We start from the raw sequence: 137,696 nt of genomic DNA on the forward strand, positions 1-137,696 counted from the left end.
GCCACCCGGACCCGCCGCGGCACCGGGTCTTTGCAAAGGGCGGGGCGGGGCGAGGCGGGGCGGCCCTGGCGCCCCCTGGTGGCCCCCCCTCCCCACAGGACGCGCGCCCCTCCCCCTCCCAGCCTCAGCGTCTTCGCGGCGCCCCCCAGCCTCGGGCGTCCCGAAGGGGTCCGTCCCCCTCCAGCATCCTCGTGGGGTCCCCTGGTCTCAGCGCCCTCGTGGGGTTCCCTCCCGGGGTCTCCCAGGGCCGGGGCACCGCGTGGGAGAGCCGCAGGCGGGGTCACCCAGACGGCGCCCTCGCAGCCCCCAGACGCGCGCGAGCGCACGGCCCGCCCTCCACGCCGCCCGGCCGCACGCGCGCGCGGGACGCGGGGTCTCGGCCCCGGGTAGCCCTGCAGACGGCGCGGGCACCGTCCTCGTCCCGCTGTTCACGTGGCACCGACGAGCCGGCGAGACCCCGCGGGTGGGCCAACGTCGCACCCCCCCCAGATCCCCGGGGCGCGGAGGCATTTGGGGCACCCACTGGAGTCCCGCAGGCGTCCCGGGTCCCCGCGGCAGACACCGCCTCGCCTTTGGGGCTATTTGAAACTCCGTGAGGGTGTCGCGCGGCACACGGGAGATCCCCCGGCCCCAGGCATCCCACCGCCCTAACGCCCCAGCCCCTCGCGTCCAAGGCCAACGCGAAACTTTGCTCCGGGTTTGGCAGCCGCGCCGCGCCGGGGAGAGGCAGGAGGTTTTGAGAAGAAAGTGTAAAGTGAACCGGCGGCGCTGGAGGCTTTCCCGAAACCCGCTCCCAGTCTCAGACCCCTCCCCCAGGGGCTAGAAACCCCAAAGTCGCGCCTTAAAGTGCCCCCGCCCTCCCCGACAGCCGGGCCGGCCCTGGGCGGCGGGGGCGCTGCGCCCGTGGTCTCCCCGACCTCCCCCCGCCGGCTCACGCAGCAGGCAATCTGGGTCGCTCCGATATTTAGAGTAAAAAATGACAATAACTCCACGTCCCGGGACCGCCGTGCAATCTGTTAGTAATTTAGCGGGACGGGAATTTCCTTTCTCGGGCCTGCCAGTGGAAGCACTTTTCCAAATTTCCACAGCGGGGGAAGCCTGCGCTTTTACATAATGACTTCAGCATGCCGGGCGCCCGCGGCCGCCCTCCTCTCCTGCTCCCTCCGCCCCCTCATTAAAGCAGAGTGGAACTCCCTGAGGACCCGGGCCGGACCCCGGCGTCAGGGACCGTTCCTTCTCCGGGTGCTCCCGGCTCGCACCCCGTGCGCCCCTGCCCTCCGCGTGCGCCCCCGCCGACCCCCGTGCGCCCCTGCCCTCCGCGTGCGCCCCCGGTACGCCCCGTGCTCCCCTGCAGTCTCTGGGGCGCCCCCGCCGGCCCCGTGCGCCCCGCGGGCCGGGCGATCAGCGGCCCGGCGCGGGGAGGGCAGGAGCGCGGCGACTGGTCCTCGGGCCCTGCGCCGGCTCGGGCGGGGGCGTGATGTCACGGCAGGGAGGGGGCGCGGGAGCGGCCCGGCCGGCGGGGAGGCGGGGGAGGTGTTTTCCAGCTTTAAAAAGGCAGGAGGCAGAGCGCGGCCCTGCGTCAGAGCGAGAGTTCGAGGACTCCGAACTCGCCGGCACACTCACCGCGCGGGATCCGGCGGCCGGGCGCGGGCACCGGGGCGCGGGCGCACACCTCCGAGCCCCCGCCACCCCGCCACCCAGCCCGGGTCCCAGGGCGCAGCCGGGCCCGCCACGCGCGCACACGCCCCTCAATGACATCTCTCCGGGGCGGGCGGCGCTGAGCCGGGCCGGCGCGCGTCCGCGGGGAAAGAGCTCTGCCTTCCCGGGAGACCCGGCGGGCGGCGGCGCCGAGCGCCCGCTCCTCCCGCTCCCCCTCTCGCCCTTCCTGCTCCTCCCGCTCCCGCCGCCGCCGCGTGGATGCCAAGTACCAGTTTCCCAGCCCCTTCCAAGTTTCCACTCGGGCCTCCGGCTGCAGCCTGCGGGAGCGGAGAAACTTTGGGGCCCGCGCCGCCCTCCGGCGGCACCATGAAGTCGGCGGAGGAAGGTAAGCCGGCGCGGCCAACCCCCGCCGCGGGCCCCCCGCGCCCCCAGCCTCGCGCCCGCCGCCCGCGCCCCGCGGGGTCCCGGCCCGGGCGCGGCGAGCAGGCGCGGCCGAGGTCCGCCGCCGGGAGGGGCGCGGGCGGCGGGCGCGCGGCGCAGACCGGGAAGCGGTGTCCCCCTGGTGTTTCCCCGGAGCAGCCCTGGCTTCGCGCGCGCCGTCTTGCCAATAGGTGTCTCCTCTCGCCCAGCGCTGAGCGCAGCCTCGCGGCGAGTCCGCGGCAGAAGCTCAGCCCGGCGCGGGCGGGCCGGGCCGGGTTCGGGCCGCCACGACCACAAGAAGCGCGTTGCGTGAAGTGAGGTTTCCCTAGGAACGCAGCCGCGCCCGTTGCTTCCCTAGGGGGCCAAGGCCACCCTGCGGCTTCGGGGACCAGCCGTAGGACGTGAGGCGGGGGTCCGCGCCCCTTCCGAGCACCGCTGGTGGCAGAGCCTCTCCCCTGCCCTGCGCTCGCAGGACTAAAGGGCACCCGATGTGCCGTCCGGACACCCGGACAGAGCCCCTCATTCAAGCCATTGCGCAGCCCACCCACGGGAGCTCTAACCGTGGGAAGTGGTTCTGGACGGTGCGAAAAGGGACCTCCGGGTTTATAGTCAGGGAGCTGCCTAAGCCCGCATCCAGAAGCCACTGGGCGTGGGGGCCTCACCCCGATGCCCCGGCGCAGAATGGAGATAGTCCTGGGTGATCTCCCGAAGGTGTCTGGAAAGGGCCTCCAGAAGGGCCCCGGGCATCCTGCTTAAGGATCAGAATAGCAAGGGCGTCCTGGAAACTGCAAGACACCTTTCCAAATGCCCCTTCAGTGCTGGAGCGTTTTACGTAGACGATGTTCAGAACGCGGCCAACTTGCCCCGTGTAGCGAGGACTGCGTGCAGACGGCAGAAGGGCTTCTGAGAAGCAGCGCCTTCAGGCACCAGCCAGAGAGGCCCCGACCCGGCCAGAAGCGCTCTCCTCCAGGAAGGTCCTGGTCTCCAACCAGGAGGCACCCTAGGTGGTGCCCTCGGTAAAAGAGATCAGTTATTTTCTGTACCCGTGAAGGAAGAGGTGTGTTCCTCACCATTTCATCCCGGGTTAGGAAATATTTAAATGTAAGCATCAGGTAATATTTATGAAACAAGCTCTTGCTATTAGAAAATTTTCTAACAAATGTGCTAAGGTTTTGGTCGTAACTTCTTGGACACCTTTTTCAAAGTCTGCCCGCATGTGTTTTTTTAAAAATGCAGGCCTTTCAGAGTTTCATTTTCTTGACCTGAGCCGCCCGTGGTCCATCCTGCAGCGCTCTTTTCTTTTCTTTTTTTTTCAACAAGAACCCCCGTCTGCGGGGTGCTGGCGATTCTTCCTGTTTCCTGCTTCAGAAAGTGCATTTGAAAAGGGCCTTTGGAGAGGTGGTGGGGCCTCTAAACTCGGTGATCGCAGGGGTGTTCTAGAAGAGCTATAGCATTAGGCAACCAGAAAGTGCGATGGAGTCCTTCCCGGACCCAGGCCGTGGGGATGAGAGGAGGGGGGGGGGGCTCCAGCGGCTGCTGGAGGATGTGAGGGGTCCTCGCCAGGAGGCCGGAGGGAGGCACCAGCGGCCCCCATGAGGAGCAGCTCGATGCCCCAGCACTTCCCTCTGGTCTAATGAGCCTCTGGGCTGAACCTCGTTAAGCCCTGTTGTTTCCGAAGGCCCCGTGCCTGTTTTTCCGCGTGGAGAATGCAGGGAAACGCTGGTAGCCGCCTACCCACCCACCCCGAGGTTGCTCCACACAGAACGCCCCCGGGCTCTCCGGGGCAGAACAAAGCGGCTCTGTTCTCCCCACACTTCACTTCGCCGCCTTGTTTCCTAATCCAGATTAGGAGAGGCCCCGGCCCGGCGCGGCTCCATCACACCCAGGGCCGGAGCTCCGTGCGCCGCGAGCACGCGCAGCCGGAGAGGACGCGCCAAGCTAAACATTTCCATCGGGACAGGAGTGTCTGCTGAATTGGCAGATAGCTCCACACCGTGTACCAGTTGAAAGGCACGGCGGGCGGGCGGAAGGGGGGGCGGTGTTGCTGGTAAGAGGAGCGTTTAGAAAACCGGCCTGTGTATCTGGCTACTTTGGTTGGGGATCCGAAACTAGGTGGGGGGCCGCTCAGCCTTGGGCAGAGTGGGGCTGAGTCCCCGTCCCCGTGGCCAGGTGGGAAGTGGGGGGACACCTGTGCGTGCGGAAGCGTGAACCCCCTTTCTCCCGAACCTGGAACGAAAAGCTGTCGTCCACGCTGATCGTAAGGGCGGTTGCTTCCACGGACGTTCTCGGTGGGTGTTGGAAGGCAGCTTTGGGGAAAACAACTGGAAAGAGAAAATGAAATGTTGCTTCTCAACAGAAACAGACTCCATTTGCCCGAAGGTCAGCAGAAAAAGTGAACGAAATCACAACAACCCTCCAACGTACATCTCAAAGTGAGGACTATTATTAGAAGCAAAATCAGGCCAAAGTGAACCATAGTTTATCACTGGAGAAAAGCAGCCATTGCAAAGGGTCACGGGAGAGAAGCATGAGGGGGGGCACGTGATTTGCAGGTTATTTGCTTCTGGCAAAAGGCCCCCCCAGAGGGCCCGCAGGGCAGAAAGGAGGGCGTGTTGGTTAGCAGCGGGGCCGCAGGGGTGGACATCGTGCCACCCAGCCTTTCCCCGACTTGACGTCCCCTCTACGGGTGATTCTCAGTCTCCTATGAAGTTCCCCTGCCGTACCAGATGCTGGTTGCCCGTGGCACCAAGACACTGGGGACAGTCAGCACACACAGCTGGGAGAAGGCACATCAGGCAAGAACGGTGCCCACACAGGCCTTCAGCTTGTGCCTGCTGCGGCCGGGCTGCTGGGACTGAGCCCTGGGTCTGGATCCCGGTGCTCAGCCTTGGGGAGTTCTGCAGTGGCTGGCCGAGCGTAGTGTAAGGAGTCAGGGGACTTCAGCCACCGGTGTTCCAAGGAGGCCTCGGGGCAGGTGGGCGTCTGCGTTGTGGGAAGGCCCAGAGCTCAAAGGGCTGCTGTGGGGCAGCCGCGCAGGGACCGGGGGCAGCCTGTGCGCGCATCAGCAGAGCCCCCCCACACCGAGGGGAGCATCTCCAGCCCCGAGGGGGAAACTCCCATCTCCTTGGCACTTTCAGGGCACAGGGTTAGCTGTGGGGGCCGCGAAGTGGTACTGGAGGAGGGGTTGCTCCTTCCAAGTGTCAGAGCAGCTTAGAGAGCAAGTCCGGCTGTCCGGGGGAGGCGCACTGGCCCCTGGCCGGAGGTGCATGTTGTCGACTCCGGCAGCAACCAGGACGCCCTCACCTCACTCCACGAGAGGCCTGGCCCGTCCCGAGTTTGCTTTCTCCTTCGTCGGCGGCGTCGCTGCACAGATTCGGTGGCTCGGGGCAGCCGGCCCTTTCTCTGGGACGCAGTCTTGATCTTGGCGCCCCTTGGGGTGTGCGGGGCGCGGACCAGGGTCCCGCCCGCGGGCTCTCGGCCCCGCTCGCCCCCTCCCCGCGCGCCGCGGCACACGTGGACCCCCGGGCGCGGGCGGGGGGCGGGGGACACGAGCGAGCCGCGTGCGCCCGGGCTGCCCCGAGAGTTTATTTAAAACTCGGAAGCCGGCGGCCGGCGAGCGGCTTGTTTATGTCAACCCGGAAACAGCGGGGGGGCGGGGGAGGGGCGCGGGGGCGGGGGCGGGGGAGGGGCGCGGGCGGGAGTCACGTTACCCGGGGACGCGGGGCCCGGCGCCCGGCGCAGCCGAGCCGGGAGCGGCGCGACCACAGGTGCCCCCGGCCAGGGCCGCGACCCAGGCGCCGACCCGGACTCCGACCCGGGTCGACGCAGACCCGGGGCCGGTCCCTGACTAGGCCGGGACCCCGGCCCCGAACCCCAGACCCCGAGCGGAGACCTTGACCCCAGACCCTGGACCCCGAGCCCCTGCGCGGGCCCCAGCGCCGACCCCGCCGGTCCCAACATGACGGGGCTGGAGGAGGACCAGGAGTTCGACTTCGATTTCCTTTTCGAGTTTAACCAGAGCGACGAAGGTCCCGCCGCCGCCCCAGGTGGGTCCGCGCCGGCCGGGAAGGGCATGGGGCCCGGACAAGGGGCGCGGGGCCCTCCGGGTGCTGTGTTTGAGGACGCAGGGCCGGAGGTGTGTGCCCCGAGGGTGCAGGCCCCAGGGGGTGCAGCGTCCCCCAGGGTGGACTATGGAGGTGCAGGGGTGGGGTGGGCAGGACCCTGGGGGTGGAGGATGGAGGGGGCGGGTGGCACCAGGTGTGGAGGTGCAGGCTGCGGCCTGGGGTGCAGGGGTGGGGGTGAGGGTCCGCAATGCAGGATCTGGGGTGCAGGGGCATGAGGGGGTCAGCGGTTGGTGTGCAGGGGCCTGAGGTACAGGGGTGCAGAGTTCTGAGGTGCAGGCCCCCTGGAGGCATGCAGGGGTCTGGGCCTGGGGGTACAGGAAAGAGACTGAAGTCAGGAGTGGCTGGCTTGGGGGGGTGCCCTGCCCCCGGGGCACTGGAGAACTAAACGGGGTAGGGCATAGAAGGGAGTCGGGGCTGCGGGGAGAGGCCAGCGCGCAGGCGTGTTGCTCAGCAGCCCATAGTGAGGACTCCGGGCGCCAGAGAGGCCAGGCCCCCCGCCTGTGGGTCACGAGTGTGTGGGGTCTGTCCAGTGGTCCTGCTGGAGGGGTGTCTCCCCCAGGGTGCTGGTGTGCTGCTGACGCCACGGGACACAAATGTCCAAGGCCCTGGACTTGGACGCTGTCGAGGGACAGGTGGTGAGCAGCCACTGCCAGAGGGCAGGGGGCCATGGAGCCCCTCCAGACCTGTCCCTGAGCACCGTCCCACCCCTGGCCCCTCCCAGAAGCCGCAAGTGGAACCAGCCTTCAGGGGCTCAGAGCCTTTGTCTCTTTCATTTTCTTTTCTCTGCAGAAATAACGGTTTCAGTTAAACAAGTCACTGAAACCCCCGGCCTTTGGAGTGGGTGCTCTTCAATACGGTTATGAGCCACTGAGTGACCCCAGCCAGCTGGGGGTGGCCTCGGGTGCCTGCGAGGGTGGGTCCGTTGGGGGCGCCCCTGGCGCCGGCCCCCCGCCTCTCCTTTCTGTCCTGCCCCGTGGCGGGGAGGGTCGGATGATTGTAGAATGTTTTCCGTGTCGCTCACCACCCTTTTTTCAAACCTGTAACATCCCGTTCGTTTACAAAAAATAAAGGTTCTGACCAGGCTGCCTGGGCTTCGCTGTCTGTACCCCAACTTCAGCAGCTGTGGGTATCCAGGCCTTGGGGCGCGGCAGGAGCCCAGGCAGTTGTCTGGAACTGGTCGGGATGGAAGTAGAGAGACGGTCCTGGAGGCCTTCTCGCTGCCCTGCCTGGGTCCGGCCACCCCCCCGTGCTGCTCCCCAGGAGCCGTCCAAAGCTCTTCCTCCCCTCCTCTTAGCCAGAAGCCGGTGTCTGTCGTGAGAGGGACAAGGTGAGGTGTGGGCCGTGCTTGGGACCTCCGTAGGCTGTAACAACTGTCTGAACGGGTCTCCCTCTGCCATCCTGGACCCTGTGGCTTTTGGGGACCGTTCCCATGTCCTCAGGGTTGTTGCCGTGCGAGAAGGCTGCCTTGTACAGGGCACAGGCTCTCTATGGCTTCTGTGACTGGGGACTCCCAGAGCTGGGGAGGCCCCACGGCCTTCTTTTGCCTTCCAGAATGTCTGCTCTGAGCCAGTAACTGACCGTGAGCCGGTGACACTCTCAAGGCTGCCTTTAATCATCTTGGCAAAATCTGTGCCTCAGCCCCAGGCTCCCCGGGGAGCACAGTCCAGTGAGCGCCTCCTGCAGGAAGTCCTCCAGGGTGTGGGCATCTGGGGCCTGGCATTCACCAGGCTGTGGGGAACTGCGGCAGCTTGGAGACTGGGCAGAGGTCGCCAGGCAGAGAGAGAAAGGCCTCTTTCCCTTTGTCATGTGTTAGAACTTGCTAGAAAACATTCATTTTTTTAACAGATCTTTGTGAGAGATATTTGTGTTTTCTTCCTTCATTTTAATAAGATTATTTTCTCAGAGCAGTTTTAGCTTCACAGCAGAATAGAGAGGAAGATAGAGCACTCCCCCCACCCCCTGCCCCGACATTTAACGCGGTCCCGAGTGGGGCACCTGTGGGCCTCCAGGGACATGTCGTTTTCACCCGCGGCCCATGGTGGACACTCGGGCTCACTGGGTGCTGCGCGTGCGTGCGGGCTTTCCCGAGTGCACGAGGTCACGCGTGCCCCGTAACTCTGCGGACGGCCCTGGAGGCCGTCCGTGCTCGGCCCGCGCGGCCCCCCTTCCCCTCCAGCTCCCGGCCACCACGGGTCCCCACGGACTCCATGGCTCCGTCTTCCCCACAGCGTCTTAGAGCTGGAGTCCTGGAGGACGTCGCCTCGTCAGACCGGTCCCTGCACTTAGGCTACGCGTGCAAGGTTTCGGTGGCTGGCACTCGTTTCTGCTCGGTGCTCGGTGCCGAGCGACACCCCGTCGTCCGGGTGGAGCCCCGTGCGTGACCCCCGCCTTCCGAGGGACATGTGGGGTGCTTCCGGGGTCTGGCAATTATTGGTAAAGTTTTTGTTTGTTTTTTAATTATAATATTGTAATTAGTAAATATTACGCTCGTTATCCCACTGCTGTATTAAATTGTTACGTTGCCTTCTCCAGCCCGTAACGGATGGTGGCGGCGGCGTCCCTTCATTTCTGGAATGAGCCTGGATAGAAGTACGGGAACGCGTGACTCGCACGGAGTCGGGCCATGAAGCAAGGTGGCAGCACGGCCTTACGGGTTCCAGCACGCACGGGGACAGGCACTCTGTCCACGGCCATGGGCGTCTGTCACGTCACAGCGCCCCCGGGGAGGCGGTGGGGGGGCTCCTGTCACTCCCGCCAGCGTCACAGGGGCGTGTCGTTGCTGCGGCCTCAGAGCCGGGCAGGCGGGTCGTGGCCGTTTCTGGAGAGAAAGGAGAGTCTTCACAGTAGCTCGCCCAGGCCCGCCCGAGCACTGTTCGCACTCCCAGGGCTGCCTCGTGTGCCCGAGGCCACCGGCCCAGCCCCCCACGGGCAGAAGGCTGGCCGGGCAGAGGGCGTCCCTCTCTGGGGGGGGCGGGGGCTGGACGAGGAGGTCCGGCCCTTCGGTCTCAGGAAATAGCGCTCTTGGCTGTGCGCTGGGAGGCGGGTGTGGCCCTGCTTCCCACCCGGGCTCCCCTGGTCTAAGTTATTTTGGCCCCAGAGCTGCCGGTGCTGTCACCCTGGCAACTCGGGAGGAAGTCGGCCAGGCCTCTGGGCCCGAGCTGGAGCATTCCCCGGCGGCCGAGGACGCAGGTCTGCAGCCGGGCACCGGGCGGACCCCCAAGCTCGTGCGGAAGGGGGACGTGCCCCTGAGTCCCTGCTCCGCAGCTTGTGGGCGACGGGAGGTCACCCGGGGTCTCCGGTCTCCCAGGGTGCGGGCCCTGCGTCCACGCAGCGGTCTCGCGGGGCTCCCTCTGCTTGCGGACGGCTGTCCACTCGAGTCCTGTGGGCCGCGCGGCCTTCACAGTTTCTTGCAGACGTTCCCCCCACCGCCCCTCGGTTGTTGGTAGGACGTTTTCATTCTGTATCTTTAGCAAAGGAACATTGTAGCTGATAAAGGACTTGGATGTTTTTTAGTTTCTTAAAAGCAGGGAGTGAGAGGGTGGAGGCCCGAGTAGAAAGATTCGTGCAGGTGTCGTCAGGGCCCCCTGCGAGCCACAGGGTGCGGGGGGCGCGGGGGGCGCGTCATCAGGGCCCCCTGCCGGCCGCGAGGTGTGCGGGGCACGGGGGGGATGCTGCAGCACACCTCACAAGGCGTGGGCTGCAGGGGCACCGGGCTGGACCCAGGACCTGACAGAGGGTGAGGTGGGCTTGTTTCTGGAACACGCAGGAGCATGTGCTGCTGGGATGAGCCGTTCTCCTGGCCCACGTGCTCCTTCTCCTGGTGGGTTGGTGACACCCCTGGGTTCCTGCATGTCCCCCATGACCACCTGGGCTGCTGACCCGCGTCTCCTGGCTGTGGAGTGTGGACAGCGCCCAGAGGCAGGCGGCGGGCAGGAGTGGGTTTCGGTTTGGTGGCGTTTTGTTTCCACAGCCTAGCAGCTTCTCTGCCCGGCATTGTGTCCTGGGTTCGACCCCAGCAGATGCTGGGCCGGGGCGTCCTGGTCTGTGGGAGACGAGGGGAGCCTGGGCCACTGCGTCTGCCTGTCGCCCTGGGCCCGCAGGGGGCCGGTGTGGGCGCAGACGCTGTTGCCTTCGGTAGGAAGGACATGCGAAATGACAACATTGTCCGGTTCTGAAGTCAATCCTTTCTCACAATGAGACCAAACCCTTCTGACAGCCGGTGCACTGGCTGAGCAGTGGGCCAGCCCGAGTGTGGCACGCGTCCTCCGCCCACCGTGGTGTCCCTCCTCATGTCCCCAGAGAACCTTGCCCAGGGCTTTGTGGCTGCAGGGTGGACATGTGAGAACCAGGAGGCAGGTCTGTCTTCAGAGGGTGAGCCGCACTTTGGTTCCGGGCTGGCGCTGTAAAGCCTCTGACCGGGCTCTCCGGGACGCTTGCTTGAACCGGGCTGGTTTCTCCCGCGCTCACCTGCGCAGTCATTTCACGGACGGTCCTTGGCCCAAGCCAGGTTCTGAACACGAGGCAGAAAGCGACCCTAATGGGAGCTTTACTGGGTCTTGATGGGACCTGAATCAGCCTGAATATTGTGGGATTGTTAAGAAAGTTGCTGGAAATATCTTCATTGCCGGTAAATGTAGTCCTTTGAAGAGTGAAACCGTTGGGATTTGAATTCGGTGTGGCGGTGAGGAAAGCAGGCAGGACAGGGGAGTGCGGGGCAGGGAGAGCCGCACCCAGGGCCCGGGGGTGAGCTGGCACCTCCCCCTGCTTATGTGTTTGTTCTAGAAGAGGGACCTTTATTACCCAGCAGCCCCCAACTCTCTGAGCATTCGTAATGAACCTCGGGCATGGAAGCCTTCCATTTTGTAATTTGTTTAATTAAGGAAAAGTCACGCTTTAGGTGACTCTTTTTTTTAAAACAAAAGATTTATGTTTTTTCTTTTCTCATTGACTTATGGTTACTGACAGACTGGGTTACCTGAAGGCCCTCTTAGGGTATTCTGGGAGTTGGGGGGGCCATTCCTGTGCTACAGCCCTCGTCTTCCGGACCCTAAGAGGAGACGGCTCACACACATGCCGGGCAGACCCGCCTCACTCCGCTGTTTCTCCAGAACCCCAAGTCCCCCCGCCCCGCGCCCTGGGCGGTTCAAGCCTCGAGCTCCAGGCGTCCAGGAGCAGGGGCTGAGTCCGACAGGCTGGTGAGGAGGCCCCCAGACCTGCTCTGCTGATGGTAGATTTGTTTTTTAAATCTTGGGATCACCTTCCTGCCAACAAAGTTAGTGTGCTCTCTCTTTCTCTTTCTCTTCTAAGTTAATTTTTTAACTAGTCTTTACTCCCAGTGTGGGCTCAGAATCACAGTCCCGAGGTCAGCATTGCACTGGGCCAGCGAGGCGCCCGTCTCTAAAATAAATTGCAGACGCGCATAGCACTGTTTTCACTGGTCAGGAAATGCGGGGTCTGGTCCGTGAAACCTCCTTGGAGGCCCGGACAAGCTGGGAGAGTCCGGGGGCTGGGGAGGCCCGGGAACCCATCCCAGGGGCCTCACAGATTCCTCACGGGCGTGGCTTCATGACACACGTTTGTCGTCTCAAACATGATGTCTAGAACTCTCCACCACCCTCGCGCCGCACGCTCTGCCCGCCCGTACTTGCGGGTTTCTCTCTAACGGGAAACACGTTCTTCCCGGGTCCCAGGTCCTCACCCCCACGCAGGGACGAGCGCTCGAACGCGGGCCCACAGGAAGCGTGTGCACACCAGCCGGGGCGGGCCAGGGCCTGGGGGCCTCCTCCGTCTGGGAGGGTCTGGCAGGGTTTTCCCTGTGGTTGGGATGGTGGCACCTGGAGGTCAGAGGTGCTCAGGGAGCAGGCCGGGGGCCACTCCCAGCTGCTGCTCGGAGACCTCCGGGAAGGCACAGCCCCTTGTGCCTGTGGCTCCTCGGGTGCCCCCCACCGTCATCCACCCCGACAGCCAAAGGGGAGCCGACAGCACGGCAGGGCGGCACTGCGGTTCTCTCTGGGTGGAGCCCAGAAAGTGCGCGTGGCCAGCCCAGAGGAGGGGCGGCCCGGTGGTGCGTCGGGGGCAGACACAGAGCAGGAGGGGCTGGGGTAGGACCCACATGCTCCCAGGTGCCAGGGACGGGTGACGGCCACAAAGGGGTGTGTGTCCGGCCTGTGCCGGCACGTAATCGAGGTGTCCCGGCACATGCGGTGGCCCAGAGGGCAGGAGTCTGTGCCGGTCATGAGCCACATGCCAGGACGGAGGGGGACACGGTCCCTGTAACTCAGGCTCAACTGCATGTTGGACATCGTAAAGTTACTGTGGACATCTGCGTTCTGAGACCCTGCCCTATAAGTGTGTAAAACGAACTCACACTGGCTTTACTAACACCATCAGTGTCGGTCCCTCGGTGAGCTCGGTTGTCAGCTTGGCCTGTGGCTCCTGCGCTGCAGACTGTGGACGCCTGCGGGTGTGTGTGAGCCGGGCCCGGACGCACGTGTGTGCTTGTGCGCAAACGTAGCGTGTGGAGATGCGCTTGGGTGTGGAAGTGCGTTGTGTCTGGTACAGGCAAAGCTGTGCAGGACGCGCTCACGCGGGAAAGGAGCCGCCTGGTGGATGGAGTCTCCCCGACGGCTTCACGGAGGGAGCGCTGCCTGGCGTTCACACCCCTGCGCTCCTGACGGGTCCTGTGTGCCGGGCAGACCGTCCGTGGACCAGCCTGCCTTCTACGGGGATGGCCCCCCGCGCCCCCCCTCTGCCCAGGTCCCTCTGGGTCCTCCTGGACGACACCCCACCAGGCCACTGGGCCGCAGTCTGGCAGGTGTGGTGTGGAAGGCCATGCGCCCTGGTGATGCCTGTGGCCCCCAGGCCACCTCTTCCTGAGGAACGTTCTCTGTGAAACATCTTTCCTGGGTTTTTACCTCCTTGTTTGATTTTTGCAAGGACTGTCGTTTTAAACTTCAGGTGGCGGTGTCTGTGTTGGGGCCGCCACAATCCAGCAAACATGGGGCAGGGTCTCAGGAAGGCGGCCCCGGGGCCTTCTCTCATGCCCCGTGTCAGGGACCCTGTGCGCCCTGCGGTCAGTGGGAGCAGAGGGGGGACCGCGACGGGAGGTGGGCAGCTCGCGGCTGGGTGTGTGAGAGCGCGGTCTCGTCCAGGCACAGTGGTCCTGACGGGACCCCGTTTGGTCCCAGGAAGCTTCTGGTCTGCTCCCTCTTCCTGAGCAGGGCTCTCCCCTCAGGGCATTTTGGCAGGGACCCTGGTATCTGGTATCTGGTGCCCTCTTGGCAAGGGGGCGGGCCTTTGTGTGTTCCCGGGGGCCCCCTGTGAGGGGCCTGGAGGAGGAAAGGCCATTTAGGGAATAGCAGACAGGTTTCCCTGGGGGCTTTCCGGGCAGCAGAAGCAAGAACTTCTTGATAGCAGGGAAGGTGAGAGCCTGGTTGCCGCAGGGAGTGGCCAGGCTCCTCCTGGAAAGAAGTAACAGGAGATGTAGACGCCCCTCCGTTCGGGGCAGACTGTTTCTGTCTGTCCGCGGTGCGGTTTGGACCAGTTCTCCCAGACCCTTGATGTCCCGCGGTTGGTCCCTCGTGAGTCTCTGCTCCCCAGCCTCACAGAAGGGGGCCCTGCCCAGAGCCGCGTGCCTTCAGGGATGAGTGCTAACCCAGGCCCGTGTCCGGTTTCCTGGGCGCTTCCATTATTTAGAGGCTTGGAACGCTCCCCTCTAGGTGCGCGGTAACCAGGTACAAGATGTCATAAAATGTCTTTTCAAATAGGAAATCCAGAAATGTGGTTTTTCTGTTAAAAATTACTAATTACACTAGTAATGATTTTCAAAATATAGTGTATTGAGGTTATAATTAATACATAATGATTCTTCAATCTAGCTGTGCATCAATGTCCTCTGCTTTTTTTACTTTAAACATGGGTTTTTAGGCCACGAGCTGCCGTCAGAATTTACGCGGGAGAGATCCGGGCATCTGTATTGCTTCCTGATCCCTGAGCGGTCTCTATGGCTACTGGTTAAGGCACCTTGACGGTGATTAGCTTGTTAAGTCTCTTTAAATGTTCAGGTTCCTGTAGCTAAAACCCACCCAGCCACCACCCACCCATCCGTCTGTTTAACATAGGGGGACATTTTCTGTGCCAGGCACAGTCTTAGGCTCCAGAGACAGCCAGGAAGCAAAGAGGACGGGGCAGGCAGAGGTTCCCGCCCGCACGGAGCTCGCCCTCTGGTGAAGGGGTCCATTGAGATGACGCTGGGTGTTGAGGAAGACGGGAGCCAGCAGGACGCCGCGGGCTGTGGGTTGGGGACCGAAACCTGGGAGGTGGCCGGGGAAGGCAGCTTCCGGAGAGGGAAGGAGGGGCGGCCCTGTAAAGGCAGGGCCCGTGGGCCCAGGGACGCCGGCAGAAGCCTGAGGGTGCTGGGAAGGGCCGTGGGTGCCCTTGTGCTGGAGAGCAGAGGAGGGAGGATGGGTCTGGGCCTCGTGGGCCCGGAGGGGGCCCTCGGAGCAGTGCGAGCTGAGTGGCGGCTCACCGCTGTGTCCTGGGGTACAGCCCCGGGCCTGTGCAGTGCCGACAGGCTCGCCAGGCTGTGGCGTGTTTTCTGATGACCGGCCCCTCACGCCGTCTCTTCTCTGTCCCCTTTCTAGAGCACTATAGCTATGCCTCCCCTGGCGTCAGCTCCGCTCTGCTTCCCGGCTCGGCTCAGCCCTCGCTGCCGGCTCCAGGCCACGACCTGCAGATCTCGGCCCCGGGCGTGCCGGCCACCGCGGCCGGTCAGCCCCCGGGCTATGGGGGGGCCGTGGACAGCGGGCCCTCGAGCTACTTCCTCTCCTCCGGCCACGTCAGGCCCAATGGGGCCCCCGCCCTGGAGAGCCCCCGCATCGAGATCACGTCGTACATGGGGCTGCACCACGGCAACAACCAGTGTTTCCACGACGTGGAGGTGGAAGACATCCTTCCCGGCTCCAGGCGGCCTCCCTCCACGGCCACCCTGAGTCTGCCCAACCTGGAGGCCTACCGGGACCCCTCCTGCCTGAGCCCCGCCAGCAGCCTGTCCTCCCGCAGCTGCAACTCCGAGGCCTCGTCCTACGAGTCCAACTTCTCGTACCCCTACGCGTCCCCACAGACGTCCCCGTGGCAGTCGCCCTGTGTGTCCCCCAAGACCACGGACCCCGAGGAGGGCTTCCCGCGCGGCCTGGGGGCCTGCGGCTTGCTCGGCTCCCCCCGGCACTCACCCTCCACCTCGCCCCGCACGAGCGTCACGGAGGAGAGCTGGCTGGGGGCCCGCACGTCCCGGCCCCCGTCCCCCTGCAACAAGAGGAAGTACGGCCTCAACGGCCGGCAGCCGTCCTGCTCGCCGCACCGGTCGCCCACGCCGTCCCCGCGCAGCTCGCCGCGGGTCAGCGTCACCGACGACACGTGGCTGGGCAACAGCACCCAGTACACCAGCTCGGCCATCGTGGCCGCCATCAACGCCCTCAGCACCGACGGCAGCCTGGAGCTGGACGGCGTCCCCGTGAAGGCGCGCAAGACCACCCCGGACCACTGTCCCTCGGTGGCGCTCAAGGTGGAGCCGGCCGGCGAGGACCTGGGGACCACGCCGCCCACGGCCGAGTTCCTGCCCGAGGAGTACCCGTCCTTCCAGCACGTCCGGAAGGGCGCCTTCTGTGACCAGTACCTGTCGGTGCCGCAGCACCCCTACCAGTGGGCCCGGCCCCGGTCCCCGACAGCCTACGGCAGGTGAGCGCGGCCGGTTTCTTGGGTCCGGGGGTGGGGGCCCGGGGGCGGGGGTCCGGGGGCGGGCCTCGCCTGCTCTGGCTGTGGAGACGCCGTCTGTCCCCGCGGGCGCCCGGCGCCCCACCACCTGCCTGTGTCTGCGTCCAAGCCCCCTTCCCACGAGGACCCCCGGGAAGGCCTCGTCCTCACAGAATAGCCTCCTTCAAGGTCCCAGGCCCTCCTCAGGCCGTGTTCCCAGGGCGGGGGGTCGGGCTGCAGTGGGAGAATCCCGGTGGGGACAGGCCTGTCCCCAACAGAGACCGGCACCTCCGTGCACTCGCTGTTTCGAGTTGTTTTTTCTTTTACTAAAACCAAATGACGCTTTCCTGCTTGCGTGTCAGCCTCCGCCGCACCCGCTTCCTCCTCCCTCCTAACGGCTGCCGCGGGAGCGTGCAGATGGGGCTCGGCTCGGCGGCTCCCCAGAGCGGCAGGGCCCGCTCCCCGCAGCCGGCAGCACCACGCGGTGCCGGGTCCCAGGAGACAGGCGCCCGCTCCCTGGCAGTCTGGCGACGAGATGCTCAGCGGTGCTCCCAGTGCAGCCGCCCAGGTTGTTGACTTTCTTCCTGGCGGCGAGCAGGCGGCCGTCCCTCCGCTGGGCCTACTCACTCGGCCGCCGTTTTTATTTTTAACTAAACTGCTTTCCCGACAGGTGGGCCGCTAATGACCCCTGGCAGAATGCTTTCTGCTCTGGGATTTTTATCAGGCACGAACACGCGCCTCACTCGCGGGTGTGCCCCCCTCCCCGGGAAGCACAGCTGCTCGCGTGGGGCCCGGCATCCTGGGCTCCGCCGTCGCGTTCCCCGTCGCTCTTCTGCTGGAGGGCCTTCTGGAAGCAGTTCCGGGGAGCGGGGCCCGCGGGTTCCAGCAGCGCGCACCCTGCGGTGAGGAAGGCCAGCCGGCAGAGTGACGCGGTTGTGCGTGTGGGCGGCTCTGCTGAGAGCCGTGTCAGGGCAAGGGCCTGGGACCCGGCTGCGGCTGCAGGGGGGTCATTGAGCTGTAGGTTCCGGGCAAGCCCAGCTGCACCTTCTGAAAGTCTGTGGCAAAACCCCAGCAGGACACAGACAGTCCCTAGGACACTGAGACGGTCAGTGCCTCCTTTCTAGTGGCGTGTGGTGTAGACGAGGCGCCAGTCAAGACAAAACGAGGAGGCACGGCTTCCCCTGATTTCTCCTGACTGGTGTTAGATGTGTCCACGTTTCTACCCCAACGTGCGCACAGGTCTCATCGAACAAGCGTATCTCGGCACCGGGCTTTAATGCACGACATGGGAATTTTTAAAAACCTGTTTTGGAGGCGCTTAAAAAAATTTAAGGACAGGTTATGCCCACTGTATTCTCTCTATAATTATTAAGTAAAAATAAGATTATTTCGAAGCTAACTAGCTCGACACCGGGCTCGCACGGTGCGGTTCACCACCGCCTGCGTTTTCATGGACCATGAAGGCCACAGTCTCGTGACTCTGGGGCCCTCTCTAGATCCTGCGGTCAGGACTGCAGGTGGTCTGGTCTCCAAGGCACAGGGCCGTGTGGCCATGTCGCTCAGCTCCGTGTGTTGGTCTGTGCTCGGGCTGTGGTCACAGCGCCACTGGCCAGTGGCTTCACAACACACGTTGGTTTTCTGGGGTCAGAGGTTCGGGCGCCAGCAGGGAGCAGCTCTTCTGAGGCTCAGACGGCTACGCCTCTTCTGTGCTCATGTCTGTGCCCACATGTCGCCAGTTTATGAGGACGCCAGCCACTGGACCAGGACCCACCCAGTGACCGCACAAGAATGTGACCTGTGTCCAAACACGGCCACGTTCTGAGGTCCCGGGGTGAGGACCCTGAGGCCTGAGTCTTGGGGGACGGAGTTTGGCCCAGAACAGCCGGCATCGCGTCTGCTTGAGGACGGCAGGGTGCCTCTGACCGCGGCCCGCTGCCTGCTCTCCGGAGGCTCACTGGGCCCGGGGGGCGTCTGCGGGGATCAGGGCTCTGGGCAGGTCACCATGGGTGCAGACCTGCCGAGTCTGACTGCGCAGTCGGGACATGCGCCGCCGCCCTTGTGTTCGGACCTCCAGCAGGGATCGCATGGTCCCCGGGGGCAGATGTTCCCTGGTGGGGTCAGGTGGGGGGAGCGGGCGCCCGACATTCCCGTGAGCTCAGCCAGCAAACAAAACCCGTGGAGGCCCCCAGCTCCCCTGAGGAGGTGGGAAGCTAACCTTTCCCCCTGTTTTGGTTCCACATGGAAATGTGTTTCCTGGTCCCTGTTCTGTTCCCGCAGGTCCTGTCAGCTGGTGCCCCGGGGCAGCTGGGGCCAGGGTCAAACAAGAGGTCAGGGCGTTGTCCCCACAGGCGAGGGTGGCCCGGCCAGACTTCCTGTCACACTCCCGCCCGCTCCGAGGAGGTCAGCAGGGTCTCCCCGGTGTAGCCCCAGGGCCGCGTTTTGCACGGTTCTAGAATCTGGAACGGAGGATTTGCCACCCGTCTGCCTTTCCTGTCACTGCGTGTGGCTTTAACTCTGTCCTGCCAGGAAAAGGAGCTTTTTAATGAAAAGTGTGCTGCACTAGCCTTTCCCAAGGACTTTGGGTGCTTTGGGGTCTTTTACCTGGCTGGGGGGTTTCTTTCTCCAAACAGCCTTTATGGTGACGCCCCCACCCCCCTGCAGAGCGTTCTGATAGGCCCGCAGCAGTCATGGACGACCCTTCCTCCTGCCTTTGATGAAGTTATGTCGGTGAAGCTAACAATAGTATTTGACATAACTTTGTAGTTTTATAGTTTAAATTTCTTGTAGAGTTTAACAGAATGACATATCTGTTCTTAAAACTTGGGAGAGGCACAGAAATCGCAATGACCTGCTAGAGTCCCCCCACCCCCCGAAAACCCAGAATTGTAAGCTGTTTTAAGTTTGCTCAGAGGAGAGGGTCTCTGGGATGAGGTTGCCAGTGGGAACAACCAGCTTCACAGGTCAGCCTTGATACCCTGCTGGGGCCGCTGGTGTGTGTGCAGAGGTGGGGGTGCTGGAGAGAACCGTGTGTGCAGAGGTGGGGGTGCTGGAGAGAACCCTGTGTGCAGAGGTGGGGGTGCTGGGGGTGGGGTCGGTGCCGGGGAGAACCACGTGTGCAGGGCGGGGCTGGGGAGGGCCGCGTGTGCACCGCTTGCCACGGAAGGCGTGATGTGAGAGGTCTGAGCTCTGAGCAGCTTTTCAGAGCCTTGGGCGACGTTCAGTCTTGGGACGAACTTCCTTCTGGTTTCTCAGAGTTCACAGCTGACGCCCTGAGAAGGTTCCTTGCGGTGAGTCCTGACTCCCAGCTTGAGATGAGCCTGGGGTCTGCATCCGGTTCGTGGACGCCAGCCACGGGTGGGAGGCTGGGGAGCGTCTGTCCGACCTCTCCGGGGCCTTTCCCAGGATGTGGCCCTTCCTTCTGCTTTTTTTTTTTTTTTTAATTTTGTTTATTTATTTGACAGACAGAAAACACAAGTAAGCAGAGAGAGGCAGGCAGAGAGAGAGAGAGGAAGAAGCAGGCTCCCTGCTAAGCAGAGAGCCCGATGCGGGGCTTGATCCCAGGACCCTGAGATCATGACCTGAGCCGAAGGCAGAGTGAGCCACCCAGGCGCCCCCCTTCCTTCTGCTCTTGATGGGATGTCGCGAGTGTGTGTTCATGGCACAAGAGGAGAGAGGAACTCAGGTACTCGTGTGCTCCTGGAGCGGAGAAATAGTTTGGATCTTTATGGCTCCCCGGTTGGATTTTGAAGTCAAACCACTGAGACGTGAGCCGCGGGTGGTTCTGCAGAAACTCGGAGCACGGGAGGTGCCGCTGTCCGTCTGACCCAGCCCGTCCTCGTCCTGCTCTGTCTGTCCTGCGCACGGGAGGCCGGGCTGTGCTCGGCGTCCCACGTCCCTGGAGTGTCACGTGTGCCCCACACCGAGGTTTCGCAGACCGTGAGGAGACCTGGCTGGGAGGGAGGACCCGGAGATGCTGTCCCTGACCACAGACAAGTCAGAAATCATTTCTGCTCTGAGGAAAGTGTGTGTGAGGGTCGTGCACCCCCCACCCCCACTGCGCGTGCGCTGCCCAGCGTCCGCCCCGGGGGTCACGCCGCGTCGGGTCACGCCGCGTCGGGGGACGGCCTGTCCTTGTCGCAGACCAGACCTGCCACGCGAAGTGGGGGACGTGCTTGCCCGTGTTTCCTGGGTGTTTACACGGAGCGAGTTTACAGATCGTGCCGGGGTTTGTTCGTCTATAAATCGGTCTGAGCCGTCGTCTGGGAGCTGGGGTTCGAGTCACAGGATTGGGCTGGTTTTCAGTAAAGAAAGCAACTTGCCTCAGGTCCACCTTCTCACGCAGCAGGTGTGGGGTCCGCATGCCGCCCCCACATGGGCTGCTGGGACAGGTGTCCTGAGAGGGTGTGTGCCCCGAGCCCCGCATGTCCCAGTGTGTTTGGCTCAGTGCTGCAAGGGCCCAGGCATCCGGGTGCCTCTCCACCCCACTGGGGGCGGCACTGACTCCCTCCAGCCCCAGAGCAGCTTCCCCTCGGGAGCGCAGAAGCACGCGCAGAGCTGAGAAGCGTGGAACCGTGCACAGCCTTTCCCGCCCTTGGGGTCAGGGAGGCGCGGGGGCTCTGCAGCTCTGTCCAGTGGTGGCTTTGCAGGCCGCCGAGGCAGATGGTCCAGCTACTCTCCGGGGCTTGTAAGTCGAAGCGGGCTGCGGCCAGAGCCTGTGACTGGTCAGTAGGATAACACGGGGTGTGGTCATGTGCAGAGGGGCCGCACGCCGCTGGAAAACGCCGGTTTTCTCTGGCATCACTGTCCACGGTGACTGTGGCTGTCCGTGGGGCAGGTTTGCTGCTCCCGGCTCAGAGCCCTGCGGCGCTGCCAGGGGTGAGCACCAGGGCCCGAGAGCCTCGCATGTCCCTCCCCAGGGGCCTGGCTGTGGCGGCCAAGGAGCTTGGTGCCAGGGAAGGCAGCGTGTTCCTCGAGGGGGAGGAGCTCGACGGCCAGCACAGGCCCCGAGCCCCGCAGTCTCAGAGCCCAGCATCCGAGCCATCTGGGCTATGCAGTGGGTGCCCTGTTGGAGCGGAGGGGACTGAGTGACCGGAGCATTACCGGGCCGCTGGCTTGGAGCCGCTCTGCAGGCTTTACGCCTCCTTCGCGCCCCGTCCTGCGGGAACTTGCAGATTCCAGATTTCTCGGCTTCTGCAAGCAATCTGGAGGGTGCCATCTGCCAAAGGGTACTGGCAGCGCTCGAAGCCCGGGGGGACGGTTGGGGGCGCGCAGGCATCTCCCCCGGGAGCTGAGGGCTGTGGCACATCACAGGGACGGCCGGAACGCCGTCCCCCACAGGCCCAGTCCGCCGTCTCGCTCCGTCATGCCTGTGCCCGCCGTGCTCCTCCCTGAACGCCCCTACCCCTGCCGCGTCCACAGTCTGGGGGCAGGGGGCAGGCACGCGGCGAGGCAGGAACGAGGTTTGGACGCAGAGGCCCTCTCTCTCGGGTGAGGCTGGAACCCCCCCCGGCCGCCGGCTCCCTCTCGGCAGCTCCGACTGTGTCTGGGCTCCTGGACAAAGGCTCCTTCTCTGTGTCTCACCGAGTCGCCCGCCCAGGTGAAGGTAGGGACCATCTGGGTTTGGAGATCTGTGTGTGGGGAGAGGAGGGGTCCGTGTCTCTGGAGGGCAGAGGTGCGGCGGGCCGCGGCCCGGAGGTGTGGACGGGAAGCTCACCCCCACCTGTCTGGGCGCAGGGCAGCCCGCAGGCGGGACGCGGATGGGGGTCACGGGGTCATGGTGGCTCGGAGACGTGTCCTTGCAGTAGAGGTGCTGAGCGAGGGTGCCGTGGGGGTCCCAGAGCGGGATGACGGCCTCTGCCTCCTTGGAGGTCTCCTTGCCCGGATGGGGGCCCTGAAAGCAGGACACCGAGGGACCGCTGAGTCGTCAGAACTGTCCCTGCGCCGAGGCCGTGCTGTCCTCTCTCCCCGTGCTCTCGGTTTGTGACGGGACAGACACGGGCCTGGCCGGGCCTCCAGGAGCTGGGGGAAGACAGACAGGGCCTCTCTGGGCTCCCCGCTTCTGAGCCTGCACATGGGGCCCGGGGAGGGGCATGCAGGGCCAGAGGCCTCCTGGCAGGGTCATGCTATCCCAGGACGGGTCACTGGCCACGGAGAGGGCTGGGGGCTGGGGGCGGGGACGACCGCCGGCTGCAGGGTCTCCCCTTGTCACTCGGGAGCCTGCGGAGGACGGCCTCCCTGGCCTCCGTGGGCCTTTCCTGCCTCCTCCTGGCTGCCGTGTTCCCCGCTGTCGGCCTGTCCTAGGTCCTGCTCAGTGTCCCCTTTGGTGGCAGAGCAGAGGGGGCTGTGAGTGAGGCGACAGCCCAGAGAATCCAAGAGTTTCCAGGGCTCCTGGGAGGGACGTCCTCCGGGAGGTCTGTTCCCCACTCCTGGCCCGGCCGCCCCTTCACTGAAGGGAGAGTCTGCTCCTCCCTTGGCCGTTCTGGGGGAAGGCGGGAGGGAGGCATCCTGGAGGGTGGGCCCCGCGGGGAGGGTGAGCCCAGGGAGGGTGCCTGCCGCGGCCCTGAGAACTGCTTCTGGGTTGTTGGCCAAGGACTTGTCCTGGGCGGACCCACCTGTCCCCTCAGGACAGGACTCGGGGCCGGGCTCCAGGAAGGTCGACCTCCCGTGTGTGGGAGGCACTTTCTCAGCCCAGAGCTGGGGTTGGAGGTGGGTGGGCTCAGGCCACGCTCCTGTGTGGTCCAGGCACACCCCTGCCCCGCAGCCTCGGTGCCCAGAGCCCCTGCCTGAGGGCCTGAGAACCCGTGATAACCCCTGCTCAAAAGGAGAGGGAAACCAAAACAAACAAGGAGCAGTGAGCAGGCTCTCTGGCCTCCAACGCTGAGAAGACGGTGGTGCTACTCTGATAACATCACTTTCCTTCGGTTTCTAATGTCCTTCCTCTGGGCGGGTCTGAGTCTGCCCAGTTTACAGTCTCGGCTACTTCAGGAAAATAGGACTCATGAAAGCCTTTATAGCTTTCCTCTGAGTGATGAGTCTGTGTGGGCCTGAGGGCTTGGAAACTTCAGAAGTGAAGGGATTTTACTCAAATTGTTGAGGCAGAAGGCTCGCCTTGCCTCTGGGCTCCAGCGAGGGCAGGAGAGCTTGCCCCGAGATTCCGGATCAGCTGACTTGTGCACAGTTTTCGGACCCCGGGGCCATGGCACCCCAGGGAATCCAGGAGGGCCGTCAGGCGCCGCGGCTCTAGGGGCTTTCCAGACTGGGCTCCTCACCGGGCCAGCGAGGAGCAGGAGGAAGCAGGGCCTTGGAGACCGGGTTGTGTTTCCAGCTCTCCAAGTAACGTTCTCAGCCGTAGACACCGAAATTCTAGGAAAATGAGAAGCAGAGTGAGCCCCGGCAGCCCCCGGCCCAGTCAGCCGCAGCGGCCGAGATGTTCGCTTTGCCCCGTCCGTGACAACCACACTCCGCTTCCTACTGCAGAAAACCGTGGGCAACACTCAGCACAGGGTCCCCTGACTCACGGCACTTGTCCGCCCCCCACCCCCGCTGTCTCAGCACACGGCCTCGCCGTCCCGCTGTTGTCGCGCGGACAGACGCGCTGCGTGTCTTTCAAACTGGGGACTCGTGTTTAGAGTCACGGGAGCGTGAGCCATCAGGCCCCCTACCCAGGCAGGAGTCCCACAGCTGCCCCTGTGGTGTTGCTTGCCGTGCTCGTCTGTCCTGGGAAGCCCTGTTTTGATTTGTTTTTTCTAGTTGGTGCTGAATCTGGGTGTTTGCCGGAATTCTGGCCTCAGGTTTTGGCAAAATGGTGTGTGCACTTCCCTTTGGAGGCAGACGTCTGGTGTCCCGCTCGGGCGCCCGTGGTCCCTGTTGAGATGGTGTAAATCGTTAAGTCCTGCCTCGGTCCCGTTAGCCACGGTCTCCCGGCTGCTGGCCAGGGCGGCCGAGCCTGGGCCGGTGTCGTCAGATCACACTGGTTTGGGGCTCCGGGTGCAGACGGTTGCCCATGGCTCAGCGTTTCTCGCAGTGGCCGGGCCCCTAGGGTGCTGGGTCCCCTCACTCAGAAACGCTGGAGGGAACCGCAGTCACTGCGCGGCGTCCGGCTTTGCCTACGAGCTGGTCACGGAGCGCCCAGAAGGGTCGGCCAGAAGGGCGTTGAGTTCAGCGTCCGGGCGAGGCATGGAGCAGGCAGCCCGCGGTGGCACACGGGGGGCCTTGCGGGGCACCGGGACAGCCGCTCCGGGGCGGAACGCTAGGTGTTCTCTACTGCAGATCACAGCACGTCGGTGTCGAGGTCGTGCTTTCCTATGTGGAGGGAACACAGAGGTTCAGTAAAAGTTGAAAGGCTTTTCTCGTGGGAAATGGGCTGTGGCAGCGGCTCTGCGGGCAGGGCTGATTCAGACTGGGAGTGCGGGGCCCCTTCTCCCCACAGGAGGCCTCACCCACGCACAGAAGAGGCGCCGGGGAGACTGTGACCCGCTCCCCTTGTGCTGCTCCACGGGGTGACCCGCTCCCCTTGTGCTGCTCCACGGGGCGCCCCAGCACACGGGGCAGGGTCAGCCGGGTCCCCCACCTGCAGGGCCCAGAACTCCCGGCGGAAGGGGGGGGTGGGCGGCTGGCGCGGGAGCCCCTACCCCAGGTGGGGAGTGATGCCTTGTCTGGAGCCGCACCCCGCAGGCCCTCAGGACTGACTCAGGGTGGGAGGCAGGGGCCCATGGGCGACCCTAGCTCAGTGGCCTCTTCTGGGGGCGGTGACAGTAGTAACGGGCACAGGCTTGAACTTCTGTTTCCCAAGCACGAGGATGAGGATTTTAAAAATCAATTTATTTCTTCTGTTATTTGGGGGCGGGGGTAGAGGCAGAAGGACCCTCCCGTGCTGACCGCAGACTCTGGCTGGGGCTCCGTCTCGCAACCGAAGATCCCCCGAGCCGGCCAGGCCACAGGAACAGGCATTTCCAAAACTCTGGGATCTGTAAGAAATCCAGATTCACAGAAAGTTGCCGAGCTCCCCTCAGCCGCCATCCCCAAGCCCGTCTGCCGTGTGAGTGCCTGGACCCTGGTGGGTTCTGGGGGACAAGAGGGCTCTTGGGTCTCTGCTTTGCTCCTCAGTAACCTTCCGTGCTGCTGAGCGAGGCGGCGTCATGGTCGTCTTCTTATGGGCGTGAGCCATTCCAGAATTCGGGGAAACCATGTGGCCTGTAGGGGCTGCTCGGCTTTTCCTGGAACAGATGCTTCTAGAAGAAAACCCGGGAGTGTGTCCATGGGACGTGCACCTTCGTGGCTGCGCACCTCCCAGAGGCCCCTCTGCGCCAGGCTGCACCTGGACCCGTTGGCTTTGGGGACAAGATGCGTTGGTGCCTCAAGTTAAGGCAGTTCAGCCGGCTCCTGTCGCCCCACCGAGTGCTCTTCCTGGGTCGCGTGCTGTGAGTTAGTGTTTCACACGGAGTTCCCGAGACCACGTCCCGCTGCCCGAGAAAGCATAAGTCGTTACCTGTGAGACTCGCGTGCCCAGTGGGCCGGGAAGGGTGAGTACGGTCTGTGGCGGCGGGTGACCCTAAGGACGCTGGCGGTCAGTCAGGCGGGAGCCAACTCTTGGGGCCGGGCCGGAGGTTTCATGGCGCTTTGGAGGCATTGCCAAAGTCAGGGGGTGGTCTTGCTCCCGCGGCTCGCACCTACGGAGAAGTGGCATCCGCGAGGTCACCAGGGGCCCCAGCGTCCCCGGCCGCCGTCTGCAGACATGTGGGGAGCCTCGAGTGTGCAGCCTCTTGGATGGAGCCTGCGTCTGGGCTACAGCAGGGACCAGGAGGGCGGCCCAGACTGCACTCGGGACCTTCCCCTCTCACAGCGGCCGGCGCGGTGCTGATCAGTGACAGCGGGACGGGTGTCGTGATGTCGTGTCATTTTAACTAAACGCTCAGATGCTGGAGACGTCTTTAGTTTAAAGAAAAGCCGGGGTATCCAGTCCTCCGTGTCATTTTGTCACAATGTGTCCCTTTCCCCGTGAGAAGGCTCACGCACGCGCTCCCAGCTGTGGAGACGCAGGAGTGGGCACACGTGGGCCATTGCAGACAGCGCCCGTGGTCTGCGGCCTGAGGTTTCCTGATCGCACTGACCGTGTGGCTTCTGGAAGAGCCACGTCACCTGCAGGGGCTCCGGGTACGCACCCCTCTGAGATGCTCGGCAGGAAGCCCGGAGCTGGGCTGAGACCGCAGCATCTACAGATGCTCCTCGGGGGGGGACGTGGGGCCGAGGCTGTGGGGTCCCCCCGTCTCTCCAGGCTCAGGCCTCGCCTCTCAGCCGCTGAATTCACTCGAACCGCCACTTCCATCGCCTGTCACTGCCCCGTCGGGCCACACACAGGGTGTGCAGACTCCGTCCGAGGCCCGAGAGCCCGTCAGCACCGCGGACGTCATCCTCTGTCGTGTTCACGGCACGTGCCCGTCACCCAAACTTTCGGGACTGGTTGCCACCCTCCCTTCGGCTCTTTCTCTCTCAGGAGGTGGATGGACCTAAGCTTTTCTGTCTTTGCCGTGGACAGCGGACAGTCTTGGCCGAGGCAGACAGCGTGCGTGAGATTTACAGCTGGGCCAGGGGCCGGGGGCGCTCTGACTGGCCGCGGTCAGGCGTCCCTGTGCCTGGTCTCTGACCGCCGCGCCCCCTCCCGAGGCTGCCGAGGCCCTTCTCCTTCCGCGTGCAGGTGTCCCCGGAAGTCAGGCGAGTGGCCGATACCGTGTCTGGGAAATGCCTGCGGCCGCACCGTGACTTTCCCGTTGTCAGGAAGTCCCGTTTGGCGGCTCCGTGAGTCGCTCAGGACCCTGGTGTTTCCCGTGGACCTCGGCCCTGTCCTGGGCAGATGCGGGTTCTCCACACACACGTGTCTTTGTCCCACTTTTAATTGGTCGCAGCGCCGGGTCAGTTGCTCTAGGGATCCCTGAGGTTTGTCTACACAGTGAGAAATATGCCAACCAGACCCCGGGCCTCAGGTTTCATCTCATTGAAACCGAATCAGAATGGGCATGGCAGGCGTAGACACGGGCTCTGGGGGGAGAGGCGGCCTCTGGGCCAGACCCTGGTCCTGTGGGGACATCGCCGTCTGCAGCTCCTTATGGCCGACCGTGACCAGTTTACAGGGTGAGGCCCAGAGGCCTCCTCTGTAGGGAGAGCAGGACCTGGGTGCAAGTGGCCGGGCGCCGCCTTTTGCAAAATCTCACGTTCATCGTCTGCGCCACTGTGCTTCCTGTGGGCTCGGCACACAGGCCCTGGCACCTGCCACACACCCTCCCTGTCCCCTCCCCAGAGCCAGGACGACGAACCAGCTCGCACAGGAGACAGTGTGCGGCGCCGTGGTTTCCCCGTGTCCTCGTGGTCTTGACTAGAATGGTCCTGTGTCGTGCGGATTGTGAGCCTGAGGGGCTGTGGTCACACCGAGAAGAAAGGACCAGCCGAGTCCAGACCCTGAGGTCCTGCCCGAGGGGGCATTGGGGCCGGGCTCCCGGCTCTCAGGACAGGCTCGCTCTTTGGTGGTTTGGGAAAGGTCTTCAGTTCTGGAACCCGTCTGACAAGGAAGTTCATAATTAGCCTTGTCACCACGAGGGAAGGGTCATGCGTGGAGGGTGTTTCCCTCTTGCTCCAGAACGTCGTCCGGAAGACCAGACGGGCCGTGGCGTCATCATCCTCCCGTAGCCGGTGGCTCTACCTTGTCCTCGCTGACGGGGACGTTAATGGGGTGTGGTCCTGGGCCGCGCTCGGCGTGCTCTGTAACGCCCTGTGTGTTCCCTTTCAGCCCGTCACTCCCGGCCCTAGACTGGCAGCTGCCGTCGCGCTCGGGACCCTACGAGCTGAGGATCGAGGTGCAGCCCAAGCCCCACCACAGAGCCCACTACGAGACGGAGGGGAGCCGGGGGGCCGTGAAGGCATCGGCTGGAGGACACCCCAGCGTGCAGGTACCGGGGTCTTTCCCTGGGGGACGCGCCCGAGCCCAGAGGTGGGAGCAGCGGCTGGAGTGGCCCCCATGGCAGCAGCCGGCGTGGCTTCTCCCGTTCTCAGCCAGGCGCGTGAGCTCTGCGGCGTGGGCCCCCGTGGTCTGTGCTTCTCTGTGCGTGGTGGCGGAGTGCGGGGACCCCATAGCTGCCGTCACCGACCCTTAGCTTTGTGTGAAAACGGGAAGCCTCTCCAGTGAGTCCCAAAGCCCGCAGGGGGCAGTCCACGTGCCAGGCCGTGGTCGGTGGGGCCGTGGCCTGGGCCTCGTGTGGGCGGCTGAGGGTGTGCTGTTGCCGCGTCCGCACGACACTGCCTATACCGCGTCTCCCCCGGGGCAGGCTGGTTCAGACGGGATGGGGCAGCTGGGAAACAGCCCGAGGGTCTGCCTCACGTCCCTGGTAGCGCGGGTGGGCCGTGTGGATGGGGCACCTTCCGCCAGTCCCAGGAGACTCAGCCCTGGGGGTTTTTCCTTTTTTTAAGGTGTTCTGGAATAGCAGTTTTAAAAGAAAATAAATATAACCTTTAAACGAAGATGTTTTATTTTTGAGGAGGTTCCTGTTGTCAGAGGCCAGGAGGGCCGTCCACGTGCCGCACAGAGCTCGCCGCCCAGGGTCTCGCCCTCCCCTCCCCTCCTCTGCTCTGCGGGGCCGTCCGCCGCCCCGCATCCCAGGGGTCCCCTAACAGCCAGTCCCAAAGAGCACTGGCCGGCGTTTGCGGGAGCACCGTGGACGCGCCCCCACCTCCCGTGTGGAAGGTCGATTTAAAGACTTCCTTCCTTGGAGAAGGTGGAGTTTTCTGGGTGTGGCCCCGGCCCAGGAGCGCGCTCTGCTCCACACAGACCACGGGCCGGAGCTCCTGGAGCTCCTGGGTGGGCCCATGGGCTGGTCCCGTCGGCTTCCCAGCGCGTCGTCTGTCCTTTTCCCTGCTTTGGGATTCCTCAAGCAGGACGCGGGAGGGAGAGAGGACCTGCCCGGATGCACCGGGCATCGGGGAGCATCCAAGGGAAGAGAAGCCACACGCAGTCGGGACCGGGCTGGGGTCTCCCGCCCACAACGGGGCTGATTCCAGGAGCAGATCTCCCACGCCAGACACTTGGAGGGGAATAAGGTTCTTGGCTTTCGAGTTGGAACATTTGTCGTTGGTCACCTGGGGACCCCTTGGTAGCCAAGACACAGGTAGTGACCACTGCCCAAAGGTGTCACCCTTCACCCCGTGGAGGATGTGTGGGCACAGAGCTTGGCTGCTGTGTGGACGTCAGCGGACTTTGACGCGTTGCCGACAATCTTTGACCCTCCTGGCCAGCCCAGTGGCGGGACTCTCGGTGGCTATGTGCGACGGCTTTACTCTCCTGCCCAGAGCTCCAGGCGGGGGACGGGGCAAGTTTGCACCCCCATCCCCCCTGTTGACCGTGGGTCCCAACCTGTCATTGGGGGAACGAGGCGGGTAGAAGGTGCTCAGCAGGGCACCTGTGTCTTTATTTTATGCCATTTAGATAAGAAGAAATCCTGCCGGGGATGTAGCCCCCGGCAAGAGAGCCGTCCGCCCAGCAGCGTGGGGTTGGTGGGAGGGCGTGGGGCGGTGTTTGTGGCCGTGTGCTTGGTGCCAATTAGTACCTGCTTGCTTGGCCAGGGACCGTCCGCACGCGGCAGCCAGTTGGACGATTTCAGCCTCACCTCCCCGGAGGACGGAGGACGAACAATGCCGCATTAGCCGAGCTCCGTAACTGGACACTTAACTCCCTTTCCCGCTGCTGCTGCTCGGAGCAGAGTGGCCGGTGCAGGTGGGGATAAGGCAGCTCCAGGAGAAGAGAGAATTGGGCAGCAGAGGAATAATGGCCATTTCTTGAAATTACAGCGGCAAGGGGCCTGGGTCCTGCCCTGGAGGGAGCAGCCGCAAACATTACCTTTTGTGTTGAAATGCAAAGCTCGAGACTCCTTGGGGACCGCCTCTGGGCTCCCTCGAGGGAGGACTCCTGGAGGACTAGGGAAGGCGGCCCCTGGGCCCTGGGGGCTGCTGTTGCCGCTCACACCTTACTGGACCCCCCACCCCCACCCCCACCCCCACCCCGGCCTCAGAATGGCGTTCATCTGTCAGTGTAGACATTGCGGAGAAATTAACAACTTGAAACAGTATTTAAAATATGTTACAAATTATTTCAGATGAAGTGAAGGCAGATGGAGGGGCCGGTTTTGTGTTTAAAGGGGGTGAACCTCCCTCAACCCTGCGTGTGAACTGCAAAAAGTAAATGGTGTTCAGCAGAAAACGTCAGGTGCTGTCAGCACTTCCCCCGGGAGATTAGTAACTGGCGCTTTCTGATGGACCCGCAGCAGAGTGAGTGTGTGTCCGTGCGGGGGTGAGGTAGATTAGTAACTGGCGCTTTCTGATGGACCCGCAGCAGAGTGAGTGTGTGTCCGTGCAGGGGTGAGGTAGATTAGTAACTGGCGCTTTCTGATGGACCCGCAGCAGAGTGAGTGTGTGTCCGTGCAGGGCTGAGGTAGATTAGTAACTGGCGCTTTCTGATGGACCCGCAGCAGAGTGAGTGTGTGTCCGTGCAGGGCTGAGGTAGATTAGTAACTGGCGCTTTCTGATGGACCCGCAGCAGAGTGAGTGTGTGTCCGTGCAGGGGTGAGGTAGATTAGTAACTGGCGCTTTCTGATGGACCCGCAGCAGAGTGAGTGTGTGTCCGTGCAGGGCTGAGGTAGATTAGTAATCTGGGGCTTTCTGATGGACCCGCAGCAGAGTGAGTGTGTGTCCGTGCAGGGGTGAGGTAGATTAGTAACTGGCGCTTTCTGATGGACCCGCAGCAGAGTGAGTGTGTGTCCGTGCAGGGGTGAGGTAGATTAGTAACTGGCGCTTTCTGATGGACCCGCAGCAGAGTGAGTGTGTGTCCGTGCAGGGCTGAGGTAGATTAGTAATCTGGGGCTTTCTGATGGACCCGCAGCAGAGTGAGTGTGTGTCCGTGCAGGGGTGAGGTAGATTAGTAATCTGGGGCTTTCTGATGGACCTGAGGAGGAGTGAGTGTGTGTCTGTGCAGGGGTGAGGTAAGCAGTTATGAAGAGGGGGCTTTGGGGGTTTGCTTTCTTTTTCAGTTGGTGGACCACAAATTGGATAAAAATAGAAATTGCGCACAATTACAAAACAAATGAAAATAGAAAAGCGTCCCGTTGCCGCGAAAGCACACTAACCACAAGTTTTATTCTGTGCTGAGCTATTTTCGCGTATCCTCTGACGCGGTCTCTGGCGCCACGCCCGCTGCTGCCTCTGCAGGAGCCGGGCCACGCCACGGGCAGTTCCTGGGAAGCCACGTAGACCACCAGTTGCCCTGCGGCCGGTGGGTCTGCGGCAGGTGGGCTCTGGTCCGGACCGACGGAGGCCGTCGCAGGCACCGGGGAGCCCCATAGAAATGCGCGGTTCCCACCCCTGCTGCCGTTGACCAGACCGTCAACCCCAGGCGTCTCGGTCACAGCCGCCATTTTCTGCAGACGGAGGTGCTCCCGCTGGGCCCCAGAGGGAGGACCTGCTCCTTTTCCGCAGCGTCAGTGACCGCAGGAAGGAGCCGCCCAGCCCGCATCCAAGACGCACCGCGACACACGCGGCATCCTTCCCAGACACAGTCAGAGCAGGACTGCGGGGTGGGGAGGGCCTTTCCGTGTTCTTGTGGTCCCTCCGCGCTTGTGCGTGCGGCCCGAGAGCGTCTCAACGGGCGGGAGCTGGAGCCTGTGGGACCCCGAGAGCGTCTCAACGGGCGGGAGCTGGAGCCTGTGGGACCCCGAGAGCGTCTCAACGGGCGGGAGCTGGAGCCTGTGGGACCCCCGAGAGCGTCTCAACGGGCGGGAGCTGGAGCCTGTGGGACCCCGAGAGCGTCTCAACGGGCGGGAGCTGGAGCCTGTGGGACCCCGAGAGCGTCTCAACGGGCGGGAGCTGGAGCCTGTGGGACCCCGAGAGCGTCTCAACGGGCGGGAGCTGGAGCCTGTGGGACCCCGAGAGCGTCTCAACGGGCGGGGGTGCTGGAGCCTGTGGGACCCCGAGAGCGTCTCAACGGGCGGGAGCTGGAGCCTGTGGGACCCCGAGAGCGTCTCAACGGGCGGGAGCTGGAGCCTGTGGGACCCCGAGAGCGTCTCAACGGGCGGGAGCTGGAGCCTGTGGGACCCCGAGAGCGTCTCAACGGGCGGGAGCTGGAGCCTGTGGGACCCCGAGAGCGTCTCAACGGGCGGGAGCTGGAGCCTGTGGGACCCCGAGAGCGTCTCAACGGGCGGGAGCTGGAGCCTGTGGGACCCCGAGAGCGTCTCAACGGGCGGGAGCTGGAGCCTGTGGGACCCCGAGAGCGTCTCAACGGGCGGGAGCTGGAGCCTGTGGGACCCCGAGAGCGTCTCAACGGGCGGGTGCTGGAGCCTGTGGGACCCCGAGAGCGTCTCAACGGGCGGGAGCTGGAGCCTGTGGGACCCCGAGAGCGTCTCAACGGGCGGGAGCTGGAGCCTGTGGGACCCCGAGAGCGTCTCAACGGGCGGGAGCTGGAGCCTGTGGGACCCCGAGAGCGTCTCAACGGGCGGGTGCTGGAGCCTGTGGGACCCCGAGAGCGTCTCAACGGGCGGGAGCTGGAGCCTGTGGGACCCCGAGAGCGTCTCAACGGGCGGGAGCTGGAGCCTGTGGGACCCCGAGAGCGTCTCAACGGGCGGGTGCTGGAGCCTGTGGGACCCCGAGAGCGTCTCAACGGGCGGGAGCTGGAGCCTGTGGGACCCCGAGAGCGTCTCAACGGGCGGGTGCTGGAGCCTGTGGGACCCCGAGAGCGTCTCAACGGGCGGGAGCTGGAGCCTGTGGGACCCCGAGAGCGTCTCAACGGGCGGGTGCTGGAGCCTGTGGGACCCCGAGAGCGTCTCAACGGGCGGGTGCTGGAGCCTGTGGGACCCCGGCCAGTATCGTCTCTCCTGAGCTCCTGTGTTCATACCCACAGTTGGGAAGGATGTTGGCCCGTGCTCCTGGGCCCTCCCAGGCTGCCCACCCTGCACCCCGGGTGCAGCCCGGGTGTCACAAGCCCAGGAGGTCTGTCTGCGCCTGTCCAGGGGCCGGCAGCTTGGTGTGCCTGAGAGCAAGGCCTCCTGGGTTCTCAGAGGCCCGGCCCCTGGGTCCTGGGCGGGGAGGGCGGGCCTGCTGTGGGCCTCCCCTTTTGGGGGGGAGAGTGGGGGTACGGAAAGGCCGGTCCTCCTCCAGGGTGGCTGCTGACACGCCACGGCCTCGTGCTGCAGGGTCCCCTCGCCGGGGCCAACCGCGTTGCCACCAATGCTCTGCTGGTTCTGGTTTCCCTGGGCCCCATCCCCAGAGCAGGGTCCCCTGTTCCCACCAGCCCTGCAGGGGCCCAAGCAGCGACCTGGGGGACATCGCTGACCTCTGACCCAGGGTCAAACCGCCCAGCTCTGCTTACTGAGTCACCCAAACAAGTGCTCGACAGCGTCCAACCCACCTCACAGGAGGCGCTTGTGTGTGAATAATTCAAAGGTCGCTGAAACCGGAAACCCAGGGACGGTCTCATGAAGTTGGAAGCACCACGTCGGGTTCACAGCGTGTGCCGTCCGTTTGGCTCCCAGTCACGGTCAAGGGGCAGCGAGGCCCCTTCTGGTGATGGTAGAATTGGCTGTGGACCCTCTGCGGGACCTTGGGGGGCCCCCCGGCCATGTGAGCAGCATGGGGGGGGCTGGCACGTGAGTCCTGGCTGCAGGCGCAGGTGTGGTCAGGGGGGCTCTGGCTTCGGGTGCACGTAGGGTGGCTGTGCCCTGGGGTGCCAGTGTCTCCCTGGCACCTGGCTTCTCGGCTTACCTGGACCTCCACAGAACATGGTATTTGCTGCCACGTCCGGGCAGAAGCCCCAAGGGAGGGCATGGACATAGCAAGGAAGCCGGCAGGGACCGGGCCACCATGGTGACTCACTGTTTCACGCAGCTCGTGGCCCCGGAGCGAGGGTTCCGGCGCCCCCGGAAACCGTCCTGGGCTTCGAAGGTGGGCGTGTGCACTCTCAGCTCGTTTCCATCACTCTAGGGTCTGGCCTACAGGTTCTTACTTGAGTCGTCCTAGTGGGTGTTGCCTCCTACTCGCAGGACTGGGCTGTTCACCCGGAAAGCCAGGATTCCCACAGAGGACAGACGGACGGGTGTTCCCAGACGACATTCGTGCCTGATGGCAAATGTGCAGGGGTGTCTGAGTGTGAGCATCAGGATCTTCAGATCCCACGGCCGCCCAGCAGCCGAGAACCACACCAAGGGAGATAAAATGCAGGTCTGACCCCCGCCCCGTGGCCAGCGTGGCCGACCTGCACAGGACGTGGACTCGTGTCTCACAGGGCTGCCCCTCCCCTTGCTGCTGCGTCCAAGCAGTGGGTCTGCCAAGCACACAAGCTTCTGCCGGCGCCGCTGCGCCCCCCACGCTGCGGGGCCACGACCGGTGCACCTGCCCAGCCCCATGTGCAGAGAGCCATCTGCGTTTATGGCCAGCAAGGACTTGTCCCTCAACAGAAAGCCCGAGGGGCTTCCTGGGGCCATGGAGAGAGATACTCCACTCTGCGCGCCCCTCTAACATTGTGGCGTCCAGCAGACCAAACGTGGTCTTTGTGCGGGAGCATGCGGGGTCGTGGCAACGGCTTGTGACACAGGCAGGTCCCTAACTGTGGGTTTTAAACAACTGTGTGCGTTTCGTCATTTAGCAGAGCTGGTGGAAGTGTGGCTCGTGTTTTCCTCGCGGCCCCAGATGCCCCCTTGTGAGTAAAGTCCGTGAGTCGCGAAGCAGCGGATGCCACCAGCAACCCTCTGATTTGAGGCTCTGGCCTCCTCATTCAGGGCTGTCCAGACTTCAGAATAAGGTGGTTCCAGGCTCAGAAGCTCTGCCACTGGCCCGCGATCGTGCCCGGTGTTCTAATTAGCACCGGCGGGTTCCTGCCGTCCTCGAAGGGACCGTTTCCACACACAGGCGGTGTCTGTGCTCACTGTGGCCAAGCGTCCGAAACGTCAGGTCAGGTGCGGGCGGCATGGGGGTCAGGCGGTTCCACTGGGACAGTGGTGAAGAGCAGGCGTCCTTAATAAAAACATCAGAGCGGGGAAACCCACGCTCCCAGCCGTCCCTCTCCAGGGTCGCTGAGCCACAGGGCCAGGGGCCCACAGGGCGAGACCGGCTGGGAAGTCTCTGTCCCATGTGCTCCGAGGCTAGGCCTCCTTCCCGCCGGCTGGCCCTCCGCGTGGGCGCCCGGAACAGCCCGGTGTTTGGCCTGTGAGCCGAGCTCTCCCCCTGAGGAGGAAACACTGGGTGTCATCCCCCCGGGGCCTCACTGAGTACAGGCCGGCGTGGAGAGAGCTGCTGCCCGACGCGGCCTCGTGCTTGCAGAAAGACAGGGACATGATGTACCGGCCGTGGGCGACAGCTCTGTGGGACCCCGTCTCCTGCACGTGGGTCCTGGGAGCCGACATGGGCCGGGGGTGGTGACCCCCTTTCCAGGCGCTCCGGTTTTCACCCTTTGTCTGGCTGTGCCTTCTGAAGGCTGCCGTGTCTTTGCGGGGAGTCTCCAGATGAAGGACGCTTCTTCCTGCGCAGCAGAGCACTGGCCGTCGGCTCTGCGCCAATGGGAGCGGTCGCCCCGCGCTGGGCTCCCCCGGGCCCCCGTCCTCCGGGAGAACACTGGGCTCTTGTCTGTGACAGGGCACTCTGCTCTGTGTCAGCACAGACCCCTCTCGGCCCGCCCGTGGGCCCGTCTGTGCCGAGGTGGGACGCACAGCCGTGCCTTGACCAGCCCCCATGGCACTGGCTGCCAGGAGAGGTGCCAGCCGGGCCACAGGCCAACGTCCCACCTGCTGTCTGCATGCCGCGGCCGTCAGCCTTCCTGCCGGGGCCCTGCCTCCACGGTCCCCTGGGTCCCTGAGGGCTAACACCAAGGCCAGCCATGGCTTCTGGAAGGTTCACCTGCAGCTGCAGCTCTGTCCACACCTCCTCCTCGTACCGTAGTGACAGTTAAACTGACCAGGTGTTGTCCTGCCAGGACTCCTAGGTGCTGCCCTGAGGAAGAAGAGGGTCCGGGAGCACAGCCTCGGGGGCCTCTGACCGACCCCACGTGCAGATCCCGGGGCGGCAGGAGGTCAGGGGAGGTAACAGACGCGAGCTTTGTGCGACCAGGGCTGCGTGGAGGGTGCTCCCCCCGTTCAAGCCCACGTACCGTGGACGTCTGTGTGGCAAGCGGGAGGGAGACTTTGAGCATCCGGTGAGTGAGCTCTGTGGGGACGCCACCTCATGGGACCGGGCATTCCCGCATGTCCGGGTCTCTGGGGGCAGGTCCCAGGAGCTCCTGGGAGCCCTGGATGTGTCCCTGTGGGAGCCCCCGACCTGTGCCGAGTCACACCTGCCACATGGTGGCTGGGGCTTTCCTCGAGGATAGATGTTTCTACAAGTTTGCTGTCTCTCCCCTGCGGCCAGGTTCCCGGGTTGCCTTGGGGTCTGGAGTCACCGAAGGTGTGTTTGCCGCTGTGGTTCACCTTAGTGTTTCCTCATGGTTTCTGGGGCCCTTCGGCACTGTTTCTAGATCATTTTTTTTCTCAGCAGAAAGTCGGGGTTTCTCAGCATGTTTTTAATTAGAAATGCTAAATGTAGTGTTTCCATGCAAAACATTCTTTGCTCCGACGTTAATGTAACTTCTTTTCCGTGGCTTCCACGTGTCTGTGTGGTCCCCCATCGTCCGCAGCGCCCCGCACACCAGCTCCGTGGCACGTCTGAAGATGCACCGTCCGTGCGCAGGGTCAGCCCGCAGGGGTCGGGCCGGCTGGCCCGTGAGGGTGGTCCGGGAGCTTTGCTCCTGCCGTGGGACAGGACCCCTGCGTGCCATGAGCCAGCGGGCAGCGGGTCCAGGTGTCTGCTGCCCACAGGGAGCTGTCCCGCCATGGCCACAGCTAGTGGTGCACCCCAGCTCCCCCCACCGGTCTGGCCTCTGCCCATCGCCCTCTGCTTCAGTGGGAGCCAGTCTGTAGAGTCTCCGCTCTGCCCTCGTGGCCTGTGGCCGGGAGCCCTCCACGAAGACCCTTAGGGCACTGCCGTGGCATGGCCGCTCTGGCATCAGGGGCTCCTGCCCATTTCCCTGAGCTCGGAGGGGAGGGCCACACTGGATAGGAGCCTGACCCGTCCCTGACGCACAGACGTGCCCGTTGAGGGGCAGGGGCTGCAGAGGGAAGAGCTCGCACGCGCTGACGTGCTCCGCTGCCTTCCTCGGCTCTCCCACGTGTCGTCCGGCTCCTTTGTCGGCGGGCGTAGGTCTGCGGTCTTGACGATGCAGGGGGCGAGCGGCGGGCTCTCCTGGGCCCCCAAGTCACATGCGCCGGGTCCCTGACCACTGGGAACATGAGATTCCGCGTCCTGGCAGGTTTGCTTTGCCAGGGCCAGAGAAGGAGGCCCACCCGGCTCTTGGAGCCCCAGGACTCCCGCGTTCGGGTAAGTTTGCCGGCAGGGTGTCTGTGGGGGCTGAGTCGTGGGCGAGGACAGGGCCTCCGTTTCCCTCGGTCACGACCGGAAACCAGGCTGGCTCCGGCCTCCCAACCGCAGAGCCGCTCAACGCTGCGCACCTGCTCTCAGCACCCGCGGACCTTCCTCCCGGAGGCGTCGTGCTGGTCCCGGACGGTGGCGGCAGCTGGGGACGTGTGATGCCAGCCCCACCGGAGCCTCCCCGACGCGGCCCGTCCGCAGCGAGAGCAGACGCGCCCATGGTGCTTGGGTCCGGGCGCCACACGCGGGAGCAGGTGTGGCCACGGGACAGTTGAGCCCTGAGCCTCTTGGCCGCCTCTGCTCTGTCCACGTTTTGTTCGGGATGGGCGTCCGGCGTCAAGTGAGATAAAATACACTCTCTGTGTAGACAGTTGACTGTTACAAGTTCTTGGCAAGTTTCACGTCCCTCATTAACTCGAGCCGTCCTGTTGGCGAAGTGAGTGTAAGCCCAGAGGCAGAACGTGTCCCCGCGCCACGTGTGGGCCCTGGCGGGTGGTCCTGAGGGGCCGCCTCCGGACGTCTGTGCTTCCCAAATGCTCACACGACAGACCCTTGCCCGCTTACTGGGCGGTGACGGTTTACTTTTCACCATTCAGAAAGAAAAATTCTGTGTGTCAAAATGCAGGAAACTCTAGAAATGAGCTCGTTTTCCTGACAGGAGCCGCCCCCTGGAGCCGCTCTCGTCCGTGACTAAGTGCAGTTCAGACCCGCGGCGAGAAGCCGACCTGCGCCGCACACACCTGCCGCCACCCGAGGGCAAACCTGGTTGAGGACCTTCTTCAGACTTGCTCCCGGGAGGGACTCCCAACTTTAGGGAGACTGTGTCATCTTGGTGCGGCCGCTGGCTGTGGTACACACCCGTGCACACGCGCTTGCACACTCACACCCAGAGGCGCACTCATACAGCCATCATGCACAGACATGCACTTGCACACCCCACAGGCACACAGCCATGCTCGCACACACGTGCACACACAGGATCACACACCTGCGCGCACAGATAGGCAAGCGTGCACACCAGTGAGCATTTGTGTACTTCACGTGTGTGCGCGTGTGTGCGCGTGGCGGGCGCGATGTCACTCTGCTTGCTCTCTGGCCGTGACACAGGGTTCGGGGTCATTTACCCCTCCCGGAGGCTGCGCCTGGGCTCCAGTGTGTGAGGGCCTCCGTCCGGGGCCTGTGAGCTACTTCCCCGCGGTGGATACTCAGCTGTGCTCGTGCGTCCAGGGTCAGCGAAGCGTGGCCATGAGGACGGTGTGCTTAGCCTTGCTGCGATGCGGCCAGTCCCCCGTCCACACGCTCCACGCGGGGTTCTGCTGACCACAGCCCAGACCAGCTCTCACAGCCGGCGCTGCTCAGACAGACACTCTGGGCGCAGCCTGAGACGTGGACCGAGACCGAAGCCATCGAGGCCGTGGGGCCCAGGGTAGCAGTCTGTCAGAGAGGCTCAGGGCTCGGGACAGACGCGGGACGCATCCTGAGGTCCCCCTTCTGCTCTGGTTGAACAGGCGTCCATCCTTCATCCTCTCCGGTGGCGCGGCTGTGGTCATGGCAACCGCTCGACCCGCCGTCGCCGCCATCGGATGCTCTGAGGACAGCGACGCGTCCCTGTCTTCTGTGTCCCTCAAGAGGGAGCCATGACCCACTCTGTCGCGACTCTTGGTCACTTGGTCCTCGCTCCGGCCAGCCGAGGGGCCGGTGCTGGCCTTGTGGGAGTCTCGCCTCTGAGAGAGGGCAGGGTCCGGGTGTGGGACAGTCGGGCTGCTGGACCCGCCCGGCCAGGGCTTGGCTGGCCGCCAGCACACGGCGCCAGTCCTGGCAGGTCGGCTGCCCGGGTGACAGAGGCTCTCTAGACGCTCCTGCCTCAGAGAAGCTGGGACTTGACTTGCGGGGACGACACGCTGTGTGTCCTCACTCAGGGCCACGCGTGAGCAGCGGCTCCCGGACGCCGGCAGAGCTGAGGCGGCACACGGTCCTCCACGACTGAATCTCCCTTCACCTTCCGGAGACAACAGCACGACGCGGGCGTTCACCTGGAAAACAAGCCTGCTTTCCTGCTGTCCTGTCCCCCAGGTCGCTTACGGGGAAGACGTCACATCGCAAGTTCCACGGTGCAAACCGGGGGATTTTCTGCCACGGAAAATGTCCGCTCAGTGACGCTGCTGGAAGTGACTTGGCGTGGTGTCTCGTGGGGCCCGGATCTCTGCTCCGCAGACGCCATCGGGGTTTCCTGCAGGTGCTTTGGGGGCGAGGCCTGGAGCTGGTGCCCGTCTCCTCGGCCTGCCTGGTCCTCCCAGTGCCCGCTTGCCCAGGAGCTGCTTCCTGACCACGAACCACGTGCCAGTGGCCTCTCTGCCCACGTCCAGTGAGACGCACGCCTGTACCTCCATCCGTATCTGCTCTCGTGCTGTCTCGCACAGGCCCACGTGCACAATCATGCACACGTGTGTCCACACGCACGCACACACAGCATGGCCGGCTTTCCGAGGTCGTCCTGAGTGTCCTTACTGGGCGGTGTGACTACAGGCCTCTCACACACTCAGCACCGGGGCCCGGAGCCCCCAGTGAAGGCCCACACGGTTCCTGGCAGGTGCCTGGGGGCGTGACCCGGGAAGGCCCGCGTGGACCCGTCATGTCTGTGTTCTCAGACGGATCAAGGGCTCTCCTCCGACCGCTCGGTCTCCAAGTTCTCGTTCCTGGTTTTCTCCTTTTCTGCCTGTCTTCATGAGGTCTCCAGGGCGGTGGGTCGGCGTCTGGTGACAGGCTGTGTGTTTGTGTACGGCGGTGCCACAGGCACCAGTTGCCCTGACCGCTAACCCACAGGCCACCACCACGCAGACGCCGTCCGAGTCCTGCTGCTGTAGGGCGTCGTCTCCACGTCCGGAGACCAGGCCTCTCGCCTTCTCGGGGAGGGAGCGCGTGTGGGTGCGGGAGACCCTTTTGGGGGCGGGACCCCTCGTAGGCACGGGCGCGGCCTCTCTGCCCGGTGAGGACTCAGGACCTGCCGTGGCAGCAGCGCTCGCGCTACTTGGGTTTGCAGTCCCTGTGGTCACCACAAGTTTGGCGTTAAAAAGGTGTTGAGCTTCCCTCTCCGTGCGGCTTGTTTGGGCCTCGAGGGAAGACACAAATTTCACACGCTGTGAAATGCACCATTTCCCCGTGAACGCATGGCCCGTGAGCAGTGGGCCGTGGCCCTGGGCTGGCCGGGTCCCCACACCCTGTGAGCTGCACGTGCGCCAGCCGCCCTCCTCCAGAGGACTTGGCCCACTTGTCACTCGCCTGTCACCTCCCCGTAAGTGCTGAGTTCAGCACCAGAGCTAAAAACAAACATTTTCACGTGTGGAAAAATTAGCGGTTCTTCCACCTTGGAAACGGAATGCTGCGTTTTGTTCAGTTTAGTTGAAGCAAAGACAGGTCACTGTTGTGACAGGTAATTGTGTAAATATTGTTTTGACAGACACTGAACGTGCCAGGGGCATGAAGCCCAGGCGGGGAAGTGTGAAGTATTCAAATGACTTTCCTGAAAATGAACTTCATGTTTTAAATAATAGATGTTTATCTCCCAGGATAAACCTTAAATATGCCCGTTTTCACTGAAATGGCATGTTTTTAAAAGGACGAGCTGTACCCAGAATCCGCCGCGTCCCGCCGGCTATCAGAGGCGCCACAGGGCCGTCCCGGGGGACGTGGAGGCTCATTTCCAAAGCGTGTGACTGCAGCGGGGCCGCGGTCAAGCCCGTGGGGCTGCCTCCCCTCCGTCTGGAACACGCCTCAGCCACACGAGAAACCTTTTGGCCGAAGACTCATTTACGTCTTATTGTGTTAAATGTCACGGAATGAAAGAGCAAGTGGCGGAAATTGTGCCTTAATCAGGCTCTGATTTTACTTTCATGTTTCCTCTCACAGAAACACTGATTTGAGTCTAGCTCGGCATTGAGCTTTCTGAGCTCGTTCAGTGGACAAAAGGCTGAGGGCCCTCCCCAGAGAGGCTGCGGGAGTCGGCGGCGGACAAGCCGGTCTTGGCTGCAGCCCTGCCCAGCACCGCTCCTGGGCACACTTGTGTGTTCACGTGGGAAGAAAGCGTCTCAGCTGGGAGAGGAAACGCGTTTCGTTTCTGTGGGACGGAAGCAGCCCCCGCGAGAACCGCGTCGAAACGGGCGCTGCGTGTGGGCTCTGCATGGCTCAGTGAGGGACTCGTGTGCACGGGGTCACGGGACGGCGCGTGCGTGTGCAGGGCTGAGAGAAGCCGTGCTGTGGCCTCTCCACCTGCCGAACACATGGCTGTGGCACGTCCGGGCCCCCCGCGGAGACCCTGCCGTGGGCACACGCCTGCACACGCGCGTGGAGTCCGTGTCGGTCAGGCACCTGTGGATCCGGAGGGAAGTGACTCTGTGTTAATGTGGAAAAGCCACATGGACGAGACCACGTCCACAGATGCGTGGAGCCCGTCACAGGCAGAAAATGCTGCAAACAGCGCGCCCAACGCACCCGCCTTCCCAACAGAGCACAGTGCCCCATGGTGTGTCCAGATGTGAGTGTGGGTGTGTGCACAGGCCCACGGGGTTGCAGTGTGAGTATTCGCGTGCCTGTGAGTGTATATGAGTGGTGCCTAATGTATATTGACTGTGAGTGCACAAGTGTTTGCTGCGTGTGTGCATGTGTGAGGTCTGAGTGTGTGCATGTGGGGTGTGGGTGTGCGTGGGGGGGTCTGGCGTGCGTGTGCATGTGTGATCTGAGTGGGGGATCTGAGTGTATCTGTGTGCACTTGAGCTCTGAGTGTGCGTGTCTGTTGTGTGTCTGCACGTGTGAGTGTACAGGCGTGTGCGGAGTGAGTGGGACACTTGAGAACACTTCTGCGTCCCCAGCCGTGCCACCTCCTGCACTGAGCACCCACCTTCGGAGGTTGCCCAGGTGACATCAGGGTCTCTCCTGCCGTACCTGTGGGACTTGAGCACACGGGGTGCCCCGGCCCTCAGCCCCTCCCCGGGACCTCACGCACAAGCGCCCAGTTCTCTGCCCTGGCGGGTGGCAGGCCGGGCCCCGGCACTCAGGCTGCTGACTGCGCGGATCTGCGCCGTGGACAGCCCGTCGTTGTGCAGATGCTCTCATGGGACTTGTAGGGGCTCATTTTCTAAGCGACTCACACAGTAAGTTAACGATTCCTGGCTTGGCTTCGATTCAAGGCTCGCGCTGACTTGAGGCACCCTTGTGGCTGCGGGCGTGTTCCTGGGTTCACCGATACTGGGGCTCGGTCTCAGTTCTCGACCGGCACTCTGACATCGGAAGCGTTTGTGTTGAAGGTTCTGAGTCGGGTTGAAGATGAAGACGTTCACATGCTCTGGACGCGTGTCGCGACACACTGGAGCTGGTCTCACTCAGCCCCGGACGGTGGGGCCCGGCGTGGCTGTGTCCTCCTCCCCACGCCAGGGCACCCTGGAGAGGCTTCGGCTCTCGGCCCACGTGAAAATCGACGCGCACGCACTGGGCACGTGGACACCTGCACTTTCCAGGAAGCGAGAGGTTTTCTGCCCGACGCTGGGGAGGAGCCGACCTTCCCCCCTCACGGCCGCTGGCAAGCACGCACCCGCGACTCAGGACAGAGTGGGTTCCTTCCGAGGCTGGGGGGTGCCACACGGGGGGCGCAGCCAGGAGCCTTCAGAAGGGAGCGCCCAGCCCACAGGCCTTCCGCGTCCCCATGGCGTCTCAGTGACCGGCCCCTGGAGCAACGACCATGACTGCACCCCCCTGGCAGCCGCCGCCGTGCCCGGAAGGACAGCGGAGACCAGCCCTCGCCCCGCATCCCCCGTCTGGGCTGTTGCTCGGTGGGTGTCTGACGTTTGTGGTTCTCCCATGGAGACGTGAGGTTTGCCAGCCTGCACAAACCCCGCTGCCTGGAGGCGGTGTGCGAGGGTCGGCCCTGGACGCCTCCTCACAGCCTCCTGCCTGCGGAGAGACCCTCGGTCTAGGTTCACGTCAGAGCTCCGGGAATCCCTGTGACACCCCGGCACGGCCTTCGCCTCGTGCCCTCCCAGCCGCCACACTGCCGGGGACGCCGTCCATCCGTTCCTGCTGGTGTTTGCTGCCCGCGCTGGCCCCCGAGGGCACGGGGCCGCCTGTCCCGCCACCACGGTCCTGCGTGGACCAGCAGGTCCTTGTGACCCTGTATCTGCCTCCTCGGGGTGGGCGAGGCGACCCCGGCTGGGTGAGGTGACCCTGGGGTGGCCCCCTGCGGCACAGAGGCAGAGCCCGGGTGTCTACGTGGCTGTCCCTGTGCCTTCCAGCCCCGCCGCCTGCATCTTACCTGCCTTGGGCACGGAGGAGGCTGCTGTGGGGGGCTCAGGTGGTGTCCAGCCCTGGCAGCCTTGGCCGGTGGGCGGGATGTGTGTCCGCGTCGAGGGTCACCTTCGGTAGCTCCTCAGAGAGCCCACTCTGGCTGCGGGCCGGCGGCAGTGGCCTCTGGTGGCACTGGTGGCGTTCCTACCCAGATGCCGTCGCTCTGTGCCTCGGACGGTGTTGTTTGAATGGCTGCCGTTGTCAAGGGCCATGACACAGAAACAAAGTAGAAGTGAGGAGGCGTAGGGTTTCGGGACCCATCTGGGGCTCTGGGTGGTGCTCCGGGGGCGCGGGCTGACGGGCATGGTGCTGCATGTGGCCGTCACCTGCCCCTGGAGGGGACGGGCCCTGAGCCGGGAGACGGAGGATCCGAGTGTTTACAGCTGTCTGCACGTGTCCTCTTTGCTGTTAGGACGGTTTGCGAGTGAGAAGGGGGACCTTGACCCGCCCGGCGCGTCCGAATTGTTGAGGGAGAGAGTTGCGAACGGCGTGGTGTGGCCCTGGGTTCGTGGGTGGCGCCAGCCGGACGCGGTCCTTTCGGCGGAAATGTGCCAGGCAGAGGGCAGACGGCGTTGTCACAAGCGCCGGGGAGGAGGTCGAGGCTTCGCGGGAGGCGGGAGGAGCCAAGCACAGCCACACGTCACTACATCGGTGCCTGGGGTGCTGCTCGTGGTGGTGGCACGTGTGCAAGATGTGCGCGTGCGTGCGACACGGGGTACATGGGCACTGGGTGAGCGTGCGACGCACATGCCGCGTGACACACGTGGGTGCGCGTGTTGGATCGGAGGCGACAGCAGTGCTCCGGCCAGCATGGGACTAGGAGCCTGTCACAGGGACGCGGACGGGGACCGGGCCGCGGGCGGACTTAGTGCCGATCACCTGCTGCGCGTTTTCTCCGTGAGTCCGCTCTGCCGGCACACGCGGGTGGGCTCGGAGCCGTGGGCCGGCACGCGTACGGAGGCTTCTCGTTCTCTTGCCAGCTTCACGGCTACTTGGAGAACGAGCCTCTGACCCTGCAGCTGTTCATCGGGACGGCCGACGACCGCCTCCTGAGACCCCACGCCTTCTATCAGGTCCACCGGATCACGGGCAAGACCGTCTCCACCACCAGTCACGAAGCCATTCTCTCCAACACCAAAGTCCTGGAGATCCCGCTGCTGCCCGAGAACAACATGCGAGCCATGTAAGCTCTGCGTGTGGCCGGGGCGCTCGGGGCGGGCGCTGGGCCGCGTGGCCTCCCCCCGGCCTCTGGCCTGGGCTCCGCACCCGTCGAAGGCACAGGTCCGTAGGGGGACGGGTTTTGGTAGGGCCTCTGCCTCTGGGCACGTGGCACTTGAGCAGCTCAGTTCCTGTGGCCAGTCCCCCTGTGCCTGCGTTCACCTCAGGAACACGACACCGGGTCATTTCTGAGTTCGGGGGTGACCGCACAGCGACCCTGACGGTGGGTGGGTGCAGAGTTCTCTCGGGGTGGGGAGGCCCTGTCGCCGCCGATGTGCTCCAGGGAAGCCGTCTCTGGGCTGACGACTGACCTTAAAAGGCCCGACCCGCGGCCTCCTCCCCTCCTCCCGAGACTGTCGGGCGCCCCACGCTCCGCTCCCAGGGGCTGAGGAACGGGCCGTCTCCCTCGCGTGCTGTCACGTGGGCCCGGTGGGCTCGGCAGGGGGCGGAGCGGAGATGCCCTGTGTGGCACGTCAGGGACGGACGGGCAGGCGTGAACCCTTCTTCCGAGCAGTGTGGACTGTGCTGGGATCCTGAAGCTCAGAAACTCGGACATCGAGCTGCGGAAAGGGGAGACGGACATCGGGAGGAAGAACACCAGGGTCAGGCTGGTCTTCCGGGTCCACATCCCGCAGCCCAGCGGCCGGACGCTGTCCCTGCAAGTGGCCTCGAACCCCATCGAGTGCTGTGAGTATCGGAGCCGGCCCCGTGTCCCACGTTCTGCTTCGTGGCCCCTTTCCTGTCCCTGCGCCTGGAGACCTGTGACCTGCATCGCTCCTGTCCCTCGCCCGCAGCAGCAGCCCCCGAAAGCTCACCGTGCTGGGTTCAGGTTCACGGGCTCTGTGGGGGGGGGGGCCCTGCTCTTGGCACCTGTGGGGAAGAGCGGGGAGCTGGTTCCCAAACGCCAGAAGCTTGTGCTCGTCCCCGTGAGCTAATCCCTCACATTTCAGAAACCCGGCGGGATCCTGGCGTCCGGTCCGTGGGGCCGCGCAGATCCGCTGGGCGGCTCGCGGGTGACTCGCTCACCTTCCCTCCCAGCCCCTGCTTTTCTCTTCTCTCGTCGTGCCTGTGATTCAGGGGCGTCCGCCTCGAGCCCCAGCACTCTGCTCCTGCCGGGCCGCGGCCGCAGCAAGGGCTGTGTCCCCTGGGAGTGACCGTGCTTTTTTCAGCCCGTGAGGCTGTTGGTGGAGATCTCACAAGCTGCCTGTGCCCAGGCCTTGAGCAGGACGCCCCGGAGGTCTCTCTGTGTTCTTGGAGGAAGTGTGGCTGGCCCGCCCACCCCCTGGCCACTGTCCGAGTGTCTCCTGTCCGGCGACCCCTCTTCCTTCCGTCGTAGAGTGTGGCTGCCCAGCGGCTCGCTGTCCCTTGTCTTAGTGGAAGGGCTGGGTTTGGTTCCCTCACCTCTGACCTGACCGTCTGACCTACCTCAGAGCCTAGGACTCTTTCCCCGCAGTGTCTGTCCCGTGGCCCCAACGTGGAGCCCCGCAGACACCCGTCCCCACACGTCAGCATGGCCCAGGGCTCTGCCGCAGGCCCCTGCACAGGCCCGAGGCGCAGCCTCTCCCTGCAGCCCCGCCGGCTGGGTGAGAGCCGCGTGTGTGTAGCCGGCCACGGGAGCTTTGGGTTGATGGCCTCACGGTGCCCCGTCCTCCCCAGGTGACCCCACTTCCCTCTGTTCTGCGCCTTGCTACCTGGCGGCTGCGGGCCTTGTCCCAGACCCTCTGGTCCTGTGGCTCCGCTGACAGGACCCAGGGTCCCGAGACCACACCCCCAGTATCCACAGGGCCCACGGCCGGGCCTCACCACGACTCCCAGCTGCAAGAGCCCCTGGACGCAGCGTCCAGATGGGTGCTTCTCACCTGGAGGCGTGTGTCCTGTCCGCGAGGAGCACCTGTGTCACCCTAGAGGCCGAGGGTCCCCCTGGGGTGGCCTGTTCGTGCCCAGACCTGCACCTGTGCTCAGGTCCTCGTGACTTGACGTTCTGTCCAGATCAGACGTCCGCCTGCTGTGCTCATGTCCGCGTGGTGCCGTGAACTCGCATCTCGTGAGGAGGCCGTGCGTGTATGCGCTGTGCCTCCCACCAGAGCCCGAGATGCTGCTGGGAGGTGCCCGTTGCTGACCGGCCGGCCGACCCCGGGGTGCCCTCTCGGGTCACGGCTTGAGGTGGGGCCGGGGACACGTACTCACTCTCCCTGTTCTGACCCCACGCAGCCCAGCGCTCGGCCCAGGAGCTGCCCCTCGTGGAGAAACAGAGCGCGGCCAGCTGCCCTGTCCTTGGTGGGAAGAAGATGGTCCTGTCCGGCCACAACTTCCTGCAAGACTCCAAAGTCATCTTCGTGGAGAAAGCTCCAGGTACTTCCCTTACCAGCGGACCGGGGCGTGCTGGCCGCTTTGGGCGCCGGGAGGGTCAGTTCCTAGAGGCCGAGCCAGGCCGTTCTCTGGGTCTACGCGTGCTGGGCAGTGGGAGCAAGCCCTCTGGCTCTGCCGTGCTTCCCGGCCTGCCGCCGCTGGCTGCCCGCGGCCCCTAACCCTTTGCCCAGCCTGGACGGACGGACGCTTCTTGGCTCCGAGCAGCCCCTGCTCGCGGCCACTACATGGGCTGAGTTGGGCAGCGCCGTTCTGCTCTGTGTAGACGAGGGCTCCTTGGCTCTCCGGACCACAGCCTTCTCGGTGGCAGGTGTGTGGATGCAGAGAGGCTGCGGGAGGCGGTGGACCCGACCCGCACTCGGACTGGAGCCCCACTGCCCTTGGCCTCCTTCGGGCCCCCTCTGGGTGCCGCCCCGGGATGCAGAGCGGGTGCTGTTGTCCTCCGTGGCCCGTGGCCCCGGGCTCTCAGTGCAGGTGTCGATCTGGGTGCTCAGCGGTGCGGCCGGGCTGCTGCACGTGCGCGGTGAACGGTCTCTCTTCTCTGATGTTTGGGAGATAAGCCCCCGGCTGTGCACGCAGCTTCCCACGCCCCGGGACGCCCGACCCGTCCGGGGAGAGGCCAGCGGGCACTCGCGTGCGTAGCAGACGAGGGCGGGCGACAGTGTGTGCGGGGCTCAGCTCTCGCCGAAGCTCTCGGCGGCTTTGATTTCGAGCCAGGTCCCTTCTGTGCGTGGCCCACGAGGCCCTGCCCCCGACCGCAGGCCTGTGTTTCCTCCTCCCCGTTAATGGAGGGCGCAGGACCCACGCTCCCCACTGGAGACCACGGCGGGGTTCAGCCTCCACAACAGGGTCTTGATTTTGTGCCGAGAGCGGGAAACTCAAGTGCCTCCATCAAAAGGGACTTGAAAGTCCTGTGCGTTCCGTGCGCCCGGGCTGTGTAATCACATGCACGATTGGAAAACCTGAATTACAGGGAAAACCCACGAAGCATAATGATCAGGAGAATTTGTGTTACTCTAACATTCTTCTTTGAAGGAGCCTAATTTTGAAAGATTTAACCTTTTGAGCTTTAAACATGTGAATAAATGTGTGCGGGGAGGGGCTGCGGGGCGGTGCCCTGCCGGCCGCGCAGCCAGGCCGTGTGCCGGGACGTGGCCCACGTCGCTGCTTCTCGGGTTGTGGCGTGAACCGGGGGTCCCCGCAGCTTCCTCCCCTGCCTCCCCCGACCGGGCATTATCTTGGCCCTGGGTTGGGACTGTGGGGCGTCTCCTGGGGGCTCCCGCCCTGTGGGAGCCGTGGAGCTCCTTCTGCTGGGTGGGCTCTCCCAGCCCCGCTGCCCGCACAGTCCTAGATCTTTGCTCCGTGGCCTGGGGGTGCCATGCAGAGGTTGGCCGCGAGCCTGCAGTGTGGGGACTTCGTCCACGGTGCTGTCCCCTCCGGCCCCCTCCTGCAGCAGCCCTGAGCCTTGCACGGCTGATGCGACGCTGGCATGTGTGGCGATGTGGTCGCAGGCTGTGCCCCTTGCAAGTGAGTGTGAACGCCGTGGTTACGCGTCTGGATGCTGTCTCTGGGGTGTGTTTGTATTTAAATGAGGTGGTTGGCACGTTCACACACGCACACACACAGGACAGGTTTCCAACAGAAGGGGCTGCATGTTAGCCTTGACCCCTGGCACAGGGTCACTCCTCTCCAGCTGACGCGTCCTGCTGTGCCCTGTAACCGTCATGAGGCTTTTCCTACTCAGCTCTTGGGAGAAACCGCTGTAGTCACTTTGGGTTATAGCCGTCCCGTGGGCTTTAGATGAGGTCATCGGTCTGTTGCAGAAGTCAGTCTTTAAACCACTGTTTGGCGCCAAGGCCAGAGCGTGAGCAGGGAGACCCTCTTCGCGGAAGCCCTGACTGGGAGTCCCACCGGAAAGACCCCCGTGGACCCTCGGGCTGCTCTGGGTGTCTCTCTCGGGCGCCCACCACCCGTGTCTGGGCCTCCCGGCCGTGGCTCCGGACTCACGCACTTGTGGCCTGCGACTTGGTGAGGGCTTCAGGGGGCGGTTCTTCCCGCCTGGGGGCCTGGCCGCGCCCGCTGCGCTCCCGGGACAGCTGCACCTGCCCTCCTGGGGGCAGCGGGTCGCAGAGGGAGGGGCGCCTGGCACCTGCGCTGAGAGCCCGGTTCAGTGTCCTCGTAGGTGGCAGCCCTGGCCCCTCTGGTGGGCGCTGGTGAGTCCCCGTCCTCGCGAGATGGGTGAAGTGAGCGAGAGCAGGTGTGAGCGAGAGCAGGTGTGTGTGAACAGGTGTGTGAGGGCAGGTGTGTGTGGGTCGGGCCGTGTGTGAGCAGATGTGTACGGCTGTGTCTGTGTGAGGACCCCTCTGTTGCTGCAGGGGTGCGGCCACATGGTGCGGCAGGGACAGTGTGTACAGGAGCCCCGGGCGCCCTGTCGTCTCTGCTCCAGCCTGGGCCCGGCGGGCGGGGCTGCGGGCTCTGGTCACCTGTGGTGGCCCAGCAGCGAGGACACAGCCGCAGCCTGGCGGGTGCCCATACCTCCCATCTCGGCCTGGTCCAGGGCCGTGGCGTGGGTCCTGCTTCCTTGGCTCGCAGCTCTGCGAGGTTTCTGGAGATCGTGTGGACACGGACACGGCCGACTAGGGGGGAGCGGGTGCCACACGTGCAGGTCGTCACATGGCGCGGAGGTCCCTGGCACAGTTGTGGGAGGGGTCCATAAGAACAGCCGCTGCCCCTGGCCCTCCCGCATCTGCGTGGCCCGAGGGGACACCCATGGGCAGTGTTTTCGGGTGGCCCACAGGCTTCCCAGGCAGCAGGTGCATCCCGCCGGGGCCTGGCCGTGCAGGGTGGAAACAGCCTCTTGGATGGCATCACCTGGGATCCTGTGCAGGGCCAGTGGTGCCAGAAGCCGTGATTGTGTCCAGGGAGCGGAAGGGGACAGTAAGCCAGCGTGTGGTCTGGACGAGGCTTCTTCTCACACTGTGGCCTCGACCCCACGCTTCCCCACAGCCAGGAACTCCGGGGTGTTCTAAGGTGTCTCAGGAGCAGCCCAGCCGGCAGGATAGTGGGACGGGGTGCTGTACAGAGGCCCTGCGAGGTCAGCGCATGTCGCGGAGACCCCCTGCTCCTCCCCGGCGTACTGACGCCCCAGGATGCTCTGGTGCCCCCTGGGGAGGTGAGGCCTCGGCCCGGCCCGTGGGAATCCCAGCCCCTCGCTGGGCTGTCCCGGGCTCCCGAAACGCTCTCCAGATCCTCCATTTGAGGGACGGGGCAGCCCCTGAGGGTTCAGCGTCACCTTGGGCCCCCGGTCCTTCCTGGGGCATGGTGTCCCGTGCTCGGGGATGTGTGGAGGACCCAGTGTGGGCAGGAGGGCCTTTCTGCAGGCTCCTGTGGGGCTTCCCGAGTCAGGCCTCGCACCGTTGCTGGGAGACGCTTGTCCCCAAAGTTTCTTTTCTCTGGGCCGGTGGCCAGTCTTTCCTTGTGGTTTGCCCCCGAGCCACCCCCGCGTCCCCCGGGCCAACACCGAGGGGACATCCAGAAAGCGGGTGCGGGTCCCACCCCAGCGGTGAGGGTTTTCGGTTCCAGATCCCACCCTCTCGCACCCGTCGGGAAGGGGGAGGGGCGCGGGAGAGGGTGGGCGTGGAGAGGACGCTGCTGGACAAGGTCACGCAGACTACCCCTTGCTCCTGTCTCCAGGCCACAGATGCGCGGGTTGGAGAATTTAGGTTTTGTGTGACTCTGTTGAGATTAAACTCACGTACTGTGCAGCTCGGACGTTTAAGGCTCAGGGGTCGGTTCTTTCAGAGCCGGGCGGCCGACCCACTCGTGCTCCGTCCACCCCGTGCCCCCGCCTGGCAGATCAAGCCACGTCTGTCCGTGTGGCCCTACCCGTTGGGGCAGCTCCTGGAAACCGCGCTGTGGGTCCCGCAGCGTCCGGCTGCTGCCCCGAGAGCGTCTCGGGTGCCCGGGCAGGGGTGTGTGTGGGACTTCATCCCTCTTGCGGCCGGCCGTGTTCCATCGTGTGGACGGACTATGTGGTACTACCCACTTGCGGTGTGGACGGGACCTGCGCCCACCTCTTGGCTGTGGTGTGCCCACACGCACTGGTCCACGCGCACGTGTGCCCTTCCGGGGTGTTGCCTGGGCGCGGGGTCCCGGCTCAGGAATGCTGTGTTCGGCCGTGTGGGGAACTGCAGGCTGAGCTGCAGCAGGAGGCGCATTTCTTTCTTGCTTGGGAGCATCTTCTGCAGGAAACAGGCTGCTCTGAGTGGCGCTGGGGGCCCCTGAGTCTGTGGCCTGGGGAGTATCGGAGATTAAGGGGCATGAATGTGGGGGCGTCCCCCCTCGGGTAGGACCCACCTGACCAGAACAGCCCCAGAGCAGCCCCCGCCCCAGAGTTGTATCTGCCGTGGCCCCGCAGGAGTGTGCAGGGGCCCCGATTGTGCATCTCCCTTTGCCTGACCACCTGCAGCTGGTGACCTGTGTGGCCTGCCCCATGGCACGCAGACAGGTCGCGAGGAGACCACAGCCGGGAGCGTATCCCGCCCCGTGGCCGTGTGCTTCTGTCCGATCCCGCCTCTGCTGCCTCTGTCCTGCCTGTCGGCTGTGCGACCGGCAAACCCCTTCCGCGGATGCTGTGACTCGGTAGGAAGCCAGTCCCCGGGCGTCCGCAGCTCCTCTCGCCGGGAGCTGGAGTAACCGCGTCCAGAAGGCTGCCGATGCTTGCGCGGAGACTGGGGGCCCCCATGTGTGGCCCCATTGGGCCCAGAGCCCACCCGGGAGCTGTGTGACTAAGAGCTGGGCTGGAGGCAGCCGCAGCCCAGTGTGGAACCCTCCCGGTGGCGGGTGTGGCGGGGAAGCCTTTCCGATGACTCACGCGGCAGGGGGTTCCCTAATGATTTGAATAGTTTCACTTCTGGGCTTGCGCACAGTTTCCTGCCGAGGACCCTGGGAGCTCTAGATAGGGCTGGAGCTCCAAGCTTGCTTGGGGCTGGCCCTTCCCGTCCCCACAGAGGCTGAGGCTTTGCTTGGCCCAGAGACTGAACGGCGGGCCCCAGGTCCAAGAGGCTCCTGGGGAGACCAGCAGCCACGTCTCTCTAGCACTGGTGCACGTGGGACGCAGTTTTGTAATTGCCTAGAGTCCACGATGATGAGCCACATTGAATGGCCTTGGACAGTCTGTACACATTTCTATGTCTGCGTAAGTGGACAGCAGCTCAGGTAGGAGCCTCAGAAAGGACAGGCCACGCGGCTGTCCCTGTGCGCTGTGTCTCAACCGCAGATACAGAGTTGGGGCCAATAGGGCTTGCGCCCAGGACTGGTTCCCAGGCCTCAGGTGGGCAGGATAGTGCAGACCACCAGCCCCTGCATGGGGGCCTTTCCGAAGCTGGCGATCAGCGGCAGTGCTGACGGTCTGTGGACTGGCGCCTGGCAGGGTTGGCGTTGGGTAAGCTGCACGTGGCGTGTGCACGGGGCCCGTGTGGCGTGTTGGCCCTGGGCCGACACTCTGACGAGGACAGGCACCAACAGGCCCAGGAGGGGCTCCGCTGGCACACAGGCTGCGGCCCACGGGGACGCCAACAGCCTCACGATGCGGATGAACTTGTGAGACGTGATCACAGGAAGGCCAGGTCTGCTCTGACTCCTCCTGGAGGGCAGATGGTGGGCGTGGGGTCCCTTTGCTGCCAAACGCCCTCTCCCTGCCCCTCGTGGGCCTCAGTTTCCCTCCTGCCCCGCATGCTGGCTGTGGCCCCCCCACCGGGAGGCCCGGACACCCTTGGGATTTCCTCAGGGAAACCCGAGCCGCGCTTTCCACCGACAGACAAGAGCCAGCAGCAGCCAGGGCTGCCCCCACTGTCCAGGCCGTAACGCCGAAAGTTCTGTTTCTCTCAAGTTGTTTTAAGAGGCACCAAACATGAGGGACTTGCTTACAGGAAGAACAACTTCGATTTCCTTCGGCCAGTGGTGGGCAGGGCCCCTGCCCGCGAGCCCGAGGACGGTCTGGTCCGCACGCAGGGCAGCATCACCAGCTCCCAGGCTCGTGGTCGTCCGTCAGCTCCGGGAGCCGGGGGAGGCAGGCTGGGCACTTCTGCCCTCCGGGAAGTGAGCGGCTTTGTGCAAGTCTTGGTGCCTGGAGAACGGCCCGGGGTAGTTTCATTTCCGATTCTGTTTTGCTGGAAGAGATGTGGACGCTGGTCCCTTGGGCTACCATCTGCGTTTTGTCACTGAGTGCTTCATCTGGTGGGTAATTCGTGCTGGGACCTCGGGCGTCCTGAGAGGCTGCCCTGGTCCTGGCAAGCTGACCCTGCTCCGGGCTCTGGGTGACTCATTTCCTCCGTCCGTCTGCACCCTCCGCCCCTGCCCGCCCGCGCTGTCAGGCACAAACAGATTTTGTCGGCTTCGTTTATGTAATTTAGGGTCTGCGAGACACATACATCTCTTCTTTGCCAACAGCAGGAGCAGAAACTACGTATGTTTCGCTGTCACTGTTCACTGGGACGGAGTTGATAGAAGAGGGCGAGGGGGACACCTTGGCAGGAGACTGACCCCTGCTCCTTCAGATTAGCTGCCCAGCCAGTCCCCGCACGGCGGGCCGACAGTAGAGGGTTTCCAAAAGCCAAGAACTTGGTTTGCTGACGTTCCCTCCAGCGGGCTTCTCGGGGCTCCCTCCCTTGCTGGCCTGGACCTGCAGGACAGTGAGCCTTTCAAGGCCGGCTGGGAGGCTTTTTGCTTTTTTTTAAGCATGCAAGCGGCCGCTGGGGTAGGGATAAAAATACCATGTTTTGCATTTTTGTATCCTGATGTGGCAAGAAGTTGTCACAGAAAGGATTTTCTCATTTAGCCGGCAGCTTCTGTGAGCAGAGGCCAGACTGTGGGTCCTGGGCCCTCACTCGTTAGAAGAGCTCTGCTCCTACAACATGCAGAGGCGTCGCAGGCCCCGGCCATTCGGCTCACGCTCCCCGGTGTAGGGGCCGCGAGCGTGGAGGGGGCGAGCATGAGGGCCAGGACGCACACCCGGTCCAGGCTGAGGCCCCGCGTCTTCCTGGGTCCTGGCGCCTCTCCTTGGCCTCACACCCCTGTGACCAAGCTTGTGCCTGTGGATGACGGCGTGGGGGCAGGTTTCTGGGGGGCTGCCTGCATGTGGTTCTCTCCCACAGAGCCCAGGGCCTTTGGGCTGCACCAGGCTCCCTGCCGCACGCCTGGGCCGGGCACGTCCTCTCTGCTGTCGACTTGCACGCGACTGTTCGTTCTTAGGAGCTAACAGCCAGTAGGGCCCGAGCTGATCAGAGGGCGGCGGCCTCCAGGGTCCCCTGTGCTTGGCGAAGGCCCTTGGTTTGGGTTGGGGGCCTCAGGCAGGCCCCCGGAGTGATGCGCTTCCGTCCGCCCCTCTCTTCTAGATGGTCACCACATCTGGGAAATGGAGGCGAAGATGGACCGAGAGCTGTGCAAGCCGGTGAGTACGGCCGGACGCGCGGCCTGTGGTGGCGCCGGGCGGCTCTGGAGGCTGGGCTGGGGGTGCCGGGCTCTGTGCGGAGCCCCCCCCCGCTCACAGGAGCCACGAGAACCACCTGGATCCCGGAGCGCAGGATCCCGGAGCGCAGAGCGGAAACTGCGGTGAAGCGCTTCTGGGAGCTCGTGCTCTGGGGACACAGGACATGCGGGAGGCAGGACCCCGGCCCGGGAGGCACCCCCAGCACTGAGGGCTGCTGGCTCTTGCGGGGGCCGGGGGCTTGCACCAGGCTCACCTCCTGGTGGTCCCACGGGAAGCCCACTGCTGTGAGCGTGAGTGGCCCTCACCTGCCCCTGCATGCCGGGCCGCTCGAGGTCGCACGCCCGTCAGCCAGCAGGCTGTCATTCTGCACGGGAACTAGGTGTGGTCAGGTCTCGTGTAGGCGCTGGCCGGCTGCGGAGGTGGGGCCCGCAGACACCCTGCACGCACGCCTCCCCCCCACACTGGGCTGCCCACGGCCCCTGGGTACGGTTCGCGCGTGCAGGTGCCCCCGTGGTGCTGACGGACGGTGCCCTACGCCGGCTTTCTGCGGCTCGTGCTGGCTGGCACGCCCCCGTCCCCTTCGCTGGGGCCTTCGTGTTGAACCTGGGCTGCTCTGAGGCAGCAGTGGGGCCGACGGTCCGCCTGTCCAGGTTGGCACTGGAGGGGATTCTCGGTGCGGTGGGACTAGGGTGTCCCACACAGCGTGTGTGCGCTGCCTGGTCCTAGAAGGGCAGTGCGTGTCTTCGGGCTCACCTGATCCAGTGTGCCCGGCCAGTGGCCGAGGGAAGACATTCAAGGTTCTCCCAAGCTCCAGGCTCACCCTGCTGACCGCGGGCAGGCGTGTGTGGCCGTTCTGACAGTGCAGAGAAGCGGGAAGTTGGCGTATTCAGTGCTCGGGGAGGGAGTGTCCTGTGTTCCTGGGGCTCCGGGGCCCGGGTGTTACAGCAGGCTTCCCAGGGGGCCTTTGGGTGGGGGGATTTCTGGAGCTTTAGGTTGTCCTCTCTGCCCTGCGGCTGGGGGACTCCCGAGTCAGGAGGGGAGCCCCCGGCCACGGCCACCACGGAGGGGGCAGTCTGACGGTGGCGCGGCGAGCCCAGGTAGCCCGGGTCCCCCGCAGGGGCTGCATCAGAACCCAGTAGGTTCCCTGTGACTTCAGTTTCCTTTTCCAAAGCTCTAATCCGTTTACCAGAAGCCGTTACAGCTGGAGTCTGATGGAAAAGGTTCCTCCCTGGCCCCAGAGGAAACCTGTGCCCGGGAGCTCAGTCCCTCCTGTGCTGTCCAGGCCTCCTCCCGCCCTGGGGACCTCCCACGAGCACACGGGCTCCTGCAGGTCCGGTCCCATTTCCCGCCTGCCCCAGAAGCCCGAGGACGCCCCGTGGGCTGCGGGCCACGCGGTTCCCCGACGGGGCACTCCTGGCTCAGCAGGGCCTCCAGGTGCAGACGGCTCCCGGCTTTGTCGTCAGCAGACACCTGGCAGCGGGACAGACGCCGCCGGCCGCCTCCAGCGGCCTCCCCGTGCGCCCAGGCCTGTGAGGGCCCCCTGGCCCCCACTCCCCCGCGCGGGGAAGAAGCTGCAGAAATCCTACGGCTTTTCGTTTCCAGACGATTCCTGCCAAGTTTCCACAGTCAGGTTTAGTGTCGTTGACTTTGCTGTCCGGCCGGAGCGTTTGCGTCCGTTGAAGGTTCGCAGGTACACGTGGGTGTGAGAGACGTTACCAGTCCGTGGGAACGAGGGGTGCTTTCGCTTTGCAGGTCAAGCTTCTTACCTCTTAATCAAGGCTTTTACATCATGAAGGATCAGGGTATTCGTTGTGGAAATTTGGAAAATGTAAGAAAGTAAAAACCGCAGTTTCACCGCCGCTACCGTTTGGTCCTGCCCGGCTTTCCGTGGCGTGTGCGCGTGTGTACCTGTACCTGTGTGCGTGTGTGTGTGTGCGCGTGTGCGCGTGTGTACCGGTACCTGTGTGCGTGTATGAACTGTGTGTGCGTACATGCACGCGGCGTGTGTGTGTGTGCGCGTGTGCGCATGTGTACCTGTACCTGTGTGCGTGTGTGCGCGTGTGCGCGTGTGTACCGGTACCTGTGTGCGTGTATGAACTGTGTGTGCGTACATGCACGCGGCGTGTGTGTGTGCGCGTGTGCGCATGTGTACCTGTACCTGTGTGCGTGTGTGAACGTGTATGTGCGTGCATGCACACGGCGTGTGTGTACGTGTGCGCGCGCGTGCGGGTCTGGGCGTGGCGTGTGTGTACGTGCGCACGCGTGCACATAGCCACACGCACGCGGTCGCCTGCCGTGTGCACTTTGTGAGCAGCGCGAACAAGGCTGGGGTTCAGGTGCTGCCGTGCGCAGCAGACGGGGCGTTCCTCAAGGCGAGTCCGGCGGGGGGTCCGCGTGCCGCTTGTGACCCTGCTTTTCCGGGGACGACGGGTGTCCTCTTGCCGCACCTTCACGGCAGCCCCTCCTGCACTGCTCCCGCGAGGACGGTGCCGTGCGCAGCTTATGTGTGTGGAGAGCCTCTGCCTTTGTTGCATCAGAACAGGCCCCCGGTCTCCTGGAACCTGTAAAAACCAAACCCCCAAAGTCAAGCCTGGCCCAGGGGTCGCACTATCCTACCCGGATGCCTGAGTCTACCCGGGGGACCCTCTGCGGATGCTCCTCCTGTGGCCTCACACAGCTCAGTTTATCCCAAGCCACTGCGTCAGCAGGACCTCCTTGTCCCTGTGTCTTCTCTCCTGTGGGGTCAGACCCGCCCTGCGCTCCGCAGTAGATCAGGTCAGGGGCCAGCGTCCGCTGCAGGGTCCCTGCCACATAGTCCAGCCCTTGGACGCAGGCTCTCTGTTCTTACGCTTCCCGTGCCGGCAGCAAGGCTGAGACTCAGCGCGGCCCAGAGCCGGGCCCCGGCCACGTGTTCTCCGCCCCCCCACGGCACCCTTGTCCGCCCCCGGGGACCCGCCGTTGGCCCCATCAGCCTCATGTGTGCAGGTTCTCTTTGCCGATGGACAGGGTCTCGGGCAGAAGGAGCTGCTGCTCGTCGCCTCTTCCAAGTGCGACGTGGCCACTGAAGCTGTCCAACGCCTAGGGGCGAGCGTGGCCCTGCTCTCGGCGCCCGCCCTCTGCAGCGTCTGAGCCTCGGTTCCTTTGTCTGTAAAAGGGAAAGATTGGGCCTGAAGTTCTCTTTGGTTTCGTTTTAACATTCTCAAGGTTCCATTACTAACACAATTCAGTCAATTTTGCCGTTAAACTGGGTGACAAGCTACAATTCAACAAAAACCTGATACAGTGGGTTTTTTCCTTCCTGTTGTCTACTTGCTAACTTACATCATTTGACCAAAAAAATTAGAGAAACGTTTTGTTTCTGTCCCCACCCCCCACCAGGGAGTCGAGCCCAGCGTGGGCGCCTGGGAAGACCCGTCCCTACTGGCGTTGGGCCCGGGGTCGGGCGCTGTGGTGCGCCCGCGCACACCGACACGGACGCGGGTGGGGACGTGGCTGGGGAAGCCTGTGTCTCCCATAACGCCGGGACCCCCCAGGCCGTTTCAGACCCGCACTGGAGGGAGAACCTCTGCTGGGAGAGGTTGACGGCCCCCACCATGAGCCATCCTGTCCCCGCTGGTGCCTCGCTTGCTAACTGTCCCCCTGGCCCCAGCCTGCTCGATTGCGCTCACCCACCTTCCGTCGGAGGGAGTCTGGGAGGTCCTGGTGGGCTTTGGGCCTTCGCCACGGAACCTGCCCCAGGCCCGTGTCCAGGAGGCTCCTGCCCTGGGCCTTCATCGCGCTCCCCAAACAGGTGCCTGCGAGCCCTCTGGGGGGCTTTTTTCATTGCCAGAGGTCACTGGCCCTTTTGGCTCGGCCAGCAGACGCATGGGGTCTTTCGAGGACCTCGCTGCCGTGTGGCCGTTCTGCCCTCAGAGGAGCCCTGGTGGCCTCACGTGGGGACGAGTCGACGAGTCGGCAGCTTCTGAGCCGAGGCCCCCACCGGCCTCCCCCACGCGCACCGCCGGTCGGCTCCGGGTGCACAGGCTGCCCGCAAGGACCGGGCGGCTTCGCTCCGCACACATGTGCCTGCGTCCCAGGCATGCTCTGTGCGGGCCCCTTCTCGTGGGCAGCTGGGACCACTCGGAGCTCTGGGGGGACCCGTGTGGGTGCGTCGTGTCTGTGCGGTGCTCACCGTCTCCCTCCTCTGCCGTTTCTCGCCAGAACTCGCTGGTGGTCGAGATCCCGCCATTTCGCAACCAGAGAATAACCAGCCCCGTCCAAGTCAGCTTCTACGTCTGCAACGGGAAGAGAAAGAGGAGCCAGTGCCAGCGCTTCACCTACCTTCCCGCGAACGGTAACGCTCTCCTTCTAGCCTTAAGCACTGAGAACGAACCGAGGGGGCCCTTTTTCTAAAAGACCCAGAAATGCCGAGATGCTGTCGCCGTGAAACAGTGTGGTTGTACGTTTCTGCTGTGTTTTGTCCCGTTAGCCAGAGCATGTCCTCGATTCTTAAAGAAAAAAGTGAAGCTTTCGGTGTATTTTCCTTCGTTACTGCTGTGGGCGGGAGCTGCATATTGGGTAATTACTGATCGTTTTGCTGCCTGCTTGCAAATATAGAACAGCCCCGGGGGAGAAACCGCACGGCCTTCCGTGCTGAGGCTGCGGCGGCCTGGGCGTGTGTTTAAGTCCTGAGGTGCTTACGGTGGAAAAGCAAACAGTTCTAATTACTTTGCAGGTGCCATTAGGAATGACCCTATGTATCGAGCCCAAAGGCCCGTGCTCGATGCGGTCATTAACTAACAGGAACGATCTGTGCTCGCGCCCGCGCCCCGAGTCACGCCCCTCCATGAGTGACTGCGTCTCTCGGGGCACGGGAGGCCTTCGGGCCGGGCGCCTGTTACTCAACTGAAAACCCTCCTCACCGAGATGTTTCTGCTTCCAGGAGAGACGCTTAGGACTTAGGAAAATCAGTTTGCCTTTTCAGCTTAAGGTGTTTCCTTAAAGAAAATACTGCGGTGTTTCTCCCCCCAGACTAGTAGAAAATAGATGAGCTGGGCATTGTCCTCGAGGCTCTGGCCGGTGCTGTACGGGCCGGGTCGGCCGTCGGCTCAGAGAGCGCAGTGTCCCTCGTCCCCTGAATTCAGTCGTGCTGTGTCCGCTCAGCTCTGCCTCTTCTTTCTGTACAGTAGCTGCTCTGGAAACGTAGGAGACTCGTACAATTTAAGAGGGAAGTTAGTTATAGGCTTAAAACTATTGCGAAAGCAGCCACCTTGTTTTCTCGGTAAAATCAAGATTCTCTGAGGGTTTAGTTCTCTTTAACCATAACATGTCGTTTACCAAACAGACTAGATCGTAGGAAAGCTTAGAATATCTGTGTTGACCTCAGAATTAGCTGTTTTTGGGGCAGATGACAGCCGCGCGTCTCAAGATTTGAGTAATCGGCTCCTGTGAAGTCGCCGCCTCCTGAGGGGCCGTCAGCCAGGACTGCCGAAAGGGGTGTGTGCCCTGAGCTGCCCCGCCGGGGTCGTGCGCTCTCGTGTTCCGTGACCTGCCTGGGTCTGCGTGCTCTGCGGCCTCAGCCTCCGTGCATCGTGCGAGACAAAATATTTAGTCAATTTTTGAGAATGTAATGGTTTTATTCTAATTAAACTTCAAGCATGGTTGACCAAAAATTGAAGTTTTAAAGAAAACCACACTTTATAAGAAACATTGCCTTTTAAAGCAGGTTAGACGACATCTTTCACGTTAATGTTTTCTGTAGTCCCTGCTCCAGGAGCAGTGGGAGAGGGCGTGTGCCCACGCCCTGTGGCCTGTGACCTGTGGCCCATGACCTGTGCCCTTCCTACAGGTGGGGATGCTGAGCCCCCAAGGACGTGTTACTAAGACAGGGGGGTTTGGAGGGCTGTGCGTGGGCCATCCTGACTGCCCTCTGCCCCTGGGGCGGGACCCCAACGTCACGGCCCTCCCCGCCTGCCCCTAGACCTCCGAACCGCCCCTCCCTCTGCCCCAGGACCCCCGTCAGTACCTTCCCGTCCACTCCCAGACCCCACCACTGCCCTCTCTGTCCACCCCTGGGCCCCTGTCACCCCCTGTCGTCTGCCCTGCTTCTCACACCCGTGCTCTGAAACGTAGCCCACGTGGACTCCCATCTGTAGCCGATGCACCAGCCTAGACAGAGTCCGTCTCTGGAGCGGCGGCCGGTCGGCCTGGGCTGCGCACACCCCTGCCGTCATGGCGGCCTGTCCGCCTCGGTCACGTCTGCCACGGTTCTATCCCTGAGATTCGCCGTAGCCCCTGAGAGCCTGGGGCATCCACGCTGCCGGCCCCTGGGAGCTCCCCGGCCTGGCTGGCCTCCTGGGGTGGCTGGTCTCGTGTCTGCCGGCCTGGGGCGCTGGGACCACGCCCACGGGCCACTAGACTGTAAGCTCCCGAGAGCAGGGATGCCGGCCAGCACCTGACTTCGTGGCTGAATCGCAGGGGGCGACCCTTCTGTGGTTTTGAAAATAAACAAGAGAACGAACAGAAAACTGGAGCTCGTGTGTCTGGTGTTCCTCCACGCCGCGCTCGGTAGGCCCGCCCAGGCAACGGCAGGCGCCGAGACCGTGAGCTCAGCCCCAGGGCGTCTGCGTCCGGGTGTGCTGCTCAGAGACTGTCCCCACCTGGCTGCACCAGGCCGAGCCCCTGACGGCAGACTGTCACCTCGGGCGACACGTGCCGTGCGGACGAGAGCTTTGCAGGGACAGTTTGCCGGAAGGTCCCCTGCAGATTCTGAGTTCTTCATGGTCGCTCCTGCTCCTCGGGGACCCCGTTTGTGATGTGCCGCTGGGCTCCCGTGGGCGGCGGGTCCTTTCAAAGGCGTCTGGCTGGCGGCACAGCCGAGCCCTGGCCATATTCCAACGGCATATTCCTACGGCACATGCTTTTCAAGGTTGTTAAATTTGCTGTTGAGACGTGCAAGGCCTTGGAAGTAAATTCACTTGAACCTGTAAAGGTCGCTCTCAGGAGCAGGTATGCAAAATCAAGTGCCATCCTGGGTTTTCCACCAGAATTAGCTGTGGGCGCGGGGGGTGGTGGGGCCCGTCTCCTCCTGGTGGGAGGCACACTGCGGGCTCTCAGAGCTGTGACCCCAAGAGGCAGTGCCCCTGGGAGGCCACCCTTGCACGGAGCAGCAGGGACCTCACTGCCCCCACACGGCTCGTGGGAGTGCAGGCCTGGGAACTCAGAGGATCGAGTGTCGTGGCTTGGGGGCACATGGGGGTCCCTGTGTCACCCTCGAGTCGCTTCCGCTTCCGGTCACAGCAGGCAAACTGAGCTCTGTTGCCCGGGACGGCACCCACCTCACCCGCCACCCTTACTCTCAGCCACCCGAGGGGACCCCCGTCCGTGCGGTTGTGTGCGGTGGGCCTGGGCACAGCCCAGCAGGGAGGCGGGCTCCGGTCGGCCTGCGTCTGGGGCGGCTGGTGTGCTGTGGGGCCCAGGATGCTGGGGCTCCCTCGCCCCTCGGGGTTGGCCCAGTGTTGATGGGGACACGTTTCCGGCTGAATGAGGACAGAGCAGGGTCACTGCCTGCGTGGCATCCCGGGGCAGCTGCTGACGGAGCAGTGGAAAGCTTCGGTGCGGTTCCGGAGGACACGGCTAGGCCGCACCCGGAGCCAGAGCTGCTTCCTGGGGCTCCTCGGCCGCTGTCGTTCGTGCCCGAGGGCAGTCTCGTGGAAGGAGGAGGTCCCGTCTGCGGCCGGGCCTTATGAGCCAAGGGCGCCCTGGTCCTGCCCTGGAGACAGACTCTGCCCCGGCAGGTCCGTACCACAGCTGTCCCCGTGCCCTGGCTCGAGGGAGGGCTGAGAGCCGGCGCTGTGGCCGCGGCTCCTGGCCTTGGGCTCAGTCCCTGAAGGTACCCGGTGCTGGGACCAGCTGGCAAGGGTGGCGGCTCAGACAGGAGGGAACGGGACGTTCCAAGGAGGGCCTCGCATACCCTCCAAGGTCAGTCAGTCTTTAAAATGAGAGCATGAATCCTGACCCGTGGTTGAGTCTTGGTGAGCATGTCTCTGCGTCTGAGGCGTTTTCAGGGGGTTTCCCAGCAGGGGAATGGGTGGGAGCGGCCCCTGGATAGGCTCCTCCGGAGATTCACCTGTCCCAGAAGACCTGCAGGTTCCAAGTAAAGTAGATTATGCCACATTTCTGACCACCAGTGTGGAGGGTCAGGTTAGTCCAGGTGGCTGAGGGAGTGTCCGTCCTAGGGACGCCCTTCCAACGGCAAAACAGCCGGCCTTGGTGGTGGGAGGCAGGCAGAGGGTGCTGGGCAGAGAGAGCACGGCCCTGGCCCACACGGAAGCTGCCCTCGGGCCCGCAGGGCCGCCCCTCCTGTGACCACGGGATGCCTGCCTGCAGGCCTGCTATGGCCATGGTCATGGCCATTCTCGAACATTCTCCCTAAGCTCAGCCACGTGGTGAGCACCGCGGGAGCGAGCCTGTCGGCGGTGGGCGCGGTCAGGTGGGACTCTCCAGCGTTCCTCTTCAGCACCTCCCACGACCGGCATGACGCTGTGTTTAGTAAGTCTGACTCTCTTGCTATTTTAGCCGGAAAATGGGGGACCCGTGCCTTAATGTCCCTTTCCTGTCTTCAGCCTGATGTGCAGCGGTGAGGGGCCAGCCACTGGTGGGGCCACAAGGGTTCGGGAGCCATCCCTCGGCTCGGGAAGGAGCGTTCGGCTCCCTCCCGTGTGGGCACAGCTCCGCGGCGTGGATGCAAGGACCACGTCCGGCACCACCTTCGGGACGTGGCTTCTGCCCCTGGTCTGCAGGGCGCCAACCTTGCTGTCGGCTGTGGGCTCCCGGCAAGGGGACGTGGACAGCATTTAACTTCAGGCTGCCTGGTGTACCAGCCACGGGGAGAGGACTTGGAGCTTGCACCAGAGCGACCGCGGGACAGGGAGCCTGGGTCCGAGCCATGCGGAAGAGCAGGGTCCGGCCTGTCAGTGACACAGTGGAGCGGCACGGTGCTCTGGGACCATGTCTGGGGGACACTGGACGCTGGGAAACAGGGCCCGAAGGGGCGCGGGCCTCCAAACACAGAGGGACGTGCATGGAGAAAACTTGACCCTGCATGACGCACGTGGGCATCCAGTCTCCCGGGAGCTGCTCCCGCCAGTGGTCAGGGAGGTGCGGTCTCGGGGCTCTGCCCGGAACCCCGCCTCGGAGCGGCTGCTGGGCGGGGGCACCCCAGCACTGGGCATCTTGCGCCCTGCAAAGGCGGTTTTGGTGACTCTCGGATGAGAACACCGGACGCATCTCCTGGCGTGTGTGGCCCGTCCTGACCATGGTCTGCGGTCGACCTGCGTGGGTCGTAGCTTCCGCGGTTGGGGGCCTGGAGGAGGTGGGGGCTGGTGCCCTGACAGGGAGCCCGCACTGTCCCTGACACCTGCCAGCCCTCCGTCACTGGAGGGCAGGGGGGACGGCCACGCTGTCACAACCCGACCCCCTAGGCCCGGCCCTTGCCGGGAACCTGGCGTGTGGGGTGTGGACGCTGGTGCGGCTCTGGGAAGGACGGGGAGCAGGTCCCCAAAGGAAGACAGACGGGATCCGAGCTGAAGTGTCCTTCGTGTGCACGCGCACGCCTGCTTCTGCCTGTGCCCTGACCGCCCTGGAATTCGCTGTGGGCTGTGGATGCAGAGAGAAGGTGCAGCCTGGCCCCTCGGGGCTGGCACTTCCCGTGGTTCCAGTTCCTGCTTTTCCTTCTCATTATTTAAAAAAGGCCCTGAAGTTCTCGTTGTGGGTGTTTATTCCGACGGTAAACTGGGCCTTTAATGTCAGGCAATAAACAGAAAACAGTCTGAGCTTTGTTCTCGGGGGCTTAGGACAAAACACCTTTTGTGTGGGACTGTGCAGGGTCCCTGGGCAGGGCCGGCGTGCGTGTGCAGGGAGAAGGGAGTGGCCGGGGCGGCTCCTGCCGCAGGTTCCTGCAGCCTCCCGGGCACCCTGGCGTGCCCCACCGTCGACGGACCCCGGGCTTGTGCAGAAGAAGGGGAGTCTGCCTGGATGTCCACCACGCTCGGGTCTGGGGCTGGATGTCCCGGGGCTCAGGGCCGGAGGCTCGGATCCGGGAATGACGGCTTCTGGGGGATGATGCTGCCCACCGATCCTTACACAGCAGACAGAGATCTCTCTTTCTCTTCTCAAAGCACGTCCATGTAGGATCAGGGACCCCCAGAAACTCATTTAGTTTTAACTACCCCCGAGGCCTTATTTCCAGATAAAGCCACAGTGAAGTCAGGCCTTCCGTCTCTGGATTTGGGGAACAGTATTCAGTCGGCAGCAATATCCCTGGCTTGTCCGAGACCGAGGAGTAGAACCCCAGCTCCTGGCCCCCTGGTGCTCCCCGTGCCGGCTGGAGGCGGTGATTTGGACATGGAGACCCATGGACTGCTTGTGGGTGGCCCTTGCCATCTGCTGGGTGGATGGGAGTCTGTCGTGGGGCCGGGGACACAGGCCCACGGGGTTCCATGGCCTCGGAGCCCTGCAGTCTGCGGCTCCCGACAAGACTGGGGCCTCTGGGCAGAACGCTCAGGGCGACGGACTTCTGGTCCCTGGCCGTGGCCGCGGCCCGTCCGTGTGTGCAGGACGCGGCGTGCTTGAGGGGGAACGTCTGAAAGGAGAGACACCGGTGAAGTGTGTCGTTGTTGCTCACGCGGCTCCGGAGCCGGAGAGCCCGGAGCCGGAGAGCCCTTCCGTCGTGTGCTCCTGTGTTATTAGCATCTGGGCTCCGCGCTGGGTGCCGGGCACGCGATCACGGACGCGCGGAACGGCTCGGCGCCCTGTGTCTGCTGGGTGCCATCGTGATTTTCTGGAGAAAAGAGTGGGGTGCGTGAGGTGCTGGTGCTCAGTGCGGCCCAGTCCCCAGACGCCTCCCTTACGAGCGGGAAGAACGTCTGTCTCCCTCACCTCAGGCCTCCGGCGGCCCCTGGGCTGGAGCGTCGGCCCCAACAGCACATCGAGAGTGAATTGCTCAACTTGGCCCTTCAGCTAGAAGACAGGTGGCGCCCGACGACAGGCAGGACACAGGAGCACACGGGAGGGAGGGAGACATGTAAGAGGGACAGTGTCCCCGACGTGCTTGGGAACGGCGGCCCCATAGGCCTTGGGGCAGTCTGCGCGCTGCCTGGCAGGAATCCCGTCACGTCACTCTGGGCCACCTGTGGGAGCTAGCTAGTCCTGGCCACCACTGCCGTCTGCATCCAGGCGGGGCCCTGGGGGGGCAAGGCCCTGCTCCTGGGTGCCACTACTGGCCTGGGAGTGTGTCACCGTCAGCCCGGGGCCCCCGGCTGTCTCCGTCCACTCACCTGTGGAAGCAGCCGGTGGTGGATGTTCTGCACGTGGCATCCCTGTGTAACCAGGCAGCTGCGACCCTGGAGGCTGGTTGTCCTGGGAGCCCCTGAGCCTGGCCGCGTTGTGTGCCGCACACTCGGTGTCAGGCAACATGCAGAGGCGGTGGGTGTGTGTCACAGGGCACACGCTGCTTGGTCATGTCTGCGAGTCGAGGCCGCACAGCCCAGATCGGTGAACTGCAAGGCCCCTGAGCCCAAGTCCGTGCAATTCAGAAAGGGGCTGGTTCTGCCGTGAGCCCCCCGACCCCAGCTGGGGCTCCGAGGAGGGGCTTTGCCGTGCTCACGGGAATGGGAGTCCCTGCCGTGCGGGACGGAGCCCAAGCGCCGACGTGGGGCTTCCTCGAGGTCGGCCGGGCTGTTCCGGAATGCTCTGTGGCCCAGAGCCAGCCTTTGTGGGTGCTCTGGGTGGCGTGGGCCCCTCGGGGAGAGGCTTGTCCCACCTGCCCTGCATCTGCTGCCAGATGCTTTGTCCGCCCGTGGCCCAGGAGAGAAGGTGCTGCCACCTGGCTTGGGAGCCTGCAGTCCTGCTCAGGGACAAGGCCCCTCCCTGAAGCGGCTGCCCCTTGGCTGAGGACGGGACATGTCACTTTGGGAGCCGAGGGACATCTCCCTGGTCTCCTGCACACATGCTGTCTCCACGGACGCAGCCGCTGTGCCAAGCGAGCCCTCCAGGGTGTGAACGCCAGCTCGGCACGGAGGGCACCGCACCTTTTCCATGAGAACTGGCTTTGTGCGCAGCAGCCGCCCTCAGGATTAGCGTTAACCTCTCACACGTTCACGAGCCGCAGTAAATCTAGATCGTAAGCTCGCGGCTGGCGCAGTGACGGGGGCTCCTGTCACCAGCCCTCCTGCCCCGACCAGCGAGGTGGACGCCGGGAGGGAACCAGACATTGCGTCACACCAAGCGCCGGTCTGGAAGGAAGTGGCTCTGGCCACGGACGAGGCCGCCAGCTGCCTTCTGCACCGCCCCCGGCCCCCGCGCAGGACGCGGCCTCGCTCGTCCCCACTAATAGGAAACAGGAGGCGTCTTCTCCCGGCTCCCATTCACAGACGGGGCTTGTTTCCTTCGAGTCCACACGAGAAATGCAACTTAGATGCCGCGTGTCCGTGCCCTTGAGCTTCTGTGGGAGCCACAGGGGTGGTGGGCGCTGTTTTCCAGGCTGTGCCATGTCCCTGGGGCCCTGGGGCACCTGTGTCTGCTGCCCGTGGCCTGCGGTCAGCGGGCTCATCCTACGAGCCCACCACCCAGCCCGGAGTCACAGGGGCTGCCTGCGCTGCTTCTCAAGACCCGTTGTCCTGCCCACCACCCCCCCCGAGCTGCGGAGGCATCACTGCGTCAGTTAAGGGCCCCGTGTGTCTCCCCTGAAGGCTCCTGCCCCGGGGCCGCAGGCAGAGGTCAGGCCCACCCCGGCAGGCGGCAGCGGCTGCAAACACAGGGAGGGAACACGTCTGTTCAGAGAAGGCCCAGCCTGGTGGTACCCGGAGCGCTGGGCCAGGTGGGGTCGGGCCTCACCGCGTCGGCCCTGCCGTGACCCTGCCCTGTGCCCCCATGCCAGCCGTCAGAAGGTGATGCGCGTCCTGCGTCCCCCAGCGGCGGTGGGCGTGGGCCCACACGGAGGCCCCGCGAGACGGCGCTGCGGGGACTCTCCGAGAAGGGGTCTCAGGGAGCCCCGTGGCGGGCCGCTTATTGCCGGTGCCAGCGGGCAGCCTTAAACAGGTCCTAACGACAGAGGCCACCGGTCATGCACGAGGGCGGGCAGCCTCCAACCCGCCTCCTGAAACTGCTGGTCCCGGCCGCTGGCTGTGTGCCGTCCCTCCGCGGCAGGGGAGTCACACGTGCTGGCGTCGCCCGGTGGAGACGGGTGGCAGTTTTTAAGGAGCTCAGGACACCTTATGGGAGAGGCAAGTTGGCCCCCATGTGCGGTGGAAATCAGCGCAGCAAAGGCCGAGTCCCAGAAGGATTTCGGTCTGATCTGCCAGACGTGGGTAAATACTCCTGAGACCACGACCTCTGAGAATCACCGATTTAGAAGTCAACCTTTGCCATTCCATTCACCCTGGTGTCTCGTGGGGTCGGTGTCCTTGTGGCCATGTCAGAGATGAAGTCTGCCTCTCGGGCTGACCTCGTCCCCTCTGCTGTTTCTGGACTGTCAGCGTACTGGAAGCGGGCAGGGGACGGTCCCCTCGCTGGGTGACATGTCCAGCTGCTGCACAGCTCCCTCTCTCCACGTAAGATGAGCAGGGCCTGGCTCTGTGCTCTGCTCAGCATGGGGACACCCCCTCTGTGCCAGCAGCCCTGGGGTCCAGCTGTCTATCCTGCTGGTCTGTGGAGGCGGAGCTCTGGGGTAGGGGAGCGTCAGGCTGGCCAGCTGGAGGCCATGGCCTGGGGGAGGGGCGGAGGGCTCAGTAGCTTCAGGGCCACTGGTGGTCTCTGCTGGTGGCTTGTAAGTGGGCAGGAAGTCCCTTGGGCATGGGGGCTTCCTGAGGAGTGACCTGACACAGCCACAGCGTTTCTGCATGGGAACACCATTCCCCAGGGACACGCTGCGTCCCAGGTGTGGACCAGCCTGGGGGTCTTCGTGGTCCCTGGTGCCCTGCTGCCCTGAGCCAGCTGCACACCGTCTGCTGGGGCCAGGGGACTCTGTGGCCTCCATAGGAGCGAGGCAGGCTCCTCTGGACATGCGCTTGGGCCCTCGGTGGCTCTGGCTTCTCCCGGGGACCTGTCAGCTGACCCAGGGCACGAGAGACGCACGGTGACAGAACGCCACGCAGGGAGGAGCCAGCTCTTCTCAGGTCCCTTCTGCAACCAGTGGGACTTTCCTCTGGACACTCCTCTGCTGGGGCTCGCTCTCAGCCAGAGCCCTGACCCCCAGTTCTGGGAAAGAGAGAGAAACCCCTTGCCCTGCGAAGGGGAGGGTGTGGGTGCACTGACCCTCCTGACGGCGGACACAGGGGCCACATGGGGATGCTGGCCGGCCCTGTACCCCACAGGGGCCTGGCATGAAGACCCCCTTACTGCACTGCTCCCTTGGGGCTCACCTGTCCCCAAGAAGGAGAGTCCCCAGGAGCTGGACGCTAGGACGACTTGTGGCCGTCACAGCCCTGGGAGCTGCTGCTCATGGAGCGGCACCCTTGAGCGGGAGGTGCCACACGCATTTGGGTAGGACGTGACGCGGCTCTGGCGGCACTTGTGATGTAGCCGTGCTCTGCTCTGTTTCAGGAGAAGGCTGGGGCCCCATGTACAAGGCCCCCAGGCTGCACGCATCCGTCTACGCCACGGAGAGGTGATGCGGGGCGGGAGGTACCCGCGAGGCCTTCAGCACAGGCGCCGGGCATGGGGCCCAGAGAGTGCGCGGGGTCAGCAGGGGCCGCCTGGGGAGACCGTGGGCCCTGCAAACACCCCTCAGCATGCCTGCCTGTGTTCTGCCCGGTATTCCCCCGAAGCAGAGGCGCGGCACAGAGTCGGACAGGCCCCCCGCGGCTGTCGGCCTCGCGGCCCCGATTCCTGGCGAGGACGGGAGGACCCCAGAGCCTGTGGGGCTGCGGGGCTGGGACAGCCTGTCCTTGCGACGTGGAGCCTGGAGGGCGTGTTCCCCAACCGTGGTCGCCGCACACGGTTTCTCTTGGGTTTCACGGAAGCCCGGTGCCCAGCACCTGTGCGGGATCACCGCGTGTGCAGACGTTCCTCGGGGCGTCCGTAGCGGGAGGAACGCAGTCCTACGTCCACGTTAACATTTTTGCTTTGATTTCTGCAAATCCGTGGGCCCTTGGGTCCGGAGCTTCTACTGCAGTGTGCGAGTGGGTTTTTATAGCACGAGTGCTGGGGCTTCCAAGGACAGCAGTGCTCTCAGTATTAGAACCAGCTGCCGCTTCCTGGAGATGGTGGCTCACGCCTCCTCCTACTTGGGTGGGAGACCCAGGCAGACACACGGGGACTCAGTCAAGATGCCGTTTCCCAGGGGTGCCCCCGCCGCAGCCCGCCCGTCCATCACGCCCGTCCGCAGCCTGTGTTCATTCCCGTGTCTCGCTTCTTACAGCTCCAGCCATCAAGACGGAGCCTACCGATGACTACGAGCCTGTCCTGACCTGCGGACTGATGGGCCAGGGCCCCAGCCCGCTCCCTAAGCCCTGCTACAGCCAGCCGCTGGCCGTGCCGCCGGACCCGGGCTCCTGCCTGCTGCCCAGCTTCCTGCCCTGTCCCCCGAGGACCACCATGGTGTCTCCGCCCCCCAGCGCCAGCCCCAAGCTCCATGACCTCTCTGCCGCCACCTACAGCAAGGGCATGGCCGGCCCGGGCCTCGGACTTCCGCGGCCGGCCGGAGGGGTCCTCGCCGTTGAGGAGACGCCGAGACTCGTGGGCGTGCACCCCGGGCCCCCCCAGCCGCCGCCCCCCGCCCTGCTGCGACCCCAGGTGAGTCCCCAGCGCAGCGTTGGCCGACCCCCAGGCCGCCGGCCAGCTCTGTGTCCCGACAGCCCCTGCTCCTCACCACCGCCCGGTACCCAAGAGCCGACCTGTTTGCAGCCCTGCGGCCCCGCCCACCCATCCGCGACGGGCCACCAGCTGCCCCAACGGCCGAAGGCTCCGAGGAGCGAGTCCACAGCCCCCCGGCCTCTGCCGCCGCCCGAGGTGCGTGAGGACGGTAGTCGTAGTCTGGCCCCCATTCCCGTAATGGTCAAGCGAGAGCCTCAGGACTTGGACCAGCTATACCTGGACGACGGTAAGTGCCGGGGCCCGAGGTGCACACGCCGCCTGGCGCTGCATGTGCGCGTGACGAGGAGCAGTGTGTACCGGCGCACACGTCCGTGCAGGAAGCCTGTCTCCGGCCCTGGGCCTTGTCGCCTCGGCCAGAGGCCCCACAGAGCTTGTGGCGGGGATCCCATGGGACAGAAGCTGCACGGTATGACCTCACACGAGGCCCCGGTTGCTTCGAGGCACCGTCGGCAGCGGGACTCCGGGCCGGGCCTCCTGTTTGGGGGCATCGTGCGAGTGTCGCTGGTTGAGGAAGCGATTTGCGGACACGGGCTGAAGGTGGTTAACATTTTCACATGTGGCACTGGGACGCCCATCAGGTGCCCCCAGGAAGGAGAATAAAGCCGGAGGGGGGCTCAGAACTGGGACTAGAACCTCGCCAGCGGGGCCCCACCGCGGAGCACACGGCCCTTGGTGCCGGACCGCGGCTGTGGGTGCCCTGTCGGGTGCCGGAGGACGAGCTCTCCGCACCGGCCGGTGGGCCGCGTGCTGGAATCGGCCGGTCCCCGGCTCAGACTTCCTCCCGGGCACCTGCCAACAGCAGCCCCGGTGTTACGGCCCCCGATGTTGTGAACACCCGTGTGCACTAGCTGCTACCTGTGCTGGAGGGTCCCACACCCCCAGCGACGTTGCCGTGGTCTCCCGGGAGCTCCTGGAGCCTCCCCCCTGCTCTGAGCCTCAGGCCCCGCCCCCCGACCGCTGCCCGTGGGCCTGCGGGTGCTTCCTGGCCATGCCTGTGGCCCTGACGCCCCTCCCCCCCCACCGCTGCTTGAAGTTCCGAGCAAGCCAGGTGTGCGACACGTTCTCTGCCTCTGGGGCTGGAAATACGGACCCCGCAACCCCAGGCCAGGCGTAAAGGAGGGTTTTCCACTTTAGCTGACAACAGCGTTTACAAGACGCTTGTTGTTCTTCATTCGTTGTTTTTATTTTTTGGTCGGAACATGGGCTGTGGTCAGGGCGGTGTAGCAGGAGGCCCCGCAGCAGGCGGACGACGGGTCTATGTGGACGTGCGCACGTTTTCCTGCACGCACACCCACGCGTGCTGTTCCAGTGCCGCTCTGGGGAGCCCAGCCAGAGCCCCGAGCGGCCGGGGAGCATGTGCTGGCCGTGGACCCCTTACGAGAGTGGCTGTCCTGTGTCCCCTGTGCGTCCTTCCAGAGCTGATGTGGTGGACATGGCCAGCAAGTCCCCGCAAGCGGCCTTTCCTGAGGCTGACGGAGGCCAGTGGGGAGCACAGCCTCCCCCGGCTCAGGCTTCCCTGCGGTACGTCTCCCAGGCCCGGAGGCCACATGGCCGCACCCAGGAGGAGACCGCGTGGAGACTGGCGGGTGCTGGGACTTCTCTCCCCGCAACCAGAACATACACGAGGGCCGGGTGGGTGTCTCTGCTGGCAGGAGAACAGACGGGGTGCTCGTTGCCGTGTCTGCGTGGCTAGAGACCCCGAGTCCGCAGGCAGGACGCAGACTGGGCCTGGCTATTTCTCGCAGGGGAGCAAGAGGGGCTCCCTGCCGAGAGGTCAGGGGACTGTCCGCTGACCCTGGCGCCCTGGAACCACGCCTCTGGCAGAGCGCTGACGCGGATGTGGCCTGTGCCGAGTTAGTCGGTCAGTCCCCAAAGACAGTGCAGGCTCAAGGTGACCATCGTGCATGTGGGGCCCTGAGCCCCGAGCTTCCCACCTGAATCCCGGGGGGCTGGGGGCTGGGCTGTAACTCGTGCCCTTCCGATGGGGCTGATGGGAGGGATTCGCAGGCGTCCTGGTCGTGTGGCCTGACCTCGGGAGCTCCTGGAAACCCTGCAGGACTCAAGTTGGCACCAACAATGTGGCCCTTTGCCAGCCTCCCGTTTTAGCGGCCTGCGTGATCGGGCGTTTTGGAAATGAACTTGGCAAACCGGGGCAATATCGAAGCCTCTGCTTGTTCTGGGACAGAGGAAGTTTCTGGAGAATATCTGCAAACCACCCGTTTGGGGTGGGGCGGGGGAGGGGGCGGCGTGGAGGGCCCCCCCCCGCGGTCGTGTACCTGAGCCGTCCGGGTGCGCCCCCCACCCCCAGCCCCCGCAGAGCCTCTCTGGCGCGGGGCACACGTCCCCTGCTGGAGTCGTAGCCCTTCCGCTGTCCCGTGTCTCGGCCTCTGCCGTCCTCCTCCCCGTCAGGCTCAGTGTGGTCCGTGAGCTCGGAGGGTCGTTCCTGGCGTGTGAGGCCATGTCTCAGGTTCCATGGCAGGCGGTGGAGGCGGCAGTGGCGTGGGACAGGGGCGTTGGGACCCGCTGCAGGGCACGGGCCTTTCCTCTGTGTCTCCGGCCTGAATTTGCAGCCTGGAATCGGAAACAACAGCGAGAACCTGCTAGAACGTGAGACGGCATGGGCACAAAGTGGCCCGACGGGAAAGCTTTCCGCACACGGCTCCGCCAGCAGGGGCGGGGGGCTGGGGCGGCTTCGCTTCCCGGGAAGACCAGTCGGTGTGGGGCAGCAGGACCACAGCCCCGTGACAACCTGGGCTTGTAAGACCTTCTCCCCCCGGGTGCCCAGGGGCTGAGGCTGCACGCTGGGACTCACACAGCTCTCTGGCCACCATGGGGAGGGACGCAGGGCCTGGTCGGTGGCAGGCGGGCCCCTGTGGTGAGACACTCGATGCCAGGGAGCACAAAGGTGCTCCCCCTGGCCTCTCCCTGCGCGGCAGCAGCGTTGTCGGGAGCCCGTCCGTTTGCCTAATGGCGGCCATGGCTGCTCTTAAGAGCAAGACCCTGTTCAGAAGTCGGGGGCGGCCGTTTGGGCTCCCTGGTGGAGTTTCTGTGGGGGTTTTGTTTTCCAGGAACGTAGAATGAGAAAGTGAGAATGAGGTGTTCTGTGCGGTGGCAGAGAGCGGGGGCGTGCGGACGCACGAGCTGTGCGCAGCCACGTTCACACCTGCCAGACCTTTCTCGCTCTTCAGAACAGGGCACGGCGCGACTCGCCGAAAGACGGATCCCCGCTCTCTCTTGGGTTTTGTCTGTTTCTCGGTTGAGTCTGCTCTCTGGTTTCATTTCCAAAGTATTTGGTCCATAAATAAACGAATTGTAGTTTTTTCTTGGGTCCAGCAACACTCACAAGACTTAAGCTCTCAGTTCAGACTTCTCAGTCGGGGCAGAACTACGTGCGTACGTTCTTAAAAGAGTCGTTTTATGGGCCTCGTGTTATTTTGAATGTAGATTTTTGAACCGGGCCGTGAAAGCCGCACATGAGCGATTCGCTGCCGTGATTTCTGTGTGGCCCGTGTGTGGCCCTGAGCCGCGCTGCCCCGGCTGCCACGGGCCGTCCGTACAGTCGCTGACGTGCAGATGTGGGCCGTTCACGCGTGCAAACACGAGTACGTGTCGCGGGGCGCGGTCTCATGCACGGCGTTTGCGGGGACGGCGCTCCCGGCGCCTCTGGAGCCACAGGCTGTCCTGGGCTTCGTGCGAGGGGACCCCGCGGACGGGCGGCTGTGCTGCTGAGTCACAGCTCCTCGGGGCTTCTCGGGGGTCGGGCTCGCGGGCCGGGCGTGGGTCCGTCCCTGCGTCAGCCGCCCCGCCCGCCCCGCCGCCTGCGCCACAGTCAGCCCTTTCAGCCCTGCCGGGAGTGCTCAGGCCTCCAGAAGTCCCCGTGTTGTTAGAACAACGCGCAGCTGGACCAGGCGGCCGGGATCGCGTCCCCCGCTCTGCGCCCTCATCCCTGAGCCCAGGCTGCTCCGGGAGAGAACACAATCTCTGCTCATGGAGAGTTTTACTGACCTGGCCTGGCGCCCAGGGCTGGGGCCTTCCCCATTCCTCACGACATGGGAAGAGTCTGTGTCGTGGTGACCAGACGTGTGCAGTCGTTAACATTACGACGGCGGCTACTGCGAGACGGCTGGACGGACGCAGCCACAGAGGAGTTCACCAGGGCCCGTCCTGCACGCACTGGCGTGTCCGCGTGTGGGTCTCCAGCATGAAAATCCCACCACACACCCCCGGGGACGGAGCACTGCGGGCACAGGGCCGCGGGCTCTGTGAGCGGCTTCTCTGGAGACCCTGTGGGAGGCCTGCGTCCTTGGCATGGCCAGGAAGGCAGCGCTCAGGAGGCCACCCTCCGAGAGGAGAGAAGGGGGAGGCAGTCGCGGTCCCGCAGGGCCGTGGGTTGGGCTCTTTGTAGGGCACAGACACGCCGGTGCTGCCCCCAGCGCCCAGCCCTGTAAGCTGCGGGACTGTGACGTCAGAGCCCCTGCTGTCCCTTCCGATGGGCAGCAGGGCGAGCAGGAGGAGGGGGCCGCCCACTCCCCGGACTCCGGAGCTGAGATGTCTGTTCTGGGCACTCTTATCCGTCTTGCCTTATGGGGATGTCAGCCGCACGCGGGAAGGGCTTCCGGCCGCGCTGTGTTTCTGGTCGTGTGGCCCGGGTGTTTTCTGGGTCCTCGGGGGGCAGTGAGCCCCGTTGCTCTCCGTGGATGTCAGCCGGCCATGCCCACCCCGTCACAGGCATTAGCTTGCTCCCCGTGAGCGTTGATCGGAGACAAGGAGGTGGTGTCGGAGAGGGACCCGCAGGAAGAGCCTGCAACCTCTGGCACCCTCAGGTCCGCTCACGACCGAGCGGCACTCGCCGCGGCAGGAGCGCAGAGGGCTTGGAGCGGCCGCCCGGACGTGCGCAGGGGCTGTGCGCCGGGACGCGTGCTCGCGTGTTTCTGTCCTGGGTCGTAGGCAAGCTCGGAGTAGCCTGGAGTGTCTGTGTGTGGACGTTTCGTGACTGGGATGCTGGTCTTTTCTGCGAAGAAGGGAGCCCATTTCCAGCAGTTCTTACAATGGCTCTGTCTCCCCACAGATGAAGTCGTGCGATGCTGGCCCGGGCTCTGCACTTTCTCCTCCGATGCTCACGGGGCTTTCTTACTCGCGAAGGAGAGCTCCTCCCAGACGCCTGCGGGTCCGTGAGCAAATAGTACCACTGTGTCTCGTCACCGGAGCATGAAGCCATAAGGCCCGGTATTTGGAAACACAATGGCCACATTCAGAAAGCACAGTGGGTGCCAGACCGTCCGAGCTAGACACCTCTTTGGGAGAGTGGGGACCAGGGCAGTGGAGGGCTCTGCCCACAGCTGTCAGACAACTGTGTTTTCACAAGAGCGGCCGGGGCCCTGTAACTCCAGCCAGACACTTGGCTCTCCTGCCCCTGGAGCTCCGGGCACAGAGCCAACCAGGCACGGACACGTTCAAGTGATCTCCTTGGTACAAAACTGTATTCTTGCCTATGGATCCCTGAGGAGCACCGGGTCGTTGGCTCACAGATGTCGACCAAGTCCAGGCAGAGAAGAACGTGGGGACTTGGAATTGTAATTATCTTCCCGTCAGAGCTGAGAGAGCCGTTCCCAGTCTGGCGTGACACATCCTGTTGACAAACAGAAATCCCGAGTCCCAGTCACAGCACTAGATGGGCGGCCTCCGGTGCTTTTCAAAGTGACTTCACGTATATCGTCTCAGTTTACATTTTCAACCTTGGAACAGTCCCATGTCGGCCGGAAGTGCCGATGTGGACCCCACAGACAGAGGAGACGGGCTCGCAGACACACGCTTGCTGACCTGCTCACAATCACAGTGAACACGGGCCAGACCAGAAGCACCGTGGGGGTCTGCCGGCTCTGACTTAAACAGACTCTGTGCTCTCCCAAGTTTTGGCTCTAGTACTGAGGGTTTCTTCCTCTTCTAGACATGTGATATGCAAAGATTTCTGCTGCAAAGTCTGACTTTCAAGTATGAGTTGGCCTTGCAAGCTGAAGAGGACTGCCGTGCTTTTTCTTCTTGGTCAGAGAACGCCTGGCCATTACCCGCGGCACTTTCTGGTGGCTCAAGGACTGGAAGACAGGCAGGACTTCTAGGGTGGGAGGGGGAGGGCCTCGGGGAGTCAGCACTCCCCAAAAAAGGAACAGAAATACTGAGATCTATCAAATCCATTATTTCACAATCTGGAAATTCACCAAAGAGGCAGAACAAACTGAAAAGCATTTATTCGAGAAAAACTAGATCCTGCTAAGAAGAGTGGGGTCTGCAGTGGTCTCGGGGGGCCACTCGCATCCGCCTTCCCCAGCCCCCAGGGCGCAGCTGTAGAAAGCCAGCAGCTTCGCTGACATTGAAGGAGACTGGCCTCTTTTAGGGCTCTGTGGAAAGCCCTGCACAACATGCAAACTGTATGTGGAAAGCCCTGCACAACATGCAAACAGTATCTGACTGACGGCGAACCTCCCGGGAAACGCCGTCTTCCCAGGCCATGACCACAACAGCAGACGGCTGGACTCTGGCTTGCGGGAGCAGCCAAGGCTGTGATCTCAGCTGGGGCAAACGGGAGCCTAGCCACACTCAGTGCCTGCAGGGGGGTTGGAAAAGCCCCAGCACATTCCTGGGAATCGGGAGTCTGCATCTGGACGTGCACATGCTTAGGAAAGACATGGGAAAAGAAAGGGCCAGGTCCGTCACCTCTGGCCAGCCTGGAGACCTGCACGTAAACAGAAGTGGGAGCTAGGGCTGACTCGTGGCTCGCCTGTAGTTCGATCCCGTTGACAGAAGATGGAGACCTAAGGCATTTAGAGAAAACTCCTGACAGATAGCTGACTGACCGTTAGCCCTGCTCACCGTGAGGATGACCCTGGGGAAGCCAGACTGAAAGGTAAATACAAGGATTTTTTAAAGAGGAATAGAGGACTTAGTGGCCACACACCACAGAGAACACAGGACCCCCTACAGAATGAGTCCAGAAAAGTCACTCATCAAACATCAGCATTAAGGGAAGAAAAAAAACAGCCCAGCAAGAACAGCAAACCCTACTGGGGGATGAGGCTAATTCCAAAGTTGCTACAATATGTATGGTCTGTACTGTCTAGTTTTCAACTAAAAATTTATAAAACATGCAAAGAAAGTTGAAAACACGTCCCCTGCAGAAGAGGAAGAAACAACCCAAAGGCATAGACCGCGTGTCCCTGCGAGGGCTCAGGTGTGGGACTTAGCAGGACTGCCTTTAAATCAGCTGCGGTAGATACATTCAAAGAACCAAAGGAAAGTGTGTTTAAAGAAGTAAAGGGAAGTCGGGCAGCAATGTCTCACCAGACGGAGAATATCAAGAATGAGATTAAAAGTTTTTAAAAAGGCTAAATAGACATTCTAGCCTTGCAAAGTACGATAACTGATGTAGAATTCGTTATAGGGGCTGAACAGCCGATTGGAGTTGGCAGAGAAAAAGAATCAACAAACTTGAAAAAATGTCTATAGCTTATCCAGTCTGAGGAATAGAAAGGAAAAAGAGTAAAACTGAACATGTGCTATACCATAAAACATGCAAACACAGGCATATTGGGAATGCAGAGAGAGAGGAGAGAGAAAGGGGTAGAAAACCTATCTGAAGGAATATTGGCTAAAATCTCCCCAAATTTGTTTAAAAAAAAAAAAAACATTGTACACATTCCCCAAAATCCACAAATTCCAAGTAGAATAAACCCTTAGATTCATATCTAAATACATTATAGCCATACTGTCGAAAGTCAAGGAAAAACAGTCCTGAAAGCAGCAAGAGAAAAGCAAGTCATCAGATATGTGGCACCTTCAGTAGGATTAAAGGGATATTTTATAATGACTAAAGTGTAACTTTAACAGCTGACCTCACTAGCAATCACAGAGGCCGCAAAGAAAAAGACCATTGAAAGAAAGAAAAGCCCGTAGATCAAGAAGCCAGTATCTAGCAAAACTAGCTTTAAAAAGAAGGAGAAATAAAACCATTACTGGGTCAGAAATTTTGTTGCCAGCAGACCTGACCCACAAGCCATATTGAAAGGAGTCCTCTTGGCTGTTGGCTGCTCAGATCCACACTAAGAAATAAAAAGCGTTGATAAAAAGTAATTATGTAGATAAAGACAGAATACATATTTTTAAACTCCTTTTTCCTCCGAACTTATTTAAAAGAAAATACACGAGACAAAAATGACAATGTTTGATGGGTTTATATCAAGATGTCATTAGTGCGGCAGCAGCAGCAGAAAGGACAGGGTAGGGAAGGAAGCTGTAGTGAAACAAGCTTCCATATGTTATTAGAAACCAGTTAATCGGGAGCCTGGGGGCTCAGTGGGCTAAGCTGCTGCCTTCGGCTCAGGTCATGATCTCAGGGTCCGGGGATCGAGTCCCACGTCGGGTTCTCTGCTCAGCAGGGAGCCTGCCTCCTCCTCTCTCTCTCTGCTGCCTCTCTGCCTACTTGTGATCTCTGTCTGTCAAATAAATAAATAAAATCTTTAAAAAAAAAAAAGAAAGAAACGAGTTAATATTAATTAGCTGAAGTAGAATTTTTAAGTTAAGATGTGTATCGTAATCTCTAGAGGACCCATAAAGAAGCTAACTTAAAAATATACAGAGTAAAACAAACCAACCAACCAACCCACCAAATCAATATTTAAGTGATATGTTAGAACATCGGTTTAACACAGAAGATGATAGAAACAACAAAACAACAACAACAAAAAGCCCCATAAGATACGGAAAACAAACAACAAAATGGCAAATATAAAGCCTACAGCAAAATTACATTAAATGTAAATGAACCAAACACTCCAATAAAAAAAAGGTGACAGTTGTCAGACTGGATTAGGGGAAAAAAACAAACAAATTAAGATCCAACTATACACTGTCTCCAGAAGACTTACTTTACATTTAAAGACACAAGTAGTTGAAATTAAAAGGATGGATAATTGTACAAGGTAAAGAGTGAACAAAAGAGATCTGGAGTATCGATACTAATATTAGACAAAATCAATTTAAGACCAAAGAAAGTGTTGCTGGAGACAAAAAGGGGTATTTTATAATGACTAAAGTGTAAATTGAGCAGGCAGACATAATAGTTACAAATATTTTTGCACCTAAAAAAATAGAATCACATAATACGTGAAACAAAAATATCTAGATTTTGAAGGGATAAACTGAAAGACAGTTAAAAAAATGGTATCTGGAGATCTTGCTACAAACTGTCAGTAACGGACAGAACAGTCGGTAATACAGCAACTAGATGCCAAGCCAACAAGAATATAACAGTTGAACGGCACCGCCAAGCATCGGGACGGACCTGGAAGCCATGTATGGAACACTCCACAGAATGCCCTGCTTGTGGAACATTCTCCAGGACAGACCTTCTAGTAGGTTATCAAACAAGCCTGACCACATTTTAAAGGCTCGATTCTCTTCACAGTGGAATTAATGGAATTAATGGATAGAATTGATGCAATCCCTATCAAAATTCAAGCAGGTTTTTTGGGTTTGTATTTTTCAGGAACATGACAAATGATAAAATGATCTTAGAATTCATATGGAATTGCAAAGGTTCCCAGAGTAGCCAGAACAATTTTGAAAACAACGAACAGAGCAGGAAGACATAGTTCCCGATCTAAGACTTACTATAAATCTATAATAATCAAGACAGTGTCGTATTAGCAGAAGACATCTAGATCCATGGACAGAATCTGGACTTCAGAAATCCTTCTATTTATGGTAAATTGATTTTTAACAAAAATGCTGAGCCGTTTAACCAGGGCAAAGAATACCCTTTTACAAACGAGGATGTCACAGCTGGGTGTCTGTGTGCAGAATGAACTTGCACCTTTAACCCTACACGGTACACAGAATTCTCAAAATTGGTCCTAGAATTAAATGTGAAGGCTAAGACAGTAAACCATGCAGTGGCTAGCATATGAGAAACGTCTTCCAGACCTTAGATGAGGCAAAGATCTTTTAGGTATGATACCAAAAACATAGTCCAATATCAAAACACTGGCAAACGAGACCCCATCAAAATTCACATTTTTCCTGCTTTGAAAGAACTGCTATGATAGTGAGAAGATGAACAGAAGAATATGGGAACCAAAGGAATACATTTTCAAAGTGCAGGTCTGATAAAGGGCTTATATCCAGAATATGCCAAAAACTTTTGTCTCGATGCTAAGAAGACAACCTAGTCAAAAACCGGGCTGTAAGATGCGAGCAAACATTTCTCCGAGAAGATGTGTGAATTTTCGTAGACACACAGAAGCGGACTCTGCAGCTTCAGTCGCGGGGAAAGCAGGTGTGCTGGCAGCGGAGAGCTCTGCCCTACCTGTCCGAGCGGCCGCGGGCAGCAGAAGGGCCGGGAGCCCCGCTGCCACCCGCGGACACGTTGGGTGCCACGGCCACGTGGTGGTGTCTTCGGAGGGCCGTGACGTTGTCGTGTGACCCGTCCGTTCCACTCTTAGGGGTCGGCCCACAAGAAGTCCACAGCCACGTCCACACGAAGGCCGCACAGAGACAGGAGAGGCGTCCCAAGCACCCAAGGGCCCGTCACTCCGCCAGGAGGAGGAGAGTGGTGCTGGCCGCGCCATGCCGGGGACGGACCTCGGAAACCGAGGCGGAGTCAGAGTACCCAGACACAAGCCGCTCGTCCTCCATGACCTCAGGAGGCAGCAGTGCCCTGCGTGGGACTGTCCGCTGGGAGGGGGCGTCTGAATCTTTGCTGTAGCTCTAGGGGCTTCCCTTCGCAGGCGTTCAGGGCGAGTCACTCGGCACAGGGGGAGAGACCCCGCTGCTCAGTGCGAAGCCCGTGTGTGTCCTGCTGGGTGTCCCCTGTGCACATGGACAGCCCCTGGACCCCTTCTCCACGCCGTGGGGAGCAAAGTCCTGTTTTTCTGTGGCACGGACACGATGCCGACGGCAGACTTGTTCTGAGGGAACGGAAATACGTGCGCGTCTGCGTCATCTCCCGTTGCGCTGAATGAAGGACTGTGTGGGAGACACGGACAGTGTAGCAGGGGCTCCTCCGCCTCTGGCCACGTGGTGAGGGCCACGTTTTCTGGCCACGAGCGAGCGGGTTCTCGGTGGGGCGTGTGGAGCTGTGAGTCCCTTTGCCTTGATTTTCACTTTGAATTTTAAAGCAGGGCCCCTCCTTCCAGATTACAGCGTGGACGCCGGCACACAGTAAAGAACAAAGCGCGTCTATTCCCCTCTGACGCATCCGCCCTTATCGGGCCCAGGGGACCCCCGCTAATCAGAGCCTGATACTCTGCACAATAGGCCGGTCAGCCAGAGCCCTCCCCTCCCAGTGCTATCGCCCCCAGAGCCCGCGGCCGGCCCTCTTGTGTCGGGAAGCAGGCAGACGGCGCAGGATGCGGTCATCAGGCCCGGGGGCCTGGGGCGGCCTTATCAGCCCCGGCCGTCCTCTCTCCCACCCAAGGGTGCAGGCTTCCCTGGGACCGGCCCTATCAGGCCCCGCAGCTGCTGTCACTGTAGATAGGGCAGGAAGCGGGCCGGAGGGCGGCGGCAGCTCAGGGCCTCAGCAACACCCAGAAACCGGCCTGTGATTCGCCCGAGGTTGGCTCCAGCCCGAGCCGCCGGCAGGAAGAAGGGGCAGGTGCCGCAGGCGTGGGGGAGCTCCGCCGGCCCCTGGAGCCTCGTCTGCTCACACAGAGCAGGCAGCAGGACCCAGAGCCGAGGTGGGGCCAACAGGCGGGGGTTTCACAGTCAGTCCTTTGGACGGCCTGGTCCGTCTTCTGTCTTCTGTGCCCATCAAACGGGCTAGTTTGCCGGCGTGCGGTCCTGTGTGTCTGTGTGGACGGTTCTAATGGGGCTCCAGCCCAGCGACAGCGAGGCTGGACACCGGGGAGCGTCTCAGCCCACCGTCCGCACCCACACCCTCTGGGCAGCTGAGAGGTGCGACCTTAGGGGTCGGGCAGCGCTTTCTTCCCCAGCGGCCCTGCTCAGGGCATTTTGCGGGACCTGCTTTCCACAGAGACCCCAGATGAGATGGTGGTGCCACGCATGACCCGGCTGACATCCGAGAGCATTTCGCTCGAGAAATTGCATTTTAGGACATTTCCTGTCACTTGCGGTTCCCGGACCAGGCTGGTGACGGGGAGCGTGGCCCTGGCCCACGGCACGGCCACCATCCCCGGGGGGAAAGCCACGCAGGCCGCTGCTGTTGGCCTCGCTCCCGTCTTCACAATGTCAAGCTTAGAATTGCCTTTCTATGCACTTTCCGTTTTTTCCACAGGAGCGGTTGCCAGCAAGCTGTAAATTACTGTGTATCACTCAGACTTAAGAACCTAAACTTTAACACAAGTCAAACTCTTGTTGGCATCGTAGTAAAAATCAGAATGGAGCTGAGTGGTGCAGTAGATGCGAACTTCAGTTACTTTTGTGGATTTGAGCTTGTTTTCTGGGACCCCAGGCTCCGGCACAGCAGAGTTATTTCCTCTTGGCAGAGGGTGGACGGGGGGTGGCGTGGGGGAGGAGGCAGCGGCCCGGGCCCGGCCCATCCGTCACCGCGGGCTTCCTCTGGCTCCAGCGGGAAGGTCTGTGGCCACACTCGGGAGCAAGCGCAGGCCGGCGCGTCTGTGGCGGGGCTGGGGCCGGCCCGCGGAGCTGTGCGCGCTCTGATTTCAGAATAGGGCTCAGACGCCGTGTCAAGGCCTGTCTGCTCATTGGGTGTTTCTCTGGATGCAGAGAATGGAAAACGTACCTTGGACCGTCCTTCCAAACGCCGGCAGGGGTGTCCGCACCCGCCGCCCGCTCGCCGGTCCTTATCTTTCGTCACCGCTCACCGCGGTGTTGATGTTCTGTTCCCCTCGGAGATGGAAACGGTGGTTTCCACGGGACGAGCGTCGGCTTTCCGCCCCGCGTGCAGCTTCCTGTCCCGTTAGCGCAGGGGCCGCGGGGCCGGGAAACTGGGTGATGGATGACTTTGACGGGCGTTTCTCCGGAGCTGTGCTGGGCTCCCTAGGGATGAGCTCTGACCTGGGCTTCTACCAGACCCGGCCCTTCCCTGGCTGCCACTTCCTCCTCTGCTCTGCTTCCTGTTTCTGTGTTTTCGAGGCCAGGTGGGCAGCGGGGTTGGGGGGCTCTGGCGCCCACCGTAAGCAGCTGTCCCAGCCTGCTGTTGGGGAGCCCTGGGGGGGCCGGGCACGGCGGTGGCTCCTAGCTCCGGGAAGAGCCCCTCTGCCCTGGGAGGAGCCGGGCCCTGGGGTGGGAGCCTCACTCAGCAGGGTTGCCCAGAACGTTCATTCAATGACGGGAAGGTGAGCAGAGCTTGAAAGGGCACGACCTCTGGGTGGCTTCTTCCCAGGCCCTCAGTGTCCCCGGCCGCGTGGAGCCGGGCTGTGGGTTTGGAAACATCCGCTCATCCCTGCCGATGGCGGCCCTGGGCACCGGGAGCGTCTTTACACTCTTGGGTTCTTCAAGCATCTCGGGTCCCTTTGACCAGGGCCCCCAAGCTCAGCTTTTCGATGAGTCGTCTCATTGTGCCACATGCCCGAGGCGTCTCCGGGCCTCCGGCAGCTTGTGGGGATGGCCTGCGGCCTGGCCTTGTGGTGCCGGGCTGGCCTCGGGCACAGCCCTGGATGGTGCTTGGGGACCCCCGTTCCCGTCGTGGGGGGCGGTCGGGAGCACTCTGTGCTGGGGGCACGGCCGCAGCCTCACCTCCGTGCACGGAGGAGCTCGGCAAAGTCGGACGCGGCTTCACCGGGAAGTCTGCAGCCCTGTCCGGTGTGAGTCGCCACCTGTCGTGAACAAATGCGTGTAAGCTGCTCGTTCCCCACGTACGGCTTCTGGTGAGGACATCGTCTTTATTCGTATTTGTGAATATATTTGAGGAAAAAGCACGCAGGCGGGTCGGGGGAGGGTCGGAGGGAGAGACTGTCCGCTCTCCGCTGACCATGGAGCCAATGTGGGCTCCGTCCCACGACCCCGAGATCACGGCTGGAGCCGAAACCAAGAGTTGGCGCTCAGGAGACGCAGCTGCCCTGGCACCCCGGGAGGACACATTTTAAGTCTTCTTCAGAGTTAGTGGAGCCGAGAGTTGATGTGAGGTTTTCCACACGGATGGCCCGGGGCCCGCGGAGCGGGAGAAAGCCCACGAGCAGGAGGCCGCCCCGCCCGTGTGGCACCGACGTGACCGTGGCCTGAGCCACAGCCTCGGTTCTGTCCTCCCCGTGCTCAGTCCTTGGAAACCCCCACAGAGGGTCGATGGGCTCTCAGGAGAGGCCGTAGCAGTCAGTATTTGCAGACTCCTCGCTGTGTCCTGGCATCACAGGGCCCCCGGGACCCACGCAGGTGTCCATTCTCTGGCCGCTGGAAAGCCCCGAGGGCAGCGGGCAGAGCCGGTGGAGCAGCCCATGGCGTGAGAGTGAGTGACGCTCGAGCCGACAGGGCCGTGCTCCCAGCGGGCAGCGGCCGGCTGCCCCGTGAAGGACAGCACCCACGCCCGGAGTCTGAGGGCCCAGGCCGTGTTTCAGGGAGGACTGCTTGGAGGAGGACAGGAGCTGAGTTTCAACGGCGATCCGTCCTGGGTCCCTGCCGGCAAGTCTCCGCTCCTTGTGGGAAATGCCACCTCGCTCGGTGGGCAGGCTCCGGGGGACGGGGCCCTGGGCAGGCGTGGGCTCCGTCTGCCGGTGGGAGCGCTCGGCTCTGCCCCAGACGGCAGCCCTGCCCGCACCACCCCCCACCGTGGTCACACGTCCGACCACGTGCTCCCGTCTCGCGCTCAGGGGACCGCTCGCACCTGTCCCTTCAGGTACCGTTGGAAATGGCTGCTCCACCTCGGGCGGGGACGCGGTCTTTGGGACCGTGGTGATCCGGCCAGGCCGCCCATTCTGGTGATCGCCAGGGGTGTGTGCTTATGACATAAAGTCAATTAGAGCGCGTGCATGCCAACCCTGCTGATTTGATTAGGACCAACGCAGGCTCCAGCAATAGGCAATTATAGGAAACTTAACGGCCTTCTGTAGGGAGTGCGGTCTCTGTGGCATCTCCTGTTCTGTGATGAATTACTCATTACGTGCGGCGCTGCAATAGCTTCTGTAAAGATTAATAATTGGATAATCGATACAAAAATTCAATCTTGGGTGCTTTTCCATTCCTCGAAACCAGGAGGCCCGCTGCCCCGGCCGGCGCTCTGTGGCTCTGCCCCTCCTCCACCCTGCCGCTCCCTGAACTGGGAGTTTCTGGGAGTCACTTGCCTGCTGTCATCTTTCCGTTCAGATCTTTCCAGAATAAAGAAGCAGCTTCTGCTGTCGGCCAGTTTTCTCCGTACTCGTGGGTGCAATTTCTACCTTCAAGGTGGGCTCCATCTCCTGGGGACAGAGACTGTGGTAAAGAGTAGTGGCTCACAGGGCTCCTGTGTGCACGGGCGAGGTACCCTCTGGCCTTTTCTGAAGTGGCCGGCAGAGCCAGGAGTGGGGCGTGGGTGTCCTGGGCGGCAGCATCCCGGCCGGGCTCTGGGCACAGGTGCACAGCTGGACAGCAGGGGGTGGTCCTGGCCTCGCCGTGGCATGGGCTTGGCCTCCAAGCAGCTGCCAGAATGCAGGCCAGAGGCCGAGGCTGACCGGCCGTCACCAGCGTCTCCTGGGCTCCAGCTTCTCTCTGAAGGCGGTGTCGGTTTTTAATGACGGCAAAGTCAGACGCCCACGAGAGCATAGTAACAGTACAGGCGGTTCCCACGTGCTTTCGCCAAGGTCCACAGTCAGGGCGGGTGAGACGGGGCGCCGTTCCCTCGGCCGCCCGCGTGCTGGTTGTTGCTGAGGTGGCGAGGGGCCAGGTCCTGGACCGCGCAGCTGGGTCCCACTGTCCCTCGGTACAGACGCCTTGTTAAGCGGCTACTTTCTTTCGTGATCTCAGTGTGACAGTCACAGCTGAGAAAATTGCTGGTGGTTCTCTGGTAAGGTGAGGGTTTACTTCAGACTGAACCCATCAGAAGGGTTCACTTCCCCTGAAGCCAAGAACGGGCAGCCCGAGCCTCTCCTTGGCCTCCATAATGAGCAGCTGCTTCTGGGCAAACCAGGGTCGTGGGCACGTGGCCGGCTGAGCTGACAGATCGTGGCCCTTCCCGCCGCTGGCCCAGGAGCGTGGCTGTGTCCTCCGCTGCCCGTGGAAGGGAAGGACCCGCGTTGTTAGCCCCTCTTACGTCGAGGCCCCGACTTGTGTCCCTGGGCAGAGTGACTGGAGGCCGCGGCCTGGCTGGCCTGCACGGCCACTCACCCTGTCCCTCCCTCTGTCCACGTGACATTGTTACTTTTTAATAAGGGGCATTTTTTCATCTTTTATTTTTTCAATTCTGTTAATTCTGTGTGAATAGAAATGTCTTCATTTGGGGGGAATGTATTTTTTAGCAGCACAAGGAAAACTCTGGAAAAATACTTGCTGGTGTTTTGGCAGCTGTGGGATGAGTTCGGGTAGATGAAAAAATGGGCCAGGTGCTGCGGGAGCCCAGGCCGGCCACAGTGCGGCAGGAGCAGGGTGGCCCGCGGAGCCCCGTCACGTGGCTGGCCGGTCCCCGTGGAGGCTGGAGTTTCCACATTTTGCATTATTTGGAGGATTCGGACTAAATAAGGAAGCAGGCACCGCAGGCAGGAAAATTGTTCTGTTCTAACGGCTGACAGTGCCGTGTGACAGCAGTGCCCGGCACTGACAGCCCCACGCGCACTAGGGAGGGTCATGTTTTATTTAAACCATGACTTGTTGTCATTCAGACTCCACCGTCCCGTCCCCTCTTTCCAAAAATAGCAGGCCCCGTGGCAGTGGCTTATTGTGATTAAAAAGGTAAAAATAAGTGAAGGCTGAAATGGGTCCCGGACACCCGAGGTAGCGCAGAACTCGCTTCTTAATGGGACTTGAGAGCCAGCCTCATTTCCCGCCACCTCACAGAGTGTCTTTGAAAAAGTCAGAAAAGTAAAGCAGGGGCTTCGGCGATGTCGCAGCATTTTCAGAGTTGCTGTGGTCGCGACAGGCCTGCTGTCGCCGGGGGGCCATGCGGGGCCACGTCGACGCCCAGCACGCTGTCCCTGCCGGGCCGTGGACACAGCGCCGGCCCACGAACGGGGGCGTGTGGACAGCAGACTTCGTGAGACGCTTGCCTCTTCCAAAAAATAAACCCCCGGGAGACCGCCTCCGTTTCCCCCGGTGCCCACAGCCCGGGCGTCGCTGCCCAGAGCCGCACCTGCTCCAGGGGCACCAAGTGGGAGCTCGTGCTCCAGCTCGGGGCCCCGCGCACCGCACCCGGGTCGGCGGGAACTGTGCGCCGCGGGAAGCCCACAGCTCGCACCCCTGTGAGCGGCGTCCCTCCCGGGCCCGGATCCCTGCCCGTTGCAAGGCGTGAGCACGACAGATGCGACCCGGCCGCGGTATTTCTGGTTCGACGACGTCTGCCAGAGTGATTACACTCTCGGGTCACGACGCTAAGTTTAGCTAAAGGTGTGTTTTCTGGGAAAGTTAGCAAATACTTTTTTAAAATTATCTTTTAGTTGTAGGAATGGGAAAGACTGGTCTTCCTGTTTGTTCTGCTCTTCACGCGGCTATTTTGGCTTTCCCTTAAAAATAAAAAGGTTTCTGATGGTTTGTTCTGTGTGAGGAACATGGGTCTTTCCCTCAGAGGAACACCGAGTAAGCACATGACTTTTCTGTACATCTTTTCACGCGGTCCTTTGTGTGACCATAAGCGCTGAGGGGCCCACGGGCAGGACGCGGCGCGGATGTGGCTGCAGGAATCCCCCCGGGAACGCAGTCCCGGCGGATCATTCCGGCCTCTTTGTCGCCCACGTTGCTTTTGTTTCAAGGACAAAGGCGGCTTCTGGAAAGTGGTTCTCTTCGTGGAGACGTGACGTGGTGACCAGTCGTGATGGGCCCTGCGTGTTTTTCGCAACCGACGGGCCCTTGGACACTGTCAGAAACTAAGTGAATCTAAATTTTTATGAAAGGTAAAAAGACCCACAAACGAGCAAACAAACGGAAGTGAAAGGCTGACAGCGGCCCTGTGCAGCCGGCGGTGAGCCAAGGAACGGAGCGGTTGTTGTTGATCTTCCTCAGTCCGCAGGCCGGGGTCCCCTCGCGAGAGCCGACCTGTCGAAAGGAGGCGGCGCTTCGGAACTGGGCTGTGTGGCCGGCTGACACGCACCTGCAGCGGTCACTACGTTTTTTAAAACAATCGGCACATGTGCTATTAGCAAAGTAGGGTCCTGACCCGCCCTAATGAACTTCTTTAGCAAGGGCGACGCAGTGTGGCTGGGGTAACATTGCTGGGCTAGATTCCTCACTCCCAGGCCAAGACCTGGCTCCTAAGAACAGAGGTCGGCATCGGTGTGGACAGCCACGTAGAAGCTTCCAGAGCCTGCCCCTCCCCAAAGCCCGCATGTGGGCTCCACGACTCTGGCAGGTTCCCGCCAAAGGACAGAGACAGAGACCCCTGCCTGGCCCCAGGCCCTTCTTCCCGTGGCTGTGCCCTGGGCGGCACCCGGGGCCACTGTGTCCTGGGGGAGGCCAGCTGCGCCGACGGCGCTCTGTGACAGACCCGTCTCCTGCCTTCTCCGGGCCTGTCTTCAAATGAGGAACAGTAACGGTGTCCAGCTCCCAGGTGGCCGGGAAGGCCGCTGTGAGCTTCCCGCCACCGTAACGCTCGGCACCCAGAGCTCCGGGCAGGAGGGTGTGTTTCTCCCTTTGAGATGACGGAAGACGCCGCGGCTCGGGGAGCAGAAAGGGATGGTGCCGGGCCGTCACTCGCACGACGGACACCCTCCGGCTGCAGCCGGGTGCGGGACGGGGTGAGGGCAGGACCCAGGTCTCCGCGCTCCGGCCCCCCAGCCGCGCCCGCCCCCCGACAGCACAGGTCCGGGCTGCGCACGGCTGCTGCCGTTTCACAGAGGGCGGTCACGGGCCTCCTGTTGTTCATGGACCCTACCGATCGTTTAGGTGACGTGGTGTGAACTGGGAGAACGGAGGTTTGGGCAGGTCAGAGGTCGCGGGATCATCAGGAGGGTCGTTTCCGATGGGTCCACTTGAGGCCAGACCCGTCTGAGGACTAGGATCTTCTCCTCCCAGAGCCTGCATGTGTGTTCACGCCGACCGTGCGACGTCCTCAGAGACACCCCTCGTGTCCGGCGTCCTTCCTATCCCAGTGGTGCAGGGTCACGTTCCTCCCGTCCCGTCATTCAGCGTCCCGTGGCACGTACACGCTGTCGCTTCTCCCCTCGGAGTCGGAAGGAGGATGCCGGACGACGTCGGGGCACCGCGAAGAGGCCCCATGCCCTCATGGTCACAACGGCCACGAGCAGGTGGCCTCCGAGGCCGAGAACTCCCGGCAGGTGGCCCGGGTGCCCTCGGTGTCAGCTCCGAAACGCGGATTCTGAGCCACGGGCGTCTGTGCGTCACGCGGACTGGGTGCCCTCTCAGAGCCCTCACGTGTGTGCGGCCCTTGGGACGGCCGGGCCGCGCTACGGGGACTGTTGAAGGTTCTGATGCCGCGTGTCCGCGGGTCTCCTCTGGCCTGGCCGTCGGCCCTGCGTGGGACAGGGACGGCCAGACCCCCTCGTCATGCGCAGAGGAGCGTCCCTGGACCGCAGGTGGCCGGACAGACCCTGTGTGTCCCCTGCTCACTTGTGTCTCCTCTGTGTGGAAAGACACGCACGTTTAAGGCAATAGCTAGTCCAGGAGAAATGACTAAAAACATCATTGTTTTAGCTTGAGCAGAAGAGAACGCCGTGTTCGGGGGTGCAGGCGGATGTGGGGCGGGTGTTGGCTTTAAGACGCGCGTGCCCCGGCAGGGGACCTGCAGGCTCTGCCCCGGACACCAGGTTTTGTGTGCTGAGCGCGCAGGCCAGCCCAGGGCCGGACACAGAGGGACAGAGTGCAGGGGCGGGGTGGGAGGAGGGGCACCCGTGGGTGCCGGTGCCGGCCCTGGCCTGGTGGAGCGCTCCCCTGCCCCGTGAGCCCCAGAGCCCGTGTCTCCCTCCCCGGCCCTCCCGTGGACCGTCTGTTTACAAGACCCGTAACGTGAAGTCCGCCTTCCCTCCCTCGTGGGACTGCTGGCGACAGGCCCTGGGCCCCTGCTTAGGACCCACGGGGGCCGTGAACATGCTGGGCCACCACGGGAAGCGGCTCATTCCTGAAATTTTGATTTGAGAACCTTAGCCGCTTTCGGGAACCAAGAGTTCAGAAACATGGGGAAACTTGGCTTAAAAGCAAAATGTCTAAAAAGGAGATCTGGGCCCTTCCCACCCCCGGAGTCCCACGGTCTCAGGAGAGTCCGGCAAGAGCCCGTGAGTGAAGCCGGACATTGAAGTGAGGCGCTTCGCTATGACAGGAAGTTTAGTTTTGTTTTTTCAAAAGATTTTATTTATTTATTTGACAGCAAGGGGGAGACCAGGGGAGCGGGAACACAGCAGGGGAGTGGGAGCGGGGAGAAGCAGGCTGACGCGGGGCTTGATCCCAGGACCCTGGGGTCCTGACCCGAGCCGGAGGCAGACACCCAACAACTGAGCCCCCCAGGCGCCCCCGACATGGAGTTTTAAGCTCAATTTTTTTCAAAATGATGATGAAAAAGGAACTCATTATGTAAAAGTACCAAAATTTTGCTTTAAAAAGGACCCTCCACCAGACTAGTTAATTTGCTTCTTTATAAATAGCCGTGAGCCATTTGCGTGGTCGGAACAGTGCAGTGCGTGTCCGCAGATGCCGTGAGCGCCGGCCAGGGCTGTGCCTGTCCTGACGTTTGAGTTTTTAAATGTCGTAAAAGACTAGCTTTCTCTTCAGTCCGGCCCAGCTACGCGCAACAAGGTGGTGTACCAGTGTCTGCGTCCGGCGTGCGGATCCCGCGTGAAGACCAACGCAAACTGCCACATAAGATTTAGGAAAAAACCAGTAGTTTCCACCTTGGGAGCATTTTAGAGAAAACTTAAATACAAGGGAAAAAACCTTTCTCATTCAATTTAATTGTGGTGTAACAGCTCACCACATCCTGTCGCAGGGACATCTGACTCTCAGGAGAGGAAAGGTTCCTCTTTCAGGTCTCTGACGAGCTCCGAGGGTCACATGTCACCTGCAGTTCAAAATACTCGACTGAGAAAAACCCTGAGTGTCGGTGGAAAAGCTGAATAAGAAGATGGAAAGTATCAGTGGAGAGAAGACACTGTGGGAAACCGTCCCAGAGAAGGCCACCCCCGAAATAACCAGCACAGTCCCCCGGGGGTGGCCACGCTCTCACAGGGCCCTGGAACTGTGACCTCATGGAAGGGGTGTGTGAGGCCGGGGCGGGGGGCCCCGATGGGCGCACTCTGCTCACCGTCGGTCTGGGGACGGAAACCCTCGTGGCTCTCCCCGCAGGGCCGCGGTGCGGGCTGTGTCTGTCCGGAGAGCGTGGCTCTGTGGCCGTCCTGTCCTCGGTCCTGTGTGCAGTCGGGTGTGTCTGCTGTGTGCGTCCCGCTGGCCACCCGCCCCTTCTGTCAGCTACTCTGCACAGTCCTAGGGGACCTAGGGCAGGTCTGATGGGGTTCGCGCATGTGTGTGATCCTTGACTGTGCTCCCAAGATGTCTGACCTGTCCTGACCCTCCATCGTGGTGCCAGGCCTGGACCACAGGGCCATCCGATGACCTGCCCTGTCCAGCTGACCTTTGTCGGGAGGCAGGCTGGCCTGGTGGTTCCTCAGGAACCGGCAGATCCCAGGGACGGAGCAGGAGTGCCGCCCGCTGTCCCGAGCTGCTCCTGATTGCCAGGCTGGGGTCACAGAGAGCCCGTCAGGTGCCAGCACCCAGGAGGGCCCCAGATGGCTCAGTGTTTTCCCCGTTCCCACCCACCACGGGCTCCCCCTGCCAGGCTCAGGTGGCCCAGTGGGCAGGGAGGGGAAGCCCACTTCTGAGCCTTCTTCCCCTTTTATCTTGTCAAACATGTGTTATTTGTCCCGTGGTCTCTGTAACCCTGAGAAACTAGAGAGTTTGGGCTGCTTGCTTAAGCCTCCCTGATTCGGCACCATTGTCACCTCTCAGCCCCCCCTTATTCCCGTCATTAGTGCCCTCAGGCCCCCTTTCCCTGACGTTAGCACCCGTGAGAATTTCCTCACCACCCAGTGTCTGCCCCTGCTGGATGGCATTTCTGGTCTGAGAACCCCTGTCCTTGCTGGTGGAAGAAGCGTGGCGACCGGTGTTGGTCTATGCCCTTGGGAGGCCCCATCCCTCAGTGGCGACCTGTCCACGCTCCACGGCGCCGGAGGCCTCGTCCCTTGGTGTCACGGCTGAGTGTTGCAGCCTGGACCCGGGGGTGCCAGTGGCGACTGGGCCACCTACCCCAGCCCCCCACTGCTGGGCCAGGGCCCCCATGGCCATGTGTGCCCTCGGACCTCCTGCTGAATCTGATTGATGTTAGGAAGACCTGCCGTGCCCGTGGCCCGGCGAGGGCTCAGGAGGAGATGAGAAGGGTCACCGTGAAGCACCTTGAAGGGGCCACATGCCACGCCAGCCACAGCAGTGTGCTCTGTGGGGTGGCCCCTGTCCCTGCCACGTGTGGTCGTAAGAATGTCCAGCGCACTCTGCCGGGAAGCCTCTCCTTGGGGAGGCAGCGTCCTAGGGATGCTCAGATTTGTTCTTTGTCCTTGTCATCGTGTTCTTTGATACAGCGGCTCTGCAGAGTGCAAATTGGAGGGCACACACTGATGTGGGAAGGAGCGTGGGCCCAGGCCTGCCCCCTCCCACCATGCCCGGGGACCTGCAGAGCGTGGCACCCAAGGCCAAGGGTGTACTCCAGGTCGGGTGGCAGGGCACACCGCGTGGTCAGCGGACACGTGAGCTGCGTGGTCCCCAGGAGGGGTCCTGCCATGCCCTGCCTTCCCGTGGGCTGTGGCCTGGCACTGGTCGGGGTCTCCAGCGGGCTGTCAGAATGTCACAGAAAAAGGGCCCGCTGCTGACGAGCTGCCCACGGGACCCTGCGGGGACGGGTGTCGTCCTGAGAGCAGGTCTGCGCGCCGGGCCTCACTGTTGCCCCGTAAGCGGTCGCTGGGAGAGGACCCCGAGCTGGCCGGCGACCCGGCCCCTCCCCTGTCTCCGCTGGTGCGTCAGTGGAATCCTCAGAGCAGGTGTGGCTGCGTGACCAGGGGTCGTGCCTCCCATCTGTGTCCCCGGCAGATGTGTCCTCCGCAGGCCGGCTGGCCTGGTGCCCGCCCCAGCCCACTGTGCGCTCCTGCTGTTTGCGCGCTGACTCACCGCCCCTCCACCGGGCTGGGCTCCGGGGGCGGGCCTGGGGCTCTGCCGCCGGGCTCCTGCCTGTGAAGCTGGTGCCAGCAGACTCCGTTATCAGCAGCGGTGACACAGTTCCCGGCCACGTTTTATTATTGTTATTCTTCACAATAGCAGGGGGTGTTGAAAGGGCATTCGGGGAGGGGGGTCGTGCGGGTGACGACAGGTGTGCCAGCCGGTCACTGCAGGAAGCTGCCCCGGGACGTGCCGGGGCCTCTGCAGAGACACAGGGAGTTTATCTGAGCGGCAAAGGGAAGCCCGGGCAGTTCCGTGACGTGAGCACGTGTCCCCCACCTCCCAGTTCTGCTGGGAAAGTGGGCCGTGGGGACGCGTGCCCTATCTGGGGGCCGACCCAGGGGTGGGGAGGGGGATGTTGTGCAGCTTACGGCGGCCGTGCCAGCTTCGCTCATTTCCTCTCCTGCTGCCAAAAGCCGCATGCGGACCGTGGACGCGGGGGGACGCAGGAATGAAGGAAGAGCCGTGAACAAAGGGAGGCCGGGCTGCCTCGTGCTGGGTCCGCCTCTCGGACGGGGTCTGTCCCACGGCGAGACCAAAGAGATAGGCTCTCCTGGGCCTGGGCCTCCGGGCCGTGCCTCCGCTACCCCTGCTGGCTCGGCCCGTGGACACACCTGTCGGGGGAAGACATGCTCACGGCCCCCGACCAGCACCGGGAGCCTTTTCCTGGAGCCCGCGATCCAGGCGTCAGCGTGTCGCCAACTTGGCCGCCACCAGCCCCGCAGCCACAGAGCAGGGGCCCCAGGCAGCCACGTGCTGCCGGCTCAGGACACCCTGGGCCCACGGTGGGGTGTGGGAAGGAGTCCCCGCCCTCGGGGCGAAGCTCCTCCTCGCATGCTAAAGGCATGGCTGATGGGATTTCTGGTTCTTACAAACAGTTCTGGGCAGAGCGATGTTTCCCTAACGGTCACTCTCTTGTGTTTTCTTGCAGTAAATGAAATAATACGGAACGATCTCTCCAGCACCAACATCCGATCATAGCCGGCCACACGGAGCTCACGCGCAAGCCGCTTGGAGCCCGCCCAGCCGCCGACGGTCCCGCTCCCACACCAGGACCTCTGGGGACACCCAATGCACACCCGGCGCCAGCCCAGCTCCCGCTAACCCAAGATTTGCCTCACGCGCTCCAAGTAGTTCTGTGCCCGGGAAGACGGACCAAAGGGGGTGGGGCCACCAGTGCACCTGTTGTGGGTCCCGGGTGTCCCTGCCCTGGGCTTCAGTGCTGGAAGTGCCTTATTAACTGGACCCAGTGCCCCGGGGCAGAGCGTGGGTCTGCCGCCAGGAGAGCGTGTGTAGGAGCGAAGCTGTAAAGACACGTGGCCGTGCGGCTCTCTCTTCTGTGTGGGCTGGGAGAACCCTGGCCAGTGAGACACTGCGAGGAGACCCAGCCCCGCTTCCGAGCTTTCTCTGCTCCCCTTGGGCTGCAGCCTTGTTCAGCGCGTTTCCAGAACTAAATCCGTGCGTTGCGGGATCTCGCCCGCCGTCCTCTTTCGCGTGCCCTGCTCCCTCCGGTGTTACCGAACTATTGGATTGTTGAGTGCAGCATGCTGGGGTTTTGTTTTCAATCTGGCTTTGAACGTGGTGCAGGTAAGATGCGAGCACAGGACACGCTGCAGGACGAAGGAGGCGTGTGCGCCCAGGACCGACCTGGCATTTGCGTGTGTGCACGGACGGGGGCACGCATTTACGCACAAATGCAGAGTGACGGCAGGGGCGACGTGTGGCCCTCGCCCCACAGGGGCTGCCGCCTTGCCCATACCCCGTGTCCGTTCTGGAAGATGCATCTAAGACAAAACCCGGTTCTCCGGCTTCATCCCCGGGGCCCATCTGCCGTCCGCCGGGTCTGCGCTGTCCTGCGGGGTGCGGCGGGCCGAGCTCGTCAGAAAGCCGGGAGAGGCGCGTTCTCGGTGCGCAGATGTGCCCGAACGGCAGGGGAAGGTGACTGTGCCGAGCGTCCGGGGGACTGGAGCGTGTTCGTTCCGCTGTGAGGTTCCCTTCACAGAAGCCTTCCGACCGCGCTTCGTCTAAGGGAACAGTCACCAGAAATGGGTTCCTGGGCAGCACCTGCCGCGTGTTCCCGACTAGCCGCTGTGAACACACAGGTCTGCGTCGACGCCGCTGCTTCTCCCGCATCTGTTCCGGCAGCAGCCTGTATCACGTGACTCCTCGCCGGGACCCGTCGTCTTGTGTAACCAAAAAAGCACGGTTCATTAAACATGGTTCACCTGAAATTTGTGCCTTAGGAGTCCAGGCCCCCCCATGGAACACACCTGAGCTGCACCCGCAGGCGGGCGGCGTGGGTCCTGACCCCGCAGCTCGACGTGAGGCTGGATTGGATCTGTGCAGCGTCCTCCTGTACGACCACGCGCCGTTTTTGTTGGACTCCCGGGAAGGACACAAGCCCGAAAGCCGTATCTGTACCCTCGCACACCGCCATGAGAACGCCGACACGTGGCTGTGCCCCGGCCACGGCCCGCCTGTTGCCCGGACCTCGGCCTGCCCTCAGCGTCCTAGGACTCGCATGACCCTCTTCTCAGTGGGCTTTGTGTGGGAGGGAACTGTTTGTGTTTGTGTCCGCTGTCCTTTAGTTAGGAGATAGACCCAATAAAGCAATATTTTTTGCTGGACAACCTTAGTCTGCCGGTGACTTGTTACCTGTGCGGAACATTCTGCCGCGTTCTAAGTGATTTTCTGCTGTGGGTCCTTGTGCTCCTGCTGTCTGTGTGGAGGGCCGAGTCCTAGAGCGGCACTGGCGTCCCCAGGACCTCCCCTGTGGCGGGTGGGTCATCCCCCTAGACATGCACGGAGAAGCCGCCACGGGAGGGGACGTGCGGCCGCGTGCCCGGGCGCTCCAGCACTTTGCTCAGAAGGGCACGGAGGGTGTCTGTGCCTCGCGCTGGTTCCCTGAAGCCGCTCGGCCCCTGTCTCTGCCCAGAGCCGCTGCAGGCTCACGCGGGGAAACAGTGTTCGGTGTTGATAAAACCAGATGAAACCCAGAACTTCTCCAGCAGTTACTGTTGAATTGTCAGAAATAGTATTTTGCTCTTAGGACTTTATAAAATGGAAGATTTCCTCTTTCTTTTGCTAAGATTGAGGCAAAGTTCTAGGGGAACCTCATCACCCAGCGTGTGTGGCTACCATGTGCCCGACCCCGTGGGAGGCAGAGCCGCCACGGCCAAGGGGCCTCCGAGGGGAGTGCGGGCCGCGGGGTGGGCGGGGGCCGTGGAGAAGAGAGGGGCCTGCGGGGAACCCCAGAGCCTGCCGGATGCACAGGGAATCAGGAGTCTGTCCACCCCAGTCTCACGGGGCCACCGGAGCTGGGCTTGACTCCCTCAGAATGCCCGGCAAGCTATTAATTTCAAAGCGAGTTTTTCTAAACCTCCCCCCCATTCTCAGCGAAGACGTTTACATTCCAGAAACAAAACACAAATCTGCGCAATAAGGGACAGTTTCTGCAGACGCCGTTTACGCGGCTTCATTTCTTTTAGGTGGATCTCGTGTAATCAGGCTCACCTCCAGCAAGGCGTGGGTGCACGGAGACCAGAAGGTCTCCTGGGGAGCCGGGGTCAAGGTCAGCCTAACCCGAGCTGGCCGGGCTTCTGGCGCCTCGGAGCCCCTTGCCAGCCCTCCCCTCGCCTCTCTCAGCGACCGGGATCGCGCAGCATGCCCCCAGAACTGTGTGCTGTGGGAGCAGCCGAGCCCGGGGCCGTGTGGCAGACCTTGGCTCACTTGTTCTCCCCCCGCTGCTGGGGTTCCGGCCCTTCCCACGTCGGAGACCGTGCGGCGTGGAAAAAGCCCAGGAAGCGTCCAGTGTCTCCTTGCGGCCCGCAGCAGCCAGGCCTGAGAATCCAAGCATGTCGGTCTCTCTGTGTCATGGGGTCCCCGGACCTGAGCGCCGGGGCCCCCGCTCTGGCCTCAGGGACGGACCCCGTGGCGACTTCGGCTTCTGTGGATCCTGCAGCCACCCTGTGCGGGGCACCAGCGACATCCCGAGGAGGCCTCTGCACACCCTAGAACCGTGTCCTGCGTTGGGGTGTAGAGGCTGCCGTGTTGGAGAGAAGGCCCGTGTGGAATTTAAAAAATTCACAGAAGATGCAAGTAAGCATTTTACAGTGGACGGTTCAGTGGCACTGTGGCACGTTGAGCATCGTGTGACGGCACCTCTGTCCGGTTCCTAGTGCTCTCCCCGCCCCGAAGGAAGGCCTGCCCCACCGAGCAGTGCCCCCCGCCAGCCCCCCGCCACCGCCGTCAGGCACTGTGTGTGCACTTCTGTGTCCCGGTGCTTCCATGGGGGGACCCGTCGGGCCGGCGGCCGCTGCTGGGGCTTGTCCACTCGCGATTCGCGCACACGTCGGCGTCTCTCAGGACTTCACGCCGTCTCGTGGCCAAGCCTGACCACGACGTGTGAACGGCACGGGTCTGCGGCCGCTGCCCCTCTGGCTCTGGGGACGCGCAGGGGCTCCCGTCTGAGCCCTCCCGGCTGCTCTTGGGTCCACTGCTCGGAGCGCGTCCTGGGGCTTCAGGAACGGTGTGTCGTCCTTTGGGAGGACGGCTTTCCCGTGCTCGGCCCTAACACGAGGCCTCGCTGAGGCAGACGCTGGCGCTGGGTCGCCAACCTAGCTCGCAGTTACGTGTGCGAAGCCCACCCTCGCTACGGTTCTTCGTGCCGAAAACATTAAGAGCGCGATGCCCAACTGCTGGGGTATGGGCCTCGGGCATCCGCGCCGTCCGGGGTGCGGCCAGAGCACTGGCGCCGTCTGACTTCACGCCCGCGAGGGACGTGGTGGGGCGGCCCGGGCAAAGGTGGCCAGTGTCCCGGGAAATGAGCGCTCTGCTGACCTAGTGCTCGGCGTCCTGACCTGCCCACGAGGGCAGCCGCTGTTTTCTGCGCCGTGTGACCTGCCGCCAGCTGCTGTCTGTCGCCGGACCCTCGCTTCTGTGACCAGCGCGTCACAGAGCCGGGCGTCTCCTCATGCAGCTGAGCACGGTTCCAGGCACAGTCGTCAGGGCCGTGCCTCATGCTTCCCAAAAGGAGGGGGACATGCTGGTAGGGACCCGTTCTAGAGGGCGCTTCAGTCACATGTAGGAGGAGAGAGCAGCCTGCGGCCCTTCCCTCCAAAGGGACTGTCCCCACAGCCCGTGGGCCGCGCTCACCGAGAGCGCCCCTCTCCACGGACACTTGTCTGGAGGGAGTCCATCTTCCAGTCTGTGGCTTGTCTCCAAAGGGCTTGAGCCCTGACTTTGGTCGTCGGGTTCCTGGAAGCTCGATTCCTGCCCACGCTGCCCCGTCTCCGGGAGAGGGGGGCTGAGGCCCAGACTCCACCACTAGAGAATCGCTCCTGGGCGTGAAGTTTACCAGTGAAGCCTGCGGTGGGCGCTCGTGCCCCAGTGTCACGGGGTCTCCCTGTTTTCCTGGGAGCCGGCGCCCCTGGGAGGCCGCAGCAGCTCTGAGCCCTGAGGAAGGAGCGGGACCAGGTCTGCCCTGAAAACACCTGCTGAGGCCAACAAAGCCACGGCCCCCGCCGTCTCCCGGCCCAGCCTGCGTGGACGGTAGCCCCTCGGGGACAGCCAGGCCCCGCCCCCTTCTCACACCTCCATGTGCAGATGGCCACGGCCGGACACCCCTGCTCCACCCACAAAGCTGCGGGGACGTGGATCTCCGTGATTTGGGGACCCTCTTCTCCTCCCGCAGAGAAATGATTTTCCATTTGGTGTAGCCAGCGGCCTCGTATGACAGGTACCAAGTACCCTCTTGTGTGGGGCACGTTCCAGGAGCTTCTGTGGACAAGCCTTCCTCCTGGGGGAAGGAGCCCTAACCTCTGTACCCTGTGGGTGAGCCACGGCCGTCCGATAGGGTGAGGAGAGCCGGGAAGGCGGCGTCGAGCCAGCCCACGGCCAGGTGAGGTTGTCCTGGGCAAGCGCGTCCCGGGGGGCAGCCGCACGGGCAGAGGTCCTCGGGCAGCTGCTCCTGCCGCGCACGGGGGCCGGGAGGGGTGCGGCCCCACAGACGTGTGAGGGAGGGGCAGCGAGGCCCCGCGGAGACGGACGGCGGAGAAGGCGCGGCTCTGTGAGGAAACCAGGATCTCTAAGGCACAGACGCGAGCAGCAGGAGAAGAAGACTCCAGGTCGCACTAACCGGGGTGGTTTGGTGGCGGTGGGAGGGGTCCGGTCCAGGGCCCGTGCTGGGGCACCCTGGAGAGGAGACAGGGCTGGGGCGGCCCCCGCGGAGACCCGGGGCCTGCACTGCTCCCACGGTGTAGACGTCGGACGCGTCTGCCCAGCACCGTGTCCCCAGGGACTCCGCTGACAGGACACGAACGTCCCCGTCTGTGAACGAAGGACGGACCCTCTGTCCCAGCGCTGAGGTTTGCTCGGCATCTGTCCCGGGCCCCGTGAGTGCGTCCCAAGTTCCTGCACTGAAACCCCAGACCCCCGCATGACAGTGCCGGGAAGTGATCTCGGGAGCCCGCGTGGTGTGAGGGCGCTGGAGGACGGGTGTGCACACCCAGGGCCCTCTCAGGTGTCCGCTCCGAGCCGGGAACCCCTGCTCGTGGGCCGTGACGCCGTCGAAACCGCAAGCCCCCCGTCTGCCGGCCGCTGGGTCGGTGTGGTGAGTGAACTCGGCCCCAAGGAAAGCGCTGGGAAGCTCCCCGGCCCGCTGGGAGCGGCAGAGACAGGCGGGTGGGTTTGGCCCGACGGCCGTCCAGGCCCGCGGCCACCCTGTGGGAAGAGCACACACTCAGTTTCCTTCCCAGACGGAGCCGCTCTTAGCTCACCGGTCATTTGGCTGAACTGGGGTCGTTGGTGTCTGTCGGGACATCTGTCCGTTTCATCTGCGTTGTGGGATTTGCTGGCGTAAAGCTGGGTCCCCGTGTCTGCTCTCCTGCTTCCTGCCCAGCTGGCGCGGGGCTCGTCGTCGGCTGACCGTCCCCCCCGGTTTCCGAGACGAGCTCCGCGCCTCCTGGAGGTGGGAGCTGAGGCCTCCCCTCGCGCAGGCTGGGGTCAGTCCTCCAGGAGCCGCTGAGCCACGTCCCCAGGTTTCCGAACTTACTCCAATCGTTTCTAATTCCACTTGACCTTTCTGGCCCTGAGAACTGTTTAGTTTTCCAATATTGAGGGATTTTCCAGAGTTCTGGCTAAATGCCATTGTTGTTTCGTTTTCATATCCGCGGAGCCTCACTGTTTGGTGCCGAGTGTGGGCTGTCTCCGTTCGAGTTCCTGAGCACAGGATACACGTGGTGTCCCCTGCTGCTGGGCGGCGTGTTCTGGAAACGCACAGGAGGTCCCGTGGCTCACGGGGGGTTCGGTCGTGCTGGACACTCACGGCTGTCTGCGTCCCGGTGTGTCCCCGGGACAGGGCGAGGGCTGACGCGACGGCCCGCAGCCTGGGTTCACCTGCAGCTCCTCACGCCGGCCTCTCCCACGGACGGGGGCGGCCACGTTATTTCGCACCATTCTGCACTCTGCATTAATGGACCCATTTCTTATCAGGACGTAACCCTCTTTATCTCTGGAACTACTCTTTGCTCTACATCTACGTGGTCTGGTAGTAATCTCTGCTTAGTATGAACTTGTGTACGTTTTTCGTTTTTTGAACTTCCAGCCCTTTGTGGGTCTCAGACACAGGAGGGCTCCCGTAGGCGGGGAGTACGGGCTTCCTTACTTTACCTCATCCGCGGTGCCTCCGAACTGGGCGCTCTCAGACCGTGGCAGCTAATGCAATTCCCGACGCGGTTGGATTTAAACCCATCGACGTGGGACCCGTCTTCCTTCGGAGCCGCACACCCCCTTTCTCCTGCCTCTCTTGGCTACTGCTGAGTATTTGCTCGGATCCTCTTCCTTCTCTTTCTTGGGCTTATGAGCTACGGCTCTTTGTGGTCTCTCCCGTGGTCGGTCTGGGTCGAGGGGCGACCTGCCACGCACCCGGTGTCCACCTCCCTGGGCGCGTGGCGAGCCGCCGGCTGCTGTGCGTGGGACGCCCTCCCGGCCCCCATGGTGTCTGACGTCTCCCTGTGTGTCTCCAACACCACAGTGTCTCGTGGGATCGAGCCCTGCATCGGGCTCTCCGCTTCTCTATGACAAATAAATAAATGAGATCTTTTAAAAAGAATAATAATCATAGATTCCCAAGAAATTGCCAAAAAAATGTACAAAGAGGTCCCACTGGAGTTTCACCTCTCCCCCCAAAATAGGAAACCGGCATTGGTGCAATGTGTGGAACTCACTCGTAATTCGTGGGCCTGATAGGTGCGTGAGCGTGTGTGTGGTCCCGTGCGGCCTCGGCCGTCCTGGAGATCCACGTAGCCACCAGCATAAAGACACAACCGTCCCCCAGCCTCACGGTGGCGGCCACACCAGCGCCTTCCTGCCCCGCGTCCGCTCGCCTGCCCCAGCAGAGCGACGGTCTTGTTCCTCTTGACCATGGGATCTTCCGAGAGTGGCCTTCGTCGCACGGCGCGCTTCATGTCCCCGTCCGTCCCTTGTCCTCGCTGAGCAGCAGGGGGGACGCGCTTGTCCAAGGAGCGTGCGTGGATGGGCGTCCGGGCTCCGGGGCTTCAGCCGCTTGACTGAAGCTGCCGCAGGGCGGTGCCCACGCGCTTGGCGTGGGTCAGGTGAGCGTCCCGTTCCCAGGATGCGGGCCCCAGGGAGCAAGCGCCGGGTCATGGGCCTCTTGCGTGGAGCCACCCAAATGTGTGCCCGTGTGGCTCTGCCGTCTCCCGCCCCCGGCACGCTCGAGCCGCCCCCGGGGCTGCTGCGGCCACCATTCCCGCCCTTCGCGGCCCTGTGCGGCCTCGTCCGTGAGGAGTCTCTCGTGTTTTTGCTCACTTCCCACGGGACTGCTTTAGTTCAGTTCTGCTGCCGCGCTCCTGCCGCGCTCCGCACACGCCCTCGTCGGGGCTGCGGTTCGCAAGGGTTTCCTACCCGTCGGCAGCGCGTCCTCGCGGCCTCCTGGGAGGGCGTTAGGAAAGGAAGGCGCGGCTGGTCAGCGCCCCCGGATGGGCCTCGCCCTTAGTGCCCCGAAGGCTTCCTTCCGCGCTGTCCGAGGAGTTGTCCACGTTTGTGTTTTACTTTCAGTCCCTTTTGAGTTAATCCTCTGTATGTGTGAGTCGTGAAGCCGAGCTTCATTTCCCCTCACACACCCAATTTGCGGAAAAGGCTCATCTATGGTTTTGAACCCGTTGCTATGGATCTATTCCTGGTTTGTCTTCTGTTCCCCGAGCCACGGATCAAGCCCCTCGCTGAGCCCCACGCCTCCTGCAGTCCTGCCAGTCTCGAACTCCCGACGAGTCATTTCCCCCACTGCGCCCTTCTCCAAAATTGCCCCAGTAACCCGGGTCCTGTGTCTGCCCATGTGCATTTCACAGTGAACGTGCCTGTGTCTACGAGAAGCCATGTTGGGTGTTGCCGGAATCCCATTAACCCTATAGACCAATTTGGAGAGAACTGGAAACTTGCCAGCTTTGTTCGGTAGGACCAGAGCAACATTCAGCCCTAGGCTAATCTTTCCCATATTAAGGTAAAAACCCTTCTGAGGACACGGCCGGGAGCCCTGCGAGCTGCACAGCTTTCCATTCGGAAGGCCGTTTGTGAGGTCCAGTATTGCCGCCCAGCTCCCCGGGAGGCTGCCTGCCAGGCCCCGGGGGACGCCCCCTGCACTCACGCTCTGCCGCTGTGGGCACCGTCCCGCCGGGCGGCCCTCTCCTCGGCCACCCGTACTCCCAGCACACCCCGCCGGGCCCGCCTTGTCCGACCCTGCCTGAGGCGGAACGTAGAACATGTCAAAGCTCTTCCCCGTTCTCTGCTTGTTGGGGTGTGAGGGGACGTCTGGTCCCTGCCGGCCCGCCGTGGCTGAACACCGAGGTTGTGGTGCCGGATCCCTCGCAGCCGCCCTGGCACGCGGTCGTCGGGGCCAAAGTCCCTGCATTCGGGCCCCAGAAGGAAGGACAGCACGTCGCGCGAAGGGAGTGGCTGTGCTCACGAGGGAAACCTTCGGACCGCACTTACTCCGATCGGCGGGGGAAGCATCAGACCGAGGCCGAAAAGCAACTCCAGCTGCCACATGTCCTTTTCGCCCGGAGGAAGGCCCGCAGGACCCCAAGGAAGAGATGGGTCTGCTGGCGTCGTGCAAGCGACGAGCGGAAGTGTGTCCGCGTCCAGGTGGTGCGGGCACGTTCCCCTCACGGCTCCGACATCACGGGATTGCCCTCGCCGAGCCCGTGTCCCCCACGGCACGCGTGCGCACCAGGCTCACCCCGCGGCCTCTCCGAGGTCAAGCTGCTCCCTAGGGACGGCCACGAACCATCTCATGCTGAAACACAGACCCAGAAACCAACGTGAACTGGAGCCGGAGAGTGAGAACCGCCGAATTCGGGGGCTGTTTCTGCCTTTGTGTTTTCAAGGCTGGCACCCGGAAAGCTTCTAGTGGAGACAGCCTTAACGTAGAACCGGGGGCGATGGGACATGAATGGTATTTGGCTGGTTCAGGTTTGCTTTTCAACTTTTTAGTGAGAAAGAGGTTTGCCAGGCAATTTGATCACCTAAATGAGGTGTGAGAGTCAGTCCTGCCCCAGTCGGAAGGGCGTTGGGGACATTCATCGTTTACAGGCAAATAACGCTGCCGGTCACGAGACTTTTTTCCTATTCAGTGAAGTAGGCCCGGTAGGACTTCAACTTGAAAATGTGCTATTAGCAGTCGGTCTCTGTAACTGCATCACCTTGAAAGGAGTAAAGCATTTTAAAAAGGAGCCCAAAGTTTGCACTGCTGAGACTGGACTTAGTCGGGACAGTCACACAAGCCCATGTCCGTTGGCCAACCAGGTTTCAAAGTGTTTCTCAAGCGTTGCTCTCATTTGACCCTCAAACCCGTCCTGTGATGCGGACAAGGCGAGTCCAAACCCCACGCTAGAGAGGAGACCCCGAGGCTGGCTGGAGGCCGTGTCTCCGAGGGGACTCGCAGGGTTCCGGAGCTTTCTCATGGCGCTTGGAAGAAAGAAGTGACCTCCGGTCGCTGACGCATCCCCTGCCCGACTATCCAACCTCCATCCGACCTTCCACTCGCCCGCTCACCCTCCACGATCCACGCGTCCGTCCATGCGTCCGTCTGTCCGTCCGTCCGCCCATCCTCCCCCTGCCCATCCCCACTAAGCCGACACGTTTTATGTGGGTTCGCTCACGGACGTCCCCCACACAGCTGACGCTGGGGTTCTGCCATCGATCCCCAGTGGGCGTGTTACAGCCCAGCGAGGCTACGGCCCACTGTGTCGGCCCGCAGGCCCGGAGAGCCGTCCGTTGGTTTAATTAAATCAGGCTCTGCCTGAAGCCCCGTCAGCAAACCGAGACGGCCCTGAACGTCTGCCAGTGGGAGCTGAGCCAGAGGGGGAGGGGCCCAGGGCAGCCTAGGGCGAAGGTCTGGGTTTGTCTGTGTCCGGAGCCCCGCCGTCCTGTCCCTGTCCCCGCAGGCTGCCTCAGCCATGGGGTCTCCCGAGCTTGCTCGTACCCTGCGCACCTCACCCCTTCTCAGGCCCCGTGACTGCTCCTCCTGGGAGCCAGGGACCCCCTCCCGCAGCGAGATTCATCCACTACCCTCTCCCATCCTGGATGTGGGTAATGGACGGCCACGGTCCCCTCAGCTTGGGCCTCCTATTACTCCTCGACCAGAGCAAAGCAAGAGGTGGAGACCTAGCCGCCCCGCCTGGGGCTTCGTGAGACCAGAGGCCGGGACAGCGGGTCCTGGGGGTGGGGCGTCCCCCTGGGCGACTCCGTCCTGGGCGACTCCGTCCTGCGGCCTGCGGGGCCTGGGGTCCATGCGGGGAGGAGCGTGCGGTTGGGGGCCTGGGCAGGAGCTGAACAGATTGGAGCTCGTAGGAGCTGGCACCTGGCTCTGCAGCCTGGGGTACCGGCTGTGGGCCTTGGTTTCCTCAGTGCTCTGTGTTTTCCTGTTTGTAGCCACAACAGCCCAGAAGCTGTGGGCCCAGGCCTGGCCCTCTGTGGGGCCTGGCGGTCTTCTGAGGAGAGACTCGGGAGCCTTCCTGACACCCCGCCACCTTGCTGGTGCCCTGGTTACTTCTCTGCCTCAAGCCCCCTCCCCGTGGCCTGCGACCGCCCCAAGTCAGGTCTGCCCCAAGCTTGTCACACCCCAGGGCTGGGATGAGGGGGAGGTGGCAGTGTGCCCGGCAGGCCCCGGGCCCTGACCAACCAGCTCCCTGGCCCACACCCTGCCCTGCCAGGCCAGTCTCCGGAAGGCCCTGGACGCTCTGTTGCGGCGCTGACATCTGTCTCACAGCGGAGGGAGGGCAGACCCTCACTTGGTCCTAAAGGCGGTGGCCGGCCGGCGGCTCCAAGCAGCTGCAGGCAGGGCCTCGGCCTCTCAGCCCCGTGGGTTCTTTCCCAGGGGGCTCCTCCGCGGGGAGCCGGAGGGAGCCCAGCTGCCCCGGGCTGGGGAGGCGGGAACAGCAGCCGAGGCTCAAGCAGAGGCTCCCCCGGGTGGGGGCGTCCTGGAGAAAGGCTCAGCAGAAGCCGTGGGAAAGGTGCCACGTCCTGCGTGGGGTGGCCCGGACCCCGGCTCCACAGCCCGTGTGGTCATGGACCCTGTCCCCTGAGGGTCACTCCCGCGGCGGGGCAGGGTGGGCGGAGCCTGTCGCAGCCGCCCTCGAGCGTTTCCCAGCGGGTGGTTCCAGCCCCTCGGCATCAGCCCCGCAACCTCGTCCAGGAGAGGCCGGCAGACCCTGCCTCCAGCGAAGGAGCCCCCGCCCGGCGCGGAGGAACCCACGGTCTCCCCGTCGCCCTGTCACCGGCCGCCACCGTCGCCGTCACGCTGCCTCCCTGCGCCCCAGGACTGAGCCGAGCTCTGCCTGCGACTCAGGGGCGGAGCCACTCACGCCCGCAAACCTGAAACGTGCCGATTTATTTTGTCAAATAAAAATTGGCCGCAGTCTTATTTCTGGAGGGGGAAGCCCCGCCTGTCTCTGCTGGGGGCCCGGCTGGGGCCGGTGAGGTTGGGCGATGCGGCAGCGGGCTCGAAGGTGGCAGCGCAGGGCCACGTCTGGGGACAACCTCCAATGAGAGTGTTCAACTCCGCTAACCGGGAAGCCCCCTGAGCAGACCGTCCGTCTCCTGATGACCCAGGCCGGCGGTTCTTCCGTGAGGGAGTGGGGGTCCACCCCCTGCGACGTGGGACCCGTGGCCTCGTGGACTGAGCAGGGTGGCTGCCGTGAAAGAGTCACACCCAGGCTAACGGGGTGGCCCCCGGGGACGCTTGGCTGTGGAGCGCAGTTCAGGGGGTGCTGGCGGTGAGAAAGCGGCCAGCGGAGAACTGAGCTGGGGGTCAGGTGTGGACCCCAAAGCAGGCAGCGGCCTGGCAGTGGACAACCGTCAGCCGCAGGTCGCCCGCTGAGCGCAGGTCAGAGGGCACTCTCGGTTAGGACGATCCGTGTTTGCGCAGATGACCCCTCGGCTCCAGGAGAAAAGTCTGGTTTTGTTCAGCCTGCGGGACCCCCTCCTCCTTCCGTAAAGAAATCATCACCCATGGCTGGACGCCTGGCTCCGTCGCGCAGGGCCTGGGGCTGACCGCAGGGGCAGCACCGTTTTAGAGGCCCCCGGGGCATCGGCTAGACCAACAGAACCTTCGTTCAGACTTGGGGTGATCCCGGGTGGGGTCTGAGTGCCGGCCCGGGCCGGCTGGGAGGTTTGTTACAGAAGAAAGCATACACTGGGTCCGTCCTCACCGGCACCGGGAGGCGCGAGGAAGCGAGCCATCGAGGGGACGGCGTGGGGCGGCGGCTCCCGGCCGGGCAGGAGAACGGTCACCAGCCCTCGCCAGGGACAGACGGCTCCCTCCTCCCGCCCCGGCGCACTGCTCCCTGGAAGCCCGCGCGGAGCTGCGGGTGGGGAGCCGTGGACACGCGTTTCTGTGGGGCCGCGGCAGCGTCACCGCACTGTCTGTGGCGTCTCGAGACCCGCCCTGCTGGCTGCCCTGCGCGCTCCGTCGACCCCTTCCCTCGGAGCCCGGGCGGTCCGAGACTCTGCTCACGTTGCTGAGGCCGCATGTGCGCCGCGACTCCCGCTGTGCCGAGCCAGGGAGCGGGGAGACGGCCGCGTGGGGCAAGAGCCAGACGGGCCTGCAGCCCGGGGCCAAGAAAAAGCCGCCTGGGGTCGGAGCGTTCGGGGCCAAGCGGAGGGAGCCGCGCTGAGCTCAGACCAGACCCCACCGAGTCCGGGCCTGGGAAACATGGCAGCACCAGTGCCCGGGGCCCGGCGACATGCTGCTGGCCACGGCCCTCGCCAGCCCTGACTGGACCTGCCCGCGGCTCCGGGGGCGGAGTGAGGTGTGCTGGCCCATCCCGCCGGGCGGCGGCTCTTCACAGCACGAAAGCTGTGGTTCACGGACGGTCTGCCGCGTCACCCGGCGGGCTCACGCCCATACGATCTGCGGCGTCGGCCTCCCGAGGCCACATTCGGTTTCGATTCAAACACGGGTTTGCAGAGTGGACGTCCTCAGAGCTCCCAGGCGGACCGCAAGCCCCGTAGGAAGTGCAGCGAGAGCACAGCTGAGAGGAGGAAGGTCTCCCCGCGGACACTCCCGGCCTCCCCGGGACCTGGTCACAGCAGCGCTCAGACGACACGAGGCGTCCGCCTAGAGACGCTGCCCCTCAGTGGGTCAGGGACACGTCCTCGGGATCACTCTCTGGAGACACACGTCCCCCTGCTTTGTCTTGGGCCAAGGACAGAAGGCCCAGAAAGGGCAAGTGATGTCCAAGGCCCCACAGCCAAGGGCAACAGTTTTCGGTAATGGAGCTGGGGCGTGTGGCTGCCGACCCTCTGTGATGAGCCCTGGTGACCCATTGTCCTCACACGTGTCATCACGACCTTCCGTGGATGCCGCGTGTCCCTCAGGAACGAGGCCTGGAAGCCGCACGGTCGGCAGGTGCTCAGCAAACAGGAGCCAAAGGATCCAGGGGGCGGATGGAGCCCGTGTGTCCCGGCCAACGGGCCTGGTGTTGCGGCAGCTCACCGCCAGGAGGCCCCGCCTTGGAGCCAGGCTCTGGTTTGTGCGCACCTGCGTCAGTGTGGACGCTGCTGAGACGCCTGCAGCTCCACTCCCGAGTCCGCAGAAGAAGAGCCCGACTCCGGCTCCCCACGTCCTCCACATGGCCGCTCTCCGGAGGAGCTTCAGTGCTCTGGGGAGTGTCCCCGGTCAAGCCAATTCCCTCAGGGCCGTCCCCTCAAGCCCCTCCTCTGGGTGAGAGCCACCCCTGCTGCACTCCGATGGACTGCAGAGACAGGGGGACTCCAGGAGAGGAAGTGGCGGGGGTCACCAGGGTCGTGTCCCTCTGAGCTCGAGAGGGAAGGAAAGCCGACCCTGCCGGCAGCGCCAGCCGGCTCCCGCTGAGCCTTCCGCGGCCGAGGGAAGCCCGCCGGGTCCGTAGGGCGTGAGTCCTCGTGTGTCCGCGGCCCGCCCCTGAGCTCAGCCCGGCCGCAGCCCAGGGAAGCGGTGGCCCCTCGGCGCCCCGTCCGCAGAGCCATGTCCCCAGGGAGGAGCATGGGGCCCGCGGGCAGACCGAGCTCGCTGCTCCAGCCGCGTGTGCTCCCGGTGGCAAGGCCCCAAGGGCTCAGGCCCCGAAACCCGGAGCCCATGGAGGGCCGTCGCCCATGGAGGCCGACAGGGGGGTGCCAGGCGCCGGGTTGTGGGGTGCCTGTGCTCACGACGAGGGTGGGCGGCTTCCCCACCCGGCGAGCCCAGGTGGGCCGTGTGTGGAGCTTTTCTCGTGGGCTGTGCAGGCCGGGCTGCGGCGGGGACTCTGGGAGGAACGTGGCCGCAGGCCGGCGCCGAGGGTCTCGGGGAGGAAGAAGCGCGTCGGGACCGGCTGAACGAGGCTCCGTGTGCCCGGGCGCCGGGGCAGACTCCTGGTGGCGGCCGACGCCCACGTGCCGATGGCAGCCGGTCGCAGAGACGGGCCTGGAAGTCCTGGGTGCCGACGGCCCAGATTTGGGGGCGAGCATTGTTCTTTCATGTTTTCTGCTTCTGCTTTGCCTGTCGGTCGTCACCGGAACTTCTTGATGGTTCTTCCAGCACCTCCTGTTGGGACCTGCCCGGGAACTTTGGCGAATTAGTTCCAATTAGCGCGGTTGCAACCCCTGTGGGCTCCCTGTCTCAGCCCACGCCCAGGTGCCTGCCGCGCTGTGAAGGCCACAGGGAAAGGACAGGAGACGGAGGGTTTGGTGGAGGCCGTGTGAGTGTCCTGCGGCTGCCGCACAGAAGTCCCCACCCTGGGCGGCTTCGGAGCAAACGCCTATCAGCTCACAGTCTGGAGGCCACACGTGGAGACCGGGTGTGGGTGGCTGGTCCCAGGCTGCGAGGGAGAACGCGGTCCCGCCTCGCCCGGCGTCCAGGGCTCGCCTGGAACCCGCGGGGCACCCCCATCCCTGTCTGTGTCATCCCATGGCCTTTCCCACACAGTGTGCGCATCTTCCTGAAAATGTCCCTTTCCCTTAAGGACAGCCCCGCGACTGGACGGGGAGCCAACGTCTTCACTTGTCGCACCTGCGTCGGCCCGTCTCCAAGGAAGGGCACAGTGTGAGGTCCTGGCGCGGGACCAGCACGAGCACTTGGGGGAGCGGCAGCGACACCCCTGCCGGCCGTCTGAGGCCGGTTTGCTCCCGGGCTGATGGCCAGTGGGTCAGGGCGCCCTGCTGGCGGCCCCCCCGCACCCAGGGCCCAGCGGGATTCGACCCGCACAGCAGGTTTCACACCTTCTCCTGCCCCAGGACCCAGGCCCTCCCCCTCTGTCCTCGCTGCTCTCCAGGGGGCTTTCACCTCACAGAAGTCCGTCAGCTTTACACCGAAGACCATCGGACGTGGGTTTCTTCTGTAATACGCTCCTTCCTTAAAATCCTGTCTGATCTAAGAAAAGTGACTAGTGAGACAGGACTTTGCTCAGAAACTCAGCCTGGCTGCTGGCCACCTCAGCTGGGTCCCCCCCACCTCTGGGCAGCCCCAGCGCCTGGGCCAGGGCCCTCCAGGAGCAGGTGTGCTCAGGGGTGGAGCCCGGTCGCTCCCACTAAGGGTGAAGGATCAATGGGGGGGCGGCGTGCAGCCCAAGTTGTGTTCTAAACCCCCATGCGCCTCACGAGGGGACATGGCCTGAGGCGCCCGGCAGCCCCCACCCCACGTCTAGTCCCAGAAGCCCGAGGAACCAGCCACCCGCCATCACGGGCCGTGCAGGACAAGGCTTCCCTGCACAAGCCTGCGGTTGGCTCACCACGTCCAAGAATGGAAAAGCCTGAAGAGAAGGTGGCTTTTGGCCCGGCACCTGGGCTCCCGTCGCCAAGACCACCACCATGAGCGGCGCGGGGGAGCTGCCCGGCGTCCAGAACGTCCCGCGCTCCCGGCATCTCCCCACTGCGCCACCCCTGCCTCTGGCAACTGAGCTGGCAGCCCCAGAGCTCCCTGGGCACCCCACGCAGGTGGGGAGGCTCCGGAGAACGCTGGCTGCCCGTGACTCGGCCGGGCAGGAATGTGCTCCTTGGCCCCGAAGGGAGGGACCGGCATCAGCATCCTCTCTCCTCTCAGCGTCCAGGCAAGGCCGTCCTGCGGTCCTTCCGCTTCTGTCTGAGGCCAGCCCCCAAGGACTGTGGCCGGGGCGGGGGTCAAGCCACGGGAAGGGACCGCAGGGGCCAGGATGAGTGGGCGGTCCCTCGGACGGGACTCTAAGGGTCCCTGGAGGACGGGGGGGACACTCGCGGCAACACCTGGGAAGTGGGAGCAAGACATGGGAAATCTCGGTCCCTTTCGCTGAAGGCCGTTAGGCTTCCGTCCTGGGCCCTTTGGCTCAGGGAAAAGAAGGTGCTGCTGCTGCCGCTGGTGGGGCTGAGTTTCGGCCGGGCACACCTGGGGAGACAGCCGGGGCAGGTGACGCACGGCGGAGGGCAGCGCCTCCTGAGTCACCCGTCTGTGTCCCACACCTGCCCAGCCCTGGGGACCCAGCCTGACCTGGGCTTCCCAAGGGCGTGCCTGGAGCGCTGGTCTTCGCCGTCCCTGGCAGGCGGCCTCCGTACTCTGTCGGACCACCCAGCCAGTGTCCCTGAGTGCTGAAGGAACAGGCAGACCCCCACATGTGGGAATGTGGGTGCAGAGCTGAAAACGGAGGCCGGCCTCTGCAACCCATACTCCCAGGGGAACTGGGCTCAGCCCTGCCCAGCCCATGGCACGCAATGTCCCACCTTAGCTATTGGTAACGGTCCCTGGCTCTGCTCACAGGGACGAGGCCCGACATCCAGACCCCTGCAGGTCTGCCCCCGGACAGGACACGAGGGAGGCTCGTTTCCCTGACCTCCTCTCTCCTCTCTGTCACTGGCCTGGGGCCTGTTCCCGCTGCTGTGGACTCACCCAGGGAAGAGCCCAGACCCCGCCAAACCGCGTGCCCCGGGAGCCAGGCCCTGGCAGTCAGACGGAGACGGCTGACGAAGGTCTTGAAGCCTCGCGAGCGGCCCAGGGGACATCAGGACCGTCCCGGATGCCAGAACCCTGGCTCTAAGGTTAGCACGACTCCAGGGGGCCGTGGAGGTACCCACTGTCCTCTGCTGCTGGTTCAGGCCCCTGAGTCTCCATGTGCCCTTGGACTCCCTCACACAGATGCTCGCAGAGGCCACCTCCTGGCCGGACGGCGATGCCCGCAGTCGCCACGAGCTTCAGGATGACGGGAAACCGGACGAGGCCGTCTCTCGCCCAGAGCTTGTGAATCCGTTTTGTGCGTCCTGGCTTCAAAAGCCCCAGGAAGAGCCCAGCCGAGGTGGTGTGGCCACATCTGACTTGTGAGCCCCGGTGCCAGCCAGGCGGGCACGCGGGCGTCCCGGCACTTTGGGAGTGACGGGGTTCCCCTCAGGGGGCCTCCCGTCTGGCCCAGCACCCGCAGGACCAGCCTCCCCCAGGCCCACAGCCCGAGAGGCCTCGCCGACCCCATTGAGCGGCACGGAGACCCCGGGAACGGTCGCTGCTGACCCCCCGGAGCGAGGAGTGGGGGAGGGGACGCCCACGGCAGACCCTGTGGGGCTCCCGCCGGCCTGGTTCCCAGAGTCCGCCCCGCCCCCGCCCACTTCGAAGTCGCCTTGAGACACAGTCACTGGGGGGGGGGCACTTCCGTACCCGAGTCCTGGCCCCACCCCTCCCTCCCCTCCCCCTCCCCCTCCTCCTGCTCCTCGTTGGCTACAAAGCTCTAGTGTCTGGCCTGGCTGGAGCAGGCCAAGGCCCCAAGGCCGTGGGCTGGGACGGCTCCTAGGTGGTCCGGGAGACTCGCCCGCTGCCCTGGAGGGCGGCCAGGGGTCTCCATCTCCTTGTTGAGCCTCATGGCCTGGCTCAGGGAGCGGCTTCAGGAGGTCACAGAGGCAGGGTCTGTGCAGGCAGACCCCAGGGCGTGCGGACCAGTCTGGTCTGGCTCACAGGGTGTGACCCCATTCCTGCCGGGACAGCTCTGGGCCCGCTGCCGGCGGCCAGCTGCCAGAGTGGACGCTGCCTTTCCCGGGCCTGGCTCCGTGGGGATGTTCAGTGGCCCTGCACGTCTCCCGGGCCAGCTCCGGCTGCGGGAAGGCTGGCGCATGTCCTGCCGGGCCCCAGCGTCGCAGGGAAACAAGCAGAGAGTCGTCGGTGAGGAGGCCCACCGCCGCTGTTGAGCGGGCAGCGGACAGTGAGCTCCGGGCCGGTGGGCCTGGGGGCTCCTGGTGGGCCTGGGGGCTCCTGGTCGTAGCAGGCAGCTCACCACAGAAAGGGAGCCGGCTGGATCCAGAAGCAGCCACGGCCAGCCCAATGTCCCGGCCACCACCGCTCTGCCAGACCCGCCGGTGACCTGGGTCCATTCCTGCCGACACCGCCGGAGCAGGGGACGGGACGGTGACTTCTAGAACCAGACCCACTGCTTCTCTGCCACCCGCTTCTGTAGGGCCGACGGGCGCCCCACTGACTGTGGTGTCTGTCCCCACTCCGGCCTGGACTGCCCCCGTTTGTATGACCCAAAGTCGAACGCTGCTCTGGCCAGTTCCTTCTGAACACGGGGACGCTGCCCCTGCCCACACTTTCGCTGGGGCTCTTCCCACCTTAGACACCGCTTCACACGCAATGAAAACACGTCAACACGTGTGCATCTCAGCATCCCCCAGGAGCGGAGCGACGCTGCCTGGAGAAGCCGAGGGGTGTCGCCCCCTCGCGTGCGTGTGGAGGACCTCGTGTTCAGTTTCATGGGATTTTCTGCTTAATCGTGATCGACTGGGAAACAGTTTTTCTTTAAATCTTCTTTTTAAAACTTTCTACAATGATCTCTATTGTCCTTTCTCGTAAGCAAATGCCAACAACTGAAAGTGCGTCTTCCTCTGATGAGCAGACAAGAAAGACGTTGCCAGGCGCCCCCGGCCGGAGCACGGGACACGGGGGTCGCGCGGGGAGGACGAGAGCCGCAGCACACAGACCCAGTGTCCGGCCGGCTGACGCCGCCGCCTCGCAGACCACCCTCCCCCACCGGCGTTAACAGCCGAGGCCAGCGGACACGTCCCCTCCCGCAGCTCCTGTCCTGAGGAACCTGGGAGCCGTCTCGGGGCTGCAGGCCAGCGCAGGGACCCGCTTGGGAGACTGGGGGAGGCCAGGAGCCCCAGTGTCTTGCCATGTGGGTCCCTCCAGAAGACAGACCACAGGCAGCCAAGGCTTCCTTCAGCGGTGTCGACACAAGGCGGCCCGGGTTCCCGGTTAGCGGCCCGCAGCTCACCGTGGAGCTCACCCCTGGGAGGAAGACCCGGTAGGAGAGGAAGCGTGCCGAGGGACTGCCGGCCACATCGGAGGGAAAGACCATCCTAAGGACTCGGGGCCTCCCTGTCATGCCAGGCCCCCGCCCCCTCGAGTGTTCCAGAAACCTGGGCCCGATGCATCCCAGGCAGAATTCTTTGCGGGACCAGTGACTGTCCCCAGAGGGCCGTGTGCAGGGCGCTTGCTCCTCGCCCTTCCTGTCCGGTCTCCAGTGACAGCGAGACCCGCGGAGGCACAACCACGGTATTGTCTCCACAGCCAGGAGCCGGCCTGCGGCAGGTGGAAGGGAGCCCCGAGTGTCAGAGGGGGCCCCCACGCCCTCGTCCTAAATACTGAGACATGCTAAGGCAGGCTAACAAATTGTACAAAATGTCTACTTCCCCAACTTGACAAATAACCCTTCATAAACATCTGAAAGCCCAGGTGAGAGTGTCGAACCTATTGGGATTCTCACCAAGAATGCCCAGCAGCGCGGGAGGAGCCAGTGCCCAGGCGGCCGTCAGCCCTGGTTCGACCCGACCGCCCACAGCGGACCCGGCCCGGCCGCGCCCAAGCTCTGCTCCTGGAAGGAGGCCGTCGGGGGGTGGTGCGGGGGGAGAGCTCTGGCCCGGGGCTGCAGGTGCGTGGCCCGCTCTGGGACGAACCCTCCTGCCTAGGGCCAGACTGGTCCTGCCGGAGACACCCCCGGCCTCCTGCTCTGGACAGGATGAGTGGGGGGCTGGCGCCTCAGCGTGCTGGGCTCTCACTCACATCGTGGCTCTATTCCATTCCCAGGCCCCGAGCACACAGGGGCGGAGGGCGTTTGGAGGGGCGCCGGCTACCCACACACAGAGAAGGCCCGGGGGACAGCGCATGCCCTGTGGTGGGTACTGTTACCTCCGTCCGCTTTCTCTGTCCTGGTGGAGAGGGTCCCATCCTCTCACTCGCCCAGGTCACACAGCAAGATGTGTCTGACGCAGCCCCGCAAACACAGCTGGTCTTCCCGGGTGCCCAGCCCCCTGCTCCCCTGCTCACCGCTGTCCCGTGGACTCCGGGGCCCTCACCACCCTGCCGCCTGCTCTCGGCTCACTCTAGCCAAACTCCGAGCTGCTCGCCAGCTGACCCTGCTCCGAGCCTGCCGGGCAGACTCCAGACCAAGCAGCTGAGGACGACACTCAGGCCGTGGGGCCGCCTCCCTGCCTGAAGTGATCGGGGCTGACGGGGCTTGCGGGCCGGGAACCGGGGGTGCGGGAGGCCAGAGGAGTCAAGGCGGCCGCTCCTGCCTGATCCAAGCCACGGTGCCTGCAGACCCCGCAGGCTGCCCAGGCTCATCTGCCATGGGAGGTGTCCTGGCCGCCCCAGACGCAGGCCGTGAGATGATTAGAGACGACAGCCCAGGGCTTCCGGCGCCCGTGTGTTAATGGTGTTTGGGAGAAGATCCTAATTACCTGTGAAATTGAGGGTCTATTTTCAGATAGCGCTCCACGAGGCGGTTCTGCCAAGCGGGCTGGGATGTTCTCCTTGTCCCCAGTCCCTGGGTGGTGGGAGAGCCCGCCCGGTCACGCAGACCCCCGCCTGCTGCCTGAGCCACGCAGGCAGACCGGTCCCCGCAGCTTCCAGCAGAGACAGGAACAGGGCGGGGTGCAGAGCCCCCGGCGCCCGGGCTGGGGCCTGGACCGAGCACTGCAGCTCACACAGCAGGGCCCGATGTGCACCACGGAGCCGCCGAGGGGGCCTGCCCAGGGTCCCCAGACAGGGCGTGGCTGAGAACGGGGCCGCCACACGTTTTCCAGGATGGGGGCATTGGGCATGGCACAGACATCAACACGGGCACTGTACAGGGTCTCTGCACACCTTGCTCAGACTGGCTTCCTTGGGGGCTGCCCAGGACATCTGGGGCGGGGAGTGGACATGCACGGATAGAGAGGGAGGCATCTGGTGACATCTCAACATTCAAATTTGGTTTTTACCAAAAAGCAAAGAAAAAGGCAGGGCTGGCCTTGTCTTCACTCTCTGGGAGCTGAAGAAAGTGGCCGTGTTTCGGGCTGGATCCGGTCCCGCGTGAACCTTTCCATCGGGACAGCCATGCCTTCTGTCTGGAGAGCATGGTGTCGGCCGAGTGGGCGAGACCTCCCCGCGCGCACGCTGCCTGGGGGACTGTGGTTGCTCCTGCTGCCCAGGCACGGGGACAGGTCTGAACCAGGGCGACTTCCAGTTACAAAGACACGGGGGCTGGTAATTCGTGTCCTGCTAAAGAGCCCCCCTGGGAGATACATATTGGCTGGTGTGTCCAGGCACTCAGGCAAAGCTGGGCCGCCCGTCAGCGGGCATTGTGGCTGCTCAGCCACAGGAAAGAGGGGGCTGGTGCTGGGGACGAGGGGACCCGCATGCCCATGGGGACGCGGAGGACGTGCCCGGAGGCAGAGCAGAGTCTTCCAGCGTCTTAAACGTCTCCCCCCGAGGACCACCAGCCTTCCCTCCCGCACAGTGGGCACCCACAGCCTAGACTGGACCCCGTTCTCCCACACGCCTGGAAGCTTCCTGGCCGACAGGCTCCTCAGACCCACACCACGGCCAAGGGCGACCTCCACAACCAGCGAGGACATGCAGGCAGGACGCAGACGCTCCCGAAACAGCCCTCGGCGTGATGAGCGATACCCTGATAGAAATCATTAGAGAAACGGATACTTCCATTCTTTTTTTTTTTCTTGACGCTCGTTGGGACTCATTAAATTGATTTCACAACGTGCCGACGGGTTGTGACCTGAGTTTGCGAGCAGCCTGGTCTCGGCGGACCTCACGTGGGGTCCTCCTCGTACTGCCCTGGCCGCCTTCCTTGGCAGGTGACTGCCCACGGGACACCTGCGCTCTCGCCGCCTCTGCTCCCATGGCCCCTGGAGCCCCTGGCCCCTTGGCCCAGAGTTCAGGTCGCTGTGAAAATATTCTTTATGTGTTCTACCACGCTTTCCAAACTGTGTCCGCGGATCACATGACTTTTAGAACCAGAAAGAACATGAACATAAGGATGAAAACAAGAGAAAAATGAAGCCCTTGATGGGCGGGAGGGGGGAGCCGGGGTCTAGGGCAGGCCTCGCTGGGCCGTGGTGCGCCCACCGTCCAGGACCGCCTGCCCTCCAAGGCAGGACGTGGGTGCAGGAAGCCGGGTTTGCCCCGGCGGCTGGCGAGCCTCGCTGATGTCCAGCCACACATGGCTCCTGCGCGTGAGCAGCCGGCGGGGTCCCTGCGGGAGAGCGGTGGGGCGGAGGAGGAGGGGCCTCATGGCCTCTGCCCTGTGGTCCGTGCTGGTCTGACTTCCACGGCCCCCACTGGCCCGTCGGCGGCCTCCCCATGGCTCGGCACGCGGGTGCCTGTGTGCACGCACCATGGCTGCGCTGAGGGCGGGGGCGGGGTACGCAGCGTCCTTGTGGCAGCCTCGGATGTGGGCATCGGGGAGAGTCCCTGACGGAGAAGCTGGAGGACACAGGGGAAGCAGTGGGGCCTTGGGTGTCCCCAGCTGCCTCCATCTAATCCATGTGCCCCGAGGCAGGACAGAGCTCGGCCTCGCACGTCCACGCGAATGGCGGGACACTGTGTGGCCCTGAGGGGAGCAGGGGGAGAGCCTGTTCGGCAGCATGGGGGATGGCTGAGCCGGACACGGAAGACTCCAACAACGGACACAAGGGTGACCTGATTTGGCTTCAGAAAAGGGTCCATCGGGAGACCCCATTGGGGCAATGAGGGGGCTGGCCGCAGGCGCAGAGGTCCGGGAGACCTGCGGGGGGCCTGGGGCTCTGACGTGCGGATGACCCCAGGCTGGAAGTGGGTGAGGGCTTGAGTAGGCAACACGGACGTCCCACGTCTAATCCGCAGCCAACACAACGCTCGCTGTGACTGTCCACCCAGGAGACGCGAGATGTCGGCTCACCCGGTGCAGGCTGGCCCCGCTGGGAGCCCAGACGGCACCCGGGCAGGAGCGGAGGGACCGCACACACGACCCGGGCAGCTGTCCGACACAGGCCACAGGCCACCGAGCACGCGGCCGAGGGATGAGCCTTACGGTGCCCGCGACACGGACCTTACTCACCACGGTCGTGTGCGTCGCAGCCACACCCTGGACACCCCGGGAATGTCCGTCGATGGCAGAAGAGATGAGCAGCGAAGCTGGCGTGTGCAGGCCTGGTGGTGATGGCGTGTGTGGAATCTGGGTTCCAGGCCTGAGTGTAGACACCAGAGGCCTCTGGGAAGGCCGTGAGGCTGGCGTGGGGTGGGGGGTCCAGACATCTCGCGTCTCCTTCTTGGGGGCGTCACGGCGGACACGGTGGACGTGCTCTCCGAGCAGTGGCCGCGCTGTTGGTGCTCACAGCTCCGCCTTAGTTGTACCGAATTCCAGGAACTGTGGGCCGGGCCCCGTGGATCTGAGCAGGGTCTGCCACGTGCTCTGCTGCTACACAGTGTCGCCCGCCCTGCTGGACCCCGCGGTCCCGCGTACCCTCGTCTGTGCGCCTGTGGTGACGGCCCCCAGGTCAGGCGCTGCCGCGGAGCCGCCCTGAGTCAACGCCGACCCGGGTGTGGGACCGACCGGTGCTGGCGCTCACGCTCCCATCGTGGGCTGCTTAGCCTCTCCGGTGACCAGATGGGTCTACGGCTCCTGGTGCTGTGCCCGCCGTTTCTCCGTCCGGCGTCTCAGCACCCGGTCGCTGGAGGAAGCCCCACCGGACACTGTCCTTTCCAGGCAGCGTGAGCGGCTGTCACCTGCGCTGCGGGAGCGCCGCTCGGGGTCTGGCACCCGCCACCTCTGTGCCTCCACGAGCTGACGGGTTCCTGGAAGGTGTTGGAAAGTGTTCACGACGCCGGACTCGGTGAGATTTGGAACTTAGAGCTGCTCGTTATGCCTTGTTCATGCCTGTTGTCACCTTGTCCCAGCAGGGAACCGAGACGCGTCCTAAATCCGGATAATCAGATTGCAGCCAGCTTCAAACACACGTGTGCACACGCACACCTGCATACACACACAGGTGCCTGTGCACATGCGCAACACACGTGTGCACACACGCGTGCATACACACATGCACGTGCGCGCACATACGTGCTGCTCACGTGCATGCACATGTACACACGCACATACACACGTGTGCGCACAGTGAATGTGTCTGCACGAATTAACAATCCTCGATTCCTGCAAGATCCAACCCCACGTGGAAGTGCATTGAGCCGCGCGGAGCGGTGCAAACGTGCGGAGGGGCCGCGGGCCGGCGGCTGGCCTCACTGCGTTCCACTCAGAGCACAGTAGGGCGTCTGCTCAGGCAGACGTGCAGGCCTCTCGGTGGGATTTGCCGTAAACCTTGTGCGGTGTCCTCAGTTAAGCTGTGACCGAGGACAGCAGCCAACAGCATGAGAAGCTTTCTGTATTTCTGCCCCAACGGCTGCCACCTCTGACCGCCGGGAGCGAGACAGATTCCTAAACCCCGTTGAGGGGGATATTACCGTGTTCTGTGAGCACACACGCATTTGGGGAAGGATCTGCACACCGCCCTTGCACCACAGACGTAGTGAGCCGGGGAGAGACAGGCAGGAGGCAGGAGGTGGCCCAGCCACAGTCTCGCGGCAAAAGGCTTTGATCTCCTGGCTCCGGGGAGGCGTTGGGGGAAGCGGGGCGGGCTGGGACAAGTGGCCACCAGACAAGGTGCACTGGGCTGGACCAGCCCCGAAAGCCAGACATCGGGGACGCTGGAGGGAGCCCTGGGCCGCGTCGGGGACGCAACACACCGCTCTGAGGGCCCCTCATGCTTGGTTCTCAGCGAAGGCGAGGTCGAATGCCTGCTCATCGTTAAGCTTTCCTAATAGCTTTTAGGAGCCACAGTTCATTTAAATGTTTTACATTTTTATTACTTATTATGGCGAGTAGCAATTAAAGCTGTCGTGGTCACATAATTAAGACTAATGAGAGCCAGACAAGGAAGGCTCTCATTTTCTGTCAACCTTAATGTTGGTTTTCTTCCCTCTCGGCAGGGCGGGGCGAGACCGAACGCTCGCTCTCCTTTGTGGACGCCAACTTCCCAGGAGCAGACATCGGGCTGGAGATCCTGACCCCACCGCCCCTGGTCCAGGGAGAGCAGCACGTGGGGCCCCACGAGGACCCGCAGGCGCCCATCCTCGGGCACGTGGGGCGGAGCCGCACGAAAGAGCATCCCACTGGAATGTGTTCTTGGCTATGGGAAGGAGCCCTGGAGACGAGGCAGGAGTTACTCACCCCTGCATGACTCATCTGGCGGTGAAGCTTGATACTGGGGAGATGTGGTCTGCATTTCAGAAACACCATCCGGCCCTCAGCCCAGCTCCCGGCGGCTCCGATAGCTCCCCAAATTACAATTAGGAATGGTTTGAATGCAAATGAACTTGCAATTTTGAGTCCCCCTCCCCCAACCATGACTCAACTAGAACATTCTCCAGATTCTCTTTGGTGAATCAGCCCCTCCCCGCTGGGGACCCAACCCCAGCGTGGGTCTCTCTGCACTTTTCTCTCTGTCTAGACCCACTACCATCACTCTTCCCTCAGCCACGCAGCGCGACTTGTGCACGCACCTGAGGAGGAGGTTCCGCTGCCCGTACAGCCCTGAGGGCAGCCCAGCCGGGGCGTCTCCTCGAATGGGCTCAGGGATGAGGGGGGTGTCTGTGGCCCTCCCCACCCTGGGGCCAGGGCCAAGGCCTCCTGATCCTCCCACAAAAGGAGTGTTTGTTTCTAGAGCGAGAGTCCACTCCCCATTTATCTGAACTGAAACGGGCTCCTCTGCAGAAAGAGAAAGGGAGCCGCAGCAGCGAGGCCATCGTCCCTGAGCGCAGACGGTCAGAGGCGGCTGTCTCTGGAAAAGGCTTCAGGATCTCAGGGATGAAGCCCAGAAGAGACGGCTGTGGTTAGCTGGGTCCTGCCACCACCGCGGGAACAGGAGTGCTCTAAGGGGCCTGTCCTTTAACGGGTCATCCGAGGCTGCATATCTTTTCCTTCACCCCCAACTCCCTGAAATGGCAGCGGGGGACGTGGCAGGACCCGCAGGCATGCAGGGGACCGCGGCAGCCGCGGTTCACAGGAATGGCCACAACATTTTGGAAGCCGGGGGCTGAGGGGGAGCTGACTTAGCGGGAGAGGAAGCAGACCCAAGTGTGTAGGGCCCCTGGCCACGGGCACGGTGAGAGGACAGCCGTCTCGAGGTGGGGGGCCCTCGGGAGCGCAGGCGCGACGTTGCAGCCAGAAAGACACAGTGAGACGCCGAGACTCCTCCTCCTGGACATGCTCCGGGCTCGCCGCCAGGGGACCAGGCCGACACCTGCGGGGGGCTGGCTGCCAGCACGGGGCTGGAGCTGGCTTTTGTTGGCTCCTGCGGCGCATCTGTTCAGTGCTCAGGAATTTCGGGAGCGAGTTGCTGGTAAGTTGAAATGGCCCATGATGAGAGAGTTTACAGCATGGAAATCAGACGACACTGCCCATCGGGCTTTCCCCCAGAGAGCGAACTGCTAGACGTTCCCAGCGCCGCGCGGCCTGGCACGTGAGAGAGGAAAGTTCACAAGAGAAAGCCGAGGGCCGGGGGGACCATCGTGTATTTTGGGAAGACAGGAAAAGGCGCTATAATCAGAGAAGAAAAGACAGGCTAGATGAGAGGAATTGTTCGGAGGGCAGAGCTCTCAGAAATTAAAACTTCAAAAAATTGAAATTAAACTAAGCTGGAAATTTAAAACTGACGGCACAAATAAAACCGCAAAAGAAAAGCTGAAGGCAGCGTTCAGGTGTCCTGGGACACGTGGGAGTGTCGCAGAGGCCGGAGGAGACCCGAGGAGCAGGCGGACACGCCAGCAGGAGGCCCCTGCGAGCTCTGGGGCTCCCTGAAGCAGAAAAGAGTGCCAGCGTATACCGTCCACGAAAACATCGTGCCCACTCCCACGGCGTCCACGCCTGGTCCTCCGGCCACAAGAAGCCTGAGCGGAGCCTCTGGGCCCGAGTTTGCCACCGGAAGGCATCCTGAGGGGCAACAAGGAACCAGGCGCCGGCACGCAGGCCTTCCTGGCTCCAGGACAGTAGTTCCCCACCTCCAGCTCCAGACCAAACACTTCTCAGTGGGTCAGGAAAAGAAAAGGGCACCTCCAGATCGAGTGGAGGCTCCTGCAAGACGCGTGGCCCCAGCTGGAGAGCGTGGCCAGGGGACGGTCCGCAGCCAGACGGGGTGTGAGCACAGACGCCCCGACGCTGAGACCCACAGAGCGCCCAGACAGCGTCAGAGGGACAGGATCCACGGCAGAAGCACGGGGAGAGTCAGGGCAGATGAATATCTGAGGAAGAAAGTACAGTTCGCGTGAAAGGATAAGCCCTCAACGACGCGTTCGTTAGGACGCATCTGAGTCTCTCTTGCCGCACATGAGCCAAGGTCCCGTGTGTCCAGGGCCTGCCTGTGGCCCGGGGCTGCATCCACCCTCGCTCCCGGTCCAAGCCAGCTCTCCCGCGTCCCTCCGGGAAGTCGCACACGTCACACAGCCGGGGTCTCCTTCCAGGGAGCCCCCGACCAGACCCCCGCTGCAGAACCTGGGGGTGTGGGGTTGAGGCCGCGCTGCTGCCTGGCGGGGGTGGTGAGCCGATGCGGCCGTGTGAGCTGAGCCCGCCTCTGGGGACGAGGGGCCCGGTGGAGCAGACCAGCCACTCGTGCAGTCAAGAAGTATCAACAAACACAGGGTCTCCTCTCCTGTGCAGAAGGGGACATGGATGCGGGGGACAGCCAGCCCGGGGACCCCATGGCACCTGTGTGGGCATGCCTGGCAGGAAGCAGACCAGAGGCGGGAGTCTGGGAGGTGGCACACAGGAGGTTGACGAAACCTCGTGGTCCGTTGTAGGGCGCCGGCGGGTGAGGCCTACATCTTCAAATGCTTCCGACGGCGGCAGCACCTGCTTCAGAACTCAGGGTGGGGTCAGGAGGATCAAAAGAACTGCAGCGGGTCCTTCAGCGAGCGGGGGGCCGTGCGGACGGGAGCGGCCGAGAGTGCCGGCTGCCGGGCGGGGTTTGTAGCCGCCGACGCGCTCCCGCACCCCAAAAACGGCGGCTACTGCCCTGAAAGCCAAAGAAGACAGTAACGGGACGGACAGAAGGTGCATCGCTCCAGGGAGCCTGACTGTGTGCAGGAGGAAGAGAGGAGCGCCGGTCGGGGCTGAGCCCCCGAGCACAGGCCCCAGCGTCCCGCAGGAGGGCCGCTGAGGGACAGGCTGGGGGGCCGCCCACCAAACACCCCCCTTCCTGCCGACCTCCGTGCCGGAGCTCCTCGGAGTTGGGCTGACACCAGGAAATGGGTTGTCTCTGGGGGCACCCTCTCTCCACGCCCTCCACCAGCCTGGCCCGCGCCTGTCAGCTCCAGATTGGCCCCGAGCCCCACGACGTGCGTGACGTGGAAAGGAGACGTTTTGACCCTAAACCGTCGCGGTTTGAAAGGTGGGACCTGAGCTGCAGACTTGATCGCTGCCATTGAAAAGCATCTGAGAGTGAATGTGATGCTTTGTTTCCCTCGGAGGAGCCTTTGGCAGCAGAGCCCCAGTCTGACTCGTCGCCACGGAGGACGCCTGCCTCCAGACCAACGGCAGAAACCTTGTGAAATGAAGTCCGTGGTGTCTGTTCCATTCAAGAAGTCGTTTGCAAGGAGCACATGGCCACGTTGGAGAACTGATCACCCCTATTTCTGCCTGCATCCCCGAAAGCAGCGCCCCACTGGGAGGGCCAGAGCCTTTCTCCTGCTGTGGCCGGATGCTGCGTGGGCCGTGGAGGCTGGGCCCCTGCAGGACTCCCAGGCCTGACGCAGCCACGGCCCGGAGGCCAGGGTGCGAAGCTCTGGAAACCATGACTCAGAGGGGCCTCTAACCCACGGGCTCCGTTCCAGGTGCCGGCGTGAGGCAGCCGCTGCCAGGCCCGACACGTCTGCACAGGCCTGCGCCGGGCCGGGAGTGCGCCATGGGCCGCGCGGGGGCAGCGGGCACAGGGTGGGGGGCCCAGCAGCGTCCTGGAGCTGGGGGCGGAGACGGGCCCAGAGGTGGAGAAGGAGCAGCTGTGGGAAGAGCGCAAAGAGCCAGCAGGCCTCTGGAGGGGCAGGGGCCGCCCTAAAAGGAGGCGGTGACCCCTCCCCTCCGCACACACACTTCACATTTCGGGGTTCGCCCCCAAACCCGTTTGCACTTAGAGTTGTCAGAACTGCTGTCTGCACGCGAGGGAGGGGCTCTGGGACCCGAACCCCTCCTGGCGCCCACCCACGGCGAGGCCAGCGGCCTCGGGGCGCCCCTGGGGCCCAGGGAGCAGGGGGCTCGGCACCAGGGCTCCCCTCACCGTGCATAGGACAGCTTTCCCCATGCCCCAGTTCAGAGAAATTCGGGGGGGTGTGGAACGCGGTCCCCAGTGTAGGCTCTGTTTTACGGTGGTTTCGACCTCAGAATTTCAGTTTAGACAGCACATGTTTGGGCGTCCCCCAGGGGTGACGGAGACGTGATGACGATGCAGAAAGTTCCCCCCAAAAGAGAGGAAAGTCCTTTTCAGGCCCCAGAGAACAAATCCTAGTGGAGGACAACTTGTCTCAAGGTCTTTGTCACACTTAAACGAAGTTTTGAGTCTGACTTCAGTCCATGGAATCCGTGCCTCCTGTCCCGGGGCAAGTGTGCAGGGAGCCCCCCACTGCGGCCCCACGCAGAGGGACTTGGGGAGTGGGTCCCGGGGCATAGGAGTGAGACACCCGGGGCTGGGAGCCTGCCGCTGGCCTGGCTGCCGGAGGAGAGGAGGGGTGCTGCGGCCGCGCAGGGCTCTCCTTGACTCCAGCGGGGGACACTGGCGGAACACAAAGCTCATTGTTCGTGGGTTAGATTCCGCACAGACCCCGGGCCCAACACGGGAGGCTTTTTACGCTCGGCTGTGGTTTCCTTCCTGCCTTGCCATGAAAAGACTGTTTCTGCCGGGCCTGTGAGTCGGCCTCAATAGGTGGGTTTTAATTCGTTCCAGCTGTGCCAGCCAGCCCCGCCTCTCCCCGCCGTGAGGTGGCCAAGAAAGGAGCAGGGTACAGCCCTTGGAAGCAGCTGTAAGCTGTTCAGTCACATAAACTGAAATGAGAAGACGGTGAAAAACTGAAACCTGCAATTCTGCCTCGTTCCAGAGCTGTGCTCACAGCCCAGCGAGACAGCCGCCCAAACAAAGCCACCTCCCTGGGCCTTGGCCCGCCGACAGGGGCGGGGGAGGAGGTGACTACAGGCCCCAGGTATTTTGGTGAGCTGGAGGCCGGCCGGGTGGGTGCGGGCCCCAGCGACACCTCCAGCCGGCCGGCGCTCCTGGCAGCTGCGACCCCAGAATGGAGTCCTGGCGGGTGAGGCGTGTGTCAGGCCCTCTAGACTCCTGCTGCCCGTGGAGGCCAGTGTAGCCGGGGAAGAGAAGAGGCTAGCCATGGGGGAGCCCAGCCGCTCGCACCAGGCAGGATGGGCCCCCACCCTGTAGGCACTCCTGCGCATCCCACCCACCCAGAATGACCCCCAGGGCAAGGCCTGCTGACACCCAAGACATAGCCCGAGAGCAGCCGACAGAGAGACCCAGGCTCCGGCCAGGCCCAGAATGTCTAGGGGAAGACCGCCAGGAGCTCCCCAGAGTGGGCTGCTGAGGAGGACATGGCTCCCGCGGAGCACGGGGCATCCCCTGCCCACCGAGCCTCTGCCTGCCCCTCAGCTTCCACATCCCCAAGTCCGATGGAACCCGCACTCCTGTGGGACCACCGGGGAGGGCTCGTGCTCAGCGAGCTGGTCCACGCATCTGACCACGTGCCCCTGGCCAACCATCTGTCCCGTGACAGTAAAGATTTGGAAGCAGCGCAGCATCGGGAAATGATTTTTCTTTTTTTTTTTTTTTTTAAAGAGTTTATTTATTTTACAGAGAGAAATCACAAGTAGATGGAGAGGCAGGCAGAGAGAGAGAGAGAGAGAGAGAGAGGGAAGCAGGCTCCCTGCTGAGCAGAGAGCCCGATGCGGGGCTCGATCCCAGGACCCTGAGATCATGACCTGAGCCGAAGGCAGCGGCTTAACCCACTGAGCCACCCAGGCGCCCCGGGAAATGATTTTTCTGTCCAGATTCGGAACTGAATGCCCAGCGGCCTTCCGAGTCAGCGGCACAGACGCACGGCACACACACACGTGCACGCATGTGCGGCGGCTGCCAACGGTCCAGGAGCAGTGGCCAGCCGGCCTGTGTTGGCGGCCACCATGTGGCAATGGCCCACCAGTCACATCCGTGCGCCCTGTGTCGGGGGTACGCGCGGAGGAGGCTGTCACGTTGATGGGCAGGGGCACCGGAAGCCTGCAGGGTCAGAACGAGAGAGGAAAGGCCCGGGCGGTCAGGATGGAGACTGGTCTCCAGCCTCTGCTCCCGCTGGAGCCGTCTGCAAACAGCCCTGCCAGAGGCTACTCGCTCAGCAGCCTCCTGCACCACGGGGTCCAGGGTGGGCTCTGAGACGGGCCGCAGCCGCCATAGTGCAGAGATGAGCCGTGGGAGCCGGTCGCACCAGGACTGAGGCCTCTGCTGCCTGCACCCCTCACCCTGTGGGCCAGAGCCCAGCGTGGCCAAGCCAGCAGTCTGGCAGACACGGCTCAGCGACACCTTGCTCCATCCCAGTCACAAGCCAGCAACCGGCCCCTGGCACTCCCCAAACAGCGTCTCGGGCAAACCCACAGCCCCGTTCTGCTTCCTCAGTGGCAGAGGGGAGGAGCCCCTGTGTGCCCTCACGTTCACACTGGGCTCTGCCGCGGGGAGGGTTTCCCGTGAGCCAGGGCCATGGTACCCGGGGCGGGAGGTCGGTGGGCAGAAGGCAGGGAAGGGCAGTCCTGGAAGAAGCCTGCTGGCCCCTCGGCCCTGCTGGGTCGTGGGAGGCAACAGTATGTCAGTCTCACCGTGACCGCGCAGGCCCACCTGCACCGCGTCTCCACAGCAAGAGCGTGGCTGCCCCAGAGGCGTGAGGGTCACAGGGCGGTGGCCCCCAGCTGGTGCCACGCTGTCAGACCAGTTGGGGGGCGGTGGGGAGCAGGAGGAGGCCCCTTCCCGCAGCTCCCTACCCTCCTCTGTCCTTCAGTCCCCGAGCAGACCCCAGGACCCGGGCTGCCTGGGTCTCGGGACCGCATTCTCACACGCGACACCCAGCTCACTCTCCCCCCGGCTGCCGGGTTCCGGCAATAACAGCTCACCAGTGCGCACACCGGAGGGGGCAGGGTCTCGGGAATCCAGACCCTGGCCCACCCCAGCTGTGCTGTTCCGCCCAAGGGGTGCGGTGCGGGGCGTGTTTGCGTATCAGGCAGCCCCGCCCTGGCAACACATCAGGCAGCCCACCAGGCCCCTGGACAGCGGCCCTGCCTCGGGGGCCATCAGAGAAACAGCTCCGGCCCCTCCTCCAGCTCCAAACCCAGGGGCCATAGACTACAAACACCGGGCCCAGCCTCAGGGGCAGCCTGGCCCCCCTGCTACCCAGCGGTTCCAGGCAGCCGACGGGAAGGGGAGCAGAGCCCGTCTCTCGGCGCCCCCAACCCTGCCCGTGTTGCCAGAGGAACCAGGCAGCCCAGGCTAGGGTCCCCAGTGTGACAGGACGTGAGGAGACGGAGAGGACGGGACAAAACGCCCACAGCTGTAGGACACACCCCCCTTCCAGCAGAGGAACTCCTGCCGGGAGTCCCAGGACGGGTGTTTGGAAGGAGGCTAGGGAGGACCAGGCCCTGAGCCGTCCGGCCACGCTGGGCTCTGCATCCCATGCCTTCCGGCCTTTGGAAGCCCTGCTGCACGTTCCGCCACCTTCCGCAGCGCAGGGCGCCGTGCCTCCAGATGTGGGGAGCAGCTGGGGGATCCTGGGGACTGATGGAGGCTGACTCCGCCCCTCCCCTCCAGTGTCTGCTCCCGGAGGCTTCCACTCAAGCCCCCAGGGAATGCAATGCAACCAATCAGAGGTCTGTTGGGGTTAACAGGACCTTATCCTAAAAATGCAAGCATCTGTGCACCATTTAAAGGCCATCAGTCATTCACACATTAGTGTGAACTAGTGCAAGCCTTGTTCTGTCCCAGCTTCAGGAAGGCAGCCAACGTGTGGGTCTGAGCTCTTGGATGGAGCGGCGCCAAGGAGACCCCTTTCCCTCTTCCTGCCTCCAGCCTCGAGAGACGCCCCTGCCGTGGGCAAGACAAACCCCCCACCCCCGTTGCAGGAGGAGGCTTGGGACCAAATCGCTTGTAGCTGGACAACTTCCTGTTCATTCTGGAAACACGTCTTCCAAAATCCAAGCCCGCCCACGAAAACAGCAGCCACAGCACGTGGGCTATTCCCGAATCAGAAAGCGGTTTCGCGGGACGCCTGGGGGGCGCCATCAGTGAAGCATCTGACCCTTGGTTTTGGCCCAGGTCATGCTCTTGGGGTCGTGGGATCGAACCCCGCGAGGGCTCTGTGCTCAGTGGGGAGCCTGCCTGGGAGTCTCTCCCTCTCCGCTGCCCCTCCCCCACTCGCACTCTCTCGCTCTAAATAAGTAAATCTTAAGAAACAAAGAAAGGGAAGCAGGGAGAGAGGAGGCGCCGGAGAAGGGGAGCGTCTCCCGTAAGGGCCTGCGGGTGATTCCCGAGACTCTCTCCCAAGGGAACCGTGCGGCAGACGCCAGTCATAGAGGACACGCGCCGTCACACGCATGGACACACCTGCTGCTTGCAGCAGGCTCTGTGCCCTTGGAACCAAGCGTGCCCTTGGGGACCCCCTCATTCCCCGGGGAGCTGGGATGCGGACGTGTGTCGGCTCGACTCCTCCGTAGTCCGGACTCGAGTCCCCGTCCTCGGCAGTGAACATTCTCTAGTAAAGACCAAGGGAGAGCCTGAGCGGCCACGGACAGATTGTCATGAACCTGCCGCCTCCGCTTCCCGCCCCACTGGTCCTGAGTCATTGACACTCACGAAGTGTCAGCGGCGAGTCCCGTCGGCCGCTGCTGCTGGCGGACCTGCGATGTCCCGCCAGGAGCCTGGAGCAGCCGAGTGCGCAGAGAAGCAAATAAAACCCTTCCCTTGAGAAGGAGCACTGAGGCTGTGTCCAGCCTTTCCTTCCAGGGACGATGGTCACGGGGCCATGGGGCTGCTGCCATGTGGGGCTCAGAAGTGTCTTGGAGCCGTAAGAAACACGTTTTCCTGTTGAACTGTTGTGTTTGTGTCCTGGGCAGCAATGACACATTTTTGCAAACTGGGTGTCTCAACCCAAAAGAAATTCGTTCTGTCACCGCTCAGGAGGCCAGAAGTCTGACATCTGGGGAACCCAGGGCCACACTCCCCGCTTCTGGGGGTCCCACTGCCCTGGGCTTGTGGCCGCGGCTTGCAGGTGGCCTCCCCATGTGTCTGTTCCACGAAGTTCCCTCTTCTTAGAAGAACACAGTCATATGGAATCAGCGCCCACCCTAATAGGAGCTCATCTCAACTTGATCATCTGCAGAAACCCTATTTCCAAACAAGGTCTCATTCACAGGGCCGGGTGGGGTGAGGGAGGGCGGTTAGGACCTGAACGTATCCCTCTGGATGTATGCAGCCCGTGATGCTCAGCTTCCCTGTCCATCACCTTCCCTGTCCATTAGCCTTGCAGCGTTTCCCCTGAGATCGTGACCCCGTCCGCGCGACCCGGCCCGCTAATCGGAGCCCCTAGGGGTGCTAGAGGCCTGGTGCCCACGGGCAGCCAGCCCACGCTCTCCCGGACCTGAGGGCTCAGTGGCAGGGCTGCTCCTACTGGGACCCGTGTCCCCACCCCCGCAGGTGCCACGGAGGCCCACGCCCACAGACGAGGAAGCAGGTGTGGAGGGCCACGCCGGACCGGGGCTCGGACGAGGCCTGCCCAGTCCGCCACTCCACACGCACCCCAGGTCTTCCTTGAGAGTGGGGGGCGCGTGAAGACCCGCAGGACCTAGCCCAGACTGGGGCTCCCCGAAGACACGGTCCCTCCCAGCAAAGCCTCCCTCCCAGGCACCGGCCTTGTCTGGCCATGGGAGTCCACCTCCCGACCCTTCGGACAGTTAGATTCTGTTCTGCCCCCCAGTTCCCTACAGAGGGTGCCTTGCTGTCCTGGAAGCCTGCAGGGGACCCATCCAGTTCCGTCGGCGAAGGCGCAGCTGGCACCGAAGGCCGTGCACGAACCCCATGCGCAGTTGGGACAGCAGCGTGTGGCCCAGGGGCCTCCGAGCAGCCCGGCAGGAGCGCCAGCCCCTCCCCGAGCGTGAGAAGGTGGCCACTGCCGGGGGCTCCAGCCATAACGGAATGGACGTGGGGAGCATTACCCCCGCCGGGAGCAGGCTCCCCTTTTCCGTCTCCTTCCCTTCCGAACTGGAAGACAGCTCCAGTGAGCCCCACAGCAACCTTCCAGACGTTTCTGTGGATTTGCCCTTTGTTCTCTTGAGCTCAGTCTGGAGTGGACACTTCATATGGCACAGGACTGTGTCCTGGGCGTGTGGTCTCACAGCACTGCTATCACAAGGGCGTGAGGCGGGCCACCTATGTGCTGACTGTGGGCCCATGGAGCTTGGACACACGGCTTGTTGGGAGATGATTTCAGGTGGAAAGAGAGGAAGCCGAGAGCGTCACTGGGGGTCCCCTCTGTGGGTGGCTCGCTCCTGTTGACGACAGTCACCTGCCTTGTCCTCTGAGGGGCAGGAAAGCTGTCCCCCCAGGGGCCTGCCAGGCAATTACACTCTGACCTGTCCATCAGGCCAGAGAAGACACATGTCCCCAGAGCTCAGGCCCCCAGGACATGTCCCCAGAGCTCACAGCCCCCAGGAGATGTCCCCAGGAATGGGTGAGACCTGATCCATGGACTAACCTTGCCACAGAGACCCTCTAGGTTGGTGAGGAACCTACAGGAGGGTCAGGACGCACCTCCTCAAGAAGGGGTATTCTAGCTGAAGCTACAGGAATGGCACGGTTCAGCTCAAGGGGAGAGGTCTGCACAGTGGGCGATGGATGTGGAAGGCTCTGGAAAATCGGACCCTGTGCAGGGATGGGGCAGCCTGGGAGGGACGGACGGCCAGTCGCCCGTCGTCCTGGGGCATGGGGATGGGCAGGGAGGCTGGAGACCGGGCAGTGCCGGTGTGGGGTCAACAGAAGGCAGCCTCCGGTTTGGGAGCTATAGGGGAGCTCAGACCCAGCGGAGGCGTGGCGGGGCTGTTGTGGGCCCATGGGCATAGCAGGTGTTCGAGTCCCGAGGAAGCAGAGCTGAAGCAGGGGTGAGCGAGGCCTGCAGAGCCCGGGGACACAGGGACTGGGTGGGGCGTGGACAGGACGTGGCCGGGCAAGGCCACGAGGGCCCAGCCACAGGAGGAGGGAGAATACAGCTCCCACGGGGGGGGGGGGCTGCTCCTACTGTGGGGGGACGGCATGCAAAACATTGACCGTTAGGACTGAGAGAACCTCAGAAACCAGAGGTCCAGAGTCAGAGGTCACTGAGAACCAGGCGGGACCTGAGGCTTCTGGCCGGAAGCTCCTCTCTCATCTCCCAGCAAGGATGTCAGCGCGCAGGGTCACCAGGCACCGTGTGGGGCCAGAAGGTCCAGCGTATGAGGGCGTGGTCGCCCAAGGTCACTGGCCTGAAGGGGGGGTCACGCTGGCACCATTGCCAGTGGGCCTGCCGGGGGCCACAGGACTTCACGCCTGGAGCTCCAGAAGGCCTAGGGGCTGCCGTGTGCTCTGTGGGGGCAAAGGCGTCAGGGCTACGGCTGGAGGCACGTGGAAGGGGAGGGCCTGGGAGGCATGAAGGGGACTGGGTCCTGCCGTCCGAAGGACAAGTCCATAACCTCCCGTCTGCGGTGTCTGGAAGCCAGTCTGGGCCGTCCCCCACGGCAGGTGATTGGAGGTGTCCCATCGGGCGGGTGGGAAGTTCCAGTGGGAGCGCGTGGCCTGTGGCCCCCGGGAACCCCCCGGGCTGCCCATTTCGTCTCCCACCTGCTGTCTGTCCCTGTCACTGTCCTAGAGGGTCTGCTGGGGTGGGGCCATTGCCCGGGCCTCCGGGAGTCGGGGTCTCTGACGGAGGGTCTCCCCTCGCACACCACATTTGACCAAAGCCCCGTTTCTAAGCAGCATCCCCAGCTGTGACGTTGTCTGCTTCGAACCATCAGACATGGGGCCGAGTGACTGGGTTCAAACCCAGGGCATGTCCACAGTGGGAGTGCCCGTCACATCCCAGGGCATGCTGTGCCTCAGAGCCAGGGGTCCCTCACTTGGAGCCGGGGTCCCGCACGCAGAGATGGGGTTTCCTAACTTGGAGCCAGGGGTCTCTTATTTGGAGCTAGGGTCCCTCACTTGGAGCCAAGGTCCCTCACTCCGAGCCGGGGGTCCCTTACTCAGAGCCAGGGGTCCCTTACTTGGAGCCGGTTGCTCTACTCCCAAGCAGGCTCCATGGGTGTCCCCCTGGGGGGATCCACTTCTACCCGGCAGCCCCAGCCCTGCCCCCCAGACCTCCCCCAATGCTCGCCCGGACCTCCCTGTCCACGCGGCCAGAGGTGTCAGAGCAGGGATGAAAGACCCCACAAAAGATGAGCCTTAGCAGTCCGAGATCCTTTCTCAAATTTTTGTAGAACTTCTACATTTTGGATAATGTCAGTTTCTTCCAAATGACGGAGCTCATCCACAGCACAGTTATATTAGGAAAAGGCACCCAGGGTCACAAAATGTTGAAGTTGCGGTGAGCACATCTGTGTCTTCCCAGGGCAGCAGGTGCGGCGACACGGAGCGCAGGTGACCAGCTGCTTCTTTGCACATGTCCTTTTTCTGCCACTTAAAAAACTGTTAGATACACAGACTATAAATTTCACCACCCCAAGCACTGAGATCAGGGGCGCTACATGCATTCACGTTGACCGGCTTGTATTCCTCGGCACCGTGTCCTCGGGGGCCGTCTGTGCGGCCGCACCTGTCGTGGGTCACTAAGACTCCATCAGATGCGTAGGCCACCGCTGCCCTCCTGTCATCCGTCCGTGGACACTGGGTCACCTCCATGCGGTGGCTGTCGGGAATCATTCTGCTGCGAACACGGATGTGCAGATATCTGTTCGAGACCCCTTTCCGTTTTGGGGGTCTGTACCCAGAAGTGGAATTTATGGATCAAATTGTAATTCCGTTTTCAATGTCCTGAGGACCCGCCCTACCGTCTTCCACAGCGGCTGCACCGTTTTTCATTCCCACCGGCCACGCGCAAGGGCCCCATTTCTCCGCATGCTCCGTGTCCCGTGTTCCTGACTGTTGCCGCCGTCCTGAGTGCGGTGGGTCCTTGTGGTTCTGGCTGGCAGCTCCCCGATGACGAGTGATACTGAGTATCTTTTCATGTCTTTTTTGGCATTTGTATGTCTTTGGAGAAATGTCTGTTCAAGTCTTTTTCCCACTTTTGAACATTTTTTGTGGTGGTGGTGACTTTCAGGGGTTCTCTTCATGTTCTGCATGTTAATCCTTGTCAGATCTAATGCCCTCAGCTCAGCTCACAGGGGAGCCAGGGGCCAGGGCCCTCGCAGAGTGAGGTCGGGAGCAGCGGCAGCCGCCCCAGCACCATCAGCACTCAGGACACGGGGGCGTAGATCTCCCGGGGGGAGGGGGGCTGTGCCCTGCAGGTGCTCAACACACCCGCCCCCCCGGATGCCAGCCCTGCCCCCCGCAGTTGTGACACCCACAAGCGCTTCTGGATGGTGTCCAGAACAAGCTGTACCCCCGAGCCCACAGGCTGGGGGCCTCATGGAGACAGCCAGGGCAGGGGGCTGGGTCGGTGGCCCCCCTTACGGGATGGCCTGGGCCTTCCCTTAGCTCCCACAGGAGTTTCAGCAGCTGGCCCTGGATGCTTACGAGGGATGGGGTCCACCTTCCCGCAGCACAACCACGGGGCACCAGCCCTGCCCGGAAGTTGGACATTCAATGCCTTAAGTTTGGGGGAACAATCAGTCTCTCGTTCTGTAAAGCTGAATGTTTGCACTCTGAATTCTCTCAGAACAACAGGACCCGTGGACACCAGGCTGCTTCCCCGGGGCTCAGACTCGGCTTGGCAGGGACCCCGAGCCCGGCGTGACTGCGTGCGTGAGACTGGCTGTGCCTGGGCCCCTGCAGCCCTCCCTCGGTGCCAGCCGCCAAGGCTCCTCCCAGCCGGGGAGACCCAGTCCTGTCACGCTTTCCTCTCTGTGTTTTATGGAAACTCTGGGGGTCCTGCGGCTGAAAGTGAGTTCTGTGTTTCAGCAGCCCGGGGGCTTTTGGGCTTAGCACACTTGAAGTCAGTCCCGACGATGCAGACACACGTCGCAGCTCGGAAACCACACGGGAGCCCCGTAGGGAAAGCAGCCGCGCGTCGCCGGGGCGGCCAGTCTGAAATTTACAGCAGTGACCTGGGCCTCGTCAGGCCCGGTGACAGGGTGCCGAGTGAACCGCCGCTTACTCACCCGTCTGCTTGGCCAGATCGGGTGGATCACGAAATGCAGAAAAGGTCAGGCGGTGGGAGTCTGTCTAGACGTTCTATTTTGGATTCTACCCTTGGAGTGTCTCTGCAGCGGCCGTGCAAACGCTGGTGCCGCAGCAGCACTATCGGAGGTGTCATTTTCTTCTCCACTCGGTGGACGCACCCACTCCGACACGCCCACGGGCTGTGTTCAGAGCCGCAGGGAGACCCCTCGGGAGGCCCCTGGCCTCTGCGGGCCTCTTCCGGCCACACCCAGCTCCTGGGGAGGAGGCCAGGCCTGGGAGCGGTTGTCCAGGCTCCGAGGCAAACTCTCCAAGACGGGGCCACACAGGCAGGCCGGCTGCACGCTGCCCGGTCCTGGCCGTTCTCATGGGCTTGCAGCATCACCCCCGCAGGCTGAGGAGGGGTCCCGTCAGGAGCTGAAGGAGACGTGGGGTGGAGGGAATTGGGGACAAGAGCAGAGAGCGTGGAGCATCAGCAGCCGCTCCGCCAGCCGAGGCCTGGACCAGCTGCACAGAGCCCCAGGGAGCACCACAGCTTCTGCAGACGGTTCTGGGTGCCCAGACCGGGGGGCTACTGACATTGAGTGGGCAGAGGCCGGGGTGCCCCACACCCCCCAGGGGCTCCCCACGGCAGTCACCTGGGCCACAGGCCAATGGTGCCACGGTGTGAGGCTGAGCTCAAGAACCAGGCCCGGTGATAAAGGAGAAAAGCCACAAGCCCACACCACGGTCCTGGAGCTAACCTCGTTGCTGACGTGTTCACGGCGGCTTTCAGGCCTGCACTCCCTTCCCTCGACCGCTGGCCTCACGATGGCCCCGGGCTGGCAGCCGGTGTTGCAGCCTGAGGAGCTGAGCTGGCACATGCTCCCGCACCCCTCGGACTCCAACGTCCGGGCCCCGGGAGCCTGGAACTCGAGCTCACGTGGTTTCTGAGCACCTGCTGAAGGAGAGATCCCCCAAGTCAGTGTGCCGTTAGGGGCACAGAGCTCCCCAGGGCTGCTGGGCCTGAGCACACGGCGCAGGCTCAGCGCCGGCGGAAGGAACATCCACGGTCTGGGAGGTGGGTGAGAGAGCGAGACGTGGGCCGGGGGAGGAAAGGCAGCTCCCCCCGTGGGGTACCGGTGTGGGGAGTGGGCTGGGGCCGGAGCGGAGCCCTGGGAGGCAACGCGAGCACAGTCCCCAGGGCAGAGCTGGGGCAGGGGCCGCGGGGTGCCCCCCACCCCTGTCCCCAGCGGTGCTGTTCGGCCTGCGGTGGGTGGCCTGCTGGCGTCTCCGTTCCTTTGTCCCCGGAGCCCATGACAGCCCCTCGTGCGCCCCGAGGGCCCTGCTTCCTGCACATTAGGCCGCAGCCTGCACTGTTTGTGGGGCTTGTGGGAGCGGTGGGTCCGCACTGGCAGGAAGCATTCCCAGGCCTGCAGCAAGAGCACGGAGGAAGGGCCAGGGCATGCGCCGCAGGAGCCCGGGGGACGAGGGCCGAGGACCCTGCAGCTCAGGAACGGCCCTGTCCGGCGGGGTTCTGGCGCGCCCGTCCCTCCTCAGCGGCACCTGTGGCCACCGGCACCACAGCGGTGCGCGACGGCAGCCCCGGCCCCGAGCCCGTGGGGATGTATCCCTTCCCCTCGCTGGCTTCCCAAAGCCCTGGACGCCAAAACCTCTTCAGGAAGAGGAGGACACGGGCCTGTTCCCGCAAGTTTCCAGCCCCACCTGCGGACGGGGTCCTCACTCTGGACCCTCCTGCTGTGCCAAGGGCATCCGAGGGGTGAGGGCTCAGGGCGTGCGGAGCTCCCGAGATGCACCCGTGCCGGGGTTCCCGTGCCCCAGCATCACCGGGCCTCTGCCGCAGCCGTTTCATTTCATCAGGACCTCGAGTGGCCCACGGAAGGGGTGCCCGCCCCACTGCACGAGTGCTCACCTGCCCCCACCCCGGCACCTCACCCTCCCAGCAGCGGGCTTCCTGCCCCAGGCAAGCCGCCAGCAGCCCAGGAGCCTGCGTCCGCCTGCGGGTGGCTGTGTGCGCCCGGCTGGCTCTGGAGGGGCTGGCCCCACTTGGCTGGCAGCCAGGTCCCAGTGGCTGCCCCCTCCCTGGCAAGAGCCCTCGGAAGGGTCTGGAACAAAGCAGGCCTCTGGGAGGGGCTGGCCCAGCAACGTGGAGGCCCCAGCAGACCCAGCACCTGTGCCCGGGGCTCAGGGAGGGTCCGCGAGCCCCCACCTGCGGAGACCGAGGGAGCTCTGCAGACACGGGACAGCTCGCCAGCCGGACCCTGCAGAACACGGCTTTGCTGGACGGCACGAGGCCACCGTCAAGCAGTATCATAACCCGGCACGCGCCATGTCACCGGCGGGAATGCTGCCGGCCGGGCCCTGCCCCGGCACCGCGGCTCACCGACGGCCCCTCCTGTCCCTGCCTCCTGGTGAGACCCTGGAAGGCCAGCAGCCTGGAGCCACCCAGTGATTATCCAGATGTTCCCAGAACTGCCACCGTCCCTTGT

At 63.2% G+C, this 137,696-nt stretch overlaps 1 protein-coding gene across 9 annotated transcripts; it reads left to right on the forward strand.

Annotated features, from left to right (window-relative positions):
• The first annotated feature begins 1,547 nt into the window (after positions 1-1,547).
• NFATC1 (nuclear factor of activated T cells 1) lies at positions 1,548-96,608 on the forward strand. 9 transcript variants are annotated; one of them, XM_045085263.1, is made up of 13 exons: positions 6,041-6,125; positions 8,432-8,636; positions 8,736-8,836; positions 14,846-15,938; positions 27,733-27,892; positions 44,744-44,946; positions 45,496-45,668; positions 47,193-47,333; positions 54,743-54,798; positions 59,038-59,170; positions 70,235-70,608; positions 70,720-70,915; positions 94,913-96,608. In XM_045085263.1, exons 3-13 carry the CDS (start codon positions 8,827-8,829, stop codon positions 94,960-94,962), a joined length of 2,589 nt encoding a protein of 862 aa, XP_044941198.1. In that variant the 5' UTR covers positions 6,041-6,125; positions 8,432-8,636; positions 8,736-8,826; the 3' UTR covers positions 94,963-96,608. The 9 variants fall into 9 exon arrangements, with proteins under 9 accessions (XP_044941197.1, XP_044941199.1, XP_044941200.1 ...); XM_045085262.1 differs by lacking the exons at positions 6,041-6,125; positions 8,432-8,636; positions 8,736-8,836 and adding an exon at positions 1,548-2,044; XM_045085264.1 differs by lacking the exons at positions 6,041-6,125; positions 8,432-8,636; positions 8,736-8,836 and adding an exon at positions 1,549-2,044 and having other exon boundaries at positions 70,720-70,824.
• Positions 96,609-137,696: the final 41,088 nt, after the last annotated feature.

The sequence above is a fragment of the Mustela putorius genome, unplaced genomic scaffold (assembly GCF_011764305.1).
Source record: "Mustela putorius furo isolate JIRA1106 unplaced genomic scaffold, ASM1176430v1.1 tig00000835_pilon_pilon_pilon, whole genome shotgun sequence".
NCBI classification, from domain to species: Eukaryota; Metazoa; Chordata; class Mammalia; order Carnivora; family Mustelidae; genus Mustela; species Mustela putorius.

Bases quoted from the DNA above. Each gene is read 5' to 3' on its own strand.
- NFATC1 (XM_045085262.1), top strand. From the start codon at position 1,918: ATGCCAAGTACCAGTTTCCCAGCCCCTTCCAAGTTTCCACTCGGGCCT. The intron at 70,609-70,719 runs GTGAGTCCCCAG...ACCTGTTTGCAG, and splicing joins CCGCCCTGCTGCGACCCCAG to CCCTGCGGCCCCGCCCACCC. The intron at 70,916-94,912 runs GTAAGTGCCGGG...GTTTTCTTGCAG, and splicing joins CCAGCTATACCTGGACGACG to TAAATGAAATAATACGGAAC.